This window comes from Elgaria multicarinata, chromosome 11 (assembly GCF_023053635.1).
Source record: "Elgaria multicarinata webbii isolate HBS135686 ecotype San Diego chromosome 11, rElgMul1.1.pri, whole genome shotgun sequence".
Lineage (NCBI taxonomy): Eukaryota > Metazoa > Chordata > Lepidosauria > Squamata > Anguidae > Elgaria > Elgaria multicarinata.
This window is the reverse complement of record NC_086181.1, coordinates 34,850,042-34,989,383: the sequence shown is the minus strand read 5'-3', so window position 1 is coordinate 34,989,383 and position 139,342 is coordinate 34,850,042. Positions and strand designations below refer to the sequence as shown.

Below are 139,342 nucleotides of genomic sequence, written 5' to 3'. Positions count from 1 at the left end.
CAACAAAACTTTAAAGAGGCCGTTGGGAACTCTGATTTTGATCGGAACAGTAGTGCAGCGAGAAGTGTTTAACATACATGGAAAAATACAGTTCCCCCCACCCCAATCCTGCAATCACTGAGCACTTAGTGCAGAATTTCCCAACATGATGCCATCCAGAAGATAGGGAATACAATTTCCATCAGCTACATCTAGCATGGCCAATGGCTGGAGATTATGGGAGCTGGAGTCCAAAGCCTCTGACAGGCACCACACTGCAAAGGCTGAGTTAGATATAAAAAACACTCAATATTTATGTTTAATTGTGCTACAAACACACCTTTGGTTATTCAAACAGTAACCAAAAATCCCTATGGTCAACATACAAATGTATTGATAGACGTCTGACCAACACGGATGTACACACTCCTAATAAAAATGACAGAGCGCTGCTATAACGCTGTGCCTTAGGATTAATAGCGAAAGTTTCAATATACCCATTTCAGAACAAATGTTTTCCTGGGCAATCGACTGACAAATTCGGAGTGAGGGATTTAGAGGCTCGCTACTTTTGCATGCAGGCTGTGACCAAAGAGCCTTTCTCCACCCCACAGAATGAAGTGGTAAAACCTTTCCTGCAAAGAATCTACACTACCGCTTATAAAGGTTTATGATGACAACTGTTCAGGCCCAGGACACATTACATATACAGTTTTCATACCGTTTTAAAAGTCAAATATCCTGCTTGGTGTAGATGGGCCCCTGGACTGTACCATTGCAGGGGGAGAGGGAGGTATTTGTATGTTTTAGCACTCCCTTCTTCACCACTCCCAAGGAGAAAGGCTACTTTTCTACCCCGGCCCGTGAGGCGGGTTTCTTACTCTCTTGAAGGTCCCCAACTTTTACAAGCTGGTCCCAAAGGCGTGTTTGCGCCAAAGTAAACCGGACGAATTCAAAAGAACTTATTCCCACCACACAATTACACGCTCAGCGAGGCCTGCAGCCTTCCACGCCTTTAGGATCCACGATACCATATTTATTTATTACATTTCTATACCGCCCAATAGCCGGAGCTCTCTGGGCGGTTCACAAAAATTAAAAACATTCAAAGTATGAAACAACAGTATAAAACCATAATATTAGGGTGACCCTATGAAAAGGAGGACAGGGCTCCTGTATCTTTAACAGTTGTACTGAAAAAGACATTTCAGCAGGTGTCATTTGTATATATGGGGAATCTGGTGAAATTTCCTCTTCATCACAGCAGTTGCAGGTGCCCTGCCCTCTTTTAAATCTGGTCACTCTAGTATAGCTCCGGCCCTTTAACTGGCGTGATGAAGAGAGAATTTCACCAGGTTCTCCATATATACAAATGACCCCTGCTGAAATTCCCTTTTCTATGCAACTGTTAAAGATACAGGAGCCCTGTCCTCCTTTTCATATGGTCACCCTAATAATATAAAATACAATATAGTCCCTTCCCCTAATTTCTTTACATCGCGCAATCCTGGACGTGCTACTCACGAGGAGGCCCCTGAGTTCCATAGGGCGTCCTCCCGGGTCAATCCGTCTAGGGCCCCACTTGGCGCTCCTCCAGGTGTTTTGGACGACAGCTCCCCGTTTTCCTGACCATGCTGGCTGGGGCTGATGGGAGATGAAGTCCAAAACATCGTCGGTGATGGCGGGAGATAGGTTGGGGGGAAGGCTGAGCCATAGACGGACTGACCTGGGAGTAAACATGCAGCGCACACGTGCCCAACCTGGGCCCCTCCAGGCGCGTTGGGTCTTAATTCGGAGTAAACACACAGAGCAGCCTTGCCGGCTGGGAATGATGGGAGTTGCAGTACCACGCGTCAGGAGGGGCCGAGGTTGGGCAAGGCGGATGCAGAGGGGAGTTTCTCCCCCTTCACTTCGATTCCCCCGGCCTCGCCGTGCTCCGCCCCCGATGGTCTATCTTCCTCCGCTGCTTCCCCTTTAAATGCCGCCCGCCAGCCGCCAAAGCAAACTTCTCCTTTCCCCGCCCGTTAAGCTGGCCTCCCTCCCTCCGTCCCTCCCTCGCCCTGCCCAGCTCAGCCGCTTGCGCGAATCGCAACTTTTGCCCCGACGACGCGGCGCTGGATCCGGACTCTCTCCGGGGACCTGTCCCTCTGCCGCCCGGACCCACCTTCGCTGCCGCCCCTTTCCACCCACCCACCGACCCCCTTTCCAAGCTCCCCTCCCCTCCCTTCCTGCCCTGATTCCTCCGCCCCTAACCAACTCCTTTTGATCTTTTGGGGGTTGGTTGGCGACATCTCCTTTCATCTTTCCGCTGGGACGCCCCCCTACCCCCCCCGCTTGGACAGGATTTCCCCACCTATGCTTTGTGCATCCTCCTGGACCTAACGGCCCCCATATCCTGTTGCCAGGCAGCCCCTGAATTTACCTCCCCCATTTTATTTCAATTTCATTCCCCCCCCCCATTTTATTTCATTTTACTTCCCGTAAGACTTTAGCTGTGGGTTGCACTCCCCGTTCCCTGTGGGGTCTCTGACCCCCTACTGTTAGTTTAGGTTAGTTTAGGTTGCTCCCCCCCCCCCCGGTTCCCCAAAGTTTGCCTGCCAAGCCACCCACCCAGCCCAAATAAAGGCCGGCTCTTTTTCTGCGGCTGGTCCGTTCCTTGCTCCAAGTGGTCCGATGACGTCCGGTGCGGGAGCCGAGACAACGGATGGCGAGGGGACGGAAGGGGAGCGCGAGCCCCTGAACCCCGAATCTTCTGAGACTCTGGGCGTCTCTGCCACCTACCGGGAGTTCGTCCGGCGAAGTTACCTGGAACTGATGAGTGCCAACCAGCATTCCCTCCATGCCCTCAACTGGCGGCGACTGTACCTCAGCCGGGCAAAGCTCAAAGCCTCCAGCCGGACCTCAGCCCTGCTTTCCGGGTTTGCAATGGTAAGTGGGGACGCAGATTCTCCCTCCCCCCCCCCCCCCATCACCACCTGCATCCCAGAGTTGTGGCTTGAATTCCACTGCTCTAACCATTGGTCTGTACTCCCTTCCATGGCAGCAGGAACTGCTTCTCCCTGCTGCCTTTCAGTCCCGAAGAGAGACCTCAATTTTCCCCGCTGGACTGCAGACCTCACCCACCCATCCCAGAGACCACTGGAGCAATACCCCATGTCCCATGGATGTAGTCACTAGGCTCTGTTTTCACTTTCCACAGATCACAAAGCCATTGTTTACTTTTTCTACATTACTAAGTACCGTGGTGTTTCCTTCTCTAAAGCGAATCTAGAAATGGCCCTGCTGTAACCACTGGTCCTTGTTGCCCTGCCCCAGATAATCCCAGCACACTAACTGCTGCATCTTATTACCTTCCTTGCTGCCCATAGACTTCTGGAGGCTGGTTTACTCACTGGACACCCCTCCTAGAAGAATGGAGGCAGCTCAGGAATTCTGACCCAAATCTACTTTCTTGGGACTTTGTCCATCTTTTCAACAGTTACTGAGAGCTTGTGTGAAGTGCCTCTGTGTGAGACAGTGAGGACTAGCATTTTGACTGCTAAAGTGGGTTAGAACAGAGAAACTGTGTACCAGGGCTCCTGGGCCCGCTCTCTGCGTTCATGAGAGATGCCCTGTTGCCCTCCTTTCCAAAATATGGTAGAAAGCTCAAGAGTTTTTCTGCTTTTCAACCCTTTGGCTGTTATTTTTTTAAAAAATCAGAGTGAGAGTATAAGAACCGAACCTGATGCTTGCAAGGGTGGGCAGAGGCGGTGGAGCTGAACTTGATGTAACTAAAGCAGCCGCCAGCTTGGGGAGCCCCAAATTCCTATCCCCCCCCTCCTAATTGATCTTCAAACACCCCAAAAAGTATTTTGGCATCTTAAAGTCTTAACAACTCTGTTGTGGCTTAAGATTTCGTGGATATTTTCCAACCTTGCGTCCACAGATGTGTTGGACTATTACTTAATGTTTAAATCTTTTGTAAACCGCCCAGAGAGCTTTGGCTGTGGAGCAGTATAGAAATGTAATAAACAGTATTGATAATGATAATAATAATTCCATCATCCCCAGTCAGTATGGCCAATGGTCATGCCAGCTGGGGTTCATATGGGGGTGTTCTAGAGTGCTAGGATTGAGAACACTCCTCTAATCATTTATAAATAAAGATGTGAAGCTTTCCAAGTGATCCAAGATTCTGTGTGCCTTTCTAAAGATATCTGGGAAAGGGATCGTTTTTTGCCATAAACCCTTTACGACCTTCTGTTTATGTTGCTTCCTGGAGCTGCTTCATCTGTTAGCTGCATCTTGCTCCACTCAGGAATTTAATTCTAGAATGCCGTGGCTTCTGCCAATCCCCCCAAAATAAGACCGGGCCTCTGAGCATGCACCGACAGCCGCCCACTATCCATGAAACCGCCACAGCCCCCTGCGTTCCAGTAACATCTGAAATGGTGGCCCCCTTTTTGAAACACTTAGGTTTGCCACCTTTCAGCCATTGACATTTATTTATTTTAATTATATTTTAAATTTACACTTATCCCACGCTTCGCGCAAGGAGCTTGGGGTGCCAGGTTCTTCCCAACTCATTTTTACAACAGCTTTGTGAGGTAGGTCAGGTGTAAGAACGAATGACTGGCTAAAGATCACTCAGTGAGTTTGCATGGCTGAGCACTAAATTAAACCTGGGTCTGTCTGTTCCTAGTCCACATGATTAAATACAGAGTTGAGCAAACTGCTCCACAATGCTTGATAGACATAATTTGGCCCTTCCTTATTATTTAAGAGCACCTAAGAATTGGCTCAGATTATCCTATGCAGCAATTCCAGGTTTGAGAGTGGATATTTCATTTAATTTCATTTATTTCATTTCTATGCCACTCAATAGTTGAAGCTCTCTGGGCAGTTTACAAAGATATGACCAAAACTACAACATCCCTGAGCATTCGCTTTATCAAAACATCTTATCCTTTTACTTTTTAGTACATTTGCTGTTTGGAGTGGGGGTTATTTTTTGCTGATCAAAAATGTTTTCCTCCCTCCCCATCAGTACGGTATGTTCATTTTTGAAACTGAGAATATGATTGATTAGAAACATCTTTGGACACACCCAAAATAAAAAAGTATAAACTCTGCCCATAGTAAATGTCCTATTTTGGACAGAAAAAGAGAGAGATGAAAACCACAAATGGGTATGAGCAACCCTGGGGATACCTGCCTCCTGTCATGTAGGCCGTTGACAATGTTACAGTCAGTTGATGGTCAAAGTATATCAAAAAGAGGGCCAGGAGAGAGAAGCAGGAGGGAAAATTAAAAGAAAATTCAGCAGATGTGGAAATATTTAGAATAATAAAAAGACTAAGACAGGATGTCCGCCCCACCCCAAAAATTTCTGGCTGTTCCTTGTTTCTTAACACAACTCAAGGTTTTGATCAAGCAGAAGGCCTGTCAGCTCTGGTTCAAAATGCAGAAATGTGCGCTGTGGTTTGTAACACACACACCAACCTTTCTGGTGACCCAATATTCTTATTCACTTCTGCTTTTCTTCCTATCACACAGAAGCTGCTGAACGAAGATCTCAAATGTAGTTTAACATCCGCTTTGAGGGGGAGGGGGCATTAGAAAAACAGAATTGTGTGGAAAAGTGAGCCAAGAGGTACCTCTCAGGGTTGCCCATATGGCTAGAGTTTAACTTTCTTAAGTTTGCCCAAATAGGAGGATGTAAAGTCAAAATTGTTTGTGCATGTGTGTTTGTTATATTTCTATTTCCATATAAGGTATTTTTTTAAAAGAAATCTTCCCTTTGGAACTATGTTGCCCTTACAAATATAATTGCTTCTGATCAGGAGGGACCGAAAATCTTCCCTTTGGAACTATGCTGCCCTTACAAATATAATTGCTTCTGATCAGGAGGGACTTGTACTCCACATATGCTCAGAGGGAATGTGTTTGATGTCTGTTTTTTCAACAACAAAAACCCAGCTGCAGCTGGTTCCTTCATAAAGGACAGGCACTTTGCACATGCTCATGGGCATGTTGCCTTTAGGTATGGGTGGGTAGGATTTGTTCAGCTAGAGGGAAAGTTCTGGAATATTTTAATACGCATTTGCAACCCTGCATAAAAACACCCATGCAAGATTCCAGCCCAAACCTCCCATGAGAAATGTATGATAGGAAGTTGTAGGCTACTGGACTATTTTAATAGTCTTTAATTGCTATGGGAGGGGAGCATTTGTCATCATTATAATCATGATCTTATATTATTCTCTCTTTTTTCGCTTGTGGCAGTTTTTCTAGATGGACATTATGGGCTCATGCTCTCTTTTACCGATTCAGGAATTTCCTGACTGTTGAACATGTTTGAAGTATGACTGCTTTTTGGATGTTGGTGTAGATGTATTTTGGTAGTGTTATTATTATTTTTGATATTATTATTTCCTGCCTTTTAATCAAATGTTCCAAAAGGCAGCTTACATGGCCATTGATCAGGAATGCTGGGAATTGTAGTCCAAAACATCTGTGGAGGCACTAAGTTGTGAAGGCTGCAATATTTAGTTATTTATTGCATTTCTATACTGCCCAATAGCCGAAGCTCTCTGAGCGGTTTACAAAATTAAGCCCATTCAAAGTATAAAACAACAGTATAAAACCACAATAAGCACAACCAAGATAAAAACAGCAGCAATGCAAAAATACAAATTTAAAAAAGCAAAGTTAAAATTAATTTATAGACTGTTAAAATACTAGGAGAATAAATAGGACTTCACCTGGCGCCTGAAAGAATATAGTGTAGGTGCCAGGCGAACCTCTTTAGGGAGCTCATTCCACAGCCGGGGTGCCACAGCAGAGAAGGCCCTCCTCCTGGTAGCCACCTGCCTCACTTCCTTTGGCAGGGGCTCATGGAGAAGGACCCCTGAGGATGACCTTAAGGTCCGGGCAGTAGATTACACACCCATGCAACCCAGGACGTCTTAGTCCCAATGGATGAGGCCAGAGCAGTGAGTGGGACAGTGGTCCATTTCTAACAGTTTGCATCTCCTCCAGAGGCAGGCCTTTCGTAAACCGAATGGATCTTTACTGCTGGTTCGCCAGCCCCCAAATATTTCACAACAGGGGTAGCTCACAGCAGTAAATTGTAGCTGGGAAAATCCATCCCCCAACACTGCCCTACTGTGAGAATTGCAACTAAACTCAGAGGGAAGGCTGGGGCAGGGGCAGGGGCAGGGGCAGATGACATTATTCCTGTGCAACAAAAAGTCCTGGGACTTCAACCCTGCAAGCCCTGGGTTCCACTACAACACTGGGCCAGAAGGTGCTTCCCTTCAGATCTGCAGCCTGAAGGTAAATGACAGGTGTAACTGAGTCTCATTTCTGGCACAGCAGCACATCCTTCTGTGGTCTCACTGGTCTCTCTGGGCCTTGTATTGATGTTATTGCTGGGCGGCAGGGGGTCACACCTCCCAGCGGCCCTTGGTCCCCTGCCGTTCGCAGAAACCAGTTCATGCTTCCCTTTGGTTCCAGGATCCTATGGCAAGAGCCCGATGGAGCCAAATGTTCTGTGTATGTGTATGCTGGGAGAGCAAAGTTCCTTGTAGCTGCTCCTTTTCTGGATGATGGATGGGGCCTGGCTGATCTCCGCCTTAATAATATGATGTTGCTCCCCACACCCTGGGGTATCTGATTAATGCTTCCGTACTTCAAAATCATGCCCTTCCCACTGGTGATCTTTGCACGGACCCGCCCGAGAGTTGTTTGTTTGCGGAGAATCGTTTTCCTCCTGTAATCCTGGACTGCCGCTGCTGCACCCCATGCAGCCAATTTGGGCCCTCCTCCACCTTAGGTAAACTTTCTTTCATTCGCACCACACCCTGCCCTGCGGTCTCAGAACCCCCTGCATACAGTTTCTTAAGGAAAAAACAATAACCATCATCCTCAAAAAGGATGCCTCATTTAAAAACAACAAGCAACCCTAGAGTATAAATACTTTTTTTTTTTAATTATTTATTGTACTTTTAAACTGCCCAATAATAAAGGGCTCTGGACAACGAACAATTTATTGAAAAACATAAAATGCAAACCTTTAAAAAAATAGGAACAGCCCAGAATAAAACCGAGATAAACCAGCAGTGAAGACTAGAGTTAAACCACCTCAGCACATAAAACCAAGTTAAAACGAGGAGCAGAATAAAATACTTATAAGTGCCAAAAACAGTTCTTAACATGCCTCGGAGAATAAAAAGGTCTTCATCTGATGCTGGAAAGGTCGTAACGTAGGCGCCAGGTGAGCCTCTCTGGAGAGCGTTTTTACAGATTTGGTGCCAACACTGAAAAGGCTCTCTTGTTGCCTCCCACCTCATGTGTGTAATACACACACACACACACACACACACACACACAGCACTTCATCCCTATCTCTACCCCAACATTGGCTGCCTCCTACCAACTGCTGCCCTAGGGCCTTGCTAGACCTACCTGATAATCCGTGTGGGAGGAGGGGCCAGCCCGCGCTACAAGTAGCGTGGGCTGTCGCCTGTCTACACATCAGATGCGACGGGTTGCAGGAAGGACCCGTTGCGTCTGCCATTTTTTTATTTTTAAAGGGCCGGGTGTGCAGGAGCGCAGTAAGTGGTTTTTTTAAAAAGGGTTCCCCGCTCCCCCCTGGCTCCGATTTCCCCCCCGGCTGCGATTCCACCCCATCTCCAGTTTCCACCACCACCCCGCAATCTCCCTACTCCGATCTCTCCCCCTGCCCCGATGGGCCCAGCGCTCCTGCAGAGCGCTGCACCCCGTCCGCCGCTTTTCCCGGCTACTCACGAGTAATTGCGGTAGCCAGGGAAAGTGGCGGACCGGTCTACGTGCCCGCGGTCTCAGGCTCAGCCCAAGACCGTGAGAAATACCGGGCCACAAGCGGTGCCGGTTATCCCGGGCCTAGGGAGGGTTACCCCTGCCTGAGCCCAGGATCCCCTGAGCGCCTTTATCGGGCACTTTACAGTCTCCAAAGAGCTTTATGCGTAATTTCTCGACGTTCCTTACAACAGCCATCTAAGATGGTGTGTTTAGAGCTATGATCCCCTTATTCCTGATGAACGAAGGAGAGCGTGAGAGAGAGAGAGAAAAAGAGCGGATTGGCTAAGGCCATGGGAGATTGATGGTGACCCTATTCAGATGGCACACTAAGCCATGGTGGTAAAGCATTTTGAGCTCAACATTATGGCTTAGCATGTCATGTGAACCATTCCTAACCATGGTGGCTACATAACCACGGTTTAAACGTGCTTACTAGCCATTTGCTGCAAAAGGGTTAACGGCCTAACCATGGCTTAGCGTGTTGTCTGAACAGGCCTTGTGTGTTCTCCATGCAGACTTTAGGTCTACTCAGAAAATAAATCTGGATATAGTGGGGTTTGCTTTAAATTGTGCATGAGTTGGTAAGATTAGCCAGGAAAGCTACTCCACAGTCCTGGGTCCTGGGCCTGCCATCCCAATGTGGTCATCCTGGTTTTTAAGCCTTCAGCCCTCCCAGTAGCTTGGTTAGCTTGCCTTTTAAAATGGGTTTGCTTTCCCTTTGTCTGCCTGTGGTTTTCTTCAAAGCATTTAAACTTTAGCCCAGAGGAGAATTTGGATTCCTGTCCCTACACAGCAGCAAAGCTCACTGGGTGACCTGTGACCAACTCATCGCATCTTAACCCGCCTTGCAGGGATGTTGTGAGGATAGCATGTGCGCCCTGGAGGAAGGGTGGGATAACAAATGTCAGGCATTTATTCCCTCGCTTTGCCCGGCCAGGTCTCAAGGCAAAACCACATTCCTCACGATGTGATCTCATTTGCTTGTAACCAAAGCAACAAGGAGCTTAGGCTGGGAAGGGCGGATCTGAGAAATTAGACCAGTTCCAAAACTCTGTTTTGGAGCCAACAGGGTTTTTTTGACGGCGGGGTGGGGGGTGGGGTGGAGTTTATAAAACAAAATGTCAGGCTGTTCTCTCACAAAAGTGCCATTTGGTCTGGGGGAGGTGGCATCGGGGTGGGGTGTGTGGAAACAGAGGGTGGGCAGCCTAAAAAATGAAGTTTTGAGATGGGGAAGTCTCCGGTTCAAATCTCACCTCGGTTTAGGCAAACCGCTACAATCTCTGAGCCTTGCTGCTCTCCCACCCACGCCGGTACAATGTATGGGCGGGGTGTGTGTGTGTGTAACTGACCTACCTATCATGCAGGGTTGCAGTAAGGATTACAGATGTACCAGATCTGGGGCACTTTGTGCCAAATGTACAAATTAAAGTTCTCATTGTTATGATTGTGGAGGGGGCTTTCTCCTATAGGGCACAGAATTGCCAGTCATCTGGATGTTGGGGTCGAACCAGAGCGTTGTTGGAGCCCTAGAATCTGTTTTCCAGGCCAGGCCTCAGTCCTGGAAGGGGTGAAATTCTAAAGGAGCAGATTGCCTCTTGGCATATGTAGAGAGGTTTCTCATTCAACCAATTAAGCACAGCCACCTCCCAGACATGTCCTGGTAGGTCTGAGGCCTATTTGGAGACGATGTGTCCTATTTGGAGATGATGTGTGCCTCAGTGTTGTGTGAGACTCTTGCACACCTAACACGCCTAACTGCATTTTGCCTTGGAGGTTCATGCTGCATTTTGACTCTGGCTTCTCAGGCTAGGGTGTGAGGACATGTGGCGAAACGAAAGCATGACGGTGCGCTGCTTGTCTTTTTCACCTGAGTGTCCTAGACAGGCGCGGTATTGGGCTAGAAGATTCCCAGAGAGGACCTAAAAACGGGGTTAGCGGGCTGGTAGTTAAGTCTCTAAGGCAGCCTTCCTCAACCTGGGGCGCTCCAGATGTGTTGGACTGCATCTCCCAGAATGCCCCAGCCAGCTGGCTGGGGCATTTTGGGAGTTGTAGTCCAACACATCTGGAGCGCCCCAGGTTGAGGAAGGCTGCTCTAAGGGCATTGTCGAGAAAAGCAGCCTAGTCGCCTGCAGAGCATGGGCATGGGGTGGCTGCTGGCAGGAGGCCCTCGCCGGGCTCCAGGAGCCAAGAGGTGAACGCTTGGTCGAAATCCCTCCATGACCTCATGTGCCACCGGCAGCAAGGTTTCCTGGCCAGTCGCCCTCGAAAGGGACCTCCCAATGAGGCTCAGAGGGAGGGGAAAAAACAGCCTGTCCCTTAGCTTGTCATCTAGGTCAGGCTTAGAGCAGGAATGGCTGGGGGCCTATAGTTTGGAGCTTCTGGGAGGAGAGTCTAATGGTTAGAGGTGGGAAGCGAGGCAAACTCCTGTCTTCTTCATCCGGCAAAAAACAGCAGGTAAAACGGATCTTCCAGTGCTAGCTTCTGGGTTTAGTGGTTCCTCCCACCAATCTCTTTCCTGCTCCAGGAGTAGGAGGCACTCTGCATATGTTCAGGGACGCCCTTTCTTTCGTAGGCTCCAGGGCTGAGACATCTCTCTGCCCTCTGCTAGAATGTGATTGTCCTTAGTGTCACCCAGCTTGCAAGGTTACACAGGCCTATGTGTTTTCAAAGGGGGGGACAGGATTAAGAGGCACCCTGGTTGTAGGACAGGAATGGGGAACGTATGACTTTCCAAATGCTGTTCGAGTGCGACTTCCATCAGCCCTAGCCAGCATAGGCAATAGTGAGGAATGGTGGGAATTGCAGTTGCCCCATTCTCCATTCCTGCTCTAGGACTATCTGTCAAAAATAAAATCTGGTTCTCCTGTAGCGGAAACACACTCTGTACGAGCTCAGAGGTCCTGCACTTTTCTTTCTTTCTTTTTTTAGTGCCCAGATTTTGGACAAAAAAAGAGTTGCTGTCCTCTGTAGGGCCAGGCCTTCAGACCAAAGGCTGAGATGGTAGGGCTGAACTTCTTTGGGCGGGGGTATGTCCTCCACCCCTTCCATTCAGGCCCTGGTACTTCCTGCTGAGTCTCCAGCACGTGCTTCCTTGTGGGACCCCTGCCAACTAGCTGTCACCGCTCTGTTTAATGTGGCCCACTTTCTGAAAATAAGCCTTGGTCATCTCCTGCCCGCCCAAGGACTCAGTGCCTCAAGGCTGGGAGGGGTTATTTCACTGTGACCCAACAGTGTCACACTCATGGTGAAATTGGGGAGTGTGTGTGTGTGTGTGTGTTTCTCAGGCTCCTTCAATTCCTTATTTGCTTCCTAAAAGTTATGGTAGTGGGCACTGTCTTGCTCTGGGTTAAATCCTTCCTTTCTCCCGCCCCAATTCTCTGGGGGAACTGCCAATGAACTGGGATCCAAGCCAGAGCTGGAGCCGTGACTGGTCAAACAGGAATATAGGCCGCCTCTCCTACCCTGATCCCTGAAGAGGGTCCTGGTGCCAAGTTAGGAGTTTAATAGGAATGCCATGTTCAGGTCAGCTATGGTGGTTCTCGGCCTCAGCTATGGAGGGGGACAGCAATGAATGCACACAGTCCTCACTTCCTGTCATTGTCCGAAACAACTGTGGCTGGGGGGCAGGACTGCAACACAAATCGACCCACTCCCCGAAATCCATAGCATAGATCACCACCCAAGCAACCACATTCGACAGAAAACTGGAGGCACCTGTTACACCTCACTGGGGCTGAGACTCTTTTGGCCTCAGTCATCCCCACCTGCAATATGGGGATAATAATATGGACCTAACTTAAGGAGTCGTTTCTGGAGATTTTTGAGAAACCTGTGTGTGGAGGGCTTTGTACACACAAACCTCTAGGGTGGTACAATTTTATAATAAATGGCCCCATCTGGCCAGAACAAAGGGATTTGACAAAACCACCTTAAGGCACAATCCTTTGCATGTTTGGAAAGAAAAAAGTCCTACAACTCCCAGTTGGATGGGGAATGCTGAGAGTTGTGGGACATTTTTCTGTCTAAAGGATTGCACCCTTAATTCCCCCCCCCCCCCCGAACAGTTTTTATTAAAACCTTTATATCCCACCCTATATCTTTGGGATCTCAGGGGCGGCATACAGATAAAATAAATTCAAGCAATATAAAATAATAATTTGCACAGCTAAAAATGTATTAAACCATTAATGGCTAATGCCAGTAAAAAATGTAAAATAGTTGAAAACTAAACTATGTGCCACTTTAGGCGAATTTAGCCCTTGAGGGTTTAGATAAAAAGCCATGTTTTAATTTGGTGCCGAAACGAAGCCAATGTCTTCACCAGTCGGGTCTCCAAGGGGAGGGTGTTCCACAACTTTGGTGCCACAATAGAGAAGGCAGAAAATGCAGGCAATGAACCTATAGGGTTGTGGGTCATAGACTATAGGGGTGTGTGGGGCACAGATCACTATGTCGTGTGAGTGTGTGTGAGAGAGAGGCATGAATAGAACGTGGCTCTCCAGATGCTGTTGAGCAATCTTCCATCAGCCCCTGCTGGCATGAGATTTGTAGTCTAACATCTGGATCCCCAACCCGTGTGACTGACGGAAGCGACCGATAGCCTGAGAACTGAGAATTTCTCACAGGAGTTAAGCAAGAAATGGCGGTTGCAGTGTTTGAGCTGGGTGTTGCTGCTGTGCAAATGTCTCTCTGGAAAACTGCAGTCGGCCTGGCGGGATAATTTGTGAGCTGCAGGGGTGCTTGTTTGTCTGCACGGATGTTCTGTGAAACAAATATTCAAAGCCCAAACTTCACAGCTGGGCAACAGCTGTATTAGAACCCGACCCAAATGTGCAATCTTTCGAGTTCTCCGGAACTCGGGAGATTGCACATTTTTGTGGGATTTGGCTTGGTCCTAATAACGCTGTTGCCCATAGCTCTGGAATTTCTCATCACGGGAGAAAGCGAAGAATCTGTAACGGTATAAACATTCGGTAAGCCGGGGTGGTGCAGCGGTGAGAATGTTGGACAACAGCCAGGACAGCCCTGGTTCAAATCCCTTATTCAGCAACGAAGCTCAGAGGGTGACCTTGGGCCCATGCTTTCCTCTCTCATCCTTAGTTTAAGCCTACCTCACAGGGTTGTTGTGAGGACAAAACGGAAGGAGCACCCTGCTTTGAGCTCCTTCTAGGAAACTTGGGATATAATTGTAATGTGACGGGGAGAGCGGTCCTATGATCCCTAGGCAGCATCTGAGGAGACATAGAATAGTTCAGATTGTTGGGCCCGAGGTCAGAGGCAGCACTCAGCCGGAGAACTGCCTCTCCTTGCTCGCAAAAGGGACCTCGAACAGGAGGGAAATGGGGCGGTTCTGTGGGCGGCCTCCTTCCCTCCCCTGCAGCAGAGCCTTAGCTAGATGGGCAAAAACGCCCTTCTAGCAAAAATGCAGAACAGGAAAAACGCCCCTTCTGCTCTGCATAGGACGCCCGTCAGCCTCCGAGTTCGGATAGGGCATCCGGATAGGATTGCACCCTTAATCTTTTTAATGTAAATAAGAGATAATAACCCTATCTCCCCCCACCTCTCTCAACAGGTGGCCATGGTGGAAGTTCAGCTGGAGGATTACAACTACCCCCAGGGGCTGCTCATTGCCTTCAGTGCCTGCACCACCATCCTGGTGGCCGTCCACCTCTTTGCCCTCATGGTGAGCACCTGTATCCTGCCCCACATCGAGGCCGTCAGCAACATCCACAATCTCAACTCGGTCAACGAGTCGCCCCATGAGCGCATGCACCACTACATCGAGCTCGCTTGGGGCTTCTCCACGGCCTTGGGCATCTTCCTCTTCCTCACCGAGGTGGTCTTGATCTGCTGGGTCAAATTTATGCCCATCCGCGGCACCTCTTCTGCCGAGAAGTGCTGCGCCCCTGCGCCGGTCCTCGCCGGGAATGCCACCGTGGCCCCGGTGGACGGCTCCGGCAGGAACGCGGCCATGGCCTGCACCGTCATCATGGTCCCGGTGGGCGTGGTCTTCGTGATCTTCGCCTTGCACTTCTACCGCTCCCTGGTAGGACACAAAACGGACCGGCACCAGCAAGAGCTGGAGGAACTCCACCAGATCAAACATCAGTTGGATGGAGAAGCCACAGCACTGCAGGTGGTGTGAGGTTTGGAGGCCTCGCTCGGATCGTAAGCGGGCTCAAGGCACCGGAGGCTTGTTGTTTCTGCAGAGAAAGAAGGCAGGCCTTCTTGATCGTGTCCTGACTTTGACTCGGCGGGGCAGCCGCGGAGGAAACCGGTACAGTCGGAACTTAACCAAAAAGCTTCTCTGACCTTTTTGCAGGTTTGCTTTGCCTTCTCTCCTTTCCCTCTTGGCATCTTACAAAATCCACTCACGTTCCTCCAGAAGCAAACGGGAGGAAGGGTATTGAAACGTAGAGCCGTTCGCTGAAATGGAATAGTTCCTGAAAACCGGCGGCAGGAACTTGGAGCGGCAGGAACTTGGAGCGTCATCCGTCCTGTTCCTCCGATGGAGTTCTAACAATGCAACAAATGTTTTGCTTGGAGAGATGGCGTTTGTCCCCAGCAGGACAAAAGCTTTGTTTTATTTGTTTCCTCTTTGCATTTCCACACAATCTGGAGTCTTCGGGTATTTTACTCACGGGCACTGGGATTTAAAGATGGAGGTCGAAGATAAATGGGTTTGGAAACATCAAACCAGTCGAATTGACTGCCCTTTGCTCCCTCCTCACCCGCAAACTTCATCAGATGGGATTGTGGAGGGTATTGGAGCCTAGCTGAACAAGCTTCTTCTTGGAGCTGAGGCTCAGATCTCAGAGGTGCCTTTGCAAAGCCAGTCACTGTGATTGGCAGGCAGTATGAAGCTTCTGGATTGGCCAGGCCTGCTATAAATACCAGTCCAGCCTTGGCCTGGTCAACAGAGTAGCGCCTTCTGTCTTCGAAGCTCTGGTTTTAGATCCCAAACTGTAATGGGACCATCGCTCATGGGTTTGCCCCATTCACGTGAAAAAGTGGAGGGGTTTTACTTTAACGTTAAGAAGGAACACACAGGAGAGGGATGTTTGACCTTTCTCAGGGCTGCATTTCCTGCAGCCGGTTGCCCTGGTTACCAAAAATAAGCCAGGAATGGAGGAAAGTGACAGGGGTGGGATTATTGCCCCTTTCCTATACAATCTTTTTAGTGTTAAGATCCCCACCGCTCCACTTTGTACGTGAACAGGAGTGGACCCATGAAGCAAGTATCTGCTGCTGTCACATTTAGTTTTGTCTTCACAAAGCCTCACGCTCCGGGGGGCTAGCATTGGCCCAGCGGGGAATCTTTTAAGTTATCAACTAGCAGACTAAAGTTTCTGCTTTTCGCTCCCTGGAGACCTCTAAAGCAGGCGTGATGGAAAGTATGGGAAGGAGAAAATGGGAGAGGATGAGAAATCAGGGCTGTGTGGCTTGCGATGGGGAGAGGGGTTGCCAGGAGGCCATTTTGATAAAAGTGGGGAGCGGCTTTTCTGGCTGCCTCTTAACAGCCCTCTACAATATCGGATTGCCAGCTTCAGAGTCTCCGGAGTCAAGGGGCTTGCTGGACTTGTTCTAGAAAACATGAGAGGAAGGACAGAGAGCACTTTGCCGTTGCTTAGCAACAGCAGGGCACATTCCTCAGTGTGGTGCTGTGGTTGCTAGGCAAAGTCAGCGTCTCCTCTTTCTCCCCCCAGCCGGCAATGCCATTGGGGGCAACGGAGGCCAACAGCAGCAACCCAACTTATGGCCCCAAACGAAGAATATTAATGCGGGAGGGATGGAGCTCACAAACCCTGCGGCAGTTGGATTCTTAAGAGGCAGCCCTGGTTTCCAGTTATCTAGTGAAGGAATGTTTGGCGGATGACTCACGCGCCCGGCCTTATCAAAAGACCGATGCTTTTTCTCTATAGAAGGACAGTTCATTCTTAGCTGTCAGGCTTGAAGGGAAATGGTATATTTTTGTTGGATGAGGAGCAGAACAAGGGCCGGTGAATGTCTGCAGCTGTGGGTGCTCTTTTCCGCTGCTTTTTTGTATCTGGCGTTAATCAGAAACAAGCATCCAGACCGGTGGGGTGGGGTAGGGGGCGCAGCACATCCTGAGAGCCACTTCTTAACGGGGCCAAGAATCACAAAGGTGCAGAATACCGTGGTATGAGTTTCTGGTCAAGGACCCTCTACTCCCATGTGCCCCCTCCCTCCAACGCTCGCAAACTAGCCTGCCGTCTTCAGGGATTGGCTATTATAATTTGGGACCCTGAACATCACGTTGCTTTATTGTGAGTGACAGGCAGCGTATTAGAGGGGGAGTGCTTTGAGGCCCAGGAGTTCGGGGGTTGTGCAGCCTGTACTACACTTTGTATGCACATTACTGCCCTTACCCTACTGTGGGGGCCCTGTTCATAGAGACTTATGGGGGGACGGGGACACCATTTCGGGGGCGGTTGACAGGTTTGGCCTTCCCCTGCAAAGGGTTTCCCAAGCTTATCACTCGGCTTTTCTCCATAGGAGTGAATGAGTAATGGGGACGCTGTTGTGGTGCAGGTGAACCCTGTCCTTGGTGATTTCAATGTCTGGAGCTGGGGCACACACACACACACACACACACACACACACACACACACACACACACACACACACACCCATGGCCAGGATCACTGGCAATTGAATCCGGCCCACATCTGCCACGCCATCCCCAGGTCGATGCCTTCCCCAAATGTTTTGTACTGCAACTCCCAAGCACTGTTGACCCATAGGCTATGTTGGGCTGGGGCTGATGGGCACTGAAGTCCAAAACATCTGGATTTGGGGAAGGCTGGGGCACTCAGTTCTGCTTCCTTTGGGTTAAGCTTGGCCGTGACAGAGTGAGACATTACATGACATGCCGTTTCTAATCAGGTAAAGCAACTGTAAGCGGTTTCCGGTTTTGCTGAGGGCTGCGGTGGGTGGAGGCCGTGGGGAGGAAGAAGAGGAGCTGTTGAACCCTTGAGCACGAATGGCTGGGGTGTGTGTGGATGTTTCCTTCCTCCCATCTGCTTTTCTCCCCCAAGAGATTAAAGAGGTGCAGGGGACCTGTGTCTTATCTCGCTGGGAGAAAAGTAGCTGAGGACTGGAGAGGCAGAATGGAAGAAATTTTGAATTACCATGGGGGGGGGGGATAAAAAGCCCTCCTCACTCCCAATACGCTCTCTGCCTGCTTGCAGCCGTTTGGCTTGATAAAAAAACGTCTTTGGGATTCAGTATGGGCGGGGAAAAGAATCACGAAATTACACGTACGATGAGATCAATTCATATCCCACGAGAGCCGCTAATGTCTCGTCAAGCAGTGCTGATGTGCAGCAGCTCAGCGGAGGAGAAAAAGATGCATAAAATCGATGCCGATCGGGGACGCTGCTGAGGATTTCTTGAAGCGCAGCAGACGCCTAAAATTCAATACAGTCTGCTATCAAGCAGCACTGACATTTCCCTATTAGACAAAAACTGGATTGTATCCACTCGCTCTTAGCCACCACAGCTCTACAGCTTGTATGCCTCAGGACGGACGTGGTCTTGGCGTTTAAAAATGTTTTCTCTCGGTTTAGTTTACATTGTTAACCAACGTGGGGCTTGGGATTTCACACAACACACGGATGGTATGTGCTTATGGCTTGGTACACACTTGATCATGTATTTCTGGGGAACTCTCTACTGCTAAAGTAGGAGATCCCAATTTCTGGCACTTTTTATTCTGTATGTTTTTAAAATAAAAGTTGGTGGGTTTTTTAAAAAAAGAAAAAGATGTCAAAGTGAAATGACTGAAAAGCATAGAGAGAGTGAAAGCTGATGGTTGTTTGTTTGTCATTTTCATTCCTGAGTTATTAGAATGCTCTTCAAGGCTGCATATAAAAGGGCCATCTTTCTAAATGTCTCCAAATATTCAATACATCCTTGCATGTGGAAAGCCAGCATGCAGAAGGGTTCACTAGCCTAGCCTTCTCCCTGACATGCCTGTTTCTATGTGCAGAGATTTTATTATGGGTGGAAGCATTCGCCTAAAAGATTTGCCCCTTTGCACAATCCTGACAGGACATCAATCAGAGATATTCAACCTAGGCCATGCTTCTACTTCTGTTCTCAAGCTGCAGTAGGTTTATGTCACTAGTAATTGCAGTAGTAAAGTACTTTATTTCTGTAGTGTGTGCGTTTCTCAGGGTGGAGTACTTTACCGTTGAGCGACTACTGCAGTAAATCGATGCTGTTTTTAGGAGGGTAGGGAATGATTGATAAGATACCTGTTTCATTTGAGACAAGGTCTTGAAATTTGTTTTTAAACGGCAGATTCCTTAACTATCCCATCATATGTTTACTGGAATTATATTTGGACTGATTTTCTGTTTGGTGTACATCAGGGATAAGGAAAGATGTGGTCCTCCAGATGCTGATGGACTGCAACTCCCAACATTCCTTGCCATTCACTCTGTTGAGTAGGGCTGATGGGAGAAACAGTCCACCACCATCTAGAGGACCACAAATTGTCTGTCCCTGGTGTAGGCGATGCAAGCTTTACACTCAACAAATCTCATCGCATTTATTTCTTTATAACGTTATATCCTGCACCTCAACTAAACAGATTCTGGAGCTGTGAACAGTAAAAGGTAAAAGAATAAAACGCCACATTAAAAATGTGTTATTTTTCAAAACAATACCAGTAAAAAAATGTGGCTGGTTAGTCAAGGAAGACTTCCTGAAATAAAGTTGTTTTCAGGAGGCGCCAGAAACAATACAACGTTGGTGCCTGCCTGACCTCCAGAGGCATGGAGTTCCATAGAGAGGGGGCCACCACACTGAAGGCTCTTCTCCAGGTGGACTCCAGTTGGGGCATAGATCTGTGTGGAAACCCCAAGGAGCATGCCATCTAATGACCTCAGCGACTAGATAAGTTGATAAGGTGTTCTTTCATGCATTTGATCAAGCATTAAGTGTAACTCCAAAGCTTTCATATTACATTATTTACCTATTGTGTGCGTGTGTTCTTCTAAAGAAGTATTGTGTAGTGCTGAGTGGCTTTTAAACGTCTCCACCACACCACACCACCCCAAGGCAGCTGTTGTAATTTCATTTCTATTTTTCCTTTCCTGCAATGGCGATTTTGACCTCCTTCCTCTTTCTTCTTGCATCTGAACACCATTCTAGAAAAATCTAGCCTGCATCTACACTTTCTGCAGAATGAGGTGGTCGAAAGAATGCTAAGATGGTAGGAAGTGTCTGCACTATTTCAAACTGCAGGTGGGGAATGGCTTCTATTTTAAAGCTCCTCTGTGTAAAAACTCCCTGCAAATAGACAGCCGTCTAGCACAATGGGGAATAAGGTTTTAGCTTCACCCGTTTAACAGCTGTGCTGATTTTTTAATTTCGGGAGGGGGTTCAGTGTAGGGGAGCATTAAAGAACTGTGACACTCCCCACTGTCTGAAATGGTACAATCCGTTCTTTTACTAGGGCATTCTACTGCCCCAGGCATGTTCAACCTACTCTAGATGTGCTGGCTTGAGAGATGGGAGTTGTAGTCCAACATATCTAGAGGCCGACAGATTTGGAAAGGCTGCCTTGCTCCTCTCATGCTTCGGGCGTAGAAGAAACACACTCAATGTGCATCCCTATTCATGTTTATTCAAACGTCAGTCCCACTCTATGCAATGGGCCTTACTCCTAGGAAAGTGTGCATAGGATTGCATCCCTCATTCCATTGGATTCAATGGGACACATTAATTGCCAGCAAGTTCAGCCCTTTCATATTGATGGGCCCTAAACATGACTCATGTCACTTGAGGGGGGGGGGGGTCGCTAGAAAAATAAATTAAAAATAACGGAGAGTTTGCTGCAAGTCATCCTATGAAAGTTATCTGTGTGGCTTCATGTAGCGGTGTCACTTTGTTGCCTGCTGACATTGTCCACTAGTTTCGCGACTGGCTAAGCTAAACACTTTACATTTTAAAACTGGGAGTCCTGAGGTAACAACCTCTGCTGTTTCCTCAGAGAGACAATGACCCTGTTCAGACGACACGCTAAGCCATGGTGGTTAAACATTTTGAGCTCAACATTATGGCTTAGTGTGTCATGTGAACCATGACTTAGCGTGTCATGTGACACATTCCTAACCATAGGGACTACATAACCATGGTTTAAACACATCATTTGTTGCAAAAGGGTTAGCTTGTTGTCTGAACAGGGGCAATATGAAATAAGCCCAGGTGGTTGCTTCAAATAGCCATGAACAGGCAGATATTAGACTACAACTCCCATCATCCACTACCATTGGCCTTGCTGGCTAGGGCTAATGCGAGTTGCAGGCTCACAACATCTGAAGGGCCACAGGCTTCCCATCCCCTGCTGCATCATGTTAGGGGCCGTTTGGATTTCCCCTTCTGACCCCCCAGATGTCTTCAGTAAATTGACCCTGGCTCGGCTCGGCCCATTCCGGGCCTTGTTTTGGAACATGTGTTCTCCCTTCCCAGGCCTTGAAAACTCACTCCTGTGACGTGCTCACGTTCCATCCCTTCAGGACAGAGCTAAGCTATATATATAATCCCTTTCTGGGTTTGGCTATCCTCCAAGGCTGGTGAAATGTTTACGCTGTCTGAGAATACTCATGGTCCCAGCTGGGGAGAAGCCAAGACGGGCCTGGGAAATGGAGAGAGAGAGAGAGAAGGTCAAGGGCAGCTCTGGCTGAGGCGGGAGGCTCGTGAGCACTCCAGGTTGGATGGGAGCGAGGGGTAAAATCCAATGTAAGTCCTACTTAGAGCAGACCCATTGAAATGAGTGAGATTTAAGTTAGTTAATATAAGAAGAGCCATGCTGGAGCAGACCAAGGGTCCATCTAGTCCAGCACTCTGTTCACACAGTGGCCAACCAGCTGTTGACAAGCAGGACAGGCGCAATAGCACCCTCCTACCCATGTTCCCCAGAAACTGGTGCCTCTGATACTGGAGGTAGCACATGGCCATCAGGATCAGTAGCCATTGATAACCTTCTGCTTTAGGAATTTATCCCACCCCCTTTTAAAGCTATCCAAATTGGTGGCCATCACCACAACTTGTAGTGAATTCCATAGTTTAACTATGGGCTGTGTGAAGAAGTCCTTTTTATCTGTCCTTAATCTCCCACCAAGCAGCAGCTTGGGATGAACCTGGGTTCTAGAATTAGGGGAGAGGGAGAAAAATGTTTCCCTGTCCACATTCTCCACACCGTGCGTAAATTTGTACACCTCTATCATGTCTCCCCTTAACCTCCTTTTTCCACCAGCTAAACAATCCCAGTTGATGTAACCTTCCCTTGTAGGAGAGATGCTCCAGCCCCTTTATCATTTTAGTCGCCCTTTTCTGCACTTTTCCAGCTCTATAATATCCTTTTTTAGGTGTGGTGACCAGAACTGTACACAGTATTCTAAGTGTGGTTGCACCATCGATACACACTGGCTAGAGCCAGTTTAGAAGACATTCAAATCAACTTAGTGCTTTTATACACATCATCAGAGAAGGCTAACACTGTTTAACTACAAGCCCCCTCCCTAAAGCTGGGTCTGTGAGCGTAAGTAAGCGAAGGCATGACATATGGTTACTTGCTTCCACTCTGGAGAGACCGCATATTGGTTGTTGCAGAGGCAGGAGGAAGAGGACAACAAAAGAGGAAGAGGAGGGAGCAGGTAAAAGGCACTGATCAAGTTACAGGACATTCTCTATCGTCCCTTAGTGCCTGGAAGCATGCCGTTGTTCCTATTATCCAAACTTAGACTTCATGCATTGGAAGGATTTGCCACCATTCAGGTTCCAAAACACGCCAAGGGTGCTGAACCAACATGGCCCTTCCTTTCCCCCTTCTGCCGGTTGTTCAGTGGATTCCTGTCTTTTGCACAGGTTTTCCCCCATTCTTAAAGTTTTAAATGCCTCTGTGAGGTTTAGTTACTGGCAGTAAGAGTTTTAAGCTAAAATATGCTGGCGTTTTGACCCTGCCCTCTTTTGCCTTAAGCTCCACCCACCACTGGAACGTGGGCTGGGCCGAAATGAAATCACGCCTATTTTCCCCAGGCTGAAAGGGGTTCTCTCCGCCTCGACTGGGATCTATCTTTTAATGAGCCCAAACTGAACCAACACTTAAGTTCAATGAGGCAGAACCAAAATCTGATGCTACAAATGGCAGATAATGTTGTTACAATTGTAGGTAGAAAGACACCTTGAAGCTTCCCAGCACATTGGTGGGCTAACATTAGGGCCATATAAAAATCCTATTTATTTTCAAGCTGTTGGTTCAGGAACACACTAGAGGCATTCAAGAGGCAGCTGGACAACCATCTGTCAGGTATGCTTTAAGGTGGATTCCTGCATTGAGCAGAGGGTTGGACTCGATGGCCTTGTGGGCCCCTTCCAGCTCTACTGTTCTATGATTCTATGACTGTATACCTTAGATGTGTGAGGATTCTCTGCGGTTACTCGGTGGGGAGAGGGATTAGCACATTTTGCAACATCCACAAGCAACACTCCTTTGCTCTAAGAGGAGCCGGTCGGTGTAGGTAAACAAATGTTCTAAGTTAATGCATGAGAAGTTGGATAATGAAGAGAGAGGTTCCAGAAACGGCTAAAATGAACGCTGCATGCATCCATTTAAGCGGACAAGCTGGTGCCCTGCAGATGCTTTGGATTACAACTCCCATAGTACTTTGGCCATCGTTGATGGGTCTTATGGGACTTGTAGTCCAAACTTCTGGAGGGCACCAGTTGGTATACCTCATAGACCAGGAAGGCCCGGGTTCAAATCCCCTCTCAGTCATGAAGCTCTTATTGGGCCACTTTTCTCTCTCTCTCTCTCTCTCTCTCTGCCTCATCTACCTCACAGGGTTGTTGTGAGGATGGTAAGTGGAGAAGAAGGGGGAGTACCATATATGCTGCCCTGAAGTCCCCAGGCGAAGGGCAGAATAGAAATAAATAAAGTACGCCTAAAGCTATGAGAGAAAAGTGTAGGGTTATAAGACCAGATGAAAGTTGGCCACCTTTGTGCAAAGGGTCGGAGGCCAAAACGGTCTGCCAACTGCCCTCCTTAGTTTGTATATATGACAGTTTATGTCTTTGTAAGGATAAGAATCCGGGTGTTAATTTTTAGACCTCGACGTGTGCTGCCATCTGGTGGAAAGCAAAATTAATAGCAAGTTCTCCACCACCTCTCTCCTCAAGATCACTATTGTAAAAGGAAAAGAAGAAACCCTTGTGCAGAAAGAGGCATGTCTGTCTTTAGTTAGAAGACCATAAACATGTTGGAGTTAAACAGAATTCAGATGTTTTGATAATGTCTGGAAACTGAGTTTGCATAGGCAAAATAATTTTAATTAATGGTGGGTTTAAAGTCAGATGTAGGAACTATTGGTAATTATATTATAACTATGCTGTATCAATTGTCAGTTCTTATTTTAGCCCAGGCTCTATCCCATCCCATCCCCCGCCCGGTTCTCAAGGGCTTGGGATGGGGTGAGGGGAATCCTATAAAAATAGAATACCCAATTTATAAATAAATCACAATTATCATCCACTTTCTTACCCTGACTGTGGAATGCAAGCTCAAATAGGAATTCTGAACAGAAAGTGCTACCCACATTTTGGAACAGTCCTAGAGTTCAAATGATTTTCATCAGACTTCACTTCAGAAAGGGTTCAACTTTAGTGAGTAATATGAATCTTGGGGAAGACTTTGGGATCTTTCATCCCAAATTCAGGAATATTGGTGTGTGTTTTTCAAAAGAGATTTTCACCAGCATTTACATCTGTGGATATTTTTCAAAGAATGTAAAACTGCAAAAAGGAGTTCTAATATAAAAAATTGGAACCTCCACCTCCTGCATTAAAACAGATCACTCGTCACAACTGAAGAGATGTTTAGTGTTATAATTAATTTACCTCTTGCTGAGAGGCTTCAAATTATCCAGGATCTTCAGAAACAAAACAGCAAATTATATATACTGTTATGCACGCTCCTGACAAGAAGTGATATTCTTGATCATCCCAGAGTGCAGGACACAAAATAATGGGCTCAAATTACAGGAAGCCATCAGGAAAAACTTCTTGATGGTAAGAGCAGTACAAGAATGGAACAATGACCTAGGGAGGTTGTGGGCTCTCCCACCCCTAGAGGCTTTGAAGAGGCAGCTGGACAACCATCTGTCAGGAATGCTTTAAGGTGGATTCCTGCATTGAGCAGGGAGTTGGACTCGATGGCCTTATAGGCCCCTTCCAACTCTGCTATTCTATGATTCTATGAAGTGCTTACCATGGTTTGATTCCCTTGGAAGGAAGTCACTTGAGATATATTGGCATTCTGTGATATTTGGCTTATTTACAAATATCCTAGTTGAGCATATAGGTGGAGAGGCACAGCTTAAATACTCAAAAAGGCACTTGTCTAGGGAGACAGAAAGCACCACTAAAATGCCGCTAGCCTACAGCAGGGATGAGGAGACTTCAAGGTTGCAGGATCTACTTTGTTTCGTTTTTTACTAGAGGGTCATCAACCCAAACCAGGTACAATAATAGTACCTATGGAGGTAGAACCAGATGCAAATGCAGCCACATGCTAGGATCACTTGCATAGGTAAGTCCAAATCTCCATCAGAGTTACTACGGATAAGATGTTCTAACACAAAACTATAAAATGAGGCAGTAGAGGTGCACAAAAACCAAGTCACAGGCAAGTGATTATCTTATTTTTACATGTGAGAGCAAGAGATAAGCAGTTAATAAAAGGCCAATCATTCTAGAGATTTTCAGTTTTCACATTTACTTACTATTGTTCAACTACTGGGAATCTGAACTCCTCGCAGATCTATTTCAAGTCATGCAGAGATCAACCCCACAACTATGCTTTTTCTTTTCATCTCTTATCTGACTTCAAATTGCAGTTTCTCCTTTACCCAGAGACAAATGGATTGTCTCATCCTTTGCTGAGAGGAGTGGGAGCTCTGCCTTCTTTTCTGATGGTTCTTCCTTTCCAGAACTTTCCCCAAATTGTCCTATAACAAGGAGCAATTGGCGAACTATTTAGTTCCCATGGCAACATAATACCTCTATTTTACAAGCTACCAACACTCTTGTCAACACTGGACTCAGGCAATCTGCATCAAAAGCCCTGCTCACAGAAATATGGCAGAAAACCCACAACACTGCTTATTATATTTAGGAACATAGCAATCAAATATAAGATCCATGTGTAGCCAAATATGGCTGCTCCAAGGCTCTGGAACTCCCTTCCCAGGGAGGCTAGACTGGCTTCCTCCTTGCTGTTTCCAGAAGCAGGCAAAACCCTTTTTGTTCCAGCAGGCCTTTGGGAATAGTGTGGACCTTTGTTAATGCACTGGATTTTGTACAGACTTTTGCCTTTTAATTCCCCCCCCCATGTTTTAATATTACAGCTGGTTCAGTTTTTTAAAAACTTTTGTATATTTCTATTTATATGTTTTAACTGTATATGTTTTTAATTTTGTAAAGGCACCTTGAGTCCCACTATTGGGAAAAATGCGGGATACAAATAAATATAATAAATACATAAACAAATAAATATATTATTTTTATTGAATATTAGACCAATTTGGTGGGGAGGGTGCAATGCAAACATTTTAAATTATTATTATTTAGTAGCATTTGAACTCCACCTTGCTTTTACATGAAAACCTACATTCTGTAAATTTCAACCTTTTACATTCTTCTCTTTTTAATATATTCTTATCTTATAATTTACATCTAGAACTGGGCTTCCCAATTTTTACATACCAGCTCAGAAGTGTCCAGGAAATTTTCTTCTAGATGCCACCTCTTATTATAGAAGCTAGCTACTTCAGATAGCTCAAGGAAGTGAGCCAAGCCTTATGCTCTGTGCAGGCAAAGTCAGAACGCTTTCAGAGTCAGCAGGCTCTTCCTCTGGATGCTAACTGGTCAAATCCTGAGCACTGGGGTGTGCATATGTAACCTATATCCTGACAGTGAGGTTGTAGAAATACAACTGGAGCAGCTTTCCCTTGCAAGGTGGAGATTTACGGACACGAAAAGCTTTCCTCAGTTGAGTTTCTGCTTTAAAGCGCTTTATAACAGTTTTATAGCGCTTTAAAGCACTTTATAACTGTTATAAAGCGCTTTAAAGCAGTAGTGTAGATCCTGCCCTGGAGTCTCTGCATCTGATGAAATGGCCAGTAGTCCAGGTAAGTCTTTAAGATGCCATAAGGATCTTTTTGCCAGGGGGTGTGTATAAGGGGGAGGGCCAACCTAATTCAGCCTATCCATGACGAAAGTGTGAGAAGTGAATCAGCTCCTAGTTTTACATTATTCCCCCACCCTAGATATAAGGGGAAAATAGGCATGATTTCGTCTTGGTAGATTCCACACACACACACGAAAAATAAATCCGTAGGAGCCAGCAAGCTTGACGCAACTCATAACTGAAAACAAGGATTCAAAAATAGTTATTCACCTACGTAACAAAATTCTTTGACATTTAAAATTTTGCTTCCCCCCCCCCCCCGCCACCCCTATGTTCCTTTATTTAGGACTGAGCAGATTCAACACACTATCTTAACGGGTTTGTTTCATTAAATAAAATTTAATATTTTAACGCAGGGAATCGTTTTCTCTCTCCTCCTCGCTTCTCTTTGGTGCGCAGGTCAATGAGTTTACAATTTCGCTGCACAGCGAAAGTATCAACGTCGAATGCTTTGCTCTGTTTCTCGTTGGCAGAACCTGCGGTTTCAGTCGAGCAGATTCGGAACGAACTGGCATCAGACCTTTTCCAAACGACGGTGCAGACTTGGAAGTTCTGCTCTGACCCACATTAGAATCGTTGCAGTGATCAAATAAGCAAATCCAATGGTTATTTAAATTAAAGTCATTCCCCCCCCTGTGGCGAAAGTGTTATAAATGTCACCTCTGATGGTCCGTTAGAACGAGCTTTGATGGCGCTCCCGCAGATTCGTCTATCCCACATTTTTGCGGTTTGACAACCGCGAAAACTCCTGATCGGGGCGATTATCTCCCACGTTACATTACCTAATTCTGCGCTAAAAAACTCTGCCTCGACGCGCCTCCTTCTAACACCAGTAAAGCAAGAATGTGCGAGGGAAGAATCGCCGGCTAGGCCTCCTCGCACCTGCTCCATCTCTGGAACCTAGCTGCCGTTCCGCATTCAGCCATTCGCTAGGAGCCCCCCCTCCCCCCCGTCCCACAGGAAGCCTGGGGCGGGTGGGAGAAAAATCCTTAATTCCGCCGAAGCGCTCGCGATGAAACCTCAAGAAGCACCGCCGACGTCCATGGCGAAGGCGCCAACGGCTGCTTCCCTCCCTCGTGTCGAAAGCGCGGATGCGAAAAACCAAGTGGGAGAGCCGGCGAAACGGTCACCATAGAGAGGGAGGGAAGGAGGTAGCACGTATCGCGAGATCCAACGCGAGAGTCTCGCCTGAGTGCTTTGGCCCCGCCCCCTGGTCCCTGGCGGCGGCGGCAGAGGCAGCGGGGTTGTCACCCTTTTCCCCTTCCCTCTTCTTCTTCTTCTTCTCCCCCTTGTCCTCCCCTCACAGGTCGCGAGACGAGGCGAGCGGCAGAGCGCGAGGCGCAGAGGGAGCGCGAGGCCGAGCGGCGGGAGGGGGCCGCGCGTGCGCCCCCTGAGAGGAGGAGGGGGGAGGAGGAGGAGGAGGAGCGGGTAGGAGCAGGTGACGCGCAAGTGGGAGGCGGCGGCGGCGGCGGCGGAGAAAGAGCGGGCGGGCGAGCGGGCAGGAGAGCGCGAGCGCCCTTTGTAGGATGGGGGGGCCTCGGCGGCAGGCGAAGAGGCAGCGCGCGCGCCCAGTGGCGAATGACGGGTGTGTTTGTGGGGGGGGGGGAGAAAGGAGGGAGGGAGGGAGGGAGGCCGAGCGAGGACGCGCGCGCCCCACACACAGAGACAGAGAACAGGGGTGCATCTGGTGGGCGGGGCCGGGACACCTGAAGGTGGGTGGGGGCAGAGTGCAAATTGTGTGCTGTGCGGGGGGGGGGAGATCTTAGGAGGAGGCTGTAGTGGAAAGGAAGGCCAGGGGGGAGTGTGGGAGGATGGAGGGGAGGAAACAGTGCCCTGAGGAGAGACAGAGGTGCCTGGGTAGGAAGGTGCCCTGTGGAGAGGGCGGGGGGGGGGCGGTGGCATTGGGAGAGGCTTCTGAGGGGGTTGGGGGTTGGGAGGGAGGCGCCCCCCTTCCCCACAGGCACCCTCCCACCCCACAGGAACACACACACTTAATATACACATCTGTGTGTTTTCTGTCTGGGAGAAGTTTATTGGTGGTATTGGGAATTGCTCACCTCCCTGGGGAAGCATGAATTTTAAAAAGGGGGGAGGGGATATTTTGTAGCTGTAAGGAATATTTGGGTGCCTCAGGAAGGTGCCATAGGAAGGGGTGTTCTGATGTCATGAATGTGGGGGGCATTTGGCCACAGGAGGAGGGGTGGCTTTTTGGGGGTGGGGGTGGAGATGCCTGAGGGAAGGGGGACGTGAATCACAACTGCTTGGCCGAGTCTGTTGGCAGAAAGGGCTGAGAAACAATAAATTGAGAGTTGAAATGGAAAGGGGAAGAGAAATCTGGCAGGATTTCAGAGGGAATGAGAAAAGGGGAGATCTTTGATTGGTGGAAAAGCTTAGGTTTTCCATAGGGGAAGGTCTCTGAAAGTGAAAGATGAGGATGAGCAGAGGGAATGGGAGGAGTTAAGAATGTATTAGGGGCTAAAGTAAGGGAGAGAAAATGATCCCCTTTGAGACCTTTGTGAAATAAACTAGGTATTGTTGAAGAGCTATGAGGAATGGTAGTGTGGCAATGATAAATTACAAAGCTGGAAGGCTCAGCCTTTAAAAGGTTGCAGGGAAGGCATCAGGAAGTTAGGAACATTGAACTTTGCAAAATTTGTAAAGGGAAAACAGTTCTTGGGGTGTTTGTCTGCAAAAAGAATTGGGAATGAGTACTTTAGGGGGTTATCAAGTAGATCTCTTAAGGAATGGGAGCTGTTACTATGAAGAAGATGATATTTTTATAAAGCTGAAGATTTTTGGAGGAAATAGCGTAGAACCATGTCAGAAGAACAAAACTGGGAATTTCCACCTCTTTCTTCAGAAACATAATACACAGTATGCCATCTTCCTCTGGCTGGGTTCATCTTGCTCTATCTTGGTTTAGTATCAGTTTGTATTATACCTATTGACATTTAGTTTTAGGAAGCTAAAATTGTTGCATAGTCTTGATTAATTTTTTAATATGAATAACTTCTGTTTATAAGTAAGGAGGTGGACATGTCCCCAGGAGATAGAATTTGGGAGTCCTGATTCTCAGCAACCCCTGTTCTATCATGCTTTCCACATAAAGCCATACTTTTTGTTATGCTACAGCTATGCTGCTGCATGAGAATGTTTCATAATTTGAATCCATCCATAGAATATATATTTTTACTCACACTGCTTTCTTTTTTTAAAAAACGCCTCATTTTTTCTGCTTTCTTCCTAGCGTGTCAAGAATTCTGTTTCGCATTATGGACTGAAACAACTCCAGTCAGGCTTTATTGGGAAGGAGGAGAAAATACTGCTGTATCTATTCATTGGATTTTGCCAGTAGCTTAACCACAGGAGATAATCCACAACAGGTACAACGTTATGCCCGCCTTTTGCTTTGTTAATTTATTAAATTTTTAATCTGCCCAATAATTTATTTTCTCTAGGCTTTCTTGCCATTCCTTTCATGTTCCATTTCTTTTGAGATCTGTATGCCTGTCCATATGTAACAAGCAGATTTTTAAAGAAATAAATATAGTGACTAGAATTCACTGAGCTTTCCAAGCTTGCTCTGCTTCTTGGAATAACATTTGGCTCAAGTAATGTTTTTCTTTATATTTAGTAACAGGCACAAAGTATGAATGGGAGGTGGGAATTGTATTACATTTACAGTTTTCAAATATTTAAAACAGTATTAGAAGCAAGAGGGGAAATAACCTTGAGGTCAGACTAGGATGGAATGTCTTGAAATTTATGGTAAAGTAGATTTTGAAGCTTCTAACCAATAAGAAAAGGAGCTTGTGGGATCTACCACTTTGAGGTTTTTCAAGGACATGTTGGTTGGACGTCTGACTGGGTGGCTTAAATCATGGGGTATTCAGATTAGGGAGACAGTTCTGATTCTGTTAACATAAATTGTATAGGTTAATAACTTTTTAAAAAATAAAACCAGGCAATGAGCATTCCATTATTGTAAATGTCTGCTCCCAGAAAATTCTGGATCCTCTGTAAATTATGGACCTGCAGCAAATTTGCATGATTTGTTTTATTCTAGATTTGCTAGTCATGGAAAGAAAAAGTCCATAATGCCCCACCCCAACTATTGAAAATCTTATTGTGACAGCTCTTGGCTTCCGAGAATGCACCATGGACTGCCCACATGCTCCCAAGCATTTTTTCACAATCATAAAGGCTGGAAACATGTTTTTCTTAAAACACACACACAGACACACCAAAAAACACCCCACAGACCCTGAGGTTCACAGGCAGTAATTTTGTACTTAGTACCACATTGTGCATATTTTCTGAGACTCTGCAGAATTATAATATGCCTACAGCAATACAAAACTCGATAGTTGTAGAATCTCAAATTCAGGGAGCCCTATTTTGAGCAGATTCAGTGTGATTTAACCTTCAAACGTAGCCAGTTTATTTTTACTTTTTTTAAAAAAAGGCCTTATTGGACACTTGAATACCTTGGCATGAACTACTGACCCTTGTCTAATATTGGGATTTTCAGACACTAAGCCATGGTTAGGGCTCTAACCTTTTGCAGCATATGGTTAGTGAACGTGTTTAAGTTGTGGTTATGTACTAGCCACCATGGTTAGGAATGGTTCACATGACACGCTAAGCCGTAATGTTTAGCTGAACATGCTTAACCACCGTGACTTAGCATGTTGTCTGAACAGCGTCACTGTAAGTAGAATTGCAGAGGAGGTTAAATGGAGTTTGGATAAGAGATATAGTTGTTTGGGAGAAACTCTGTACCATTTGCCCCTTCAGGCAGCTTAATATCTTAGTTCTGGCATATACAGAGGGGGTCTGCAGATGGCAAAGGTGTTCATCTCCAAGATGGCTGGGAGGGGCTCTCTTGTCATTGTAGATCCTTTCTGCTTGAAGTAAGCAAGCCGGTTAATGTATGCTTTGTTTGGCTCCACTTCTACCCCTTCAGTGTAAATGAGTCAGAATGGATCAGGAAGGTGGGGGTGACTTCCAGAAAACCCCTAACTTCCAGTGGAGAAACTACAAGCTCATTGTTGACCCAGTGCTCAAGCGGGCCCCGCACAAGATCTACCGCTATGATGGAGTGCATTTCAGTACCAATGTAAGTCACAGAACTAGATTTTTATTTGTATCGAGTAGGGGGAGGAATTGGTTGATTGCTGCTGAATATGGTAGGGTGGTTCTCTTCATCTTTCTAGCCTTAATATCCGTCGGTCTTTCTGAGTGCCTCTTCATACACTGTCCAAGTTCTCAGCGTTTGCTTCTCCTCTTCTCTCTGAGGTTTTGGTGGTGATAACTCCTTGGATTTCTCTCCAGCTCTGAGAGGACAGCAGTGTCCAAGGCAGTGTTACTCAAATCACTGGATGAGTCAGCTCTATGATATCACCTGTTCTGTGTACCTGCTGCTCATTGCTACAGGCTCCCCATTCCCAACTGCTCCAGGTTTTTTGTGCCATTGGCTCTAGACAGTGGATACTTGAATGTAATAAATACTAATTGAATGCTTTGCACAGCTCTAAGCAGGGCTGGTGCCTAAAATGGTTGATGTTTTTGCTTTTGAAGAATGGAGGCTGGCATTTAAGAATTTGACATTTGTGTTAGTCTATTTGTTTAAAAACGTTGAACATGCAGTGCAGTACTAAAGGTAACGTGGGAGGTGGGCCTTTTGTGCTGACAGTTACTGGGAAAACAGGTGTATAAAGTGAACAAGGAAAGGTGCATCTGCCTCATGGGCACCTGTTGATGATCTCTGGCCTAGGAGGCTATCTCAGATAGGGATGAACAGGTGATGCTTTGGGTGAAGGAAGCCAGGAATGCCTGAGTTTCTGCTTAATCGCTCAATGAACCAATCACCAGAGGGAGTTAAGAATGTTAAAATCCCATTGGAATAGATGGAACATGAACAGTTGAAACCCATTGAAATCAATAGGAGCATGAGTCGCTTAATTTTGTATTTATCGCACCTATTGATCAAAGTTTCTTTGGCCCTGTTCAGAAGATACCTTAAACCACAGCTTTAACCATGGTGAATAAGGCAAGAAGTCTTATTCACTGTGGTTAAAGCTGTGGTTTAAGGTGTCTTCTGAATAGGGTCTTTGTCTTTAATAGCCAGAAAAGATGCAAACAAGATGGGTTTATGTCAATCTTATGAATTAGGTTGCATAATAGCAGGGATTCTAGAACACAGAAAATGCTTTGATTAAAACTTCTGTTAGACAATGCTGGCCTAATGTCTGTTTGTCTATAACAGGGCAGGATGGGAAGCTTGTGGCCCTCTAGATGTTTTAGCCTACAACTCCCATGATCCCTCACCATCAGCTATGCTGGCTAGGGCTGGTGGAAATTGTAGGCCAGAACACCTGGAGGGCCACCAATTGCCCACCTCTATTTTATATTTAGTGCAGACCACACACACCTGACTCCGTTCAAATGATACACTTAGGCCATGACTGTTGGCTAACTTTAACTTCTGTTATAATATCCATAAAAATGTTTCTCCTTGTTTTGTCTTTAAAGTCTCCATCAGTACTTCATTTAGAGCTGTTGTTAAATTCTCCCAAAAGAGATGGTTCAATTCCAAAACCCTCTTTAAAATGAGAACACGCAGTGTAGCAGTTGAAAGTTCATAGTCTCTGCTTCCTAGGTTACCTCCATGCTTGTAAATTTTCATTCTTAAATGTTAGCCTACTTATGAAGTTTCCTTTGGATATTGGTTCCGTTATGTGTTGGTTACAGATCCCCCCTCTCCCCAAGCGCTTAATGAACATTGTTTTCTTCTGCACTTTGAGGCAAACCCCTCTTCAGATTTCTTGGAAGGAAGATCCACTGAAACCAATGTACTTATTTCAGGATAGTGTGTGGACAGCAAACATGCATCATTACTCTCAGTTTACAGTCAGAGGTTATTTATTTATTATTTTATTATTTGTAACATTTATATCCACTGAATATAATAGAATCTCTCAGGAAATCACAATATTTCAAGATTCTTATCAATCTGTCTCAAATATCATTTCCCCCCTGAATGCAGTAGGATTTGGAATCCCAAACACAAGGAATTATATCTCTTTCCAACCTCCTTTGCTATTTTAAACATTTTTCTACAAAAAATACTAAGCTTGCAATCCTAAAACCACTTTCAGTAAATCCCATTTAGCTATGTGGAATTAGTATCCTTAAACTCATGCTGTAGGTGTTTGCCTGATTTTGCTTACATGCACCTTAATTTTTAATTATTGTTATTTCTCCAAGTCCTTCTGGATAAGGCAGAAGATGATTCACATGCATCCTTCTCCTCCTTAACTTTTCTTAAACTCTTGATGCCAGTTATAGCTTTAGCAACATAGCCCTCGAATTAAATATGTACAAAATCCAGAACTTTCCACATTTCAGCACTGAGGGGAATACCAAAAAAATTAACCAGCTCCTAACTCCTTGAGATATTCCGCTCCCTGCAGCCAAAACAAGAGTGTGTCTTCCTTCCTTTGTTTACCATCCCTTTTCTTGGCACTATTTGACCTGATTGGTTTCACTTTCTTGTAGCCTGCAGTGTCCTTTACCTTCTAGATGTTGCTTTGTTTGGGCACTCCCCTGAGCAACAGAAGCAGTGGTGACAAAGACACAGTTTCAAAGCTATGGAGAACCTGGGAGTAGATGGAAAGCAGAGGGGAAATGTTGCGTAATTTAAACTGTGATGAATTAATAGTTTGGATTATATGAGTTCAAATAAGAATTGTCGACTAGGAGGTCCAGTCTTAAAATCCACTCAATAAAGAGAGTGGGAAGTGTATAGCAATCAGACTCACCATGGTCCAGAATTTTCCCTATGTTGTACCCTAGTAAGCCATGTGTATATTGGAAGTTTCATTTAACTCAGTGGAATGTATTTCCAGATAAGTCGTTCAGCGCTTTCTTGAGAGTGAATAAGGCCACAATCTGAAGGTCCATATGCACACCTGGGCTTTTCTCCAATGCTACTACCAAAAATGTATATGGTACTGTAATTTTGCAGAAGTGCATTAAAGTATTTGTCTTCGCCCTCCTAACAGTGAGGGTAGGTCAGTGTTAGTTCCCCATCTGTATAATGGAAACAAAGAGTGACTCTCCCAAGGCTGTACAATGAGTCCATGCTAGCAGTGGAACTTAAATTCGTCGTGCCCAGATCTAAATCCTGCCCTATACAGATTCTTATAGCCTTCCTCAAGGGCAGCTCCCAATATGGCTCATTCATGCGGGCACACCTATAGACAGGCCCGTTTCTTATTCTGTGGGATTGCTTTAAAAAGAAGCTCGGCTGCTCACACGTGAGAACCACCTGGGCACACGCAGGTTCCTTAGCACAGAGGAAGAGTATCTTCTTTTCCCATTACAAATGGCAAACCGCTATGAAGAAAATGATGTGCAGGGTGGATAAAAATCAATGTGTTTTTTTAAAAACAAACAAACAGATTTTTTAAAATTTAAATCGGATTTTTTTTTAATAAAATGCTTTTTGAGGAAAAATATAGCTAAAGATAGTTTTCTATTTAAGATACATTATAATCCAAAGGTTATTCATCATGAAATAAGGATTAGTTTTCAATTATGTAGCATAAGGCTGTGTATTCATGCAATGTTTAAATTTTTTGGTAAATTAATTCCATTAATCCATTCACAATGTCATGCTCTTCCAGAGGTTTCTGTACGATTATTGGGCAATTTTTCTATCTACAAGATATTATCACAGATGCTTGGTTTTACAGTTCTCAAAACTGTGAATTTGTGTCTGCAGAGATCACAATCCCATTGTTCTTTTACAAATCTATGTACACAGAATCAACCCCTTACCACTTAAGTGCTAAGTTTCAAAAAACTCAATGAATAGAGTGCACTTTGGGGTGGGGTGGGGATCACAGGATTAAATCAAGCCTTTCTGAGTAGTGATTTAAATCGTGATTTAAATCATGATTTAAATCAAATTGATTTAAATCAAATCCACCCTGCACTTTAGTAATATGGAGGAGTCTCCAGTAGCTGGAATCAGGAATACATTATTCCTTCTTTCTAGATCTGGGGCTTTTGTTGTTCTCTGGATAATTCAAAAGATAGTGCTTGAATGCCTAGGAGTGACTTGTTTGGCTGTGATGCTCCTGCATTCAAGTGGTGATGTAGAGAATCATAGTATGTGACCTGAACTCTATCCCAGTTGTTACCCCACCTTTTCCCTGAAAACCTAGGACCCTTCAATCCAGCGCCACCTTTTTCAATAATTGGGGACAGTACCAAGGATGTTTCTTTTCCATAAAGGCCTTTTGAATCATCGTTGTTGTCTAACAAAGTCTCCCTTTATCAAGGACTCGGGTCATGCCCCTGTGGGTGATGTGCGGGATCCCAGGCGCAGGATATGGTCCAAAAACAGAGACCTTTCCCTCCCTGTCCCAAAGTTTAAGGTAAGCTACACTGTCCCAATCATGTATTTTTCTTCAGTTTGCCTGATGTTCGTAGCCTCCAGGTTCATTAGTGCAGCCTCATCTGCCTTTTTTGCAGGCCCACTAAATGTCCTGTATGCATGTGTAGTTGCATTTTACACTATAAATACGTTGGTTGAGTTCTACTCTAAATAGTTCTGGGATCTACTTGCATCTTCAAAGATCTTTCCACAGTGGGAGAAGTTAAGTAGTGGAGAAGGCTGGGAACTACGTGAATAAGAAATTCAGTTTTATCGGCTTTGATCTTAGGGCTGAAAGGAGAAATTCTCGCGGAAGGGGGATTTGGAAAGGCAGGAAAGGGGGAAATGACTTTCAGTGATAAGGGAAAAGACAAATTGACTGGCATCTGTTTGCTTATGTTAACGTTGTTGCACTCCTTTGAATATAATGTTGGGAAATGTCAGTGGATGTGTATCTGGACAGTAAAAAGTAGAGTAAGTAAGAAGACACATTCTTCAAAGAAAAATCCAGAATGTGCCTTCCAAAGAAGCTCTGAAAATTTAGAAGATCTAAAATAAATAAATAAAATACATTTAAGATCATTTGCTTTAGCTTTGGCATCGTGGATTTATATAGAAATGGCAGTTTTGTTTTTGCGAATCGCTAGAGTATTAATGGGAAAGGGAGGAGTTGTGTATCAGGTAACCTTTTCTGGGGTAGAGGTGAAGAAACATGCCATAGGGGAAGGCTGGGGATCTGTACAAGTTCTGTCCAGCAGCTGCGATTTCTGAACCCGTCCTTGCCAGCAAGTGCTAAAGTCTTTGCCTGTTACCAGTTGTATGGGATGCTTTTTCTTAATTACCGGGGCAGTGGGGGTATGGCCTTTGGTGATTGGTTTTAGCCTACTCCATCCATCTCTCCTGTCCTTGCTGCAGCTGGACGAGTTCTACGTGGGCCAGATCCCCCTGAAGGAGGTGACCTTTGCCCGGCTCAATGACAACATCAAGGAGCCCTTCCTGGCTGAGATGTGCAAAAAGTATGGCGACATTGAGGAGATTGAGATCCTCTACAATCCGAAGAACCGCAAGCACCTGGGTCTAGCCAAGGTGCTCTTCACTAGTACAAGGGGAGCTAAGGAAACCGTAAAGAACTTGCACAATACTTCGGTCATGGGCAACATCATTCATGCCCAGCTCGACATCAAAGGTAGTGCTCTTTCAGACATCCTTCCTGTTCGGTATTGCCGCAGAGGTTCAAAGTACTATCCGCTTTCAATAAAACGGCTTTTTCTGCCCACAGGTCAGCAGCGAATGAAGTATTATGAACTGATTGTGAATGGCTCCTATACACCCCAGACTGTTCCCACTGGGGGCAAAACACCAAATGAGAAGTTCGCAGCAGACTCGGTAAGCCTGCAAAGCTCTCTTGTGTGAATTGTCCAGAGTAGTTTAATTTTGGGGCCACTTTCATAAGAGGCCCAACCAATGAATTTTCTTCCTTTTTTATTACTTGCTTGTTGGTCCAAACTCCTGTTAAGAAAATTAGCCATCCTTCTACTCTTTCCTTGTATTCCTACCACCACCACCACCACCACACCCCTCCCTTCCCTGTGCTGCACTTCACTCATTGCCAACTTTATAGTAATAGAAGTAGTAGTAGTAGTAGTAGTAATAATAATATTTATTTATTTATTTATTTATTTCTCACCCGCCTCTCCATTCTGATCGAGGCGGGGAACAACAGTAAACGATAAAATACATAATACTCAATTAAAACATAAAATACATTGCCAGCTACGGATTATTGATGCCCTGAGCTGATCAGCGTAGTCTCCAATTAGACACATGCACACTTTATCTGCCAGAGTAACAAAACAATAACCCAGTCACGCTCAGTGATTGGTACTTGCCCTAAAGGTGGCTGCATTTTGGAAAGCTTGGTACGAGCCACTTGATTGTGCAGCGACCTGTCATACATGTAAGCTGTAGCTGAGAAACCCCTACATGAGGATTGAACTGCTCTCAATTGTCCTTTTATAGTCGGAGTCCCGAAGACGCCACTCGACCGATTCCTCCTACCCTAGCAATGCGATGCCTTCAACGCCTGGCAATGGCACACCTTGCTCTCAGGACACTCCCTATTCGAGCGGCCGACAAGACACGCCTTCTTCATATGGCCAGTACACACCGCAGTCGTCCCAGGGAACTCCATATACCCCTCGGGGAGGAACACCTTATTCCCAAGATTCTGCCTACTCCAGCAGGTGAGTTAATCCCACTCCCTCAGCCCTCCTGGGGTCCCAATACAGCTCTTGGGTTTCCTAAGAGGCCATATTCCCTTTCCTCCAACTACCAACCCTTGGCTTCCTGGCTTTTGTGCAGTTCCCCCCCCCCCCCCGGTTCTAAAAAGTAGAAATGCTTCTTCTAAGGCATCATTACTGGCAGTAATAGCTTTAAGCTAAAATATGCTGCTATTTTGAGAGAGGGTTGGCTCCGCCCCTTTTGCCCCACCCACCACTGAAATGCGCCCCCCCCCAAGAGCTTCTGTGAGGTGGAATCTGGCCCTCGGGTTTTAAGAGGATCTGCACCCTTGCCCTAAGCAGTGGGGGGAGTGATCTCAATGGATTGAGGCCTAGTTAAGTGGGAGAGTCCAAAGAGAAGGGTACTCATCGAACTGTTTCTTCTTTTATTCTCTCCCCAAGGCAAGGGACTCCAGGCTACTCCACCTACCAGCCAGAGTCAACATCGTACAAATCTCGTCGGCATGAGAATAGCTTTTCAGACTCCTATTCCCGTCGGCATTACTCTTCTTCGTCCTCTTCGTCCTCCTCCTCCTCCTCTTCCTCCTCCTCTCACTACCGCAGCAACGACCATCACTACCCACCCTATAGCCAACCGTTTGATGGCGGCAGCAGCAGCAGCAGCACTGCCACGACCAGCAGTAGCCGGTACCAGCGCCTCTCATCCACCTCAGAAGGGCGGCCTTCCTCCTCCTCCTCCTCATCTCATCGCTCCCACCAAAGAGAGGACTCTGGCTTCCATTCCCGACACAGGGAACGCTCCCAGCGGGACGATACTACTCCTTCCTCCACAGCTGCTGCTGCTGCTGCTGCTGTTGCTGTTGTTGCTGCTGCTGCCACCACCCCCACTTCTTCCTCGTCTTCATCCGTGGCGACACCGTCGGATAGTGCTCAATTCCAGAACAGCCACAGTTTTGTTCAGCAGAGTGCAGAACATTTCCCAGCCCCCAGTGTCCTCTACCCGTCTTACACAGCCACTCCAGAGCCCTTCTCTGTACCCACCGAGCCCCACACTGTGGACCAGGACTACCGGCTGCTCCCCACAGCCGAAACCTTCGCTGCCAACTCCCTGCCTCCCACGGAATTTCTTGCTCAGGAAACAAAAGAGAACATCAGTCCGGCAGTGACAACCGCTCTAGGGGTCGATGACCGATCCCATTCTCCTGCTGACCAGACCTCCCCGGCCCGATCTGGCTCCCCTGCACCGGAGACGACCAACGAAAGCGTCCCCTTTGCTCAGCACAGCAGCTTGGACTCCCGCATTGAGATGCTGCTGAAGGAGCAGAGGTCCAAGTTCTCCTTCCTCAATTCGGACACGGAAGAGGAAGAGGAAGAGAAGGGGGGGCTCAAGGGGGCAGAGCCACATGGGCCCTGCACTCCACCGCCTCCCCTTCCAGTCAGCTTTGAAGACGTGGCGCCGGCGCTAGACGTGGGATCAGGAGCGGAATCCCCCAAAGCCAACGGGCAAGACAGAGTAAGAGCAAAAGGTTTTGAATGTGCTGCTATAAATGAAAGATAGAAAGATTAACAACAGGGTATTCTAAAATATACATTTCAAGCTAATCATTCTGGCTTCTACCCTCATCAGTGGCTGCGCTGTTAAATATATATAACACACCCACACACACACCACATACATAAAATTAGCTCCTCGTATAGGTTAATAGCAAACTGATTCTATAGATCTTTATATCAACGTGTGAGAGGGAGGCGTCAGCTGGCTTGGAGGAGTCCTTAGCTTTGCGGAAGTACAAACTTTCTATAGAAGATGGGGAATCTAAGGTATGCAACCCCCCAAAACAGCCCAGTAAGGACTGAGGAAACAATGCTGAGTGTCCCTGCGGGTGGGGTAAGGAACAACCCACCCCCACCCCCAAATCAGGGTTGCAGGGAATGGATTATCCTGGAAGAGGGCATTGCTAGCTGCCTTGAACAGGGGCATTTTACACGGCAAACATTTTGCAGGTGGCTGTGTGTGTATACGCATATGTTGCTATATGTGTGTGTGTGTCACTATTTCCTGCAATTGGAGAACAATTACGCAAATTTATGGGTTTTTTAAACTGTGTAAGTTTTGTTTACATGTTTGCCACAAAATTTCAGGTATCATTTTTGTTGCTTTGGGAAATTTTAAATCCTTGTAAACATTAGGTGGGCTAGGTAATAGTGCTTCGATGTTAGGAAAACAAAGATGGACTGTTGGAAGAAGCAGATTATAGGAATCCTGTTTCCTGACTACAAAAATCACCGCATTTCTTGAATATCAGTCCTCTTGGCAATTCAACTCTTTTAAGGTTTTCCATTTGACTCGGAGGGCTAGGAACTAATCAGAGTATCTCTTGGAACTGTGAATGGGAGGATAATAAACTCCCAAAGCCAGGACTCCTATAGCTGAGCCTTCTAGCATTGTAAAATGTTAATTTTGTGACAGGTTTGTTTAATGCTAGGACTGGGCAGATGAAGTGAATATTAGGCAGGAACGGGGATAGTGTGGGTTTTTTTGGAGCTGCAGAAGATGGTTGCCAGCTTTGCATTCAGGGATGCAGATAACCACAAAAGGTGTGCAATTGGCTCACAATTCCGCCCTCTCTCTCTCTCTCCTTCCCCTTTCTTAATTAGGCATCTCAACAGTCATCAGGGGAAGACATGGAAATCTCCGAGGATGAAGCAGAGGTCGAGCCCCCGACCCCTGTGACGGGGGTGCCGGAACCCCATTTCCCTGTCCTGCCATCAGCCCTGGGCCACCTGCCGTTGGGCGTGTCGTCCTTCACTCCCCACCACCGACCAGAGCCTCCCCCTGCCTACCCCATACAGCCTCTCATGTCTGTCTCCCTGCCGCACCTGGCGGGTAAAACCCCCTCGCTCCCCAGCTATGGCCAGGTCGGCCCGCGTCATGCCCCCCGCCTGTCGGACTTCAGAGGGAGGGCGAACGTGGTAGGTGGCGGCGGCAGTGGTGGCGGCCGAGGGCCCCCCCACATCTACGACTTCGTCAACTCCATGGAGCTGATGAACCGGCTGGGCAACCAGTGGGGCGGGATGCCCATGTCTTTCCAGATGCAGACCCAGATGCTGAGCCGCCTGCAGCAGCTGCGCCAGAGCAAAGGCCAGTTTGAGGACCCCTTCCCCTACCACCGGGAGGCGGCTTCTTTCTGTGGCCGGCCCCTCTACGGCCACGGCTACCTACTGGACCAGGGCAACCGTCACTTCCAGCGAGACCAGCTGTTTATGCAACAGCCAACCGCCGTCGGGGCCTCGGAGCAGCAGCCGCTGCAGCAGCAGCCGCAGCAGCATTCCTCAGAGCAGCCTCCCCTTCCGCCTCCGCAGCGCCTCCTCGATTTCCGGGCAGCCCCGTGGGGGTACCAGGAGGAAGTGGCCGCCCCGCCGCCACTCCCCAAGGACCCCCACGCCTGTGTTGTGGACAGCGTCCTTGAGACACTTATGCAGGAGATGAAGAGCATCATGCAACGCGACCTCAACCGCAAGATGGTGGAGAACGTGGCTTTCAACACCTTTGACAAGTGGTGGGAGCGCAAGGAGGAGAAGGCCAAGGTGACCGGTGGAGGGGAGGTTGAAGGGGCTGGGATCCCTAGTCCGGGGACGGCTTGGGGCCGAGGAGGTTTGAGGCAGGATTCCTTACTCTTGTCCCAGAGTTGGGATGGAGTGTTGAGAGGTCATGGGGAATCTAGCAGACCCAGGAGATCTGTGGCGGAACGTAGGTGGGGCACACACCATTTTGCATGTCTTGCTAGTAATACATCCAGTGAAGGTAGATTGCCACCTTTCCTGAGACTGCCTCAGCCTCAGGTTGGAGATGAAGCACTGGGTGGCGCTGGGGAGAGGTAGAAGCTGAGCAGAGGAGTGAAGGGGCAGGATGTGTGGGGATGGGAGCTAGAGCTGCCGGTGAGGCTGTAGGAACTGGGCAAGTGAGGATGAAGCAACACTGGGCACGTTTCAAGCTGAGCAAATCTAATCAGGTTTCTCCGTTTGGGATGGAGCGCGTGAGCATTCAAAGGGAGAAGAGAAGGGGTGCTATTTGGTAATGTTTTGGCAGACGCCAAATCAGAGGCACATGATCAGATGTGCCTCTGTGTTCTCCTCCAGCTTGTTCCGCTGTTTTTGAGTATACTTCTCTGAAATGGTTTGTTCTGCTACCCCCACAAACCCTGACCTTTAAGCCCCCTTTCCCCCCCCTTCCCCCTCACGTCTGTCACTAATGCTCCGGTCTCATTATCTTCAGCCCTTCCAGAGTACTGTCAAACAGCCAGTCAAGGAAGAGGAGAAGGACAAACCCAAACTGAAAGATCCTGCTCTGTTGTCCCTGGTCGACTGGGCCAAGAGCGGTGGCACTGGCGGCCTGGAAGGCTTTGGCTTTGGGACCGGTTTCCGAGGAGTTCTCCGACTCCCGTCCTTCAAGGTGAGGGTTGCGTGTCCTCTTGGGCTGGGCGTGGCTGTAATCCAGTGGCAGGATCCGGAGTCTTGCTTTGTTCAGGAGGCTGTGGGTGGGATGGGGGCAATTTCTCTTAAGAGGCAACGGCTCTGGTTTGAGTATTCCTCCGAACATTGGCTCCTTGAGCCCTTTTGACAAAGGGAACCGACTGCTCCTCTTGTTGCAGGTGAAAAGGAAAGAGCCCTCCGAAATCTCAGAGGGCAGCGACGTGAAGCAGCCACGCCCTTCTACTCCTGCCGAAGAGGATGAGGAAGGTACGTTGCTTCATCCCCAGAATTTTACATTAAACTTTTGTGATTAGCAAGGCAGTGTTTCGTGTTTTCATTTTCAAATGAACTCCATCTCCTTCCATTCCAGATAAGGAGTCTTCACAGGTTCCCAAGGTCTCCAAGAGGGAGGATGAACGGACCAAAGGACCAGGGAAACGGCGAAAATTGTTCTGCCTGGACAGCGAAGGGGAGGAGGCATCTGACGACTCATCCTCTGAGAAGGTGAGAGAACAGTGTTCCTTTTTAGCTGGGACCATCTAGCGGAGGCTTGTGGGCCGGAACCCTTTATAGATTAGGATCTCCCTTTATATTCTATTCCCCCCCCCCCCAGAAATCAGTCAGAAAACAGAGTGTAAGAGTCAGGGGCTGGGCCTTTATTGTAGAATACTTAAATGGTCTGGATACTGTAGTCCCCCTTTATTCATTGTTCCTGGCCAGGTGTCATTTTGAGCTCTGACTGACAGGACTTTCACCTTTCCCATAGTCCTCTTATTATTATATTATTTATTATATTTATTTGTATCCCGCCTTTTGCCCAATGCTGGGCCTCAAGGCGGCCTTACAAAGTTTAAAATATACATGGGGGGGAGGGAAACAAAACCATAAACAATTAAAAAAATACACAACAAAATTATAAGACATTAACATAGATGGAGGGCTGGATTATTCTCCAAAGGCCTGCTTGAACAAAAAAGTTTTCGCCTGCTTCCGAAAGCCCATCAAGGAGGGAGCCAGCCTAGCTTCCCTGGGAAGAGAGTTCCAGAGCACCAGAGCAGCCACCGAGAAGGCCCTCTCCCATGTTCCCACCAAGCGTGCCTGTGAAGAAGGTGGGACTGAAAGAAGGGCTTCTCCAGAAGATCTCAAAGCACGGGCAGGCTCATAAGGGAGAATACGTTCTTTCAAATAACCTGGACCCGAATCATCTTAACCAGCCATCTCCTGCTGTGCCCCTCAGTGTGCCATTTCTCCTCCACGTCTATCATGAGCCCAAAGCCTGATGTACTGATGCTCCTTGCCTACACGTGCCTCATATCAACGGCACGTTGGCTGAGAATTCCTACCCCTTCCTCTTCCTCTGCTCCCCCATCCACTCTCACCCCTGCTGCTCTGTATCAGCCAAGGCAGCCACAAAAGGCAAATCTTTCCCCCGCTAGCTATTGCAATCCAAATCATTCTGCTGGGCTTAAAGTTTCTTTTTGGCCTGATTCTGCCCAACCGCTCCGAGACTCATGAATTCAAGCTAACCGTTGCTCTACGTACCTTTCGCCTGGTCATGGGCTTGTTGAAAGATTTAGCCCTTGAGAGACTTTATTCCACTGTCTTCACAGGAGGAAGAGGAAGACCGGCGGAGGGAGGAAGAGAAAAAGGGTGCCAGAGGGCGCAGCGCTAAGAATGAGGAATCTGAAGGTACTTCCCAGTTGGTCGTGGGGGACAGGTTGCTCAGTAGCCGGCAGTCAGCCATGAAGCATTGGTAACACGTTGGCATCATTAATGCTAGCCTTCATAGCGGGTTTTTGTTGATGTGGCAATCAAATGTTATAGGAACTTCTCTGATCAGTATCATTTTAAATTTATGACTCGTACTGCCACCCGTGTTATGGGGGTATATGCTTCCATGAGGGCTAGAATTTAACTCTTCTCTTTAAAAAAATAACAGTGGAAGCCCTGAGGTCCTTTGTAAGCTAGTTTCTGGGCCTGGACCACATTCTGCACTCTGGCAGTGCCCCCCTCCCCCCACGCGGTGGGACCTGCACATAGCCATCGCTGTAGCCCATTGTGTCCCTTCATCCCTGGTACAGATGGAGCTGAGAGCGACGGCTCTTCCAAGTATTCCCTGTACGAAGAGTCCGACGAGGACAGCGACAGCACATCTGATTCGGAGAGCAGCTCTTCCTCCTCTTCTTCCTTGTCGTCGTCGTCCTCTTCTGATGAAGAGGAGGAGGAGGAGGAGGCTGAGAGCATGGAGGAAATGGATGACTCTGCCATGGGCAGCTGCCCCACAGAGCCGTTGAGAGCCGTGGAAGAGAAAGCGCGGCAAGCAACGGATGCTGAGCTGGGCAAGAAGAAACCAGAACCCGCCCTGCTCCAAGGTGAGAAGCAGAGCCCTGGTCCCTTCAGGCTTGCTGGGATAAATGGTGGGGAAGATTGAGAGAAGCTGGGCCTGTCACAGTTCCTGAATTTTGGGGGCCAAGTTGTGGATTACCACATTTGCACTTGCTAGCTCCAAAATCATACGGCTGGTTGAAGCACCTGTATATTATCCCTTGGTAAACTCACCCTATTCCATGGCTTTCAGTACCACCTATCTGCTGATTTACCTCTCTGTCACAGAAGTTCCTTCCTCTGCTCAGTCTCAGATCTCCTAATGCCCCTCTGATATTTCCACTTGGATGCTTCATCATGGTCTCAAATTCAACCAACCTCCTCTCTCCTCCCAAAGCCCTCCTATATTGCTTCTGGTGGGCTGCCAGATCCCACACACGCTCGTTTACCTTCCTTACCTTATTTGAAGTCTTTATCTTCAAAGTCCTCTATGACACCCTTCTTCCTTCACATTTTCCCCGAAAACTCAACTTTTCCGTGAACTCTTCAGAACATTACTCTAACCCCAGACCCTGCTGTAACTAAGCTAAAGTGTTTGTAACTGAAATAACCACATATTATTGCCTCTTATTCCCTTCCACATTCTGTCTCTTGTCTTTTAGAAGAAATTTTTAGAAGATAGGCCCCTTGGGATAGAGTCTTCTCCATTGTGAAGTGCCACATTTCTAGATGGAGCTAGATAAATAGTAACAGGGTTGCTCACTCCAATTAAAGAAATGGTAGTTCGTTAATAATCTAAGCTTTATAATCAGTCCATTGTTTGATTTCTTTTTGCACGTGCCTAAAGCCAAAATGGAAAGGAAAAAAGCCCTCGGAACTGTTCTTTTTAAATTTTATTTTCACCCCAATGAGAATATGCAAATGAACCAAACAGGAATATGGTGTCATGGGTAAGAGGGGGAAAGTGAGGTGATTTTACTTGAACACTTTAAAGCATGATATTGAAGTATTCTATATTTTATTTTATAAATCCTCCCCCCACCCCAAAGAGAACGAAAGCCTGCCTTGATAGTTGTTGTAAAGCAGGGATAGGGAATCTCTTTTGGCCCAAAGGCCAAATTGACTCCAGGCAAGCAAGTTGGCCACATGCAACAGTGGGCACACTCACTATTGCATGTGGGCGCCCTAACATGATTGCCCAGACCCCATCCTCTCTCCCTCTCTCTCATGCAGAACACGTAGACAATACACACACGCACACGCCACCCAAAATTGCCCCCCATGGCAATTAGGCTTTTTAAAAGCCTTTGCTGCAAAAGTAATAATAAAACCCATCAAAATCGCTCCTATGCCTCATTAAGGTGGTGGGGGGTTAGTCCTGGCCTCCCCAGCAGCGTCCTTTGCCCCTGCTGCAGCCATAGGCTTTTAAAAGGATGTGAAATGCAGTGCAGGGTGGGACCAGCAGGGGGAGATCTCTTATTTCCAATCAGCTGATCAGAATTTAAAGAGATTTTTCCCTGCTTAGAAAGAGTGAGTGGGAGGCCTGGCGGAAGAAGATTATTATTATTTATTGCATTTTTATACCGCTCAATAGCCGAAGCTCCCTGGGCGGTTCGCAAAAACGAAAACAATTCAAAGTGTAAAACAAACAGTACAAAAATGTGAGATAAAATACACATTAAAACGAATTAAAACATACCATACATGATTAATACATCCTGAAAACATTCTAAAATTTCACTGGATAGGCCTGCCAGAATAGATCAGTCTTTATTGCTTTTTTAAATTCTAAAAGACTGTCAAGTTGATGAATCTCAACAAAAGATGGTGGGCTGGATGGGGAACCCGTGAGCCAAATAGAGGCCAGAGGTTCCCCTTCCTTGATGTAAAACAAAGACATGTGAAGCATCAGTTATCATCTTACTCCAGCAACAGCTTTCATTCGGTCCGTCCACATTTGAAAATTTTCACCTCTTCTTGTATTCCTACTCCTAAACTCTCTGTTGAGCTCTGTGTGAGTGAGATTCCCGCCCCGCCTTCTCCTGAGCCTGAGGACTGAGTGCCATTAATTGGGACTTTTTATTGAAATCAGAATTCTAATTGTTTCAGTTTAACATTGCAGGCCTGTTATACATGGAAAATAGTGACCATAACTGTTGCCGCTGAATGTTTAAATGGTGAATATGCTGATGTTATAAACCTCTCGCCTACCAGATTTGGTGTACAGTTGAGCATAGTGGGATATGAATATATCCCCAGATAATGCGGCAGGTATATTGAACCCGTTGGGAATAAGACAGATAAAAGGAGGTGTTGGATGTTAGACAAGGTGGCTAATGAAGGAGGGGCCTTTTCAGTGGTGGTGTCGAGACTGTGGGACTCCCTACGTAGTATACCTGGTGTCTTCTTGACTGACACCTTTAGATGCTGGGCAAAGTCTATCCCGCTCTGCCATGACTGGGGTACTGAAACCTCAGAACCAGGGACTCGGTCCAGCCCTCTGGAGTTCTTCAGGTGGCCATGGGCACCTTCTCCTTCTCCCTTTCCCCCAACTACTGATCATTTGGTGGTTTTTTGGTTTTTGTGGGGGGTTTCCCCCCACCCCCATTCTAAAAGATTGAAATGGCTCTCCTAAGGTTAAGATACAAGCAATAAGAGCTCTAAGCTAAACGATAGTGGTGTTCTTGGCCCCGCCCCTTTTGCCTTTGGCCCCGCCCACCACTGAGAGGCGGCTCTCGAGAGCTTCTCCTAAGTGGAACTTGGCCCTGGGGCTGGAAGCGGTGCAACGCCCCTGCTTGTTTAATTGCCCTACACTGGCTGTTGATGTTCTTAATTCTTTTTTTAAGGACCGATTTCATTTGTTTCTGCTGCTTTCACGGAGGCGCTTTTTAATTTTGTTCTGCGCTTTCTTGAGGCTACTGGCAGTAGTGCAATAGAAATGTATAAACAAGATGGCATGAACGTGGTTAACTGCTCCTTCTCTGAATTGCTCAGGGACTAGAGGAAGAGACGGGTTCACATGGCTATGGTGTGACAGACTTTGAGGTCTGGGTGTCTGCCCCCCACCCCCCCCAGTTGAGGAGCGGCCTCAAAAACTCTACAAATAACTAACGTATAATTGATTCTCTCGTGTAGGCCATGTGGTAGAGGAGAAGCCTGCTCTTCGGATGGATACTCTACCAGCACCACCGCCAGAGGAGAAAGATGTTGGAACGGTGCCAGAAGACCGACCCAGGCCAGAAGGGCGTCCTTCCTCACCCATCCCACTGCTGCCACCACCCAAGAAACGCCGGAAAACTGTTTCCTTCTCAGCTCCTGGTGAAGATGACGAGATCAAGGGGGTCTTGGAGAAGCCACCTGAATTGGCACCTTCGCCTCTTCTGCCCCCACCGCCCCCTCCTCCTCCTCCTCCTCCTCCTCCGCCTCCTCCCCCCACAGAGGAAGCACAACCCCCATTAGTGCCTGTGGAACCCATGGTAGCGCCCCAAGTGCCCTTAACCTCAGACGCCCCGGCTCCAGTGGCCTCTTCCCTACCTCCCGCAGCGCCCCCCGTTAAGCCAGTGGCTGCTGCCAGCCGCAGGCGGGAGCCCCCCAAAGCCAGCCAAAGAACAATCAGCAACTTGCCAGCAGACCACGCTTCCCTTGTAAAATGTTGGTCGGAAGAGATGCCGCCGGCTGGCCGCTCCCGGAACCGCTCTCGCTCCCGGAACTCGGAGCCCTTGCGGGTACCTCAGCCCCCAGAAGAAGACAGGCTGCGCATCCGTGAACACATGGGGGCATCCTCTCTGCTAGAGCTGGCGAATCAACCCGACCTGGCTGTGTTGGCGGATGTGGCTCTCAAGATGCCTGTTGGCGCAGGTGGCGAAGACTCCGAGGAGACGGAGACCTCGGACGAGGCTGAGGAGCCCAAGGCCCTGCCGCCGCCGCCGCCGCCTGCACGGTCCCTCGAAGTCAACAGCATCCTGATGGAGCATAACTACGCCATGGCTGTCCGTGTGGCGACAGTGACTGCCCCCCGCAAGCTGGAAGAGCCAGTGTTGCTTAGCTCTGCTGACTTCTTGCGGGGGGATTTGTACAGTGAACACATTGGCGAGGTCCTGGAGGCTCCCGAGGAGGTGGTGGCCGATGCCGGCGAGGTCAAAGCGGAGCCTGATGTGGGTGACCTTGTGGCGCTGCCTCCTGCACTTCCCCTGCCTGCTGAGAAGACCAAGGCCGTCGTCCCAGAGCAGCAGCAGGCCAAGAAACATCCCCACTGGCTCAAGGAGGAGGCAATAAAGGACCCAGGGCCGTTGCCCTTTGGGCCGGAGGATCTTTTCCCTTCGGAGAGCGAGGAGGAGGAGGAGGACGAAGAGAGCGCCGACAGCAGCGACGAAGGGGAGATCCGTAGGAGATCCCTGCGCTCCCACTCCCACAAGCACAGCCCAGCCCAGCCGCCTCCCCCACCGCCTGTCTTTGAGACACGCAGCGAGTTTGAGCAAATGACAATCTTGTACGACATCTGGAACTCGGGGCTAGATTTGGAGGACATGAAGTACTTGAGGCTGACGTACGAGCGCCTGCTGCATGAGGACAACAGCACAGACTGGCTGAATGACACTCACTGGGTTCACCACACCAATATCCTTCCTGGAGTAGATGGCAGTCGATACGTTGGAGGGGGGGTGCATCTGTGTTGTAGACATATACTGGTGGTCTACCAGTTTGACTACCGAGGCCGCTCCCAAAGACTTCTGGGAATTGTAGTTTGGTGAGAGCTGCTGGCAATTCTCTGTTTTGAGATTCCCAGTCCTCCCTCCTGAAAGAACTGCAGTTCTCTAGGAAGAAGGGATGATGATGAAACCAGTTGAAGTCTGTAGCATGGGTATACCTCTCCGTCTTTCCTGTCCCCGGGACTGGATTTTATTGTGCAGATTTAAGGGGGTTCTACCAAACCTAAGGTATAAAAGATGGTGGCCCTTGTTTTATAAGGCAAGCACGGTGTTTGAGGCACCTGCTCGGACTACTCTAATAATTTGTTTTTTTGTGGTTGGTGAGATGGGGTATTGCTAGACTTTTTGTGAGAACTCCCCAATTCTGTCTAGTATCATTCCCATTACACTCCATCCCAAGGATTCAGGATGGTTAAAACAAAACACGGAAAACATAAATCTTTTTCTTAAAAAAAGAAAGAAAAGAAAAGCCACAACACATTGAATAGCATGAATAGTGTACAGGTTGTTCACTCTGTCGTGACCCTGAGTCTGCTTTACTCGAGGGCTGCCTGGTTAGATTTGGGACAAGGGGAAATGGGGACTTAATTTTCTCTCGTCATTTCCCTCCAGGAGGAACAGAGTTCCGATTCTGCTAGTGGGGGAGAGGTATAGATGGCAGCCTTCCTTCCACTCCCCTTTAGTCCAAGGCCTCGAAAAAAGGGGGAAATTGCTTGCTTGGCCCAAACGCAAGAGGTAGTAAGAGAGACGTGGGGCTTGTTGTCCACCTCCTTGTTTCACTCCCCCTCCCCACCCATTCCTTGCTGCATGATTTCTGTGTTCTCCTTAACTCCCCCCCGCCTCCACTCACAAACATTGCAAACCCCAAGCGGAAGCGGAAGTCGTCTGACCTGCGGGAGCACCAAACGGGCTGTGCCCGCAGCGAGGGCTATTATCACATCAGCAAGAAGGAGAAGGACAAGTACCTTGACGTGTGCCCGGCCACTGCACAGCAGCTGGATGCTGCTGATACGCAGGTCTGGTCCATTTTGCTGAGATGTGTCCTCTGAATACCTTAGCCAGGGTCACTTCGCAGCGTAGTAGTAACTCTAGAACAGCCTTCCTCAACCTGGGGCGCTCCAGATGTGTTGGACTGCATCTCCCAGAATGCCCTAGCTGGGGCATTCTGGGAGTTGTAGTCCAACACATCTGGAGCGCCCCAGGTTGAGGAAGGCTGCTCTAGAATGAGTAACAAGGGCTATTATTTGGGGATGAAGAATGTGTGCAGGTGCATATTTCAGGAAGAGAAAAGGCCACACCGAAAATAAATATTCTACACTGAGGGAATTCCAGGTCTAAATTCTGAGGCCTTTGTGTATTATGCACATTAAGTGATTTCCCCCACCACATGTTTTTTCTTAATTAGTATGAATTACTTTGCAGCTTTTATTATTAAGGCACAATTCTGCTTCTCGTAATCATGGTGACAGGCAAAGAGTTAGGACATGGGGTTGACGCTTTGACTCCCAAGTGTGGGGAATGCTCTTCAGCAACTCCAGCATCTTAGATTTCACCAGGCATTTCCCACAGGTTCTTAAGTATATCCTTGCAACTGCAAGAGCTAGAAACTTTGCTCTTAAAAAACAAAATCTGAGATTCTCCGGAAGCAGAAAACACACACAAAACCCTGTGCTTCTAAAAGAATTGTGGCATTTGCACAAACTGTGGAAGAAACGTAGCTGATGCTCTCCTCTTTATATCAGGCATGTGACTGCTAACTCATTTCGCCCAGTAATTGGAAAAGCGACAGCATTTGTGGCCATTGTTTTGCCATCTTTTGTCTCCTGTAAGCAACCGTCTGTAATTATGTACATTATAGGAATATTTGCACATAACAGGGGTAAATCATGGGTTAATTACCCAAGATTTGCTGCGGCGTGTGCCAGGCACTTTCCCACATTCCACAGCCTTTTTGAATGTTCATCCCCCCAAATGGGCCAATCGGGGATTGCTACATGATGTCCAAACCCCCGAATATTAGAGGTTCGTTGTGGTTTAAACAACCCACAGTGAACCTTCAATTAGTAGGGATGTTAACTGAGAATTGCTTAACCCACATTTAACCTATAGTGTCCGAATTCGGGTGTCACATAGCAACTCTCGATGAGCCCAATCAGAGGTTGAATATTCAAAATGGCACAGCATGCAGTCTTGACCAAACATGGGTTTAATTAGCCCATGATTTGCTGCTGTGTGCAAAACAGGTACATATATTGGCTGCACAGTGTGTGTGTGTGTATGACAAAACCAAGCCTAGGGGGCTGCTGGAGAGGAAGCAACAGCAGTGAGCAGGTCTGTGACTTTTGGTCATAAGATGATGTTCATATGCAGCTGTTATGAAGGGACGAGCCATAGCTCGGTAGAGCTCATGGGAAAGGTCCCAAGTTCGATCCCTGCCATCTCCAGGTAGGGCTAGGAATAATTCCTGCTTGAGAGTCTATAGAGAGCTGCTGCCGGTCAGTGTCGACAGTGCTGAGCTAGATGGACCAGTGGTCTGACTCAATAGAAGGCCATGTTAAGGCACATGGATGGGTGATACTATAAGCAACTTTGAACATCGGCAACGGAACATGCGAGGCCGAAAAGAGGCTCGCTTAGTCTGAGTGTACATTATGGCTAGTATGATTCTGCTATTGTTTTATAGATGTGAAAATTCCAAGTACTGTTCTCAGTGCCACATAGGGATACTGTCGATGTGTATCACCTTCCTGGAGCTCCATGAATCAGTGGATGAGATAGAGGGAATTCATTTAAGGACTGTCTCTTTCCTTTTCGTGCGTTTTATTTTAATGAACTCCCCTTTCCCTCCCCAGGGCACCAACCGCATCCTGTCAGAACGGCGATCTGAACAAAGGCGCCTGCTGAGCGCCATTGGCTCCTCCGCCATCCTTGATAGTGACCTTCTAAAACTTAACCAGCTTAAGGTACCCAAGGGCTGTCTTGTTAAGAAAGTAGGAAAATGTGGAGCAAGGTGGGATGAGAAATGTGATCCTAGCACATCCCTCAGAAAGAACAGGGCAGTGAACATTCCTTTCTAATGCGGAGGCTTCTTAAAATGTTACTGGGCTGAGCAGGGCTGCTCCGCTTTCCCTACAGTCATTTTTGATTCCTGTGATACAGGCGGTTGCTGCTTTAGGAGGCAGAGCAGGGCAGGCTTTCAGACAAAGGTTTTATAAGACTTCCTGTGCAGTTCATAACACACACACAAAAATTTCAGCCGGGGTGGGAGCCAGCAGTACTCTCAAATTAAATTGTCTGAGCAAAGCCATATTATCCAATTGGCACAAGATCTTCTCGCTTTAATTCTTGAGCGTTTGCAAAATTGGAGACCTTGCCACTGAAAGCAAAAGTCAGAAGAAGGGGTTACACAAAGCATTTTGAGAGCTCTAGTTATCTAGGGCCATGAAGGGAAAGGAATGGGATCACTTTAAGAATAAAAGCCTTATTTCTTCAGCTAATACAGTCAATCCGCCTCTCCTGTGTGGGTTTATACCGTTAGCTAACACACTGTACCCTGAAAAGAGACCCAAATGGTTAAGTTGATGATTTTTGCAGACTTTTTTTTTTTTTTTTGCTTTGGGCAGAATCATTAGGCACATTGCCTCTTTTTTCTCTCTTCCAACCATTCTCTAGGATCTTGAGGACTAATAATCCTGAGTTTATATAGAATGAAATGAGGCTGTCAGGAATCCGGATTCCAGGCAGCTCCGTGGCCACCTCTCACTTACCCTGTGCCCATCATTCCTCTCCTTATCACCCTCCTCCTCCTTTTTCTCTGCAGTTCCGGAAGAAGAAGCTACGTTTTGGCCGGAGTCGAATTCACGAGTGGGGCCTCTTTGCCATGGAGCCGATTGCCGCTGACGAGATGGTTATCGAGTACGTGGGTCAGAACATCCGGCAGGTGAGTAACAATGGGTTGAGGTTTAGAAAACGGTGCTTTATGGCTCCTGCTTTGGCATCTTGCCCAGGGGCGTCTTGATAACATGAGACCCCCGCAGCCGTATCCCAAAGCCCGCCCCCAGTTTTGATCCATATATTTAATTTTGTTGTGGTTTTAAAAAAATAAACTCCCAATTAAGACTTCCTCCTTTCTTCGCAATGTATCAACAGCCACCAGAAGTTTTAAAAAAGAAAAGATGAAGCATCTTTCGGAAGCGTTCAGGCTTTGCCTGGTTTCTAATGGTGGCATTGCTATAGTTACTGGGCAGCAGTCCTCTGCACGTTTTCCTTGGTGCTTCTGGATGTGCCAGGATTTAGCTACTGTTTGTAGGTCTGCAGGCTGAGAACGTCCTTCTCCCAACCTTTTCCACCCCCTGTATTTGTTATTGTATTGCCTGTAGTTTTAAAAACAAGAACCCTGCTTCAGTGACTGGGGGTGGGTGGGGGATGTGCCTAAATTATAGTGGCTGCAATGGGGGAGTAACTGAAGGTACCAAAGTAAAACTCTGCCTCTGTGAGTTCATCACTGAAGCTGCACTTTCCCGTATGAGGCATTGACGTGTGTCTACTGGAGCTCATGCCACCAGTTGTCACTAGGGGGCGCTGTGAAGGTGTCGTGGAGCAGGACTGTCTTTTCATCGCTGCCTTGGGAGGACCTGTTTGTGTCCTGGACAATGCATTCAGGAAATTCTTACGGGTTTTTTTGGCAATGCTTGGAGAGACTATTGCATTTTTCCCCCCCTTGAATGACAGGCCCAAATATGGAAAGCATTGTAGTGATGGCTGTCAAATGGCATTTTGGCCCTGGGAAACTAGTCGTAGCTGTTAACCCTCTCCCAGAGTCTGACTTATCCAACCTCACAGATGATCAATCTCATACACTTTTCCAGCAGTGAAGGGGGGTATCCTAGGATGCATTGTCGCTCCCACTCGCTCCTATAGGCAAGGATATGTAAATTAGGCTTTGAAGCGCCTTCCCTCATGAAGGAGCAAAGCTCCTTCCAGTTTCATTCCTGCCTACCTCTGAGGAAGTTTGTCTGCATTAGATGGCCGACTTTTATTTTTCTTGAAGGCCTTATGTCTTAGATTACTCTTTAGCTGATTTTCATTTTCCCCATTTCCTCTATATCTTTGTTTCTGCTCAGCCCTCCTCCAACTCCTTCAAAAAAAAGCAGGGGGGGGGGAGACCGAGGGAAGAACAAGCTGAGGGCTACCTTTGTGATGTCTGACTCCCAAGTCCACCACCAGGCCAGGATTGTTGTGTGACTCCCTTCAGGAGGTGGTAGATGCCTGCTTGGAAGGCCCGCAAAGGAGAGCTAGCTTGTGGCCGGGCCTGGCAGGTGCAAATCTGACTGCCTGAATACCCTGACATACTCATTCTTTCTTGAAGGTGGTGGCCGACATGCGTGAGAAGCGGTATGCCCAGGAGGGCATTGGGAGCAGCTACCTTTTCCGCGTGGACCACGACACAATAATTGATGCCACCAAATGCGGCAACCTGGCTCGCTTCATCAACCACTGCTGCACGGTGAGTTTGTGTGGGAATGATAAAAAACAGGCACCCTCGTTATTGCTCTTACAATCATCATTTCTGTGCTGTTCCTATTAAGCATACTTGCTTATTTAGTGGTGCCAATGAATGTAGCATTTTGAAGCACAAATTTAAAGTTAAATATAAATTAAGCAGATGTTTCTGTAGTTCTGCTCTTGGCTGATCACCTTGCATGCTGCATAGTTACACATACATGCACTTGCTCTGTTATGTTATGCCCACTTTCCCCCTAGCTAAGGCATAGGCCAAGGGCTCTAACCCCCTGTTTGCTTGTATGAACAGCAATCCTGGTATGGACCTTTGCAATCCCCTTATGCACCTTTGTTGCCTCCTCCCTCGCGCAAGCCAAGAGGTGGGGAACCCAAAGGGCTCCATCACAGTATCTGCTGACTGCACCCAGGGCTGCTGCTGCCATAGAGGCAGCTCAGGCGGCGGCCTAGAGCGCCAAGCAAAGGAGAGCGCCGAACGGCGCACCCGGAAGCTGCTCTCCTAGAGCAGCTTCCAGGCGCGCTGTTCCAAAGCCAACCCCAGCATCCTGGCTTCAAAGCCAGCGCCCGGCCGGAAGCCGCTCCTGGCTTTGAAGCCAGGATGCTGGGGTTGGGGGGGGGCGGGCGGCTTCAGAATGGCGCGCCCGGAAGCCACTCTGCTTCAAAGCCATTCTGAAGCCACCGCCCCGCCCCCCAACCCCAGCGTCCTGGCTTCAAAGCCAGGAGCGGGGGCGGGGGCAGCTTTAATACAGCGTGCCTGCCTAGGGCACAAAATAGTCTGGCGCCAGCCCTGACTGCACCAGGGAGCAGTGGGCTAAAGAGCCCTTGGCCCATGTCTTGACTTGTACGGGGCTGGATCAGTGGGCGAAGCCAGTTTTGCTCATCTTCCGGGCCTTGCTTAGTTGGAGCACTCAGCCACGAGAGGGCTCCTGATCCCATAGGGGGCCTACTCTGAGGGAGGCTTGGAAGATGGCAACAAGCAAGAGGGCCTTCTCTGTGTTGGCCCCCCCAATTGTGAAACACTCTCCTCAAAGAGGCCCGCCTGGTTCTGGCATTGCTATTTTTTCGGCACCAGGTCAAGACTTTCCTCTTTTCCCAGGCATTTAGCAATATGCAATGAGCTTCACTGATCCTGGATCTCTTTTTAGGTTCGGCTGACAGCTTATAGTTGTTTTTAGATGTATGTTTTTGTGTATGCTGCATGTTTTTAAGTTTTGTATATCGTTTTTAATTGTTTTACTCATATGTAAACCGCTCAGAGAGCTTCAGCTATGTGGCGGTGTAGAAATGTAATAAATAATAGTAATAGTAGTAATAGTGACAACGATGATGATAATAGTAGTAGTAGTAACAACAACAATAATATAATAAATAATTTACTTTTATGGCATTGCCGATGAACTTAGTATTTTACTGCGTAAAATAAGCAAAAATAAAAACCCCAGGCTTCTGCCCCAAGGAGCTTACAACTTCATACATCAACATTACTGAAACACTGAGACAGGCTAGCTTGTTCCCCAATGCTGCATAATACCTTAAAAAATGAAGCAGGGTTGGCGCTCCAGCAGCAACGGTGAACAGTACAGAGAAACCTGGGGAGAACAGTACAAAGAGGTGAAGAAGGCTCCACATCAAGGAACTAAGGGAATACATCTATCTCATCGCCTCTTCCCTTGTTACCAGCATCCCTTTGCTTTGCACACAATGATTCGAATGTTCGGTGGCATTACACATGCATTGGGGGTTAGAAAATCAAACCAGAGGTCTTGCTCCCGGCTTCTGGAGAAGTGGTTGTAACCAACTAGTGCCTCAGTGGATCCTTTTATGCCGCAGCAGCGGCGCTGGCCTTGGCGTAGAGCTGACCTGTTGCCGTCATCGCCAGCTGACTTCTGTTCATCCCTTCCTTCCGCAGCCCAATTGCTATGCCAAAGTCATCACCATAGAATCCCAGAAGAAGATCGTCATCTACTCCAAGCAGCCCATCAGCATCAACGAGGAGATCACTTATGACTACAAGTTCCCAATTGAGGAGAACAAGATTCCTTGCCTGTGTGGTACAGAGAACTGCCGGGGCACCCTGAACTGAGACAGAGCCATGGCATTCATATTTATTTTGTTTCCCCCATCTTTCACCTGTAGCTCAGCTTCTCTCCCCACAGAATTGGGGGTAGGAGGAAATCTCTGTCGCCTTAAGACCCATCCAGCTAACTTTTACGTTCCTAGCCAATGAGAAAGCACTTCCCTTTCTTCAGGTTCTAATCAATGAGAAATTCCCTTTTCTTCCTCCCAATCAGAAATGGCAACTTTTTAATTTATTTTTTGGGGGATATTGCTATCATTTTTGATCCAACATTTCATGCCGCACAACCTACGAAGCAGTGAGTTATGGGTTGTGCAGTAAAGCAGACGAGGCAGGCCTACTTGCACACAGCAACCCATCGGTTTAAAAACCAATGGGCTGTTGTTACTTGTGAACAGGTTCTAGGTTTGTTACGAACATGCCTTGCTTCAGAATATCTTGCCTAATAAATAGAATGACCATCCCATTTATTCTTCCAAGTATTTGAGGCCATAGAAATAGAGGTTCCGAAATCTAATTGGATTGTGTTGTTCATATTGCAATCTCCCTGCCCTTTTCCTTTCCTGTCTGTCTCTCTTGTAACATATAGTAAGGAGTGGGCTGGGAGAAATACTTAACTATATTAATGAAAGGAGTTTGGATTTCTTTCCTTGCTACAATTACGGCCTCAACCAAGCTGACTTGTAGCTTAAGCTGAGGCCTTCCCCAAAGCACCCACCCCTAATCATTTTTCTTTAGGAGAAGAAAGTTGTGTATATATCTATTCCAGATGGATTGGCTGTTTCTTGTAGAAACACACAAGTTTATTGGTATGTAAATATTTTATTATTTTTGTTTTCCACTTCATACTAAAAAGAAAACTGTAAATAACGTTGCAATGTGTTTCCTTCTCCTGTTTTCATCCCCACATGCATTGTGCCACCCTTTTCTTTTGATGCAAAGTGGGATTTTTTTTTCTCCTGGGGAAAAAGCATAATAACCTTTTGGATGGTGCATTGGAGAGGCCAAAAGAAGTGTATTTCTTTCACAACCCAAATGGGAGTCAGTTCTGAAAGGCAAAAGATGTTATAACGAGGCATAGGGAAATATTTCAGCAGGGTTTTATTTTTTACTTCTAAAAATTCTGTTTGTACTCTGTTTGCTGTGTATTTGTTTTTAAATAGTACCGAGTTGGGTAATTCCATTTTAGAGCACTTTTTCTCAGGTGTGTGTTTTCACTTAGTTTCACCCAGAGCCAAAAGCAATTGGGTGCCTTCAAGTTTCCCTGGCCTAAATGTCCTTTCCTTTCTGGGGGAACTACACATGGTGTCTGCAAACACAAATTTTCAAATTTGTTTGAATAATGGCAATATGAAGGGATTCCTTCAGGGAAGGATAAACTTGGTAGCTAAGCCCTCATTTCCTTGCTGCTCTTCTGTGCTTCAGCCCGTCACCTAGACAGGCAGCCATTCAAGCAGAGAATCCCTTTCCTTCTCCGCTTCCATCCATTTGGTGTAAATAGGAACGTTTGTCGTATAGGATGAGAAAACGGATCCTCCAGGAGGTGTCTTCTATTGACCCTTCAAATACTTGGCGTGAGCAAGATATCAAGCGACAGAATTGCATGTTATGCCCACAAACCTGGTTTGCCATGTCCAAGGATGCTGAATACGATGACTGCTGGAGAAGGGGGGACATTGTCCGGAGAGATGGTGTCAATAGGAGGGTGTGCTTAATGTTTCTCCCGCCTTCTCCCTGACGGTCCTTCCCTCCAGCTTCCTTGTCCCTATTCCACCACCACCAACCCCTGCGGACATAAGCCAGTCCATGAAGAGGGAAGCAGTGTCAGGTAAAGGCTCGCCATTTCTCTTCTGAAAGTGCCCTTCTCCTTACTTTTCTGATACTTTGCGAACACAATTAGAAACCTGTTTGCTGATGGTAGTTAGTATATAGTTCCACCCCAAGCTCCTTCCAGCATGTTGAAGGCGAGTTGTGGCCTAGTGAACAGCCTCTTCTCACATAGCTCTGTGTTTAATTCCCTTTGGGCCATGCTTCTCTTGTGTATCCTCTTAGGGGGCAGGTTTAAGGATGCCATTGAATTGTGCTGTTCCTTTGTTAGGACCTCTGGATTTGAAACCAGTGGTCGCTTTGCCTCTTCTTGTTGGCTGTGCTTCTCTCCCCCCGCCCCCCAAACACGCTATGAAAGAGGGTTCCTAAGTAGCCAAACCGAGACATTCTCCAAGGGATTTACTTCTCAAGGTGGCAAAATCATGGCACCTCCTCTAAAAGCTCTGTCTCATTTTGAAGTTTACTCCTTCCATATCCAAAGAAAGCTCAGTATCTTGCTTTAAAGGACTCTATGAGAACTTGACCAGTGGAACTTTTTCTGGGGAGTGGGAACCGGATCTAGCAATTACTTGTAACAGGCTTGCTGTGTTCAATTCTATAACTTCAGGCTCTCACCTCATGTGGTTTTGTTCTTGATGGAACTGTACACATTCCCCCCCCCCCCGCCCCACCATTTACCACTCTTACGTTTTGGAAACAGAGAGAAAAGAAGTTTTAGTAAGTTATCTTAGCAACTAGTGTGGTGAAGGAAAAGGCTGAAGCATCTGGCAAAGGAAAATGAGAGAGCAGAGCAAGGAGGGACGGACTTGTATGCTGTTGTTGAAAAACAAAACATGCATGCGCACACTTAATTCTCTTTCTATCTGTGTGCACGTGCTTTTGTTCTTATTGATTTGGGTCCTTGGATATTTTTTCTTCAATTACATCTTTTAAGAATTTTCCAAAATGAGCTTTTTCATCCTTTTAAGTTAGTTTCATTCAGTAGCAAAATGTGTTCCTGCCACTTAACAAATCAGGCAGAAGGCTATGGTTGTTTGCATCTTCTTCAAGGGTTTCTTTACAAAACTTAAATCCAACAATTTTGGGTTCAACCCCCCCCCCCCCCCACACACACACATAATTCCTCTTTAGGGCTGCTGTTTTAAAAAACATCAGTCCCTTAAAATCTGTATCGTTCTTAGGATTCAGAAACTAGAACCTTCTACACCTCCCTGAGTTCAGTGGTCTCTTACCCAGAATGAGCCATTTAGCTAACCTTTAACAGCTTAACTTGGCGTTCTGCTTTAGATTTCGGATGGGTTCCTGTTTTAACATGAAACTTTGGTAAGAGCAACTTTGCTGATATTTAATGTTGCTACAATTGCAAACATGACTGCTTTTAAGCACAATACATTGGCAGCGAAAAGAAGACATTCAATTATGTAATTTCTCTGAATTGTGTCTGGTGGCAAGCTTTTGAAAAGCTGGCTAAGTCTCAGCAGATTGGCATGACACATCAAGCTTCTGTTTTTGTTGGATTCAAATCTTTTTTTTCTTCCTGAAAGCGTGTGTGACCCGACATGCATAGAAACTCTGTTCTGGCTTGAACCCCCGGATATGTCAACAGGAGGTCTGGGCTGTTTTTAGAACATGCCTCCCCTTGATTTAGACCTATGGGTATGAATCACTTAATAGTGAAATACAAACAAAGAATTAGAGAGATATACTCTTCCCCTCCCCTTTTCTTTTGCTGTGCCTCATTGAAATAGAGAATGCACAGTAGTAGTTACTTGGTGGGTTTCATACCAATATTTCACCTCCTTTAGCAAAGTCCATTCATTAGGTTTTGTTCTATTTTTTACTTCCCAAGCAGTTAAGCCCTAGTGTGTTCCTGAATCGTGCAGGAGAGATTCCTGGTCGTATTAAACATCATCTGTTTCTCTGCATACAGTGACGTGCCTTTTCCAGGTGTGAATGAAAACCAGTCATTCACTAACAAGTGGTTATTCCAGCTGGTTTTTCGGATTGATCATGTAGCCACCCAAACACGATGTTAATAGTTCTATACTTCCCAGTGTTTAAATATATGGTTGTTGTTTTTAATGAGTTACAGGATGCTTTCATTTCATTTTCCTCCCCTGTTCATCATGAAATTTAGAAATTTTGGTGGCTGCACAGTTTCTCCCCACTACTCACCAAAGCTAGAAAGAAGGGAAACCGTGGTACTCCAATTGATCTGTACAGTCATCTCTGCAACTGTTGTATCCTCATCCAACTTGGCCACATACCTCTTAACAGAATAGATGAGATTCTTTTAAAAGGGGAGGGGGGTTTGGAACAATCATACCTGTGTAAACGATTCCAGATGCTTTAACAAAAACCACAACGTTCTTTTGATCTTTCAGAGGTGACTCCTACTTTGCCAGCTTCTAAACTTGAAGGTTTCTGGAATTACCTACCCACTTCTTCCTTTATGTGCATTTTTTTTCCTGTGTACATATATGTAAAATATATATATATATATAATAGATATACAAAAAAAAATCTCTATACCGGGAAGGGGTATGCTCTTTTAACCTTCTCTAGCAGCAGCAGCGGCTTGCTGAGAGTTTTGTGTTTAATGCAGAGGATGGAAATATGTGTGCACATGGACGGACGGATGGATCCTTTTTTCTCTTTCCCCATTCCCAGCTGCCCAGTGGATGGGTCTCTTTAAATTTGCATACCCACTCTTCTGTCTATATAAATATTATATATATAGATATATATATATAAATATATTTTCATTTGATCTTATTGGCTTCCTACTTGTAAATATGTTAATAATTTGTGGATTCATTACTTGGTGCCAGATAGCACATTTTTATAAAAGTCATTAAACTTTTATTGTACAAAAACATTGGCACATGCTCTTTGTCCTCATTTCTATGCTCTCGGCTGAGTGTGCACTATACCAAAAATGTCTGGATTTTTATACCACGGAAACCCAGCTTGCATGCGTAGAAAGACGACGTGATGTGTAGTGATCAGAGCGTTGGACTATGGGCAGGAAACGAGTTTAAATCTCTCAGCCATGAAGTTCAACATTCGCTTCCCTCACAGGGATTTTGTGAGGATAAAATCAGGGAGGGTGGGGTATGACCATATATGCCTTCTTGAGTTCCTTGGAGGAAGGATGGGATAGACATGTTATAAAATAAATAAATCAGGGCTGTCAAATTTGCAGACACCACAGTGACAACAAAGGTCCGCATAGTTAAAGCAATGGTATTCCCCGTAGTAACCTATGGCTGCGAGAGCTGGACCATAAGGAAAGCTGAGCGAAGGAAGAGAGATGCTTTTGAACTGTGGTGTTGAAGGAAAATTCTGAGAGTGCCTTGGACTGCAAGAAGATCAAACCAGTCCATACTCCAGGAAATAAAGCCAGACTGCTCACTTGAGGGAATGGTATTAAAGGCAAAACTGAAGTACTTTGGCCACATAATGAGAAGACAGGATACCCTGGAGAAGAGGCTGATGCTAGGGAAAGTGGAAGGCAAAAGGAAGAGGGGCCGACCAAGGGCAAGATGGATGGATGATATTCTGGAGGTGACAGGCTTGACCTTGGGGGAGCTGGGGGTGGCAACGGCCGACAGAAAGCTCTGGCGTGGGCTGGTCCATGAAGTCACAAAGAGTCGGAAACGACTGAACGAATAAACAACAAAGGCAGAAAGTAGATTGGGATCCACTGGTAGATCTTTGGGTGATTTGCAGAGATCAGCAAGGATTTCTGACTTTCAGTTATTTAACAACAGAAACAACAAAACTTTCCCCACTTAAATTAGGCTGCTGAAATGCTTGGGATAACCCAGAGGAGATTTTTGCCTCAAATCCAAATTCCCATGAAGCAACTAGGTAGAGAAGTATTACATTTGCTTGCTTTCTCTCTTAGGCCACAAACAGCTAGCAAAATATTGTCGACTGCAACTTGTGTGGAATTATTTACAAGACTATCTACTCCCATCCAGCAGAGGCTCTGAGCCCATATCCTTAATTAATTTCCACAACAAAATGTCAGATCCAGCTCAACTAAACACCAATTCCATCCTATTTCAAAACTAACGTTTGAAAAAAGCAATTTGTTTTTTGGTTTTTTTTGGCAAGTTATCTGCTGCAGCCATTTGCCCTATAAATGCATGACTCACAATGCTTGCATACACTTGCTTAATTTACATAATTCTATTTTCAAGGCACTCAGGATGTTTTAATAAACAAAAAAGAGGAATGTCAGAGAGACCAGAGTTTTTAAATGTAAGGTCTTTTCAGGTAGTTTATGATCATGACTGCTTTGGAAAGCCCCACATGGTTCCAACAATACCAGCTTTATCTGACTCTTTTAAGACAGTAAAAACAACAATCAAAACTAATATGGAGAAGGGGACATAAGGCTTTATATCCTCTACAAAAGTGACATGTCCCAACAGAAGTCAGGAGGGGCAAATGGAGGCATGTGTGTCTTGTCTACTTATGCTGCAATGACAGAGTAGATTTTTCCAGGGCAAATTGGACTTCTCATCCACCCAAAGGTAAGTTACTTTTTTAACATTTAATTACATTATATTTTTTTATTAATTTCAGTACTTGCTTTTCAACCAATAGAATTAGTTTTAACTGACCTCTAACGTTTCAAATTGCCAAACTTTTCCCTTCTTTTCGACACTTGGAGTTTCAAATCCTCTGTAAAAGACCCTGCCATTTACAAAACAAATCTATTTTTATTTTTTTAAAAATCAGCTTCTTACACATTCAGCTACCATTTATATTTTCATACACGTCACAAAGAGGTAATCAAATAAGCAGGGAAAAGCTTGAATGGAAGAGAAATGGGGGAACAGGAGGAAAGAAAACAGGTGATTAAAAAATGCCAAATGATTGCCAGCCCTTTTTATTCTGCTTATATTTCTCATATCTGTAGACCTTTATGTTACGTCTTCCTTTGCTACAAAATCCACTAATAAAAAGACTGGTATCTCTATGTCTGCTTCAGTTTTCTTCCCATTTTACCCATGACCAGCCCTTATTATTATTATTATTATTATTATTATTATTATTATTATTATTATTATTATTATTATTATCTGTATACTGCCCCATAGCCAAGGCTCTCTGGGCAGTTTACATAGGATAAAAACACTTAAAAACAATATTCAAAAACTTAAAATCACAAAAACATACAATTTAAAACCACAAAACATACAAAAACAAACCCAGGCCAATTACATATTGCTAAATGCCTGGGAGAAGAGAAAAGACTTGACCTGGCACAGAAAAGATAATGTTGGTGCCAGGCAGGCCTCATTAGGGAGACATAAATGCTCCTCTCCACGGAAACCTTTAGTAAAAGGCGAAAGATTTATATGATCTGAAGAGAAACCAGAGTAGAGTTGGAAGGGGTCTCTAAGGCCATCGAGTCCAACCCCCTGTTCAATGCAGAAATCCACCTTAAAGCATCCCTGACAGAATGCTGTCTAGCTGCCTCTTGAAGGCCTCTAGGATGGGAGAGCCCATGACCTCCCTAGGGAATTGGTTCCATTGTCGTACTGCTCTAACAACCAGAGAGTTTTTCCTGATGTCCAGCCGGAATCCGGCTTCCTGTAACTTGAGCCCATTATTCCTTGTCCTGCACTCTGGGAGGATCAAGAAGAGATTCCTGGCCCTCCTCTGTGGGGCGACCTTTCAAGTCCTTGAAGAGTGCTATCAGGTCTCCCCTCAGCAGAGGGTAGTCCCACTGGCATTCAGCCCCGAACACATAACCCCAGCATCCAATGCAATGCTGGCTCCAGGTTTTGGAGAGCCCTTGGGCAAGAGGCCTTCAGTAGGTCTACCAGTGAGCCAGCAGGCATCTGCTCCTTTTCACCACCCCTGTTGTCTGGGCCAGAGCGAGAGGCAGGTGAAGAAGCAAGTTGCAGTGTTGACCAGGAAGAGCCAATTCCAGTGGGGCTATTCTCAGTGGACCCTTGCTGGGCTGTGGGCCCCCGGCAGGTGCCGCAGCTCTGCCTACCCTTCTACGCTGGCCCCGATCCAGCACATTCTGCAAATAACTTCCCGCTGAATTGGAAAGCTTAGACCCATTTGAGAAAGATCACAAAGCCGGAGATGGTTGCTGAGAGTGGTTTCTCGTTTTTAAAAAACTGGTTTCATTTTCTCCCCACTCTTTACTTTTATTATTTTCACAACAAACTAACACACAATACAAAAAAGACTAAAAAAACACAAAACATACAAAATTAAGATGGACTTTCGATTTTCTCTACTGAAAAAATAAATAACCATGTTTTCCCTTGCTCTATAATTACAAAATTAAAAATTCCCCTTTCTTTTGTCTTAGAATTTTCTTCTTATTCGTTGAATCCACAGGTCCTGCAAAAAGTCTATAAGAGGTTTCCATTCAGTTCTAAACGTAGATGTTGTCTTTTCTCTGATTATTGCCGTAAGTTTTGCCAATTCCAGCATCTTCGCTACCCATTCATCCATCGTAGGTACTATTGTGCCTTTCCATTTCTGTGCATATAGTAGTCTTGCTGCCATTGTCATGTATAAGAATAAAGTCCCATAGTTCCTTTTCATCTGGTCGTCTAATGAAACTGGTGTCCTTTTCAATGATGTATGCATATTTCTTTTGTTCCACTCTGGCCTCTTGACAGACAGGTTTTGAAATTAATCCTACAAAAAAAAAAATCCTTCCCAGAGTTGGAAATGAGATTGAGTGTACACACTAGAAGCAGTGAATCCAGCCCCGGTGAGATTAAATAAAATAAATAAGCTGAACTCAGCAAATTGTTGGAGAGGTTGTCAAAAAAAAGGAACGTATTTACATATGTGGTGGGAATGTGAATTTGTACAAAAATTGTGGAAAATGGTGTTTAATGAGATAAAAGAAATTTTAGGAATGGAGATTGGAGAGACACCTATAGTGGCATTGTTATCATTATATGGAGAATTAAATTGTAATAAAGAGACAAAAGAATTGTTAACGAATTTGCTAACAGCAGCAAGGTTAATGATATCTAGGAACTGGAAGGTTCAAGGGGATTACCATATAGAAGATTGGTATAAAGAGATTTGGGATATTGCTATTAATGATAAATTAACATGTAAAATAAAAGTGAGATGAGGAATAACAAAAACGAATGATTTTGAGGGAATATGGAAACAGTTCCTAGAATTTGTTTTATCTAAGGGGAGTGGGAAAGCACCTCCAGAAGAAACAATGAGATTTTGGAAAGAGGAATAAGATCCCGTGGTGGTGGGTGCACCTTTATGTTAAGTATGATTATGTTAACAGATTAAGCTAGAATATATGTTATTAAGGTTATCTAACATCTATGTTTTATGATGTTTTCTTTATTGTATGAGTATGTTTAAGTATTGAAATAAAAAAATATTAAATAGAAGCAGTGAATGCTTTTTAAAAACAACAACAACAATCTCTTAACTTTTTTAAAAAATACAAAACCAAACTCCGGTGTCTTCATGTGAACGGAGTCCTGTAACCCCAGGGTGGGCAGATTTCAGGTTTGCAGACTCTACTTTGTTCTTTTACTTAGAACCTTGAAATACACCAATCTGAGCCAAGTGCAAAATGGGTGGGGTGGGTGCGTGACAACATACCCTTACGATTGAGGAACATGAGTGCATCTGAGCACATGCTCAACCCAGGAATTTGCTTTCAGTCCTAGAACGGAGCTCATAATCCTGGTGAACAAAAATCTATTCCTTGTTTCCTGCCCCAAGCTTCATCTCAGCAGCTTAATTTTAAAAGTGGGAGAGTCTTTTTGTTTCTGTTTTTAAATAACTGCAAATCATTTAGAGAACAACCAGTAAATCCCAGTCTTCCTTCCAGTCACCCCCGCTGTAACCATTCTGGAGGTAGACAACACCTTAGTCTCGCCGTCTGTTGTTGCCGCCTGCCTTAATCACATCACTGGCTCAGTTCAGTGGTAAAGTGGTGAGGGACATACAAGATGAAAGATGCTGGTGAAAAATTATGGAGCCTGGAGAGAAGAAATTCCATCTGCAGTTATCCCAGAGCTTAAAATTCTAGGGTAAGCTCCTGGGCGTGGATGGAAAAAATGTGTATTTCACTTTCATCTGCATCTGCTGCCGTTTTCAGGTTCAAGGTGGGGGCTTCCTTCTTTTTGTGATTTGAATGAGGAACGTAAAAAAAGAAGAAGTTCATGTCTGGTTCTTATGCATTAAGAATGTTTTGATGGCATTAGCAAACAAGAAGCCAGGAATTTTATGTCGTGTGCTGCCCAGAGAACAAAGTTGCTGGGTAACCTTATATAAATATGTAAAGGAATGAATAGCCCTAAGGTTAGACAGGCACTTCTCAAAACTCAAGAACTGGGTCATTGTTAGTTTCAGAGTCAGCACTGTGAATTCAGTGTGCTTGAGGACCTGAGGGGGATGGATCTGCACAAACTGAGCAGGGGGTTGGACTCGATGGCCTTATAGGCTCCTTCCAACTCTACTAGTCTATGACTCTATGAAATTCAGTATGTGATAAACCAGGCTAGGGGGCGTTTCGGCTGGAACCCCCAACTCCTAACTCAAACCCGTAATGACCTTTGGAAGCTGCGATGAACAGCAGTACAGTGACGGCGGATACAATCACGTGCGCTTTGATCTCCGTGTAGATCACTTCAGCCCCAGGGGCGCCATTTTTGACACACAGATTTCCGAAGTTGGGTTGGTGGGGGAGACAGTATCCATGCTTCAAAATCCCGCTCTGAGATACATCGATGGTCCAAGGATGAAAGAGCAGTATATGTTCAGTAGACTTGCTGCGGTTACCTTTTTTTCTACCTCCTAACTACAATAACATCAGTGCAGGTCTGTAAGAAATGGCTACTCCTTAGCACGCCAGTTCTCCCTAGAGCATCTGAACTGTTTGCACTCTTACTGGGCAACCTGAATAGGCTCATCTAGCCTTATCTCACTTGTTTTGTCCTCCAAAATGTAATCAATAAGCTCGCTTTGTGAATAGGTTATCTGGCTCAAACCAGCTTGGTGTTTTGAGATGTAAGTTTACAGCAGTTAGAGAGGTAGGTCCAGGAACCAAGTAATCTTCTGATTTGCTGACTAGACTACTGACCTCAGAAATGGAGGCTATCATGTTATTGGATACAACAGCAACCAGTCTCTGCTAAGAGCCCGGCTGTTGCGGAACGCAAGCCCACATAAAAGTAAGGCTTGACTCACCCCTGGAACACATGCCATCTAACTGGAGGCCAATATGCGTTCTTTCAGACCATCCTCTCTACAATGAAATCTGCATATGCTCTGGAACCCTAAACTAGCTAGATTCACTTCATTCATTTCATTTGGAATTCTGTGTACCATCATTGCCTTCTCTTTGTTTTCTCCCTCCTCCCTCCACTTTTCTAAACAAGCTCTTTGTTTATATTTGACTGCACTGTTTTCAAAAGCACTTCTTGCTAAACTCTTCCCTACGTGAAAGACTGCATGGTTACAAAACCACGGCTTACGTTTTTGGCATTTAAAAACGGTTTGATGAAGTTCTGCATTTCTGAGCTTTGGGAAAGAATGTCCAAAGTATGTTTCTTGTTATATTCTTTTCTTGGGTTGAGCCAAAAGGACAAGGCCTTGGAGATACAGTTCAGAAACCCCCTGAGCAGCTGGGCAGACTGGGTTCCTCTTTTTGCTGGGAAATCCTTGAAAGAAGGGGTCCAACAGGAGGAAATGTCCCCCCACCCCCAATCTCATAACAAGGTCAATCAGTTTTGCATGAGGATGGTCTTGGTTTCAATTCCTGGCATCTTCAGCTTCGTTCAAACAGCAGGTTCTGAGATCTTTGGTGCATCTAGGTAATTTTAGACTCTGGGCTGAGATGGTAGATTTCACTGGCTTGAAAACGTGGCAGGCCAGCCCTGTTGCGCTTGGGAGCCCTCCTGCTCATTCTGTTGAGTGGGGCCCTGGACCCCTGCCCCAAAGTCCTGCCTTGATGGCACCACTACCTGAGACCCTAAAGAACCCCTGCACATCAAAGTAATCCGTACTAGACTCAAAGGTCTGACATGGTATAAGGCAATCTCTTGTGTTAACACACACGTTTATTTGAGAAAGGCTCTGTTCCGTTGCAGCAACTTTACCTACAACACAGGCCAATTTGTTCAAAGAAATCGCAACTCAATACTTGCTTAGAGATCTAGGTGGTTCAGAGAAATGACCAGATATGGGGTTTGAAACAGAGTGAAGAGGTTCTGAAATGACCCCCCTCCCCCCCGCTCAACCCTCATTCTCAAAAGTTTCAGGGCAAATTCATCCAAGATTTCCTATGCTGTAGATTTGCTAAGGATAAAGAACGCACAACACTTTTTTTTCTGGCTTTGGAAGAGGGCTACAGTTCTGGCTGTTCGGAGCATCATTGGTGTGGGAAGACGGACCTCCTGGGCTCACTTTTGAAGATGGAAGGGCTGGAGACAGATTAGATCTAAGTGGTCCACATTCTGTGTTCAACTCTGAGCACGTAGTGGAGTCTCGAGCAGTTCTGAGTAGAGAGGAGAAGCTGGGCGCTCTGTCACTGGAGGTTTTGGCAGACAGCTATAAACTCAGAATGATGGATCGGCTGAGATTTAGGACTCCTGATTCCCAATTTCATACCAGAACTGTGAAGCCTCTATTATAGCACTTTGAAGGGACAGGTGGGGCTGGGTTTTATTATAAAGCCTTCAGCTTCTGGGATTCAATGATCTTCGTTGGCCACTAGGGTGCAGCCTATCTTACGTTTCATTGCAGCAGGAGCAAATGAATTGACATGGTGCCTGGACTATTAATGGAGCCTTTCTCCATCACGAAGATGAAAAGCACAGATTCCCCACTTATATCAATACATTAGCCCTAGCCCTGAGCCAGAGCCAATCACTGAACATTTCATCCTTTATCATGGGTGGACAATAATTGTGCTCTCTGCCCTTTTGCAGTCTGGAAAGAATGGCCCGTGATCGAGAGCATTTGGGGCAGTGTAGTGAGCAGTAGGCCTATACGATACCTAAATGGAGCCTCCATGTTAAGGGGCAGTGTACCTCTGGGTATCAGATGCATGGGTTGAGCCATAGGACGACGTCTTGCCTGTGAGCTCCCAGAAGCACCTGCCTGGCTGCTGGTGAAGAGCAAAGGCTGACTCACCTGTCCTCTGATGAAAGAGAGGTGGAGAAAAGCAAGGGTGAACCTAGTAGGAGAGAGCAGAGGAAAAATGGAGAGAGAGAAGGGGAAACCTAGCCAGACCTAGGCACAGTAAAAGAAAAATATAAAACAAACAAACTGGTGAAGTGGTCCAGGTCCAAACTATTTCTATTACAATAGGGTAGGGTTTGCAAGCCAAGAAAGCAAGTTATATATATTTTTTTGCATTTACATCTACATTTCAAGGGTTGCATGGATGGACGTCCATTTTACAGAGGGCCGGGGATGGTGTGTTGTGCCCTTTTTAAAATAATGAGGGGGACGGGTCCCTGCCCCAACATGTGGGCGAGCGCAATGGGTAAAGAAGAGTCACGGTGGTTAACGGGAGGAACATAGGATTGTCACAGGTACGTGTGCTTCAGCAGGGTACAGGGCCCAGGGGCTTGTGCCAGAGGCCTCACGGAAAGCAAGTCTTCAAAAGGCCTCATATACATTGTCTTAGTAATCCTTCCCCAAGTGTGTTGAACCAACCACAACTCCCAGCATTGAAGGCCAGGGCCCAATTTAAGATCTTGCTCCTGGCCTTGAAGTCCCTATGGCTGCACCGCCCAGCTTATCTTTCCTCCCTTTTGTCCTTGTATGTTCTGGGCCGGGCCACCAGATCCAGGGATCAGGCCCTCCTGAACTGTTCTACTTCACGGATCGCGGTGTCCCGGTATCGTGCGTTCCAGGACCTTGTCCCTCAGCTGTGGAATTCCCTCCTCCTGCCACTGCGGTTAACTGAGAGTTTAGAGGTGTTCGAGAAAGGTTTGAAAACCTTTCTTTTTGAATAAAGGGGGCTGGCTGGTTGGTTGTTCCTGAGACAGAGCATACTGACGGTGCTATATAAATAAATAATAATAATAATAATAATAATTCTTGTGCTGGCCACAACACATTTTATATGGGTTTTTAAGGTTTTATTGTTATATTCTTTTAAATCCATTTAAGGTCTGTTATTAGAATTATTGTATTTATTCCATTTTTTGTAAAGTCCTGATCTATTTTATCTCATGTACAGTGCTTTGTTAGAAAGTACTATATAAATAAATTCATCATCATCATCATCATCATCATCATCATCATCACCCTCAGCCAGCATGGGCTGTGTTGTCATTCCAAAGTTTGGAAGCATTTCCTGTGGAACTGGAAGTGCTCCCCGCCCTCTCTGCGTTCAGGAATGGCTTTTGGGAAACATGGCTTTTAGAATGGCGTTCCCGCTGGTTCTCAGTGCCTCTTTTATTCTTTTATTACGTTTTTAAATGACTGTTAGTTTATTTTAGCATATTTTTGTTCACCGGCCTAGCTGGATCTCAGAAAGGCCATCTAGGAAGGCCTTAAGTAAAATAAAACTGACATGTTGAGTCTTACATCGTCCTCTTGGCTGCTGACTATACCAGCCTCAAGGCTTCTTCTTGAGCAAAGACACAGCTCCAATCCTGTTGGGAAAAGGGATGTGGAATCTGCGTGGTGCAATTGGGCCCGGCCAGACAGTAGCAACAATGTGGACTGTGGTTACGCCAGAGTCTTACTTACATAAACCCTGAGCATATGCTGATGAGATTCCTAAGACGAGGAGGATTGGAAGGGGAAGAAGGCAGCTGACAAAGGAAGGTCTGGTGGAATTCCCTCTTCATCACTACAGTGAAAGCTGCAGGAGCCCTGCCCTCTTTTGTATCTGGTCACGCTAGGCAGGGCTTCTGCAGCTTTAAATGCTGTGATGAAAAGGGAATTTCACCAGGTGTTGCATGTATAGGACACCTGCTGTGATTCCCTTTTCTATGCAACTGTTAAAGATTCAGGAGCCCTGTCCTCCTTTCCATATGGCCACCCTACCATAATCACATGTTTAAAGGAGAAAAAGAAGGTTTTTTTTAAAAAACCACATGTTCACAATATAATTGAGACGCATTATATTAGGGTGACCCTATGAAAAGGAGGAGAGGGCACCTGTATCTTTAACAGTTGTATAGAAAAGGGAATTCCAGCAGGTGTCATTTGTATACATGGAGAACCTGGTGAAATTCCCTCTTCATCACACCAGTTAAAGCTGCAGGTGCCCTGCCCTCTTTTAAATCTGGTCACTCCAGTATAGCTCTTGCAGCTTGAACTGTTGTGATGAAGAGGGAATTTCACCAGGTTCTCCATATATACAAATGACACCTGCTGAAATTCCCTTTTCTATGCAACTGTTAAAGATACAGGAGCCCTGTCCTCCTTTTCATATGGTCACCCTACTTTATATGTTTTAATTAGTTTTATGTATTTTACGGTATTTGTGTCTAATGCTGTTCCCTGCCTCAATCCAGAGGGAGAAGTGGGTAAGAAATGAAATTATTATTATTATTATTATTATTATTATTATTATTATTATTATTATTCAAAACAAAATTAGCATTTCTCTCCCTTTATCTTCTTATCTTAAAGTTGCTACGTCTCCCCCACCCTTTAACAGGAGCGTTACAGGGAGTAATGTAACAGGTCTGGCATGGCATTGTGGCAATGAGGAGGGGGAAACTCCTGGAGTGAATTCCTGCCCTGCCGTTTGCTGTTTCAAGGCCCAAGAGCCTTGGCAGGGGGAAAGAAAGAGACAGTGATCCTGGTTTAAAATAGGAAGCAAGGGGGAAACCTTGTAGAGCTGAATGGTTCCATCTCTGCCAGCCTAGGTTATTAAGAAACTAGAACAGTAGAAAGGTCAGCTTTTATGTTGGCTCAGCTGTTTGGGATCCTGGGCAAAGGGTCAAACTGATGCACGCAATTGCACTCCGGCCAAATTCAAGGAACCGTGTTGGATCATCCCCAGAACATTGTTATTTTTTTCACTTAATTCAAGCCATTTCCCATCCAAGATGGGCCAACTGGCTTCCAATCAGGCTTCAGTCTCAGAACCTTGTTGAATAATCACTGGGCTTTTAACGTGCTGGAAGTTACAGGCTGAACCAGTGAATAGCAGAGTAACAAACGGCTCTTAGTTAGGACGCAGCAAAGACCAATAAGGCAAGGATTCCTTGTAAGTTTTAAAAGTAATTCCTTTACTGACAGATTTATAATTTAGTTATGGCAGTACAAGTTACAAATACTCACAGACGATCATAGTAATACAGCACACATCAAGTTGGGGTAAGATGAGGAAGTGGAATAATAATACAAACACAGTTTCTTTTATAGACAGTCCTGTACAAATGATGCAACCACTAATTGAACAATCTCAGAAAATGACTCCATGCAATAATCCAATAATTCAATAAGTGTCCACCTGCAAAGTGGACCTTTAAGTGATTGTGTTCTGCTGACTCCTCACTTCTTCCAGGTTTTGCAGGACATTGTAGAAATACAGGAAAAGATAAAAACCATGGTCCATTCCAGGACTCAACAAACCTGCCCTTATTGCTGCTGGATTTGGAAGACGTTGTTCCTTTCCCAGCGCTGAGGACACAACGCAACTTAGGCTTTGTTCCTCTGGCTGCAGGAGCCCTCTTGTAATCCCTTTGCATGTGCTTCCAGGAAGGATTGCACAAGGAGCACCAGTTTTCCCATGGCCCTGCCTCAGATCTACTAGGCCACAGTAAAAGTTCTGAGTACTTGCTTCAAGGTCCTGGGAACCTTGGGGAGTATGACTCTGTTGATTCTCCTTGATCTCTCAGTGGCTTTCGATACCATTGACCATGGCATCCCTTCTGGAACGTCTGGCTGAGTTGGGAGTGGGGGGCACTGCATTGCAGTGGTTCTGCTCCTACTTGGCGGGTTGTCTCCAGAAGGGGGTGCTTGGGGAACATTGCTCAGCCCCATGGACTCTCCAGTATGGGATTCCGCAGGGGTCAGTCTTGTCCCCCATGCTGTTTAACATGTACATGAAACCATTGGGTGCTGTCATCCGGAGTTTTGGAGTGCGCTGTCATCAGTACGCTGATGACACGCAGCCCTACTTCTCCTTTTCATCTTCATCAGGTGAGGCTGTGGATGTGCTGGACCGGTGCCTGTCTGCAACAATGGACTGGATGAGGGCTAATAAACTGAAACTCAATCCAGACAAGACTGAGATGCTGCTGGTAGGTGGTTCTTCTGACCGGATGGGGGTGTTCAATCTGTTCTGGATGGGGTTGCACTCCCCCTGAAGGAGCAGGTTCGTAGCTTGGGGGTTCTCCTAGAACCATCTCTGTCACTTGAGGCTCAGGTGGCCTTGGTGGCCCAGCTACACCCCTATCTGGACAGGGATAACCTAGCTTCAGTTGTCCCTACTCTCGTAACCTCCAAATTAGATTACTGCAATGCCCTCTATGTGGGGCAGCCTTTGAAGACGGTTTGGAAGCTGCAGCTTGTGCAAAATGCAGTGACCAGATTGGTAACTGGAACAAGGAGGTTTGAACATATAATACCAATTCTGGCCCGCTTGCATTGGCTGTCTATACGTTTCCAAGCCCAATTCAAGGTGCTGGTTTTAACCTATAAAGCTCTACACGGATTGGGACCACAATACCTGATGGAATGCCTCTCCCGACATGAACCTACCCGTACACTGTGCTCAACATCTAAGGTCCTCTGAGGTGCCTACTCTGAGGGAAGCTCGGGGCAACAAGGGAGAGGGCCTTTTCGGTGGTGGCCCCCTGACTGTGGAATGATTTCCCTGATGAGGCTCGCCTTGCGCAAACACTGTTATCTTTCAGGCGCCAGGTCAAGACTTTTCTCTTCTCCCAGGCATTTAACAGCATTCAACAACGTTAAGTTTGTTTTTTTAACGGACCCCAGTACTTTTGTTTTTAAACGGATACTGGTGGTTTTAAATTTTGTATACTTTTTTTTAATGTTTACTGTTTTTAATTTTTGTAAATCGCCCAGAGAGCTTTGGCTAAGGGGCAGTATATAAATGTAATAAATAAATAAATTCACCTCCACCATACAGAGTGCAATCCTATGCTTGATTAGACAGAAAAAAAGTCCTATAATTCCCAGCATGGCTGGGGCTGTAGGCCTTTTTTTCTGCCTAAACATGCATAGGATTGCACTCTGAGTGAGTTCATGGACAAGCAGCCTTGTCTACCCAGCCCCAATAAGGGGATAATAACACAGGCCTAATTTACATGGTTGGTGTGAGGATAGGAATGCAAAAATCCATTCATTTACATTTATATCCCACTAACATGGCTGGCTGGGATTTTAGGGTTGCTAATCGACATGATTGCCCCCAAACGTCCAATCGGGCACCTTGGTACACAGAAGCTCTCAGGAAGTTGAAGCGGGAAGGTAGATGACTGGAGCACCGATGGCGGAAAACTCGACTCATATCCAACAAGTCGCGATATAGAGAACATCTTCGTTCCTTGCTTCTCTGCCCGCATTGTGACTGCGAATTTGCGTCCGGCAGAACTGTTCAGGGTGTTGAGGGGTCTAACTCAGGCACCTTCTCCCCTGAACCCAGTTTTAGAGCCTTCAATAATTCACTGTGATGCATTTAACAATCATTTCACAGATAAAATCTCTCGGATAAAAGCCAATTTAGATGCCGTCGTTATAACAGAAGCTGAAGATGAGGTGCCCAGCAACTCCGTGAGGATTACACTGCATCAGTTTCAGTTGGTGAGTTCTGAGGATGTGGATAAGCTGCTTGGATGAGTAAGGACAACTTGTCCTCTCGATTCCTGTCCTTGGCTGGTCGCCCAGGGAGGAGATGCAGTTAGACTACAACTACAAAATATTATTAATGCATCTCTCAGGGAGGGGTTTTCCATCATGTTTAAAAGAAGCAGTGGTACGACCGCTTCCAAAAAAAGCCCTCCCTGGACCTTAATAATTACAGACCGGTATGAAATCTTCCATTTTGGGGCAAGGTGATTGAGAGGGCAGTTGCCTTCCAACTCCAAGCAGTTTGGGATGATACAGATTTTCTAGACCCGTTTCAAACCGGCTTTAGGGCGGGATGCGGAGTTGAGACAGCTATGGTCGCCTTAGTGGATGATCTCTGCATGAGTATTGACAGGGGGAGTGTGTCCCTGCTGGTACTTTTGGACCTTTCAGCGGCTTTCGATACCATCAATAACAGCATCAGCTAAGGACAGTGTGTCTCCTCTGAATGAATGCTTGGAGGCGGTAATGGACTGGATGAGGAAAAACAAACTGAAGCTGAATCCAGACAAAACAGAGGTGCTTGCTGTCAAGGGCTCTGACCTAGGTTTGGAGGTGTGTCAACCAGTTCTTGAAGGGGCTACAGAAAGACTGTTCGCAGTTTGGGGGTGCTCCTGGATCCGTCGCTCCAAATGACAGCCCAGATAAACGCGACGGCCAGGAGTGCCTACTATCAGCTTCAGCTGACACACCAGCTGCACCCCTTCTTAGAGTCAGAAGACCTGAAGATGGTTGTGCACGTGCTGGTAACCTCAAGGCTTGACTTCTGCAATGCGCTGTACATAGGGCTATGTACCATGCACCATGCCAACGATAAAATAATAAAATGAAAATCAATGCTTTCTAGGCTTCCCAAAGAAACTTTGGGTGCAACCCTGAGCATGCTTAGACAGAAAAAAAAGGACTACAACTCCCAGCGGTCCTCTGCCAGCATGGAACAAAGACATCCTCCAACTCCCAGCATCCCCCAGCCGGTAAAAAACAACAACAACCCCACAACTCCCATCATCCCCCAGATACCACGGAGGAAAAAAAGTCCTACAACTTCTAGCACGCTGGTTGGAGAATGTTTTTAATTAAGCCTTTTTATGCTAGGATTGCACCTTTAGCCTATTAACATTCCCCCTAATGTGTATTTCCTCAAGGAACTCTTTCTAATCCCTTTTTAATTTGGCTTTTTAAATCGTGATGGTTTTGAGGTTGTTTTTAATGACGAGTTAGCGTTGCGTTTGCTTCTCGTTCTTCTTTTGGTTTTTAATTTTGATTTTATCCGCTTTGGATTGGTTCCGGGAAGGCAGGCGGCAGAGGACTAGAATGGCTCCTCGTTGAACGGCACCTCCTTCTCGAGATCCAATTAACTGCCCCTTGGAAGCCCCGCCTCGGCCAGCACGAATGGGCGGGGCGAAGGCGTCCCCAAGTACAAAGCCGGCAGCGGCGATGGTGGTGAGAGCGAGCGGTCGGAGCGCGGTGCGGAAAAAGCGACCCCCGTGAGTTCTCCGAGAGCAGGTGGGTACCCACGATATGGCAGGCTGGCTCGATGCTGTCTCTCCCCACGCCCCCGTTTTAAGGGCAACCTGCATGGCAGCCTTTCCCAAACCTGGCGCCCTCCAGATGTGTTGGACTACAACTCCCAGCAGACCATCACATCTGGAGGGCGCCAGGTTTGGGAAAGGCTGCTATGCAGGGTAACGGAGGAGGGTACTCCGGATTGGAGAAAACCAGGATGATATCCCCTGTAGTGGATTAAAAAAAAAAGATGAGGCTGCCCTTGAGCATGTCCAGAGTGCATATCTATCTGCTACAGTTCGGCAGCCTGGAACTGCCTAGAAGCAGGGTTTTCTATTTCCAAGCTGCTGCTTCTAAATTCGGAGTGTGTGTTTTTTTTTAAATTATTTTGGAAAGGGAGATAGAGAAAGAACGGAAATAGCTGATATCTGAGAAGAGGGATCCCCTAATACCTGCTTTCCTCACGCCTTGCCCGCCGTGCACGGTTTACTGCTCTCTGTGGCAGGCAGCTGAGCAGATCGTGTTTAATCTTCTTACGGTTACAATCAGCTGTTAATTATTCTGCCTGCGCTGCTTGTCCTGCGGAAAATGTGACCGAGCTGTTTTGCTGTTTGCTGGCTGCAGCGTTCAAAAATCGCAAAGCAGTTTGCAGGGTTCTGGTTAGAGTTACTGCCCTGGGTGTGTGTGTGTGTGTGTGTGTGTGTGTGTGTGTGTGTGTGTTTGTTTGTTTGGGGTACACAGCAAGACATCGGTGGCAAAAAACTTCACTGCTTGAATTGGTGATGAAAAGCTTTTCTGATTGAATCATCTCTACCTGTCAAATAGCTGTTGGGGGGGGGGTAGGCAACCTGGAGTTCTCCAGATGTTTTGGGCTGCAACACCTATTAGCCCCAGGCAGCATGGGCAATGATAATTTTTGATGGGAGTTCAAGTCCAACAACATCTGGCAGGCACTAGGCTGCCTACCCTTGTATTAAAAGCACCGAAAACCTGACGCAAAAAAAAAAGACACTTCTGTGGTCAACTTTAGCGTGTGTGTATGTATATGTGTGTATATATATATATATGCAGAACAGGGAAGGGGGACATGAGGAGCTTCAGTACTTTTATTTAGCGAAGCAGACATGCCGAAATGCAACTTTGCTTGCAGTTTGGTTTGAGATGTTGTAACTCTTTCAATCCCAGCTGTGTGCGATCTGCTTGCAATTGTGATGACTTTATGGGGATGTCTTGTGGGCATTGGAAAGGTGGGATTGAATTATTATTATTATTATTATTATTATTATTTTAAAAAAGAAAAGTCAACATTTATTTATTTATTGCATTTTTATACCGCCCAATAGCTGAAGCTCCCTGGGCGGTTCACAAAAATTAAAACCATTCAAAGTATAAAACAAAACAGTATAAAAACATGATATACAATACAATATAAAAGCACAACCAGGATAAAATCAGCAGCAGAGCAGAAATACAAATTAAAAATACCAATTTAAAACAGCAAAGTTAAAATTGAAATTATAGACTGTTAAAATGCTGAGAGAATAAAAAGGTCTTCACCTGGCGCCTGAAAGAATATAGTGCAGATGCCAGGTGAGCCTCCTTAGGGAGCTCATTCCACAGCCGGGGTGCCACAGCAGAGAAGGCCCTCCTCCTGGTAGCCACCTGTCTCACTTCTTTTAGCGCTTTATTTCTTCTGGTCCTGAAGCTCTGTGTGTCTGGAGCTACAATGCCAGGGGTCTTCTGATAGGGAATGTATCTGAATGAAAGACGGTTATGGAAGAGACGTGTTGGTCCTCAGCCAAGGCGCAGAAGGTATGAAGGATTAAAACCAAAACAGATGGGAGCCAGGGTGCCTGGTTTCTTTGCTAGTGCTGTGAATGATCCCTCATCGGAACATGTTTAGACTGTTTTGGAGAAACATTGGCATCTGGTTACCCTGTTGGTTTCATCACGGGATGTTCTTTTTCTTTTCTTTTTTAAAATTAGATTAATATGACAAAAGGGGAAAATATGTTGGAGGAGGATAAGCTCTTTTCCAGTTCTTTTGTATAAGATTGTTGTGTATGTATGTAGTGCAGAGTGGGAAAAGGATGCCATTCCTAATTTGGGGGAGATTTCCTGTGGCAAAGATGGAAAACACTCATAAGTTCAAGTCAATGTTTTTGGTTTTGAAACTGCTGCATAGGTTTTGGGGACGGGGGAGGCAGGGGGAGAAGAAATGCAGAATGATACTGTGAACTCTTGAGTATAAGGTTCAGCTGGGTTTTCTTGGTGGAGCCATCTGTTCTGTGAGCAGCATTTGCTTCTGGATAGCAGCAGGAGAAGGTTTTTGCCCGGTGTACAGGTGCGGTGATAAGGAAAGGTTTCCTGGTGGTGGTGGTTTGCCTGTTGGGTAGATCTTAAAAGCATGGGGACTAGGCCATGAAACGGAAGCTGGCAATGTAACAGATCCCAAATGTGTAGGGACATGTAGTTGGGAAGAAGAAGAAGGAAACAACTCTCTGTCCATGCTTGGAAGGGACCCACTCTGTAGTCCCTTCCCATGATCCAGGTACTGACATCTAGCCCTGACGCAGGTTCTGAGGCTAAGCTACAGTAAATCCTGGCTGAAATGAAGCAGTTGCAAGTGAATGCCATACTGAACCCTTTGTCTGATCTGGAACTGCTTTAAGGCATGCACTTGTTGTCTTTTACTCAAGACCCGTTTTCACTGAGGGTAGAAATTCCTTGCTAATATAATATACTGTGTGTAATCTCTTCTATGCATGGGCGACAGCGGAGGCTGGTGCCTCCGATTGCTGTGAGACTGTGTATCCATTCTGGGTTTCAGTCAGAACCAGCCAGAACTCTAAAGGAGCTGTCTAAAGTTCCCTGTCTTCAAAATGGGTCCAGCACCTTGGATAGCTCCTTTAGAGTTCTGTCTGAAACCCAGAATGGATTCACAGCCCTACCGAAAATGGAGCCACCGGCCTCCCCTGCTGAGGGATATGTATTGAATATGGGAGAGCCTTTGTTTATGTGAGGCGTCACCTCCCCACCACACCATTGGACTCTTGAGTTGGCACAACCTAGGTCTAAATTCACCATCATGGTTGATAACTAGGCTTCAGAGAGGGTCCCTAGATTTCCTCTCTGGCCTGGGTGTGGGGTCCTTAAGAAACCCAATGAAAGCTTTCCTTTTCTCCTTTTATAAGCAGGCTTAGATCCAGCAAGATAGCTAATGCTGCTGAGCCGGATTCCACCTGCTAGTAAAGTCATCCTACTCTTCCGCATTCAGGATCCAGGATTCCAATCTGCTGGCACTCCTGGCTGTTCGGAACTGATGTTCTCATATGTTATAAGGAAAACGGACTCTATGTGTGCTCAGAGGCTTGGGTGGCCATATGAAAAGGAGGACAGGGCTCCTGTATCTTTTACAGTGGTATTGAAAAGGGGATTTCAGCAGGTGCCATTTGTATGCATGCAGCACCTGGTGAAATTCCCTCTTCGTCACAACAGTTAAAGCTGCTGGAGCCTTGCCCTCTTTTGAATCTGCTCATCCTACTTTTTTCTCACCAGAGAAAACCTGTTAAGAAGGGAATGACAGAAAGCCTGCGCAATGTCGTTTGATTCTCTGTTGTTAATCTGAGCCCTGTGGAATAGACTCTCTCTCTCTAAATTTCATGCACAGGCGCTAATGATGATGCGGCAATAAACCAAGTGAGTGACAAGTTGAAATCCAGGGGTCGGTTGAAACAGCAACGTCCACTTTCAAGTTGACCCTGCGAACTGGATGTAGGTCTCTTGGGTGTTGCTAGCTTCACCTCCCCACTGCAGCAGTTACTCCGGGGGTGATATGTGGCTCTCCACCCTAGGATTAAACCCCTTTTGCACAAATCCCATTGCCTAGCAAATGCAGCAATTGCATTGCTCTTCCTCTAGCAAGTGCGCCATCGAATGAGCCATTGGTTCCGCTCCAGCCAGTTCAAACTTTGGCTCCGTTCGCTTCTTCCGAGTCAGTTCCTCAGAAAACTTCCCTGCATGTTTTCCGAAACACAGTTTTTTCCAACCAGCTGCTTATCCGCTTGCTTTGCTTGGGTTGTGGGGGTGTCCTTCTGGCTAAGTCTACACAGTTCAGGTTAGGATTCTAGCATTAAGGCTGAAATTCTATGCATGTTTAGAGCTAGGGTGACCATAGGAAAAGGAGGACAGAGCTCCTGTGTCTTTAACAGTTGTATTGAAAAGGGAATTTCAGCAGGTGTCATTGCTATGCACGTAGCACCTGGTGAAATTCCCTCTTCATCACAACAATTAAAGCTGAAGGAGCTATACTAGAGTGACCAGATACAAAAGAGGGCAGGGCTCCTGCAGCTTTAACTGTTGTGATGAAGAGGGGATTCCACCAGGTGCTGCATCCATACAAATCACACCTGCTGCAATTCCCTTTTCAATACAACTGTTAAAGATGCAGGAGCCCTGTCCTCCTTTTTGTATGGTCACCCTAAGCTGTCCCATCTTTTCTTCCCGAATGGGCTTTCTGTGGAAAGAGAAAAGGCAGAAGGAGCGGAGGAGGAAACCCGGGAGAGTTACACATGGAAGACGCCTTCATCTGAGCCCTTGTAGAATTCTGTGTTTGTGGCAGGGCTATTGCACAAGAAAAGCCTCTTTGACCCAATGGCTTCAGTGACCGATTCATGTTATTTATTAAGTGAGGCTTTCATTGTGTAATTGCCTGGCCTCATTCCTGGAGTTTCACACAGGGTCGAGAGATGTCTTCCATTGAACATCATCCCGTGTTTTCCCACCATCCCACTTTTTCCTTACCAAAGAAAACCTGTTATTAAGGGGGTGACGGAATAGCTGCACAACGTCTTTTGATTGGTACTACTAAGAGCCCTGCATCCCGAATCACCCTCCAAACATAGGGACATAAGAAGAGCCCTGCTGGATCAGACCAGGGCTCCATCTAGTCCAGCATTCTATTAACGCAGTGGCTAACAAGCTGTTAACCAGAAAACCCACAAGCAGGACACAAATGCAACCACCCACCCGCCCATGTTCCTCAGCAACTAGAATAGATAGGCATACTGCTTCTGATACTCAAGATAACGTATAACCATCAAGACTGCGTCTGATACTGAAGATAGTGTATAACCATCAGGACTTGGAGCTCTTGTTGGCCTTCCCATATAAAGCCATCCAAATTGGTGGCTTTCACCAGGGACATTCTAAGCTGCCCTCTACTGAGTCAGATCATTGGCCTGTCCAGCCCAATATTGTTTACACTGACTGGCAGCAGCTTTCCAGGATTTCAGGCTGGAGCCTTCCCCAACCCTACCTGGAGACGCTGGAGGTTGAACCTGGGCCCAGTATCTTTGATAAACCCAGCTTTTTTGGGGGGGGGGGTCTAGCTCTATGTAATGGTGTGTGTTGTTTTTCAAGAAGCCCATTCTCCGTAGACCCCATTGTGGCAAACATTTCTTACTACTTGTCTGTGCATGCAGGGGGCCTACATTACACAGGTCGCACGAGAGGGGCATTGCTGTGCCCCTGCTCAGGTGCCAAGCCACAACAGATGTAGGAGGTGGTAGCTATAGGGGCTGGCTGCTGGTACTGCCTGGGCATTCCATTACAACCGCACTGTCAGTGACCCTCCAGAAAACCCGCCTGCAGCCTAGAAGGTGGTTCCTCTACTCTGCACGGCAGGAAGACATCTATCCTTAATGCAAGGACAGGACAGCTTCGAGTTGACTTTCTGTCATGCAACGTGCAAGGAAGTACCTCCTTGGCTCTGGTCAGCAACATCTGTCTCTCTTTCTTTCTTTCTGACAGATTGCATGAGAGATTGCATCCTTCCTGCTTTCTTTCTGACAGATTGCTAAATGGCTTGTATCCTTCCTGCCTCCTGGAACGCCAAGGACTTTGCCATCCATCTAGACTACTTTCTGGTTTAAACCAGGCTGCTCCCTCTCTGTTATGTTCCTAGGTCAACACCGGTCTAGACATGTAGGCCAGTGAGGTTTCTCTCCCCCTTCCCACGTTTGCTTTTCTCTTGTTTTGCTTTGGATATCTACATTTGGAGAAGAGTTCTGTGTAACCTGAAAACCTGCTTAAAACCTTTTGAACCTCTGAAGATGCCTTGCATTGGGTCAAGCCCAGTGATTTAGTGGTACACTTGGAAGTGCAGGCGCTCGTCATGATCCTCCCCAAGCCACGCCCCTAAAGAGCGTCCACAAATGCGGCTAGCTGGGTTGAACCATTTCAACAAACCCATTCTAGCAGTTCTCTACCAGGAGCAAGCCGTTTGTAGAGTTAATAATTGCCCATTCAAGACCAAACGGCCAGTGCTTCCCATTACAACTGGGGTAGTTCACAACAGTGTATTGTTTGCTGGGGAAATCCATTTGCACCCCGCAGCTACTGTGAGAGTTGCAGCTAAGCTCAGTGAATTCTGGGTGGGGGTGGCAGAGGATGCTGCCAGTAAAAAAAAATCTGGAGCTGCATCCCTTTGAACTGTAGAAGCACTACACAAGTGGTCAGGCCACTGGTGCTGTCTGCCAAAGTCCCCTTTCACTGGAGAGGCGGAGGAATTTGAACCCAAGTCCCCTTGTTTTTGAAGCACTGAGCTACGCCTCCCCTCCCCTTTGATACAATAAAACAGCCTTTCCCCCAATGTCAGATCCCTAGGCATGGTTAGATGACAATTCCTATCAATCCCATTAATTGGGGATGATGGGAAGTCTAGTCCCACTATCTGGGGACTCTAAGCTGGGAAAGGCTGCAAGTTCATGGATGTCAAATGGCAATTCCTAGCATGGTAACCAGATGCAAGCGGGGTTCCTTGTATCTTTTTAATACCTGCAGGAAAAAGGGGGATTTTGGCAGGCTTTGCTCTCTTTATCTCTAGAGATAAAGATAATGAGCCCTGTCTGATGAAGTTCCCCCTTTCACCCAACTATGAGAAATATATAAGCTATCAATGGCTATTAGTCATGATGGCTATATCTTAACTCCAGTATTGGAGACAGTAGTCCTCTGTTGCGTGGCAACTTGAGAGGGAGGGTGCTATTGCACCCGTGTGGTGCTTTGGGGCTTCCCATAGCCGTCTGTGTGAGCAAAAATGCCAGCCTCAATAGGCCTCTGGTCCGATCCAGCGTGGCCGCCCTTACGATCACCTTTTGATCAGATCGCTCCCACGCCTTGTTTCCTTGGGTTCTGCGGTAGTGTCCTTGCGTTGCACCATCCTGGATTTGTTATCTCGGTCTGTTCTAGTAGAGAGTGTGCTGATTTTTCTGAGCTGCAGCCATCCCAAAGCACCAGTCCAAGGTAAAACAAAGCCATAACCTCGCTCTAAAACCTTGATCTTTTACCACCAGCAAAATCTCCGTGTGTGGGGGTGGGGTGTGTGCAACCTCTTGCCAATCCATTATCAGTTCTTCTTGTCAAGCAGAATGTTTGATCCTTGCCTTTCCTATCTGCAGCTGAGCCCTTTGTACCTGCTGCGTTTAGCTTCCCCCCCCCTTTCCCCTTTCGGGGCATTCTGTCCTTTGCCCACAAATTCAGCAGGTGCATGCTGAGATGCTCTGATGGAAGGCGTTCTGCATATGCTCCGAGGCCAGGCGCTATTTTCACATGTTCCAGGGCTAAAGCCTCATCACCTGACACTACCGCCACCCTTCCAGGTTCAAATTAAGCCCGGAGGAGAAAGTGCAAGCAACTCCGGCCCTTCTCCCTCCGTGCCCCCCCGATTACCCTGTTTCCCCTTCCAGAGATTTTTACCCCTTAGACTCCCACTCAGAGCTTATATAGGACCCAGGGGTCCGGATCACCACCTCTCCCAACGCTTTGACTTCTGCCAAGCATTGCAAAAGGAGCGTTTAGCTGAATCAACATTTGTGTAGTCCTGCTCTGTTGACAGCTCAGTCTTTGGACACCGTGTAATTAATGCTGACGCTGGCCTTTTGGGCAGAAGTCCAACCAAAAGTGGGAGGCGGGAGCAGACAGGTAAAATGGCCAAATGTGGTGTGGGTGGGCGTGTTTGTGTTTGCCCACATTAAAAATGGCTGTGTTGTAGCTCTTTGCAAACTGCAAGCTAATTACAGACTGTGAGCCGGGCCGTGTGTTTTTAAGGGAGAGGGAGGGATGTCTCACTCTGAAATTGTACTGCTGCATTTCAGTCAGTTTTCTCCTTCCTTTGAACTGCCAGGTGTGCTAAAGGAATGTTATGCGAGTAGAATAAGTAAAGATTCGTGTGACCCCAAGAACCTGCAGAGGAGTGTATCTGCTGCAGTTCTGTATGATTCACTGTTCTGGCCTTGAATCCTTCCGATCCACCTATAATTATGAGGACAGACCATAGCGGAACCAAAAAGGTTCAGATGCCAAACTAACAGATCCTGGTGACTTCGATGTCAAGTGGAGTGGTGAATCCGCTCCAGGTTTGAGTCAACCCAGCCAAAATGACAACACTCTCTTCCCTCGCCAAAGCTGACCTGTGTGTGTTCTATGTCATCCTCTCTGAGCTTCTAGACCGTTCTTCTTCATGGTCTCTGTGCATCACACTTAATGGGGCTCTGCGCCTGCGCGGCGCCTCGATCGGAATTTTAATAGCTGAGAATTATTTGGGCGGGAACTCCTCCCCCACCGTCATGTGTATATATCCGTGTTCTCGCCCAATCCCTCAGTTCCTCTTTGACCGCTGTCGGCGTTGCCTCGTCGGGATTTGAGTTACTTACCTACTGCTGAGAAATCCTTTCTGCCTTTCTTCGTTCTTCATTTTTTCTTCGTTTCTCTTCATTTTTTCTTGTTCTTATCGTCTTCCTAAAAAAGGGGGGGAATTAATTTGACCTTATTTAGTCGTTAGCATCCTTCAGGCGCACGGCCTTGAAGGCCCCTTTTACTAAATGCGTCCAATGTGGCAGTAAGCTGCCGCCATCAGACGGGCATACCCTTTGCCTCCTGTGCCTGGGAGAAACCCACGTTGTTGAGTCCAGCAGGCATTGTATGTCTTTTACTAGACAGGCTCGGAAAAATAGAGCCGATAGATTGAAGGCACTTCTCTGGCAAAAAGCGCTTCAAGTGGTGGACCCCATCCTTTCACCCAAAATGGCGTCTGTCGAGCAGCCATCTGCTTCCTCTTCACAGAACCCTCCTGGAACTCTTCTAACCTCAGGGGGTTCCATAACCCAAACGGTAGCGAAAAAGCTCACAAAGAAAGCTAAGAGGCCCAAGACTAAAGAAGCTCCGCCGAAAAAGAGGAAAGAGAAAACTAAACATCTTCCTCCTACGGTAACAACGCCACCACTTCCCCCTCTACTTGATTCCCCTATTCGAGTACTGGTGATGTCCCCTCTGCCGCCATTGGTCATCGAACCAATATCAACAGTGTCAGAAGGAGAAATTAGGGAGTTTTCGCCATCGCCACGGCCTCCCGCCCAGGACGATCAACAGCGTCAGAAGGAGATGGCTGATGAGGCCTAGTCACACAGCAACTAAAGTAAACTAGGGTGACCATATGACCGGATTTGCCCGGATTTGCCTGGGTTTTTGATGGCAAATCCGGGAGGAGGGGAAATCCGGATTTTTTTTCTAAGAGCAGCTCTAATGGGAATTAACAAAAATGCTTATAACTTGTCATTTTTTTAAGATAAAGACATGAAACTTGGCACAATGGTAGCTCTTAGGAAGGGCTTTAGTCATACCAAATTTGAAACAGATCTGTTCATCCATTGATTTTTTAGGATTTTTTTAAAAATTGAAGTTTTAAAATTATTACTTTTTAAACTGTCATTTTTAAAGATAAAGAGCTGAAAGTTGGCACCATGAAAGCTTTAGCCGTACCAAATTTGAAACAGATCTGGGGGCAGTAGCAAACCCTGTTAACAACAGCAGCAGCTTGCAATGAGTGAAGATACAGTCAGAAAAGATATTTGAGGGAAGGGGAGAATGTAACACACAGAGTATAGCAAAAGCTTCAAAGTACAGCAAAACCTACAAAAGTAGGAGTGAGTGAAGTTAATTTCAGATACATTGAATCTCTCACGTTCTTTATTTCAGTGATTTTAACATTAAGATGTTATGTAGAACAGATTTGTCTTAAATGTGTGCTGTAAAATCAGACATGTGACCAAGACTATGTTCGGGTGGGCACGCCCCCTTGGGGGCGACCATGTTGTCCTCCTTTTTGGTTTCCAAAATATGGTCACCCTAAGTAAACTGACAATGAGCTAACAGGGTTTAAGCCAAACGCTTAACTGAAGACGTTGTGTGTGTTTTGGGGTTGCAGAGTGCCTCTGTTTTGTTTTTCAGTTGAGATTTCAGAGAAGTGTGAGGGGCAGCAAATTTTAGGCGTTTGGAAAGGGAAAGCCAGGCAAATGGGGCAGCGTGAGTGAATGGGTGGTGGAGCAATTTAAGAAAGCAGGAAGTGCAGTTGTACAGTACAGGCCAAGATTATACGGAAAAAGCAAAGATGATTCCTTAGGAGCATGTCACAAACTTTATTTATTTAAAAATATTCATGTCCTGATTTTGTCGTTTGCATTCAGAGGTGCTTACCGGGAGAATAAAAACCCTGTTATACATAAACACAATAATTTTCCACTTCTGAAAGTATAAAACATTGCTTTCATATACAGTAAAATATGGGGACTTTTAAAAAATTTCATTGCGGGTGGAGTGTTCAAATCTACAGTTCAGGTCAAAATTTAAAATAACAAGCATGAGGAAGGGTCAAATTAGAAGCCGTTGTCGGTGGCCCCAGGATCTCTCCACCCTTCCTTGCATGCAGTGCCAAATGGGGCACGCCTCGTGTTTCTGATCCAGAGCTCCACGCAATTGGGGTGAGATAATCTGTTTGCTCGACATGACCTTGGATTCATTTACAATTAATCAGTGGTTTGGGATGTGTTGCACCTGTTACTGTTATTGCAATGAGATGAAGACTTGGGCCAAAATAAATTCCATGAACGTAAAGTTCTTTTGAATTTATTAGTCACAGTAAGAATCAACACACACACACACACACACACACACACACCACACCACATGTACGTACAAGGACAAAGGCAGAGGGTTCTATTAGTAGAAGATTAACTATAAAGAATTTGGGGTACACAAATGGTGAAGTTTACACAGGTTTTCAGGAAGTAAGCAATCCGTACAAAAGATTAGGAGTTATAGTAAGATTGGATCGTTACTGGAATTGGCGTTTAACCAGAACATATCTTTGCAAGTATTTTAATGCATGTATAAGGAAATGGAATAATTTGTTAATGATATTATTATTTTTAACTAGAAAAAGAAGTATGTAAAATTCTTTACAGCTAATAATTAGTAGAAGATTAACTATAAAGAATTTGGGGTACACAAATGGTGAAGTTTACACAGGGTTTCAGGAAGTAAGCAATCCGTACAAAAGATTAGGAGTTATAGTAAGAATGGATTGTTACTGGAATTGGCGTTTAACCAGAACATATCTTTGCAAGTATTTTAATGCATGTATAAGGAAATGGAATAATTTGTTAATGATATTATCATTTTTAACTAGAAAAAGAAGTATGTAAAATTCTTTACAGCTAATAATAATAATAATAATTTATTTCTTACCCGCCTCTCCGATTGGATCGAGGCGGGGAACAACAAGCATGAAATGCATAAAATACTGATTAAAAAATGGTATACACTGTTTAAAAACATCTTAAAAACATACTAAAATATCCTAAAATTCTACTGGATAGTGGTGGCTGTGTAGAACTGGTAAAAGGTGATGATAAGACATTTTTGTAAACTGCCCAGAGAGCTTCGGCTATTGGGCGGTATAGAAATGCAATCAATCAATCAATAAATCCCCACCGTGTCCAAACATGCTTCCAGAACTGTGAGGATTCAGTGGTTCCACAATTGTACTCCGCAAGTGTGGACGTTCATATTAAGTGCAGAATTCTGTATCCTTATCATCTTGACTTTTAATAAATCAGGAGTCAAGTTTCTAGACCTTATGGCTGCAACAATTAGTTTGCATGTGTGTAAGCAATGGCTGGCCACATTCAAACTAGCTGGGGAAGTGGGTAGGATTGGATTGCCGGAAGAGTCAGCAAAGTGTAAGGAAAAGTGAAATACATTTATGCAAAATTTATACTTCACGTTGGGGTTTTTTTTTAAAGTGCTTTTTAGAATATTTCCAACAAAAAGTTCTCAACGTGGTTTACAGTCGTAAAATTGGGAAACAGTGGGACCATCTCAGTTGTAAAGCTTCCACCACAGTTTCCTCTTTCCTCTTCCTTGAGTACTCTAAGCCTCATTGGTCAGTTGATATTGACACTTTGTGGTTTCTGGCGCTTTCCGTGGTGGTGCTTGTTGAAGGTGTCGGGTGTGGGGGAAAGTATGTGGTAAGAAGGCCTCTTCCCCAGTTCTTTTGCTGCCACCATTGCCTCATCAGGCCCACAGTGACCACAGGTGAGAAACACTCTTTTCCCCAGGGAATATGTTACTGGTTCCAGGTACCACAACAACTTAGCGTCTGAATAGTCTAGTGCCTTCTTGTCATCTGGGACAATCTGTCAATTTGCAAAATGTGTGCACACTGGAGAATGGGAGGATAAATCTCACGCTCTTATTATTTTCTACTAGAACTCAGAGTCCATCAACAGGAGCCAGTTGCAAAATGATGGTAGTTTAGGCAAGCTTGGGCATGTGTCAATGGCCCACATCCCAGCGGGGGCCGGGTGACAAGAATTCCCTGGGATTGCTCCTCCTAGTCACCATGGCAACCTGCTTGATCACCTGCCTCTTGCTCTGGCCCAGGCAACACTGGTGATGAGAAGGAGAAGCAGTAGATGCCCCTGTTGACTTGCTCATTGCCTCTCTTCCTGTCAAGAAAGCAAGTAGTAGTGACGAGGACAAAGGGGACGAGCAAGATCAGCTGGCAACGATGGAACTGAGAAGAAAGGAAGACTCGGTGAGGGAAGGGGGTCTCTTTAGGGCGTCTTTCCTAAAGGCCCTCCGAAACCTGGAAACAGCACTGGTAGAAGCAGGACCGATTGACGTCCTGCACCCCATGAGCCATATAACAGGATGACTGCTATACACAAACCTACATCTGAGTTACTACAACAAAGTTTCAAATAGTCTAATTTAGATCTAGAACTTGCTACTGGTAAACAGTTGGGGGAGTCTTGCTAGTCTATTGCAAATCACCAGAGATTTGCCAGCAAGTACAGGTCCACCGTCTTCCCACCCTTTTCTTGGTTGCACTACATGCCCAAGATATTTTGTCATCTGATGTGGAGTCCCTCGGGCAGCCTTCCCCCAACCTGCCACCCTCAAGAAAGGCCGGCCCTTCCATGAGGCAGAGTGAGGCCTTGGCCTCAGGCGGCAGGTACTGGGAGGTGACAGCAAAATGTTGGAGGAGAGAGCTGTGAGCCGCAGCTCTGCACCTCCTAAGCAAACCTGCTGCCTTCAGGTCTGATGAAAGATGACACCCTCTTGCCTATGTTGAGGAAAGATTCAGTCGGCCTTTGTACATAGAATGGGAGGGACACAAAATTGTCCCTTGCCTCAGACAAAAAAATATATTTTGGGCTAGCTCTGCCTCCAGCACAGCTGGCTGGAAATGATGGGTGTTGCCGTCCCAACACATCTGGAGACTGCCAAGTAAAGGGTGTCATGATTCCTCTCCCTGCTCTGCCCCAGCGTCTGACTAGGGTTCACACTTTTTTAAAAAAAGTCTTGCTGTACCATTCAGACACCGATTAGTGTCTTTGTCTATTGTCACCCTGAAGCATGGCAGGGCCAGCACAGTTGCTGTGGAATTTGATTTACCTCTGGACTTTCCCCCCTCTTTCAGTGCAGTTAACAGTGTTTCTTCTGTTTCGTTCTGCTTTACTTCTTGACCGTGAGTAAAAGAAGCTCTTTATCTTTTCCTGTAGCTGACCTAATGTTTCCCAGAATCTCTCTACCCAAACCTGCCAGAACTACCGGAAAAAAACAATTCCTGAATGGTTCTCCTCTTCATTCTTGTCTACATGGGTTTGGTTTAAGACTAAACATCCATTGATCTAAAATATTTAGTGCTGCACCCTTGAGTTTCAAATGAACTTCTTGGATTACTTATAATAAAATGAAACAAGGCAGAAGACTCAACAATATAACCACATACATATTTTAAAGAAAAAATGTTGGCAGCATTCAAGTAAGAGCTAAAAGATAGAAAAGAAGTTGGAACCAGAACTAAGGTGAATTGTCGCAAGCTAAGCCAACACATTTTATTCTCCAACAAAATGTGAATAGTTGCCATAAAAGTTGATGAAAGACCTGAATACAGTACCTATTTTCCATTTAATATAGCAGATCAATCTTGAGGGTGTCAGAGAGCCTCAGACTCTATGCTACTTTAAAAATATTGATTGATGTTTTTTTAAAAAATCCATCTAGACAGACATCGGTAAATTGGGTGTTAAGCTTTCAGAAGACAGTTGACTTTTTTTTTATGGAAGTATGGTGGGCGTTGGCAGCTGGTACCATCTTCAAAGAAGCATAGCTCCTACATGTGCTCTCTCTCTCACACACACATTGGTGGATATGTCTTTTCTAATCCGTACATTATCAAAAATGTTTTTCCATCCCCCTCCGAACTACTTTATTCACCCAGTATTCACCCCCCTTTGACTTGTCCACATTTTGTTGTGTTACAGGTTGGAATTAAAATGGAGTCAATTGGCATGTTTACCATTTGATTTACAGCACGTACTTTCACACTTTGAAGGTACAAAATATTTTTATGGTGACACAAAAGAAAGCAAACACAAACTGACATTTGTGGGTTGTATAAGTACACACACACACACACACACACACTCATGAGTCAATACTTGGTAGATGCATCCTTGGCTAGACACTATGAGTCTATGAGACTTTTAACTCGATTACACGGTATGCTTGCTTCCTGTCGCTGAAAGGCATTAGGAATTTCTGGGCTTAGCAGTCAAAGAATGATGATTATACAGTGTCTTACATACATATTCATTCCTCTTTGACTTGTCCACGTTTTGTTGTGTTACAGGTTGGAATTAAAATGGAGTCAATTGGCATGTTTACCATTTGATTTACAGCACATACTTTTACACCTTGAAGGTGCAAAATACATTTCTGGTGATGCAAAAGTTAAGTGAACAACAAATTGGGATTTGTTGGTTGCATAAGGAGGGCATTAATTGGAGAAGCAACTAAGGGTCCATCTACATCAAGCAGAATATTTCACTATGAAAGCAGTATGAAAGCAGTATACAAAAGGCAGGAGCCACACAACTGCTTTCTGGCGGTATTGAAGTGCACTGCAGGATCTACACTACTGCTTTATAATGGCACTGAAGTGCACTGACCACTGTTGGGGCCCATGACACATCTACACTATGCAGGATATAACAGTATGAAAGTGGTATATGGTATGTGTCAATGGGCCCCAACAGTGGTCAGCACACTTAAATACTGCTGTAAAGCAGTAGTGTGGCTCCTGCCTTTGATATACTGCTTTCATACTGCTTTCATAGTAGAATATCTTGCTTGGTGTAGATGAGCCCTAAGAAGCCAATGGTAACTGAAGTTGCTAGAGAGATGGGAGAAACCGTCCATGGGGCAACTATCACTCGAATGCTCCATAAAGCTGGGCTTTATGGAAGAGTGGCAAGAAGAAAGGGTTTACTGGGGGGTGGGGTGGAATTCATATCAAATCCTGTTTGGATTTTGCCAAAAGCCATGTGGGAGACACAGCAAACATGTGGGGAAAGGATCTCTGATCTGATTGTTAGCATAGGCGACTCCATTTTCAAAAAGAAACTATGAAGCAGCCATTAAGCAGCAAACGAGGCATCACGTACGCGAGAGTGTCTCCTTGTGTCTGTCTTATCTAACGAAAACATAGCCTCGGCTCCAGTGCAAAAGTTAGCTTACAATAGAGCAAAGGGATTGTTTAACAAAGATTAGCTATGCTCCAGTGTTACGTTCTGATTGGCTCATGCTGCTACTGGGCACTGCCCTTTGCAGGCTTCAAATGCTGTACTGAATTCCCTATTTCTCTGTCTGACTGCTCACCTTTGAAGAGACTCAGATCTTGATTATAATCAATAAAGCGCTTTTGAACCCTCTGTCGCTGAAGTGTGGAGTCGTGCTTAGGGGCTGATTGGATCTCGTCCCTAGGGCAAGAACATTTATCTAACATGATGAGGCCAAAATTGAACTTTTTGGCCTTAGTACAAAACGCGATGTGTGGCACAAAGCCAACAGTGCTCATTGCCCTGAGAACACAGTGAAGCATAGTGGTGGCAGCAGCATGTTGTGGGGATACTTTTCATTAGCAGGGACTGATGGAGCCAAATACAGGGCAAATCTAGAAGAAACCCTATTTCAGTCTGCAAGGGACCTGGGACTGAGAACATCAGAAGTGCCGTGCTGGATCAGACCAAGGGTCCATCTACTCCAGCACTCTGTTCTCACAATGGCCAAGCAGCCATTGACCAGGGACCAACTAGGCAGGACATGGTGCAGCAGCACCCTCCCACCCATGCTCCCCAGCAACTGGCGCACACAGGCTTACTGCCTCAAATACTGGAGGCAGCACACAACCATCAGGACTAGTAGCCACTGATAGCCTTCTCCTCCAGGAATTTATCCAACCCCCTTTTAAAGCCATCCAAATTGGTGGCCGTCACTACGTCTTGTAGCAGTGAGGTAGCATGGTGGAGGTTCACCTTCACACACGGCCAACGTTACACTGGAGTGGGTTAAAAACAAGAGCCTGAATATCTTAGAATGGCCCAGTCAAAGCCCAGACCTCAATCTGATTGAGAATCTGTGGCAAGACTAAAAAATTGCTGTTCACCAACAGTCGCTGTCCAACCTGACAGATCTTGAGCAATTTCGCCAAGAATAGGCAAATATTGCAGAAACCAGATGCTCAAAGCTGGTAGAGACTTAGCCAAAAAGTCCCACAGCTCTGATGGCAACCAAAGGTGCTTCTACGAAGTATTGAGTCTGGGTTGTGTGTGTGAATACTTATGCAACCAGTAAATAGCAGTTTTGTTTTTGTTTACTTTTGTGCAGCAAATAAAACAATATTTTAAACCTTCGACGTGTTAAGTATTTTGTGTTAATCAAATGGTAAACATGCCAATTAACTCCACCTTAATTCCCAGTCGTAACACAGCAAAATGTGGACAAGCCAAAGGGCGTTGAATACTTATGTAAGGCGTTGGATGTAGTTTTTAACTGGGCGACAGGCCTAGCTTTTAAGGGTTAAGGAATAGATAGTAAACAAGAAGCATTTCCATGTGAGGAAAGAATTCATGTGGTTGATGTGAAACTGTCAGACTTGCTTAACTTCTGTTTCTCCTGAGGAAGACCTGAACACATCTTGAAACTTTAATAACTACCTCTGTACATAGTTAATCACCATACTTTAATTGCAACAGACTAATTAGGTTGTAGGCAGCGCTAACCATTCAACTATAGCTGCTGTCCTCAAGGGTGGAGTTTCGAAAGACATAACACCTCTGTAAGCTTTATATTTATTTTTAAAAATTAGTACTGCTTTTATAAAATAATCCCAAAGCAGAGTATGTTACCAATAAAGCACAGTAAAACTATACTAATGTTGACTACACAGATAAATAACAGTTTACAAGATGCAAAAAAAAAAAAAAATCAGTCAGAAGCCTGGGTAAACAAATAGGTCTTTATTTATATTTTTATGAATTGTTGTAAACTGCCCAGAGAGCTTCAGCTATGGGAGGGTATAGAAATGAAATAAATAAGTTAATAATAATAATAATTAATAGTAATAGGCGACAAAAGTTTGTGACAGTGCCAACTGTAATGAGGGACTGAGTTTGACAGTCGGTGAGTCTTGCATTGAGAATGTCGTCTGTCAGGTTGCTGTGTATTACCCCTGGGAAATGTGGTACCATCAAGATGGAATCTCGACTAGAGCTTAATATCCGAGAAGGTACATAAGGGAGAAGGTTACTCCAGGTATCTATGACCTGAGACATAGAGAGCTTAATATGTCAGCGCCTTGAACTTGGCTCCATAGGTTCAGAGGAGGGCAGCGAGGATGATCAGCGGTCTGGAAACAAAGCCATATGAGGAGAGACATCAGGAAAAACTTCCTGACTGCTAGAGCAGTATGACAATGGAACCAATTGCCTAGGGAGGTTGTGGGCTCTCCCACACAAGACGCCTTCAAGATGCAGCTGGACAGCCATCTGTCAGGGATGCTTTAAGGTGGATTCTCTACTATTCTGTGATTCTCTGGTTTCGCCAACTGCTGCAAGTCTTCCCAAACTGGTGTAATATGTCCCTGGTAGCCTGACCCAGTCAGCAGCCTAGCATTTTGCACTAGCTGCATCTTCTGGGCCAGCCTCAAAGGTAGCACCATGTAAAGCATATTGGAATAATCCAGTCTTAAGGTTGCCAGCGCATGGATCATCTGTAGCTGGCAAACCAACTGAAGTTGGAAGAAGGCACTCCTTGCTATGAAGAGACCTGGACTGGGCAGGGGGGCCTGTTGGCATGGGCCTACGATTTTGAGGGGGCCAGTCCGAGTCCCCCTGGTAGAGGCAAAGATGTCTTATGTACATCTTGAATAAAAGTGCTTGCCATTACCTTTTTATAAATCATTCTAGTTCATATGTATTTAGAACTGATTAAAAATACTTAATGAGCAGTTTGTAATGGGGCCTACATTTCCCATCTGGCTCGGGCTTACTACCAGCTTTGCCCGGCCCTGGAAGAGACTGCTTGTGCCTCCACAGTCAGTGATGGATCTAGGAGCGCTACGCATCTGCTCCTTCAGAGGGAATGCAACCCCAGATTAATTAGGTTGTAGGCAGCACTAACATTCCAGGGAAATGTGGTACAGCAGGTACAGTTTCGAAAGGTGTAACACCTCTGTAAGTAGGGACGGTTTAAACATAATATGGCACCCAACCCCAATGGAAGTGGTACTGTCCTTTGTAGCACCTCATCCAAGAGCATGCGCAGGCCACGTTTCAGAGAGTTCTATGGCAGCAGTAGCTGCTGGTCTTTTTACGGCGCCACTATGTGTTAATTGGTTGCGTTGACTGGCCTACTGGAGAACTATTTCAGTCAAAGGTGAGTTGCAAGATCGCAGTGATAACGAAGCATCAAGAACGTTGGACCAAACAGCCGCTGACGTCATGGTCATGGAGATCAGTTGGCTGGCAAAGATTTTGACATTCCACAGAAAATAAGTAATAAGCACAGACTTCATAACAGCCATTTGCTGTAAACATGGTACACCCATAGAAAGAATTGAGCTGGCAAACGAGTGGAATGCTACTTAGTCCAAAGTGATGCTAAGTGTTTTTCTTAGGAGATAGAGAGAAAGAAAACGGATAACACTTCTCCTTCAGACATCTTAAGGACAACACTTTTGACTAAATAGCTTTCCACTCTTTTGCCTGCTCAGTTCGTTCTATGGCTGTACCATGTTTATAGCAAATGGCTGTTATGAAGTCCATAGATTACTTATTCTCTCTCTCTCTCTCTCTCTCTCTCTCTCTCTCTCTCTCTCTCTCTCTCTCTCTCTCTCTCTCATATCTTCCTCTTTTTCTATTTACTGCTGAAGGAACATGTTTGAAGTTCAGCTCAAGTGCTATAAAGGGCAGTTTGATCCCAAAGGGACCCATGAATAAAACTTGCAAATTATTTGGCTAGAACAAGTAGACATATCAGATTTGTATTTTCCTTCTAATGAGTTGCCTATACTAGGGGGTACTTCCAGATGAGTTTTTATCATGCCCTCGACCTGCCTCATTTGTGGAATTTTATGGGTGGGTGGGGATCTACACTACTGCTTTAAAGCGCTTTATAACAGTTTTGACAACTGTTGGGGCCCAGGACACACTGCATATACAGGTTTCAAAATGTTTTCAAAGTGCTTTAAAGCGCTTTAAAAGCAGTAGTGTAGATCCCCCCAGGTGTGTTTCCAGAGTCAGCATCGCCCACTCGTATCCCCACCCCACCCCTGTGTTACCCCACAACTTCTTCCCTCTTTTCTCTTGCTGTGGAAAAGCTGTTGCCTTCTGATTGGTACGGAACCCTCCATCTGCGGGCAGTGAAGGGGCTGAGCCACAGACTGGCACCTCAGCCCCATACATTTGGATTCAAGCAGAAAAGTGTCCAAGGTGAAGGTCATGGCTGACCCAGCTATAGAGGCAAATGAGCCAACCGCTTGGGTCGTCAAAATTCAAAGGCTATCCAGACAGCCGTTTCCTGTGCTTTAAGATTTAACATTTTTCTTTTAAAGAATGAAAACCGGGAAAGTGGAGGTTGTAAACAGTTGGTAATGGTGCTTAGGAATCCGTGGGTAGAACGAAGTCATTATTAACTCATGTAGAGCACAAGAATCTAACAACTGAGTTACTGAAATTAAGCTAATTGCGTCCCAATCAATTCCTGCTTGATATAATGTGCTATTGTTCCCCTGCTCCGTAAAATGCTAGGATGCAAAGTGTGTGTACGAGATGGCACAGTTTCTACTGAAAACCCATTGTTAAACGGCGGTGATCCATAGATGATTCCATACCGCCGCCACCCATCTTTTGATGGGGGTGGAAAATGGTGTTCTGACGGTCTGCTTTCTTTGGGGTGACTCTTGAGACAACACCACAGAGTTTGAGTTGCATTTGGATTGCAACAGAATGATGTGTTTGGATATTTGAGTTAATAAAAATTGGTGTGGGAAACAGGTTCTGGCTTTCAAAGGGAGAGTGTTTGTTCTTTCACAGCCCTTGCCACAATCTGAGATTGTGCTTGTAACAAAAAGATCTAGCTTAATTTCTGTTACACAGTAATTTCTGTTACACTGCATGCTTCTCCTCCGTCGCTGGAAGGCATTAGGTGGAGATATTTCTGGACTTGGCAGTCAAAGAACGATGACGATACAGTGCCTTGCATAAGTATTCACGCCCCCTCCGATTTGCCCATATTTTGTTGGGTTACAACCTGGAATTAAAATGGCATCAATTGGCATGTTTACCATTTGATTTAGACCACATACTTTCACACTTAGAAGGTGCAAAATATTTTTGATTGTGGCACAAACGTTAAGTAAGTTATTGTGGTTGAGTTATTGTGGCGCTGTGTAATAGTTAGGATGCTAATAGTAAACTCAGCGGTATCTGGTCTATATTCCTAGAGCATTTTGAATCTGGATTTATTTCCCCCCTTGCCTCATATCAGGGTATCTGTTGTGGCTTACCACACTTTTACTTCCTGTTCCCCTAACCTTTTCTTTCTCTTCTTTCTCAACTTCTGTTTGCTAGTCATGGAATTGAGGCAAGGAGGATTCCAAGAAAGATAAGTACAAGGTACTTCTATAGGTTTAGGTTTTCTTCTTCTTCAAAACCATTATATATTATATAAATAAAACAAAGTGAAGATTATTATTATTTTCATCTACCCAAGAACGTCCTTTTCTCTCTCCCTCCCTCCACGTTTGGTATAACATTTATCCTGAGTGATGTAGAGTTCTGATAACTAAGGAATTTGTTTATACAGTATCTTCCAGTGCAATCTATACAAGTCTACACCGGACAAGTCCAGTTGATTTTAATGGGGATTTTTCTGTGAGTGCATGTTTGCAGCCTCGGTGACCATTTTAGGTGGTCCTAATAAAAGCATTGCTACGGTTTACTTTGGTAGGGTGACCATATGAAAAGGAGGACAGGGCTCCTGTATCTTTAACAGTTGTATTGAAAAGTGAATTTCAGCAGGGGTCATTTGTATATATGGAGAACCTGGTGGAATTCCCTCTTCATCACAGCAGTTAAAGCTGCAGATGCCCTGCCCTCTTTTAAATCTGGTCACAGTATAGCTGCAGTATAGCTCCTGCACCTTTAACTGTGGTGATGAAGAGGGAATTTCACCAGGTTCTCCATATGTACAAATGACACCTGCTGGAATTCCCTTTTCTATGCAACTGTTAAAGATACAGGAGCCCTGTCCTCCTTTTCATATGGCCATCCTAACTTTGAAGATTTTTTCTCCTTTTTTGGAGATATGATAGCCATCATCCTATACCTATCAGAAATAACCGGTCACATAGTTGGCTGAGGAGAAATAGTTCTAATTCTGAAGAGTTCAAGAAGGACACTTTTAATCGTTGTTGTGAAGATTTCTTCTGGAGCAGGTGTGCCAACGGCCAGATTCTATTTTAGGGAAGCGCTCGGAGGCTGCATTCCAGTGGTGGGCGTGTTTAAGGGCAAAATGGGTGGGGCCAAACATACCAGCATTATTTAGTGTGAAGCTCGTAATGCCCATAACTGAGCAGTAGGAGAGGTGTTTCAGCCTTTCAGAAAGGGTGAAAAAGCTACACAAAACGTGGAGGGGGAGCCTTAAGATGTAATGGACCCTGTTCAGAAGACATGCTGCTAAGCCATGGTGGTTAAACATTTTGAGCTAAATATTATGGCTTAGTGTGTCGTGTGGACCATGCCTAACTATGATGGCTGTGTATTCACCGTTTGAACACGCTCACTAACCATTTGCTGCAAAAGGGTTAGCGGCCTAACCATGGCTGAACAGGCCCATGATCTACTCAGCCTTAAGATGTAATGGTCTACTCAGGAGTAAAAACAACCCCAAACACAGACTGTTTGCAGTCTGACAACCCTTTAACAATGGGTACATATAGGAATTGGACAATATGCCAACATGCAATAGCAAACGCATTATTGCATTCACAAGCGTTAATAATCTAAAAGATCAATTGGGATCTAGTGACCGCTGCCAGACTTCGTAAAACTCTGCAAGAATGGCCAAAATAGGGCCCTGACAGATTGGTTCTTCCCTATGGAAAATGTAGTTGTTGCAGTTTTATAAATTTTAAATCAAACCTTTGCAAATCCTGCAGACCATAACCAACATGAGTTTTACCACATACAGCCCTAATCAAATTATATATATGTTGTATCCCTGCCAAAAAATAAGTGGATGGGAGTCCACAATGCATTCTGCGTGGGGGTGCCTTGGAAGAGTATTTGGACTCTTCAACTGGTCTAAAATGCAGCTGTGTTTCCCATGGGAAATGTAGCTTGCCACAAGGAAATGTAGCTTGCCACAACAGGCTCTCCCAACCTGTTCCAGCTTTTATTGGCAACCGATTTATTTTCTTTACCAGGCTTCTAGGCTGCTCTTTAGGAAACTCCCTTGGAGCACCTTACAATACACAATAAAATCACAATTAAAACAATAAATCATAAAATCCCAAATTAAAGCACAACCTGGCATAACACTGCTTTAAAATAAGATGCCAGCATAAACCTACAGTGCTCCCTACTGACGCTGAAACAAATGCATCTCATTTATTTATTGCATTTATATCCTGGCTTTTCCCCTTCCTTATGGAATCCAAGGTGGCATACATAATCCTCCTCTCCATTTTTATCCTCACAACAACAACCCTGTGAGGTAGGTTGGGCTGAGTGTCTGTGACTGGCTCAAAGTCACCCAGTGAGCTTCTATGGCTGAGTGGGGACTAGAACCCGGATCTCCCAACTCCCAGCCTGACACTCTAGCCGCTACACCACACTAGCTCTCCTATTGCTTCCCTGTTTATGCCTGTCTCCTCTTCCTGTGTTGTCTCATGTTGAATTTTAGATTGTAAGCTCCTCCAGGCAGGGAACTGTATTCTGTAAAGCACCATACACGCGGAAGGTGTATATCTATAATTATAGGGGGTGTGGGGGGTGTCTGTCTGTCTACTATAGATCCAGCACCATGAAACCTAGGCAGGTACACTACTGCTTTAAAACAGTTTATAATGGTTTTGACAACTGTTGGGATCCATGACACACTCCATATACAGTTTTCAAACCATTTTCAAAATGTTATATGCTGCTTGGTGTAGCTCTGGCTCTAGACACCTCAGCATGCATACTAAAGGGACCCTAGGGGTGTGCACCTCAGGGTTATTTTATTTTTAAAATGCATCAATTTATTTAAGTCTCTTCATGCGTTTCAAACCTGCAGGACCATCTTCAGTCACTAGATGACAAACTTCCCAACCTGCACAAAACTTTGCAACAGGGACAGTTTGGAGCTGGGTGGGAGCAAGTCTGAGAGAAGAAGTTATATGGCTGCTTCCTCCCCCTGCTGAGGGGCAGCCCTCCTTAGGGGAATGGAGTGAACAGACCTCTCCCTCGGGAGGCTGTAGGGGCCCACCGTGGCAGGGGTGGTGCGTAGGGTTGCCAATGGGCATGGCTTCACCCACACAGGGTGGGCACAATGTCTCCAACTCTGACAGCTGCATAAATTTGCTTGAAGGCTGTTGCTGATCTCACCTGCAAGGGAGGGCATGTCTAGACGGACTGTTACCCCGGGGATCGTCCCTGTGCATCCACATGACGCGCAGGGGATCCCGGGAGCAAGGAGGGATGATCCCTCCCTTTCCACGGGATATCGCCCTACCCTTTAATCCCGACTTTTCCCGCAGTCTCGGGATGAGTGGCCGGCTGTCCTGAATTTGGCCCAGCTCCTCGCGAGTAACCGCTAGGAGCAGGGCGCAGAGCTCCTCAGGAGCTCTGTGCCCATCAGGGTGGGGTGGGGGGAGTGGGAGGGTGGTTTTTTAAAAAGAAAAACACTCACTTTTGCGATGGAAGTCTCCTGGGCTAGTTTTCAATTAAAAAAAACAAAATGGCGGACGCGATGTCCTCTTCCTCCTGGGACGTCGCGCGCCATGTGTAGACTGAGGGGGAGAATCTCGCGACCATCATATCGTGAGATCATCCCCTTCCACCCCCCTCGTCTAGCCATGCCCGGAATCTCACCTGCAAGGGAATTCAGAGGACAGGGCCCTACAACATAAGAAGACACCTGAGACCAGTTTTGATATTTGTCGAACTAGTTTAGATCTATGCTCTGTGCCCTCCTGAGTGTCAGTGCATGGGCACATGGGATACAGTCTTCTCAGTAGTGGCCCCACCACTGTGGAATCCTCTCTGATGGAGGAGCAGCCTGAGATTCCACTTGATTCCGTCACTGATCATCTTCACAGACACAGTAAACCTTTTGCTATATTTCAGGTGGCCTTTGGGGAAAACACTGGCGGGCTGATTTTACTGTGGATGTGTTCTGTTATTTTTTATTTTATTTTTTTATGATTGCTTTAAGATGTTTTTTTTCCTGGTACACGCTACACTTCATATGTTTTATCATTGTTGGATGCCTTGGATGGGAGCCATGGGAATAAAGTTGACTTTAATTAGATCTGTGGGGAAAGATTTTGAGGAATCTCCAAAAATAAATCGGTGAATCCCAAAGTTCCCCTGTTAGTGAAATGTTTCTCTCTATCTCTTTGTGCATGTGAAAGAAAGTGGTTGGGGAGGAGCAGGATTAATACCTGACCGGCTCTGTGTGAGCACAGTTTACGGACACAATCATGATGTAATCTTTCACATGAAAGGAAATGAGCGGTAATCTCATATTTCCTTCTCGTTTCCTTCCAGCCACCATATATGAGGGGCTCAGTAACTGATTACAATCGCAGTCACAAAGCTGCTCTTACTGCATATGGTAGATCAGAAGAAGATTCAGGTCTGCGGGGAGCTCGCTGCTGAATGAGTGAGCAGCCTCTTTTATCAGCTTTTGGTATAAAAGGGTTTCCTTCCAGTATTTGCGTCCTTTGAGGATTCACAGGTAGGGTCTTTAAACAACTTTCGATTTAGGTTTGTTGCTTACACTGCAGATGCTGCCTTCAGAGTGTTTGTGAACTGCAGATGCTTGAGAAAAATGTTTGCATTTTAATGGTAGATACTTTTTGTGCATTGACGGGCTCTTATTAAAACCAACAACTCCATCTTTAGATGAAATATACAGGGTCCTTGGTAGTTGGAAAATAGAGCTTGTATAAAAATGGTCTAATTTCTCTCTAAGAAAGCAGGAGGTCATTTTTGATGCTATACAAAGTTTGTTTGTTTTTTTTAAAAAAAAGGACAATGGAAGCCAAATTAGGTAACTTTACCTAGTAGTGGGAGGGAAAGAACCCTCAGAGAATTAAATCCCAGCTTCAGGTGATATGAGAGCATTTTCCTCCAGTGTAGGATCCCACTGTTGAATGGCTAAATTTAGTAACTGCTGGATTTATTATTTTCAGAAATGCGGGATCAACCGTTTTTGTATTTCTTCTTCCCAGCAACCTTTGGGAGAGCCCCAGGTGCAACCTGAAACTGTCATTTTACCTGGTAGAGTCTCATTTGAATGTCTGCAGCCTCCCCCCACTATCCATTTTAAGGTTGTAACCAAATGCAGACTCCGTGGTTTGAATATCGGCCACTTTTTTCCCCTCCTCTCCCCCAGTTTTCACTTTGCTGACTATCTTGCCTGATGAAGAGTTCTGCAGAACTCGAAAGCTTGTACAGCATTTTGTGAACTTTGATTTGGCCTAATAAAGGTATTGCGGATTTTGGGTATTTTCTTTTGGAATGTTCCTTTGAGCCAACAATATAGCTTCCGTTATTGTTATATCAATTGGGAGCAGGAAGTCTTTGCAGATCTACAACAAATTACCTAGAATTAGTAGCTCCCAATTTACCTTCAGGCTATCCCTGCTGTAGATTCCCCTGACAACAGAAACTCACTGGGGATTACTTAACCATAATTACATTTTATTGGCCTTACATAATTCCTATTATTAGCCTGGCTCCCCTATTTTCATTGCTCAGCATCTGAGACATAAAATGCCTGTGTTTGTGTCTGTCTGTGTGAAGGAATGTGTGTGTGTGTATTGGCCTAGGGTAACACTTCTTACTTTAAAATAAGCAGTTGTTTCTCTGAAACATATTTTTATTTTAACCATTTAAGATCCTTGCATGCTCCCTCTCTCCCCTGCTGGTGGGAAGCCAGTGGTGGGTTTTTTTTCGTTTGTTTGTTTATTTTGGACAAAGAAGCACTGGAGACTTGTGAGGTTTTGTAATACTTGGGTTTTATTTATAACGATAGAAGTGGCGCATAAGTGGAGGAAGGAAGATGTACTCCAACTAGTTAGCGGATCCATGATACCCGACGTTAGATCCTCAGCTAGAGAGACACCCTGCCTCACAAGATGCTATTTGCAGTTCTACAGCACTGTCCTAAAATTGCTCAACGCTGACACACCCTGGCAACATTCCTGAGAAATCTCTTTGTCCAACGCCAGCCTATCATTAGGCAGAGTGAAGCCGCCACCTCAGACCTCAGATTTTTGGTGTCAAGAAATAGTTATCAGATGCTTAGCTGACTAATTTGTTATTGCATTTTTCCTGCCAGGGAGAGGGAGAGGTGGTTGTGAGATTTTCTATCTCAGGTGCCAAAATACTTTGGATGGCTTCAGACACTGCACCTTGACTTGTGCAATTTGCTGCCCTGCCTCAGGCAGCAGCGTTTCTTGGGTTGCAATTTCCCTAGTTAGCAACCAGGAATGTCTTTTTGTCCAATCCCAGAGTCCAGTGCGGGTTGGTGGCTCTGATGTCAGTGGGGCAGTGAATCTGCTCCAGGGGTGAAGGACCTTGGATAGCTCCTTGAAAGTTCTGACTGGTTCTGATTAAGCATATCAAGATACAGAGGCCCCATACCATGAAAAATAAAGAGAATCATAGAATCATAGAATAGCAGAGTTGGAAGGGGCCTACAAGGCCATCGAGTCCAACCCACTGCTCAATGCAGGAATCCACCCTAAAGCGTCCCTGACAGATGGTTGTCCAGCTGCTTAAAGTCCAGTCCTAAATGCTACGTTGCCACGCTTCCTCTATGTAAGGCAGCCCTGCTGTAAGTCACACCACACTTCCCAACATATTTACGCTAAAGTGATTTCATCTTAGTTATCTTACATCTTAGCTATGTCCAATCTATCTCCCCTCAGAATATGAGTCCCTAAACCATGGCTTACTTGGCTTGTTCTTAAAACTAGCACTGGTTCTAACTAAAACCTGGAGTGGATTTGTCATCCCACTGACATTGGAGCCACCAGCCTTCACAGAGTCTGTTCAGCCTTCTCTTTTTAAGCTGTATCCATAGCGATAGATTTATTCTGAGGTATTGCAAACCCCCGGCAATATTTATACAGAGTTTGGATGTCATTTCTACAGGGTCGGAGCTTTTGAAAATGCCTTTTATTTCTGCATCTTTTGACTTGTCTGATTAACTACCTATTTATACTTCAGGTCGCCATTTAGAGAGTGTGTTGATGTTATTCTCCCACCCTATGTTTCTCTGGGTGTGGGTGTGTGTGATTACTCAGCAGTAAGACACATATTTGGCTGATTCGCTTGTTCTACACACGGAATAGTGAGATATGGAAGCAATTATACAGAGCATACATTCTTGGCATGCACGCCAAAGGCCAACGCATGCTTTATAAAGAGGGTGACTCAGTAACCTCTCTGGTGATGTTGCTATACATTGTTATGAGGTCATTTTAAAATACCAGCAAATGAAATGTTCTTAAAATACACTATGTTGTGTGTGTGTGTGTGTGTGTGTTTTTAGCAACCTAGTTAAATCTACCCATGAGGAAGCCTTTAAACATTGTGACTCACCTCCTCACCACCACACTGCTTCTATGCATGTGCACATAACTGAAATCTTGTAATTGTAGATGGGGCGAAACAGCACACTTTCACTGGTGGCAACAATGGCTTTTCTTGCACCTCTGTAGGGCTTGATTCCATTAGAAACCCGCCTTCTCCCGTATCACCTTTCTTCTCGCAAATTAAAGTGTGGATATGGGTGTTGAGCGCACCTTTTATCATTTTGACGCTTACTTATCTGCTGGAAGCAGGCTTGAAAAGAGAATCGGAGGGCAAGGGCAATCCCTATGCAGTCTTATCGCAAATCAGCCAGTAATTTGTGATAAGATTGTGAGCAGCTTAATCTGGCTACCCAGGGAGGATTTGGGCTGAGCTAATTTAAATCTCTGTCTCCCACATTCAAAACAAGCCCTTCTATCAGCTGTGTACGGTGTTGTCTCAATCCAGCCCCCTCCGTCCCTGGATAGCATACCGGAATCCATCCCTAGATAGAATACAGGAATTTGAGGTTCAAAAACTCCCACTCACTTCTGGAGTGCCGTCCATCTCTTGGTGGTATTCTGCCTGTTACGTAGCTATTAAAAGCACAGGAGCTCTGCTGGGAAAATGAACAGAGAAGACTACTTGACATTCATGGAGGTTTTTTTTTAAATATATATATATATAAACATCTTCATTTTCTTGCCCTTACCTCTTTTTCCGTTTTTCTGTCCATCGATGCCCCTTCACGCTCTCTTTTACTCTTCTCCGTAAACCTACGGTTGACCATTCCGTCTTGCTTTCCTATAGCGTTAGAACTCTTTCCCTCCTGGCTCCTCTTTTGCATGGTGTATTCGCATTCCCCCCGCCCACCTAGTCCTCTCCAGATGTGTTGGACTACAACTCACATCTTCCCCAGTCAGCGGCTCATAACTCTTCACACAGATTGGTCACCTTGCTGCCATTTCAACAGATTTCAGTGGCCATTTGGAAGGCTGTTTGGTCACTTGGATATGGTGCCTAAAGACTACTATGTAAGCCAGCCTCTCAAAACCTGGCGGTTATGCTGGCCAGGCATGATGGGAGTTGTAGTTCAACGTATCTGGAGAACACCAGGTTGGGGAAGACTTGAGTCCTTATATTACCATCCGGGAATCTTGGTTTCCAGCTTCAGTTCACTTGCCTCTTCCAAAAGTCTCCACTTCTTTCTCCCCCATCCTAACAACATCTTCTCTGGATCCTCCCCACCTAGGGCAAATGGAGTCGAAAAGCAGAAACCAGATCTACGTAGTGACCGGCGGCTGTGGTTTTCTGGGGAAATGTCTGGTCCAGATGCTCCTGGAGAAGGAGCCTAGCCTTGCAGAAGTGCGTGTCTTCGACTTTCACCTGGATGAGAGCATGCAGCAGCTGGACAGAGGTGAGAGGTTTACACACCCGCATTGCGCTTTCCTGTGTCGTGCAGGGATTCCCTGGCCAGGTGTTTATGCATATCAAATTTCTGTGGGTCTTGCATTGCATGAGCAAATGCATTTGAGACTCGCCCAAATCCTCCTGAAAGATCCTGTGCCTGCATCGACAACTGGCCAGGAGGGCCCAGTGGAGAGGGAAATGATGGGGTCTCCGATATGACACTGAACTCCCATCTTCTGTAGCACCCCTAAACGCTGACTATTCCCAAATGCCAGAGCACCTCCCAGTTCCACTATTCCTGTTTTATATGCCATAATGCCACAGTGGCATGGGTATTATAGGGCACCAATGGGGAGGGACATCAGTGGCTGCTGGTTTCCCCTTGTGATACATTTGTATGCTTCATTTCTACTGTTTCTCGTCAGTGAGATGAACCCATGAGATGATAGCGCATTGGAGGTAAAGCCTGGTAGCCAGACTCTTGAATGGAAAACTGTGTCCCCCAAATTGCTGGTTCTGGTCATCCCGTGTTGAGGAGAAATACTACCTTCTTTTACAAGTTCCAGTGTTGCTCTTTGAATTCTAAAACAGATTAAATGTTAAGCCTAGGTTTTATAAACAGAAAACTAAATATATTTTTCCATTGGTCTTGGCAACATGCGTGTGTTCAGTACGTGCCAGTCCGAGCAATCCTGATTTGTGTTACTTTTTTTTAGATGAAACCCCAGTTATTAAAAGATACATGCTAGAAGACCCGGGGTGTGTGTCTCCTTTTAGTCTTCCATTTGTTTTTAATTTCCCCCTCCCACTGCTTTCAATGGAAAGGAAACTAATAGACCCAATTCCTTTTAAAAACAACAGCAGTGCTTTTTAAAGGATACCTGTGCCTCGCACTCTGAAGGTTCACATTTTTAAAAAACACAGCCGGTTACATTTTTCTCTTCATGTCGAAAGCCAGAACGTCTCTTCCAAGATTCGGTAATGAATGGTTGGAGCGTGGGTATTTCCTTTGCAGCTAGAAGGCTGAGAAATGCACATTGGCAGCCAAGAACAACATAATTCTTTTTGTTGCTGTTATTCCTGACCTTTGGTTCACTTATGCAGAGCAATCCTGTGAGCGCTTGCTCAAAAGAAAATCCTACTATTTTCAAGGAGGCTTGCAGAGTAATCCTAAATTAGAGAGGGACCAACGGGGCACACTGGATCTCTCCGGCCAGGGCGAGAGGTGTATAGAGGGCGGAGGAGTGGGGTATTAGTCATCAGGTGTGTGTTTCTTTTTAACCCCCCCCCCCCAGTTTCAATTGGAGGGAAATTAATGGCCTCTCAGGGGAACAAGGGGGCTGTGGATCCCCCAGATTCAAGGCCTGGCATGCCACCCACATGCTCTGTTTTGGGGACTCCTGCTTACAGAAGTATTCCTAGGCCAATGGAACTTTCCACTAGTGTACTGTGGGACAGATGTGGTACCCCACTGATGGAGCCCCTCTCTGCTGGTGGTGGGGCACTCCCCCCGCATCCTGACCCACCCCCCAGAGGGCCATCCAAGGGGCAGTTAGAATTATGTTCCTCCTCCGAGTAAGTATGTTGACAAGCTTTCCCTGGAGTGTAACTTTTTCTGGATTTATATGGTATTTTTTTATTTTTTAAAGTTTTAAATATACCTTTGTATATTATGGTTTTAATTGTGAACTACCCAGAGAGCCTTGGCTGTTGGGCAGTATAAATATGTAATAAATAAATAATTTTTTGGCCCCAAACTCCTCTCTTTTTTACATCTGTGAATAAAAATAGGAATCTGAGTATGGGTGCCTGGGTAGTGTTGGGTATAATCAGAGCTGAATTCAGGGGTGGGGGCAGAGCACATAGGGAGGGAGAAGAGTATTAGCCCATTTTATTTTTATGGTTTGTTTTTTATTCTTGCCCATCTCTTTAAAGTATGAATTGTAAAGGCAGTTTACAAAGATTCTTGGTAAATCCATGAAACAAAGAGCCTTGAATAAGCCATCCTGAGAATTTGATTGAAGGGTGGAGTATAAATCCCTATAATGAATCAATATAATTATCTGAATGACAGAGCCAAAGAGAGGTCATCTTGTGTATGGGGGAGTGAGCAATGATTGCATCACGTCAACAAGGGAAAGCTTCTGGCAATCAAAATGGGGTGTGGGGCCTCAGGTCTAGCTCCAACTCTGCCCTACTGGTCATAAATTTGTTTCAGGATTAACAACCCATGGCATATGGCCAACATCGAACCTATGAACATTTCTGTCACTTGGGATGCACTGCCAGCAAGCAATCCAATGTGTGTGGCTGTGGGCAGTGGAGAAGAGAAAGTTCCAGAGGGCTCGATACAGCCCACATATCACTGCATTTCCCAATTCTGATTTCACTGGTTCAGGCCTGTCTTGCGGCATGGTAGCTCCCGGCTGGCAGCTCACTGTGTGGCAATATCGCTTCACATCAGCAAAGCCACGTCCCAACGGAGGGGATTTGTTGGCAGGCTACAAAAAGGTCACACCAGCACACATGGAACTGCTTCGTCCAAGCATGGAGCTCCGTGATAGATTCTGTTGTTTGCTGCAACAGGAATGATATGAAGCCAGCCAACAGAGGAGGGTTGGAGCCAAAACTTCATTCCCCCGGCCCGCTACCTCGGGTGGATGTGATTTGCTCCCGGCCTCGCGCCTGGCCTGTTTCCTTCAACCAGCGTTTTTGCTGCCAAAATATCTTTGGCTTGGCCAAGTGTGAATAGTACTAGGTAGCCAGACGTCGCATTAGGCAATGCAAAACAGGAATTGGGAAGGGGGAGTGAGTAGGGGGGAAATGAAGGGCTTGTGTAGTTATCCAAAGAGATGACCAAGAAGCTGAAGAGCGCCAATGCAAATTTCACCTCTTTCTTTCCTGCTGTGGACAAATTTCCCATCTCTTTTGGCTCCCATCCAGGATAAACAAAGTTTGACCTTGAAAACCTACCTAAATTTGATTCAAGAAAGTGGAGCTGGTGGTGCAGCTCGAGGGAAGTGGTGGAAAAATGCAAGCCGACTGCCAAGTCACGGGCACGCTCTGTCAATATTTAATCCAAGGAGAAATGCCTGTCATTGTGAGGTGTGGCCAAAGGGGTGTCTGGAGTACAGTGTATTGTGAACTCGGAGATGCATTGCCACCCTCTTTGGAGAGCCAAATTGGTAAATTCCGTCTCCTGCCTTCCAACTAGGTTGCTTGTTTTGGGTACCTGTAGAAAGCAGGTTTATTAACGCTAAGGAAATGGAGGAGATTGGTTAAGCAATTCACGAAGCTTGTGTAAAGAGAAAATGTGGCTTTCCTTGGATATAAATGAAGCTAGGGCTCACTTACAATATGTGGAAGTATTAATAATAATAATGAGTCCACCCTGTAGTTGTGCCAAAAAATAAATAAATTCTTTGCCAGTAAGGGATGCTTCAGACACAACATTCTTCTCAGTATAGAGAAAAAGATATATATCTATTTCAAGTATTTTTATACCCTCTTTACCCAAAATGGCTCTCAGAGCAGCACACAATTATATTAGTAAGATAGTCCCTGCCCTTATAATTCGACAGGACAAACAAGAGAAAAGCAAAAGGCAGGGAAAAGAAAAGAAAAAAAAGCAAACTTAAGTACCATTTCTTAAAGTTACGCAAGTTATCACAGCCAGCTGAGATGGAACCATTTCTGGAATGGCGCCTGGTTAAATGACAGGTGGAGAGAACCAAAGGCAGCTGGTCAGAGGCGATGGAATAGCCCTACTTCTCTTCTTTCCCTCTGCTCTGCAGACTGGTAGATATCACTTATAGGTTTAAGTTGAAGCTTAGCTACCGGAAGTTCCTGAGATGAATCTAGCCTTCTGGGAGAGGCTGTCTGTCCACCCTCAATTGCCACCCTAGAGCAAAAGGAGTGATAAGTACATTGTGGGCCTGTTCAAACAACACACTATCCCTTTAGCAGCAAATGATTTGTGAGAGTGTTTCAACTCTTCGAATCTTTCCAATGCTCAGCAGTTTCTAGACGCGAAGGGACCCATGTTAAATGGCTGGTTGAGGAAAGTATGGAGCTTACCTGTTCTGAAAAGTTAACATACCACCGTAGGGTCTTGTCCAGGCAACTGAGATATGATCCTTTTGAAACAATATGGTCCCCTTTTGTAAACTATGTTAAAGATTCCATTGACTGAATTAAACCTCTACATATCTAATTTCTCCTTCACCGTTGCTACTATCCAATGAGGTTGAAACTAGATCAGGTAAGATCGATATATAAAATAGATAAGATAATGCTTCACTGTCAAAACCTTTTAGTATTTTTAATGACTGTAATCATGCTTTGTAGAAATAACTGAATATATTTTTATCTTGTAATAAAATATTTTTTAAAAAATAAAGAGAGTGTTTCAACCATCGTTATGTAGCCACCATGGTTAGGAATGGTTCGCACGACCCGCTAAGTCATGGTTCTCATGATATGCTAAGCCATAATGTTTAGCTCAAAATGCTGAACTACCATGGCTTAACGTGTCGTCTGAACAGGGTCATAGTCGTAAGCCGCCCTGAGTGGTGTGTAAGCACTGGAAAGGCCTGCTAAGTCATGATTCACATGACATGCTTAGCTGTAATGTTTAGCTCAAAATGAACCACTATAGCTTAGTGTGTTGTCTGAACAGGGCATGTATCTTGCGAGAGCAGAACTTGCAGGCGGCTGCTTTAGGTGGTGGGGATTGAAACACTGCCCCACTACCAGATATTCTTCTTTCATTTTTTGAAATTGCCTTATGATCAGAGGGGTGCGTGAATGAACTTTGCCATAACTTTCCTTTGCTTTGAGAGCCCACTGTAGATCTCTGACATTCAATCCTGGTAGTGTAATAAACTCTTACCCCACATAGCATTGATCTTGGTGTAAGACAACCATCCTCAAACTGGTGCCTTCCAGAAGTGTTGGACAACAACTCCCAGATTCTGGTTGGGCAATTCTGGGAGTTGCTGTCCAACACAACTGGAGGGCACCAGGTTGTGGAAGGCTTGTGTAAGAGAATCTTTGGCCGTGTTCAGACGAAACGCTAAGCCATGGTGGTTAACCATTTTGAGCTAAATATTATGTCTTAGCGTGCCATGTGAACCATGATTTAGCAAGTCATATGAACTAGGGTGACCATATGAAAAGGAGGACATGGCTCCTGTATCTTTAACAGTTGTAGAGAAAAGGGATTTTCAACAGGTGTCATTTGTATGCATACAGCATCTGGTGAAATTCCCTCTTCATCACAACAGTTAAAGCTGCAGGTGCCCTCCTCTCTTTTGAATCTGGTCAAGAGGGCAGGGCTCCTGCAGTTTTAACTGTTATGATGAAGACAACATTTCACCAGGTGCTACATGCATTCAAATGACACTTGCTGAAATTCCCTTTTTTCTACAACTTTTAAAGATACAGGAGCCCTGTCCTCCTTTTCATATGGTCACCCTATGTGAACCATTCCTAACAATAGTGACTGTATAACCATGGTTTAAACATGCTCACTAACCATTTGCTGCAAAAGGGCTAGTGGTCTAACCATGGCTTAGCTAGCGTGTTATCTGAACAAGCCCATTGTATATAAACAGTCTTTGATGAACATAACCGTTGTCCATAATCTGGACCCAACAGAATGGTCTGAGGGGCTGTGCTGTCCGTATACTGTTACTGCGAAGCAGGCCTCGGCCTGGTCATTGCCAAGTTGGGAGCTGGCCGCCTCCTCTTTCCAAAAAAAGAGAGCAAGATACAAATAAATCAAGGGAAGCGTGGGAATGTGACTCTAATCCCTTCCTGGACGCCTCTCGTTGACGCCTCTGTTCTGGCTCTTTCAGAGAATTAAGTTTCCAAGCACCACATTTTTAAAAGAAATAAAAATGAAATGTTTTTAGCAGCTGGCTAGTGACAGGTGGCTCAGCCAGGACTCATCTGGACAGGAAGAAACTGGGGAGGGGAAACTGTGTGTTGAGGCCTTGCTTGACGTAAGGGGAGGCAGGTGGAGTGAACCGGGTGGCCCAGGTTCCTGGCTGACTGAGGAAGTAGGCCGGGCAGGAAGGGTGACCACTGCCACCGTCGCTCATTCCTGTCAGGTGTTTCGCAGTCATGGCAGGATTTCCTGGGAGGGTTACAGTGGGCTTCCTGTCTTAGCAATGGGGGAGGGCGGAAGGGAGAAACATTTTTTGACTCTGAAATGACTCCACAGGAGTCAGATTTCTCCTTCTTTCCTCCTCCTCTAGTCCCTAGTCTACTCTGTGTGTGTGTGTGTGTAAAACTCTCACTAGTAAAGCCAGCAGGACAGATCTAATGTCTTTGACCCAGAAAGATCTCTGAAAGTCACTCTAGAAGTAGATGGCCTGGTCAAATTCCAGTTTTTCATGAGAAGGGAAAACTGGCCCTATGTGAATTGCTCCAGACCGCCTGAAGGGCTGGCCCCCCAGACCTTTTGCAAATAGACACCTCCCCTTCCACATACAAAGCAGATCAGGCAGGCCTTTGAATCTGACCAGCTAAGGGACAGTGATCCCTACCACACCTGAGGTCTGCAGGCTAGCTTAGTGGATGCCGAACCGGCCGGTTGGAAAATACAAAGCGCTGTGCCCCATTGCTGCTCCCAGACCCCCAGCAACTGTCAATTGAGGTGTCCATCTCACTATGCCTAATGGCAGGGCAGGCCCTGTAAAATGAAGCCCGCAACCGGGGACGTGATTCCCAGCTGTAACCGACCTCGCTGTCGTGCAATTTCAGAACACCGAACATGGCTCCGGTTGTACTGTCTTCTAGTAAAATTCAATCACTTGTTAAAGACTTTTATTAAAATTCCATTACAATGGAGAGGAGGAAGAGGACCAGGTAAACTGACTTGGATTCCTTGCAAGAGTGGGGAGGGAAGGCAGGATACAAATGTAATAATAATATAAAGTATTCAACAAAAGAAGGCAGTAGTGTAAATGATCCAATACATACAGAGTGCCCAAGGCCATTCGCGTTTTTTCAGTCTACAAGCAGACCTGCTGTTTCATTTGGAGGTGTTTACCCCATAATAATCTTTGAAGATGTTGACCATACAATCATTTACGGTTTTCAGCCGACTCGTCGTGGCGTTTGTTCCGATGATGCTCCGCGGAGACCTGTCCATAAATAAAATTTACAACGCTGACAAGAATTAGAAAATAATAAATATGATAAAAACTAGAAAATAATAAATATAACCTCCCATTATAAATATATGTCTAGGTTCCATGCTGATGCCATAGCCAGCACTATATTGTGTCAAAAAAATTGTGTTTAAATTGTGCCAAAAAACTGTGATTGTGTTCTATGTACATTATACATTGAAAAAATTATTATAAAAAAGAATTGTTGTATTAGGAGTACTCTTCACACACAGTTTATTAGGCAACTGATTTACCACAGATGACCGTGCAAGTGTTATGCATCAGTTTATTTTATATTTTATGATGGTGCTATATAAATAAATAAATAATTGTTACTGTCCATCGCTGTAGGTGTGTTATATAGTTGTGTGCCTTGGGCACTCTATATGTATTGGATAATAATATAAAGATCAGACACAGCCAGCACGGCAAATCGCCATCAGGATGATGGGAGTTGTTTTTCGAAAAACCTGGCAGGCACTAGGTTGGGGAAGGCAAATCTTATGGGAGGGGGCATAGCTCAGTGTGGTAGAGGACATGCTTTGCATGCAGAAAGTCCCAGGTTCGATCTCCGGCTTCTCCAGGTAAAGGAAATCCTGCCTGTAACACTAGGGTGACCATATGAAAAGGAGGACAGGGCTCCTGTATCTTTAACAGTTGAATTGAAAAAGAAATTTCAGCACGTGTCATGGGGAACCTGGCTTAATCATGTGGCTTAAGACCCTTATTTGTATTCTCCAAAGTGGCCTGCTTTTGCAGCTGGCTTTTTGCAACAGTCTCTGTGTTATGTGGTCTCAATTCTAGAGGTTGACAAATGGCTTGATCACACCTCTGGGGTATCTTCCGTGGTTTCTCCGACTTGGATTGCACAGGATACCCAGATGGCCTGGTTAAATTCCTGTTTTTCATGAGAACGGAAAACTGCCCCCGTGTGAATTGCTCGGCAATGGAGGAACGGCAGGATTTCAATGTGCCCAACAGCTGTTGAGTCGATTGGGTCTTGCTTTTAATCAGCCACATTTTCCACGCTATCTGAATTTTAAGAAAGGAGCTAGTCTATTTAGGGGTTTGCGTTGTCCATCTGAAGTGTAGAACAGGAAATGGGAGATCATATCCTTTTTAAAAAGGAAAGAATGAGAGACAAACACACGAAACAAAAACCTACCCGGATGAGGCTTCAAGGTCTTTTGAATGTACAATAGCAGCAGGGCCCAAACATCTAGAGCTCTTTCAGTGCTCAGACTCAGGGCTGCACAAGAGAGCTCCCATCCCAGAAAGCTTCCATAAGGCCAACCCCATCCATGCATTCCTTTTGCAGGCCCAAGGCTGTCTTTGTAGAGGTTTTTTTAAAACACACACACACACACAAAACCACAACAAAACGGTTCCCTAAAGACTAGACCTAACAAAAGCAAGAGACCTGACTCAAATCAACACATTTCCTTTTTCCATGGGAAAATTGATTGAATGACATCAAACCCAAGGACGGTTTTGGCATCAGTTTCTAGTTTGCTTTAGGTGACCTTGCAGAGTTTTTGAGACAAAGGAAAGGATGGAAGCATTTCAAACATTGCCATATTATGTCACACAACTTCTTTTTTCGGGGCCAATTTTTCAGAATCGGGTCCCCTTTGAACCCTTGTAAATTGGGAGCAAGGCTGGAGTGATCCTTGCATATGACATGGGGGTGTGGAGAGCTGATCCCTTCCCACATACATAGTTTCCCCATTCCCCAAAGTTGCATTTTTTTTCTCCTGTGGGCTGCCTACGTGGTGGCGGGTTGCCGTCGCAATAAGCAAAACCCCGCGCTTTTGCTGCTTTGGGGTGTCAGTGGCTAATCCTGACACAGCAGCAAAGCACGGGGTATCTGGCAGCTGGGCCCGCCCCTTGCCCTGGTGGGTGGTGACCACTCAGGGGGCTCCATCCATCTGGCCACACCTCCGCCGGAACTCCAGAGTGAGGATAGACTGCAGATACACCGTGCGCACCTTGCTCCAGAGAAAAAAGTTGGGGTAATTTCCCAACTTTTTTCTCCGCAGCTTCGCTGGAAAGGTGACTGCTGCATCGTATAATTGACGCAGCGCCACTGTGAACCCACCCCCGGGGTTTTTCTCTACGTATGGGCCGCCCCCTGGTTGGTGGCCACGAGTAACCTCTACCAGAAGAAAAATAACTAGAGATCCACTACTGCACCACACCTTTACGAAAGGTGAGTTGTACCAGTAGCACTACCTCAAATTACTATTTAAACTTTTGGGCTGTTAAAAAAAATTGAAAGAAAGAAGATAGAAACTAGGGCACTGAGAGCAGAAGAGAGAAAGGAGGAGAAAAAGTAAGAGAGAGGCTCAGGTAGGGTGAAGAGGGACAGACACTTGCAGAGCAGGTGGGGTTGCTTTGCTACGGCCAGTGTCAGCTGACAATGGGGAACTGCCCACCATGTTTGATTTCCCATAGTGCCCTAGAGCATTAGGCATTCAACAGGATGCAAGTTTGCTTATCAATCCCATCCAGTCATGGATGGGACTGATTGGCCAACAACTGTGACATCAAAAAGACCCTGCATGCCCATTGTTGGAGCAGTTTTGCTACTTTTAAAATCTCTCCCTTCCCTACCTAAAGAGACAGATCAGAACAGATGTGCTTCAGTTTTTACGGGAAGGACAGTTAAGCCTGCCTAAAACATACAGGGAGGGGCAAAATGGAAGGCAAACCTAACCTGACTTTTCATTTAAGCTGCAAAGCAGGGAAGAAGCAGATCTCCTGCTGTGGGTGACATTTCTCTTCTAAACGCTGCATCTGTCTTTCACCCAAAGACGGTCACGCAGCAAAATGTTGAAAGGGGTCCCATCTTGCAAGATGGGGCTAAAACTGGGCCTAGAAAGGTTGAGAGCGACAGATGGTAGGTTTACTTCTCTGAGGCTGCAGTCCCATACATGCTTACCTGAGGTAAAGCGGCTTCCAGATTAGGCTCTTGTTGGGCAATCGCCCTGCCTCAAGCACGAAGAATTTTATGGGGGTCCAGAAGAAACCTTCTGTGGGTATGCCTCCTGTGTTTTCCCACCACCTTTTTTGGACGTACTTTTTCTCTTTCCACAAAATTTCCGCAGAGGTGTGGAAGGCGGGATAGCCACATGATGTCTCATGGTTGGGAGTGCTCCGAGCGGTCTATCTCGAAGAACCTGCTCTCCCATTGAGCTCAGTGGGACTTACTTCTGGATATCGCAGTCTTCCCCAACTGGGCCCCCTCTAGAGAGCTTGGACTGCAATGCCCATCATCCCCAGCCTGGCTGGGGATGATAGGAGTTGCAGTCCAAGCCCTCCAGAGGGGCTTCGGTTGGGGAAGTCTGGTGTCTAGAATGACATTGTGAGCGTCTGCGTGTGGACGAGATCTTTGAGTGGAATCCTGGAGCCTTCCTGGGATTCCTCCCACCTCCGTGATACTCTCTAGGAAAGGTGGAGCAACAGGAGATGGAACCGAAGCTGGGTTTGTTACGCTTCCCTTTCAGTTTTGTGCGGGCAAAAGATGATACTGTTTCTGGGCGGAGGCCTCTAGTTGCGTAACAAAGGGCTCTGCTTTGCTCCTGCCTTCTTGAAATAATGCTGCCATTTGAGACACGGCATGTGGTAGTGAAGTCTTATGAAGAGGATTAAGCAAAGTACTGGCATGATGTAAGGCCCTGAGGGAAAGTCTTAGTGACTGCCATGGGGCAATGGAGAGAGCGAGAGAGAGAGGAGACATTGGCTTCAGCACGTGGATAAAAGAAATATCTAGATTTAAATGGTGCAAGTCGAAATATGAGTTGTTTGGGGAGGGGAATTGCTGAAATGCACCATTCTTTCCATGCCCCCGTCCCAGGACTGTTCACAAAAAAAGGACCCAGATTCAGTCCTCAGGTGGGGCTGGGAACCAGGCCTGTCTCAAATCCTACAGTGAACTCTGGACTGAGCTAGAAATGCTAAGTCATGGTGTTAGATCAATGTTCTTTTCACCCAAGGACGAGATCCAAACAGCCCTTAAGCACGACTCCACCATTCCAGCGACAGAGGGTTCAAAAGCGCTTTATTGATTAGTAATCAAGGCCTGGTCTCTTCAAAGGGAGCAATCAGACAAAAGACATAGGGAATATGGTACAGTATTTGAGCTTTCAAGGGGCAGGGCCCAGTAGCAGCATTAACCAATCAGAACATAACACTGAGGCATAGCTAATTATGCTAAACAGTCCTGTGAACAATACCTTTGGCCTGACAGTAAGTAACAAAAGTTAACCTTGACACAACAGCACTTGGAATAAAGCTGGAGCCAGGATTCTTGTTAATATTAGATAAGAAGGATACAAGGATGCACACAAGGAGACATTCTCATACAGGGCATCATGACATTTTGCTTGGTGTGCAATGGAGATTTTACAGTTTCCTGTTAAAAATGGAGGTGGTTATGCTAAGTCATGGTGCTCATGATATGCTAAGCCATAACGCTTAGCTCAAAATGCTTAACTGCCATGGCATAGCGTGTTGTCTGAACAGGGCCATAGTTGGAAGCCACCCTGAGTGCCGTGTGAGCACTGGAAGGGCAGAATACAAAGCCTAAAAAAGGTGGCTCCCCACATTCCTAGATGGGGCAGGCATGTACAACAAGGCTCCCCAACCTTTTGGGTCAGTGGGCACACTGGGAATTCTGAGAGTGTGTCCCAGGCGCTCTCCCAAAATGGCTGCAATCAGGGGCATTCATAAAATGATTGCTGTGGTGAGCACAGCCGGCAACAAAACATCAATTTCCCAGAAGGAAAACTGGTGAGAGTGTAGGGAAAGCAACTTTGCTAGGAACTTAAGTACAAGGCAGATGTGAGGTCTGGGTTCCAAAACACAAAACCACTCTTTAGAACCCGAATAAAGGGGGCAGCCCTTTGCTTTGCAGCATGCCCAGTTAATTTATTTATTTTTAATGTTAAGAAATAGAATAAAAACTAGTAGAGCCAAGGACCTTAGCAAGAGCCAAGAGAAATGTCCACAGGCATGTTGGAGATCCTAGATGTAGCAAAGCTGGACAATTTTCCAGTAGTCCTTCATGTGTTCTGAGCTCTGCCCATATTTCGGCCTTGGAGCCAAGATCTTCCTCAGCCTTTGACGCCATCTTTGGCCGGATCTACACTATTGCTTTAAAGCACTAACAGTTTTATAGCGCTTTAAAGCAGTTAAAGCGCTTTATAACTGTTATAAAGCACTTTAAAGCAGTAGTGTAGATCCGGCCTTTCTTCCCATCTGCCTGTCTGGTCTGGTCTGGCTTGGGGAAGACAGGAAGGGAAGGGCCATGGAGTTGTGTTGCGTGAGAACTGTGTTCATGTTTTTATCGCCTTTAAATGTTTTTTTTATCTATTTTATTGCTGTCAGCTGCCTTGGGAGGGCTTCTGCCCTAGAAGGCATCCAAGAGATACTTTAAATAAATAAGAATGTTCTGCACCCAATTAACATACTTAACTAGGCCTGATTATTGCCTGTTGTGGTTGATAAATTTGGTCGCCCCCATTTCATTGCTGCCTTTCCTCACTGATCAATTGGGGTTGTGTATCCTTTGGACTATGTAGTGAAACTCCTTCTTTTTTCCCTATTCTTTTTCTCCCACATAAAGTGACCCTGATACAGGGGGACATTGTTGACCTGGAGGATGTCAAGGCAGCCGTGAAAGGAGCCCACGTGGTCATCCACACTGCCAGCGTGGTGGACGTTTGGGGTAGAATCCCGCCCGAGAAAATCAAAGCGGTCAACGTGCATGGTAAGCGCTGTTGGGCACCCAAAGGCCATCTAGTCGAGCTCCTTGTCCCCGCACTCCAAACCAAATTGTCCTGCCTATTCTGGAGCCATGGAATGTGATGCCATGAAAAGGATAGAGGCACCGTGGCAGGAATATGCTTCATCCAGGCAGAAGACCCTCCTACTAACAGTACCCCTGCCCTGATTCTCAGTTTTTTGGCCATCATCCAGTCCATTTCCACACCCAGGCACTGATTCAGAGCGGCTACTGCCTCATCTGGGTTTGGTGAAAAGTGGGGAGGAAGGGAGGGGGGGGGGTCATCTACACCAAGCAGGATATTCCACTATGAAAGTGGTATATAAAAGGCAGGAACCACACGACTGTGTGGTACTGAACTGCACTGACAACTGTTGGGGCCCATGACACATCTACACCAAGCAGGACATAACACTATGAAAGTGGTATATGGTATGTGTCAATGAGCCCCAACAGTGGTCAGTGCATTTCAGTGCCACTATAAAGCAGTAGTGTGGCTCCTGCCCTTTTATCTACCTCTTTTACACTGCTTTCATAGTGGAATATCCTGCTTGGTGTAGATGAGCCCTGAGAGAGAGAGAGAGAGAGAGAGAGAGAGAGAGAGAGATAGATTAACTGATGCATACAACCCCCCCTTGCAAAGTCCTCTTAGAAGGATAAGGAATTCTAGCCTAGACTGCTTATGCTAGTTTTCTAAGTGCAAGTGATCTATTCACAAGGAAGCATTTGATTTATCTAGCACTTTCAGTTATTTGACGTAGTACATCCCAGAAAACAGGTTTATTATTTCACCTGCCATATATTTGAGAATTTAGTAAGCTTTCCAGTTTTGCTCCTGTGTAGGATTTTTTTTTTTTTACGTTCCTTTATGTTCTGCCAAGGGAAGGGCTGTGTTATTTTGTTTCAAAGAACTGCTTAATGAGAATATATCAAAACAGCGTATTTTTCTAGAAGGGAAAAACACCCTCCCAAAAACGAAAGTCACTGCTCGCTTCAAATTACTCATTGAAGTTTGCAGTTGCGAGATTTTTTTTTTTTTTTTTTTAAACTGTTTCGGTTTGGATCCGTGCATGGAGTGGAGAAAGATTTATTCCATGGCAAAGGGAATGGAAACCAGTGTGGAAACGGGAACTGCTAAATATATGTGATTGGAAAGGAAAATGTTACGATCTGGAAGTTGGCTTTGTTGTTTGCGGACAAACACAGAGATTTTTTTCTTGGAACGGTGCTGTAAAGACCTTTCCAAGAACTAGAACTAGTCATTAACGCAGAGTGGGGGACCATTCTTCCCATGGGGACTGCATTGTCTTGTGGCGGGGGAGGAATGTTTTGTGGGCCACAGACTGGCAGTAGGTGGTGTCAAAGGTACCCCCTCTCTTTCTGTTTCCCCCTCTTTTAAGATAATCACCACCCCACTTTCTGCTTTATCTCTCCTAAAAGATAAGGAATTCTAGGAATTCTAGCCTAGATTCCGGGCTCAGGAATCTACTCTCCGGCCTGGGTGTCCTGTCACTGATCCAAGATGCCGAGGGGCTGTGTTTTGTTTACTTTGTGGACAGCCAGGTGAATTCTGTGCATGCCCAGAGAGCCTCTAGCCTTCCTTGATTCAACTCTTTCGAGGGCTGGTCCCTGGTACTGCAGACAGACTCGGGAGGTGGTGCTCCCAGATTGCACCACAGAGCTCCAGCTAAAATGGCGTATCTTCTCGAGTATGGCGGAGAGGCAGGGCCTGGGAATGTCACTGCCTCATGGCAAAGCACCAAGTTTTCATGCAGAAGGTCTGAGATTCGATACCTGGCATCTCCAGAGAAGACTTCTGTCTCGAACCCTGAACAGCTGCTGCCAAACCGTATAGACCAGGGGCAGGCAACCATATTATTTTATTTTATTATTTATTAAAACATTTGTATCCTGCCCTATAACACTGGGATCTCAGGGCAGTGCACAGACAAAAATCAAAACAATGTAAAATAATATACACAGCTAAAAACATATTCAATGTTAACAAATTAAAACCAGTAGAGAATTTTTTTAAAAAAACAAGGGGAACAAGATAAAAAGCCATGTTTTAACTGGGCACTGAAATGAAGCCAGCATCAGTGCCAGTCAGGCCTCCAAGGGGAGAATATTCCACAACTGGGGTGCCACCACAGAGAAAGCCCTGTCCCATGCCCTGCCATAATTGGAGGGAGGGGGAGCAGATGACCTCTCCACAGCTCTCCATGAAACATATGACATCTGAGAGCATTTGGTTTTCAGTGGCTGCATCAGGAGGATCATCCTTCTTGATGTGGGTACCAGGAAATGGCTTGACCTGTCCCATACATTCTCCTGCTGGAGAGAGGTGCAGAGGAGGCAAAGCATTTCCCTTGTTATCTCCGATTACAGATTGGAGATAACAAGCGGAGTCTTCTCTCTGCCTCCCCACAAAGCTCTCAGTAGCTTCTAGCCAGAGGGCTGAACTTCGTTAGGGGTATGGGCAGGGCCTGCGGAGTAGAACTAGCCTCCGTTCGCTGGCTGGGCTACCTCCATGGGCTGGACGTTGCCCTCCTTTGATGGAGAAATATTGAGCTTGACTCGGTATAAAGCAATGTCCTGTGTTCCTTGTTTACCTGGAAAACGAAGCTATTTTCTGTTGCTAAACCTGCACGGGGTGCCTAACTTACCTGCCTGCTGATTCCCCTGACACTTTGTCACTGGGTCTGAGGCACTTCCCAGCTGGGATTCTCTTGCAAGCCTATCCGAAACATCTGGAGGGCACCGGGCTGGGGAAGGCAGGCCAAGAGGTTGTGTCTAGTAGTGCCCCTCCACTGATGAAGAGCTCTTTATTCCAGTGGGGGTTTCCATCAATGGAATGGGGAGGGAGGCCTATTCTTAAGAATACTGGTAGTAATAAATCTAATAATAACAAACCTTAGTTGCTATGATCTTATTTTCACTCACTCCTCACACAACTCCTCACAAGAAATCACACAGCTAAACACATCTGCCCTCCAAACCCCATCACCAACCGAACCCCTCAAAGCACTCAGCTGCCCCATATATAGACTCCTCCCCCTTTCCACAGCATCACTAGCCACACCCACTCAGTCCAACATTCCGCACTCTCTAGAGTCTAGACATACTCATCCAGAAGACATACCTAAGGGAGTAGAAATGTGGGTAACGCCACAGAAGCCTCCTTTGAATCAAAGAGTATTCCCTCAGCAAAGGGATACCATTGATACATAACTCCCCTCATCTTGGGTAAATAAGGACTTGTTGCTGTTGAGCGGTGCACAGTCTGCACATGCTCAGAGGTACTCCTGTTTACTTATTACTTGGGCTGCTCTCGGCTGAGGGCGTCTGGTGCCAAGGCCATGGATTAGATTTCAGCCCGACCCAAAGCGCTGCCTTTTGCCGTCCCGCCAAGCTTTTGCAGTGATTTTGGACGGCGTGTGTTCAAAGTGGTTCCATCTGGCCACACACCCCTTTTTTGGGGGGAGGGAAAGGGTTTTTTGAGAAGCTTCAGGAAATCCCTCTGCCGATTACGATCAAGAGTGAGTCAGGATGGAGGACGATGGGCTCCACGTGGGAGCTTGCCTTGCTTTTATAGACACCAGCTGCGTCTTGGGGCTGAGCAAGGCACGCGGCAGCGTGGGTGGCGTCGCGTGCCGGGGAGGTTTGGCATGTTACACATCTGCAGCAACGCATCCCGTGAGGGACCTCGGCCCCGTTGGCAGCCTCTCCCAAGCCCAAAGAGGTGCCTGTTGTTACACCCCAGTACAGGTTGATGATCCCCTTACATAACGCCCCGCTCTCACGGGAGAGGGCGGCCTTCTGCCGATAAACATGTCGGCTACCGCTGGATGCCTGCGTTCTTTCGATTGGACTGGTCGGGCTGGTTTCCTGGCTCCTTTAGGTAACAGAGTTTACCACCACCTGATAGAATCAGGGCTGATGAGGTCAGGGCTAGGGATGGCTGGGCCCCTGCTGAGGGTCCTCACCCAGCAGGGCCCCCCTGGCAAGAACCCCCTGGACTTGCTGCTCCTCTCCACCATTGTTGACCAGCCTCTTGCTCTGGCCCAGACAAAGCTGGCCATGAGAAGAAGTGACAGATTCTGTTGGCTACCTACTCACCGGCTCTGTACCTGTCAAGCAAGTAAGCGGTGGCAATGATGAGAAAGAGGAGGAGGAGGAACAAGAGCAGCTGGAAGCAATGGCAGCAAGACGGTGGAGTCCCTAAGGGAGGGGACACCTGAAAGGTGTGTGGCCCAGGGGCGCCCTTCAAAACCCGGCTCCTTCACTGCACAGGATGCCAGAAGAGCCTTCTTGCAGGATCAACCGAGCCCAGCAGCGTTCAACCCACCGTGGCCAAGCTGCCGCCGCTTCCAAGGAGCCTTCTCTAAGGGCACGGCGGTCGCAGCCACCTCTCTCTCTCTTGTCCAGCGTCTGATGCTCAAAAGGTGCGCGGCCTCTGGATACGAAGGCTCCCCTTAGCTGCCACGACCAGTAGCCACCCAAAGGCCTACTCTGTACGTTTGCCATCATGCTGTACAACACCTGTGGGGATTGCAACACCTTAGAAACCTTTGATTTCGTTAATTATTATTTTTTTAAAGTAGAGCGGATTTCTAGCCCTTATTGTCACCAGGAGTACATTGTCTGTTGTGAAACAGCGGAAGATGGCGATAGCGTCGGGCAGGATTTCCAGTGGGGAGGGAGCAAGGGGATTCAGCATTTTGCATAGCTCCTCCTCCTCCTCCTCTCTCCCCAGCTAGCTGAAACAGCTATAAAATATGCCCTGTATAAGCAAAACCATGCAGACGAGCTGCTTAATCGTGCAAAGTTATGGTTTCGTTTGGACTGAGGTTTCCCCACATTCTGCAGAACTACCTTAACCTGCACACGCTTCTCAGGGCTACTCCGCTTTAGCAGGCTGCGTGGGCCTAATGTTTTTCAGCGGGCAGAGAGGCGGGTGACTTTTACTTTCACAGCAAGGGGCTGGGGTGAAAGGCCTGCGGTTAACATGCTGTGTGCGTTTGTTTCTCTTTCTCTCTCTCTCTCTCTCTCTCTCTCTCTCTTCCTCTTCCTGTCTCTGTCTGTCTCCCTGTCTCTCTCTCTTTCTGTCTCTCTCTCTGTCTCCCTGTCTCTCTCTCTCTCTCTCTGTGTGTGTCTCCCTGTCTCTCTCTGTCTCTGTCTCTGTCTCCCTGTCTCTCTGTCTGTCTGTCTGTCTGTCTGTCTGTCTCTGTCTCTCTGTCTCTCTCTCTGTTTCTGTCTCCTTGTGTGTCTCTCTCTCTGTCTCCCTGTGTCTCTCTGTCTCCCTGTCTCTGTCTCTCTCTCTCTCTCTCACTCTCTCTCTCCTTCCTCTTCCTCTGCTACTTCCTATTGTTTCAATACAGGAACCCAGAATGTAATTGAAGCATGCGTGGCGCAAGGAATCCAGTATCTAGTTTACACCAGTAGCATGGAAGTGGTGGGACCCAACATGAAGGGGGACCCTTTCTTCAGGTATGTGCTTCTCCAGGCCAGGAAGTAAAGGGGGACTCTGGGCTCTCCTGCCCCTGTGCCGGACTCCCCTCCCCTTCAATCGCAGGCTGCCGACAATGTATCTTGCAGGGGCTGCTTTCCGAGAACGCCCTGCAACGCAGGCTCAGCGGTAGGGCTGACCACAAGGCAAAGTAATAAACCAGGCCAATGTACCAGCAGACAGGTTTCAGTTCACGATAGTTTAGGAAAAGGCAGCCGTGGTCAAGATAACCGGCAGAGGTCAAAGTTCAGGCACGCAGTCAAGTATATGGAGTCATAGAATCATAGAATCATAGAATAGCAGAGTTGGAAGGGGCCTACAAGGCCATCGAGTCCAACCCCCTGCTCAATGCAGGAATCTACCCTAAAGCATCCCCGACAGATGGTTGTCCAGCTGCCTCTTGAAGGCCTCTAGTGTGGGAGAGGCCACAACCTCACCAGGCAACTGATTCCATTGTCGTACTACTCTAACAGTCAGGAAGTTTTTCCTGATGTCCAGCTGGAATCTGGCTTCCTTTAACTTGAGCCCATTATTCCGTGTCCTGCACTCTGGGAGGATCGAGAAGAGATCCTGGCCCTCCTCTGTGTGACAACCTTCTAAGTATTTGAAGAGTGCTATCATGTCTCCCCTCGATCTTCTCTTCTCCAGGCTAAACATGCCCAGTTCTTTCAGTCTCTCTTCATAGGACTTTGTTTCCAGACCCCTGATCATCCTGGCTGCCCTCCTCTAAACACGCTCCAGCTTGTCTGCGTCCTTCTTGAATTGTGGAGCCCAGAACTGGACGCAATACTCTAGATGAGGCCTAACCAGGGCCGAATAGAGAGGAACCAGTACCTCACGTGATTTGGAAGCTATACTTCTATTAATGCAGCCCAAAATAGCATTTGCCTTTCTTGCAGCCATATCGCACTGTTGGCTCATATTCAGCTTGCGATCTACAACAATTCCAAGATCCTTCTCGTTTGTAGTATTGCTGAGCCAAGTATCCCCCATCTTGTAACTGTGCCTTTGGTTTCTATTTCCTAAAGTCAGGGACAGTCAAGCTAACAGGCAGCGGTCAAAGCCCAGCTAGGCACTCCAGTACATACACAGCCCAGTTCCAGAGTCAAGCAGGAGTCCAAGGTCTGTGGCAGCACAAAGGTCACTCACAGGAGCTGCTAAGATGTTGTTTCCAGCACTGGGTACGCAGGCATTGAAGCCTTTTAGCCACAAAGGCTGCTGAGCCCCGCCCAGGCCCAGCCGCTGTCCATTCGAGCTCTCCGGTCAGAGCCCTACTCAAGAGGAGACCTTCTTTGTACGTGAGCACTCCTTCTCACGGGAGCCCTTCTGGCTGGGCGCTTGAGGCAGGGGTTTGCTCAGCTGCTGCGCCCCGTGCGGCGCCTCCTCCCCTGAATGACCGGCGTTCTCCTGGTCTGGTACCAGGGACTGATCTAGAGTGCCCTCAGTTTCTGGAAGCTCTGGTTCTTCTTCTGAGGAGGACTCCTCCAGTGAGAGCATGACAGAGAATGTCCATCAAGAGTGAATTACTTTTTTAAAAAACTTTTTAATAGGTTTTTTTTCACTCCTACACTCTTCCTCCAAGAACTTCCGGGCAATATATATGGCCCTGTCTCCCTTCCATTTTTATCCTGAACAACAACCCTAGGAGAGAGATTAGGCTGAGAGAGAGAGATTGGACCCCCAGAGAGCTTTCACACTGAAGCCAGGATTTGAACCCAGGCCTCCCGATGCTCCAGCCACTGCGCCACATCTTAAGATGACTTCCTTTCTTCCTTACGTGCAGTGACAAAAGAGCGTTAGGAGTGTTTCGAGGTGCCCTCTGGAGTCTGTGGAAATGCAGACAATGAGGTGCGACAGGGCTGATCAGGGTGAGGTGGGAGAATGGAGCCTGTGGCAGGAAAAACCTATGAGGAAAAAGATCCTCTTTGGGTAGAAAGTTTGCAGCCAGGGGTATAGCTGTAGCATGGCGGGGTGTGTGTGTGTGTGTTTACATTACGTGAAGCCTGTTGGTAGGCCTTACGCCTCTCTTTCTCCCTCTCTCTCTCGGCCTGCCCTGCATGGGAGAATAAAAACAGGACAATCCCATTCACATTGCCTGTAGCTCTTTGAATTAAGGGTGTTTCAATAGAAATTTCCCAATCTCCTGCCTCTCAGATCGGGTAACCTCCCTTGTGGACTGTGGGAATGCTGTGGACGTCATATATCTTGACTTCAGCAAAGCTTTTGACAAAGTGCCCCCATGATATGCCGTTTTCTCAGCTCCTGGAGCCACTTGGTACTTGACGCAGGGCAAAAATCCCAATACTTTCAACCAAGCAGAGTGCCTGATGGGTTAATTGTGTGTTTGCGTGTCTCTCAGCATCTGGTCTCCATAACAGGGAGTTTCCCTGGCTTTGCTCCAACCAGCAGTGGTTTTGGGCCCAACCCAAGGCAAGGGCTTTCCCGGGACATCCTTAGCAATGCCATGACAACAGCGCTACACAACAACGTTAACCCTGGAGACGGGCAAGGGAGGGATTTTTAAATGTCCAGCAGCGGGGATAGCTTTAGGCGGCAATGTTTTGGCCTTGTCTCCAAGTTGCCATGTCTACGAAAGCAGGAGAACGCTCATGGGCTAAATGTATATGAGGTAAATCAACTTGCTGCCTGAAAATAGAAAACTTTTCACTACCAAATGTTTTGGCCTGTCGCCTGGACTCCCTAACCCTGGGCTGCTGCAATAATTTTTTTATAAAAAAAAGCATCAGAAAGGGTCCAGTTTAGCATGATAAATTTGACCTTTTGAGCGCTCCATAGCTGCTACGAAGCCCCATTTTATCCCCCCTAAATTTCTGCTGCCAGATTTGAAAAATAAATAAACGCCCATCCCTGTTATAGCTCCTCCATGCACTCCAACGGTATTGGATGGGCTCCTTTCCTGCTCATGAGAAGGAAATGGGCTGGTTTGGATTTACATTTTGCATATATGAAAAAGCTGCCTCCTTAGAATGAGAGTTTGGATTCTTGGCTTGGTGGTGGATTAGCACAAGAGAGGCAGAGGGGTGTGTGTGTGTGTGTAGCAAAGGAATCTTAGAGCCATAAGATGCAAGACACACAAAGGTCTTACGTCTTTAGTAGATGTGTATAAAGGAAAACACTGGTAGACACAGTGTTTCCCATCATGCTTTTGCAATGATGGAAGAAATAGACCCCACCAAAAACTCTTTCTTCTCTATATCTCCTACTGGTTCTGGAGCCTTATTCCATGCTATATGGGACATTGTTCTAGGGTGACCGTATGAAAAGGAGGACAGGGCTTCTGTAACTTTAACAGTTGCATTGTAAAGGGAATTTCAGCAGGTGTCATTTGTATGCATGCAGCCCCTGGTGAAATTCCCTCTTCATCACAACAGTGAACACTGCAAGAGTATAGCTAGAGTGACCAGATACAAAAGAGGGCAGGGCTCCTGCAGGTTTCACTGTTGTGAAGAAGAGACAATTTCACCAGGTGCTGCATGCATACCAATGACACCTGCTGAATTCCCCTTTTAATAGAGCTGTGAAAGATACAGGATCCCTGTCCTCCTTTCCATATGGTCACCCTACATAATGAAGTAGCCTCCACACCATCATACAAAGTGCATTAGAGTGAATTGAACTGCACTTAAGTGTATTGAGGTATATCTTAACCTGTAACCATAACGGAGAGGGGAAGCTTGTACATTGAAAATCTTGGATTCTGATGGCCTGCGGTGTTTTTCTGTTCATTTGCAGGGGAAACGAAGACACCAAATATGAGATCGTTCACAAGCATCCTTACCCAGTTAGCAAAGCTAAGGCTGAGCAGCTGGTAATCGAAGCGAATGGACGGCTGGTAAGCCAGACTCCTCCTTCAGTGCGGGATTAGATTGAGACAAACAGTCTTGTGGCATCTGAAAGCCAAACAGATTTATTTTGACAGAAACTACGACTAGAATCTACTTCATAATACATGTGAAGTGAATCCTCAGCAGATTCACCTATATCTGCTGGTTAAGTTTACATTTTGTGCATCTTGTGAAGCAGAGTTCTTGCACCAAGATAGTTCTTCCACTTTTGCAACAAGACAACAAAGCGTCTTGCAGGACCCTAAAGACTGGCAATGTAATTATGATGCTTTAAAAAATCCTGCCCTACTTTAAGGCAGGTGTGCTGGACTTCAAGCCTGCAGGCCAAATCCAGCCCAACTAGGGTGCAAATCTGGCTCTCCAGATGTCGTGTTTCTCAGAACGCTCTTACTTTTGATGGGAGGAGGCTTGCTAAGTAATCTACTAAGCTAAGTCTCTTCTACCTGAATAGAGTCTAACCTCTTGGAAGCGTCCCCCTAGGCAAAACTATGCAAACTAAGCAAGACAATTGTCTATTCAAGAAGAATAAGAAGCTACTTCTCAGCAGGCCGGTAACTTCAGAGCCCGTAACTTCAGAGCGCTTGGTGCAGTGGCAGGTTCTGGTGTAATCTCTCCCACTTTCTCATGCCTTCTTTTCACGCTGTGGGTTTCAGCTTCCAGCGGACCCTAGCATCAGCTAGTTTTTCAGGATGCTTGCCCCTGGAAGAAACTTCACTTCCCACTGAATATGTAGGATTTATCCTTGAGGAGATAAGCTTTGGAGAAGGCTGTCTCTCAGCTGGGGAATCGCCCATGAGAGCTTCCTCCCCCACTGGTACGGGCTGGCTGGTGCCTGGCGCTGCGTCTTCTAGTTCTGAATCTGATTCTGATTGATTACCTGAAATACCTTCTCCCAAAACCGGGGCAGTAGGGTTAGACATGACAACAGAGTTTTGTGTATCACCACACCCTCTTCTCTTTCCCTCCAGCACTGATCAGTTGGTGATACCTGGCTTTTGCGCCCACACCCTCACACACATGCCCTGTTCTAAAAGCTTGAAATGCTGCTCATAAGGCTTAGGCCCTTTCTACACCATGGATTTTTCCCCTGGGCCATACCTGTGCGTCCAAATGACGCACAGGGGATCCCAGGAGCAGGCAGGGATGACCCCTCAATTTCCCCAGGATAACTAGTTCCCCAGTTATCCTGAATTTTCTCATGGTCCCGGGACAATCCTGAGGACTGCAGACAGTGTGGGTGCTCATTCCAGCTTCTTCCCTCCTCCCCCTGAGTAGTGGGGTTCAGCAGAGGGAAGAAACCCGGCTGGGGAGAGTCCAAGGACATCAAGGGGGGAACCTTTTGTTTGTTTCTTTGTTTGTTTACTCATGCTTCGCTGGAGTGCAATTGCACTTCCAGCTCCTGCCTCTTTAAAAAAAATGATGGGCGCGACGTCCCTCTTCCCTTGCGGAATGTTGTGCTTCCGTTTGGACGCACAGGGAGGATCGTGGAAGCGGGTAAGTCCGTGATCCTCTCCCCTCCCTTCTCTACGCCCTTAGGTGTAGCTCCTGGCAGTAAAATATGCTGACATCTTGACCATGCCCCCCTTTTGCATTGAGCCCCACCCACTGTTGGAATGTGGCCACCGAGAACTCCGAAATGGAATTTGGCTTTCAGGCTGGAAGAGGGTAGGCATCCCTGCTCTAAGGCAGCCTTCCTCAACCTGGGGCGCTCCAGATGTGTTGGACTGCATCTCCCAGAATGCCCCAGCCAGCAGAGCTGGCTGGGGCATTCTGGGAGTTGTAGTCCAACACATCTGGAGCGCCCCAGATTGAGGAAGGCTGCTCTAAGGAGATGAGTGTGCCTGAGGTTTTCCCCACATTACCTTGCCAATAACCTTGCGAGGCAGGTCAGGGCTGAGAATGTGCGACTGACCCCAGGTCATCCAGTGGGCCGTCATCACTGAGCAGCGATTTAAGCCTTGAAATCTCACCCGTTCGCCTCTCTACCCCCATTGGCTCCCTAACAAACCTCTCTGCCTCTTCTGTGCCAGATGGGAAATGGGAAGTCGCTGGTCACTTGCGCTCTTCGGCCGACGGGCATCTACGGGGAGAACCATCTGCTCATGAAGAAGTTCTACGACAAAGGACTCCGCACGAGGAAGTGCATGATCCGAATCTTCCCAGCCGCCACTGAACACGGCAGGGTCTACGTGGGTGAGTTACATGGATCAGCTCTACCGTTCTTGTGCTCCAGTCGATCACCCTGAACTCCCTAGTGGGAGATTCAGGACAGGTCAAAGGACGGACTTCTTCACTCAGCACATAGTCAAACTATGGAACTCACTACCACAAGGCGCAGTGATGACCACCAATTTGGTTGGCTTTAAAAAAGGGTTCGACAAATTCCTAGAGGATAAGGCTACCATTGGCTACTGATCCTGGTGGCTGTGTACTACCTTCAATAGCAGAGGCGGGAAGCCTATGTACACTAGTTGCTGGGGCACATAGGTGGGAAGGGTCCTGTTGCACTCATGTCATACTTGCTAGTGGGCCATTGTGTGAACAGAATGCTGGACTAGATGGACCCTTGGTCTGATCCAGCACGGCTCTTCTGATGTTCTCACTCTAGATGCCCTTTACTCTTGACCTAACACACACATGCCCTGGCTCTATTGGTCAATTTCGGAAAAAACCTAGGAAAGCAAAACGTTTTAAGCTCCTCTCTCCACCCTCAGGTTCTTGCTGCTTGGCTCATGGCGAAAGCTAAGCGATAAAACCAGAGCCTCTGCATTAAACTTAAGCGGCCAGACCTCTTCCGAGTTGTTCCAAAAGCAAGAAACAAGTATGAAGTATTAACTTGAAATATTGCTGGGGTATTTTGCTGGAAACAGTGTCACAGTTGAATTGCTCAGGATTGAAAAAAATGTGTGTGTGTCTCCCCCAGGTATTTTCGGGAGCAAAGGAAGATCATCTTGGTCTTTCTTAGAATTGTCTCTTTTTTAATTTTTTTCTGCAAAAGAAGACTGAGCAGCGTCTTGGATGTGCTTGGATCAAGACACACACTCAGTCAGTCCAAAGCACTCAGCTTCATGTTTACGAATAAAAGACTTAACAATGTATGCACTCATATTGTCTGTCAGTGGCTGAATTTGGACAACACAGTTCTGGATGGGGTTATACTCCCTCTGAAAGACTGCTTCGGGGTGCTTCTGGATCCGTCACTCCAAATGACAGCCCAGATAGATGCGACAGCCAGGAGTGCCTACTATCAGCTTCGGCTGATACGCCAGCTGTGCCTCTCCCTAGAGAGAAGACCTAAAGATGGCAGTGCACGTTCTGGTAACTTCAAGGCTCGACTTCTGCAATGCGCTCTACATAGGGCTACCTTTGTGCCTAGTCCAGAAACTTCAACTAGTTCAAAATATGGCAGCCAGGCTGGTCACCAGTACACCTAAGGGTACTCCCATACCCTCCCTGGCTGCCGATTAGTTTCCGGGCAAATTATAAAGCGTTGGTTATCACCTTTAATGAGCCTCGTGTGGCGCAGAGCGGTAAAGCAGCAGTTACTGCAGCTGAAACTCTCCCCACGGCCTGAGTTCGATCCCAGCGGAAGCTGGTTCTCAGGCAGCCGGCTCAGGTCGACTCAGCCTTCCATCCTTCCGAGGTCGGTAAAATGAGTACCCAGCTAGCTGGGGGAAAGGTAACTGCGACTGGGGAAGGCAATGGCAACCCACCCCGCTACAACATCTGCCAAGAAAACGTCAGTGAAAGCAAGCGTCCCTCTAGGAGTCAGCAATGACTCAAGTGCTTGCACAAGAGATTCCTTTCCTTTCCTTTCTTTATCACCTTTAAAGCCCTACACGGTTTGGGTCCAGGCTACCTGCGGGATCTCCTTCTCCCGTACAATCCACCCCGCACACTCAGGTCCTCTGGGAAGAATTTACTCCAGTCAACAAAAACAAGGCTGACAAGTATTACCCAGAGGACCTTTCCTTCTGCCGCTCCCAGGTTATGGAATGACCTGCCGGGAGAGATTCGTCAACTTAACAGTCTTCCAGATTTGAAGAAAGCTATAAAGACTGATCTCTTCCGGCAGGCCTACCCAGTTGAATTTTAAGATGCCTTTTAATACTGTGCTGCTTTTAATAAATTTATTTATTTATTTATTTGTTTATTACATTTTTATACCGCCCAATAGTCGAAGCTCTCTGGGCAGTTCACAAAAATTAAAACCATAAGAAAACAACCAACAGTTTAAAAACACAAATACAAAATACAGTATAAAAAGCACAACCACGATAAAACCACACAGTAAAAATTGTTATAAGATTAAAATACAGAGTTAGAACAGTAAAATTTAAATTTAAGTTAAAATTAAGTGTTAAAATACTGAGAGAATAAAAAGGTCTTCAGCTGGCGACGAAAGGAGTACAGTGTAGGCGCCAGGCGGACCTCTCTAGGGAGCTCATTCCACAGCCAGGGTGCCACAGTGGAGAAAGCCCTCCTCCTAGTAGCCACCTGCCTCACTTCCTTTGGCAGGGGCTCACGGAGAAGGGCCCCTGTAGATGATCTTAAGGTCCGGGTAGGTACATATGGGAGGAGGCATTCCTTCAAATAACTTGGCCCAAACCATTTAGGGCTTTGAATGTTAATACCAGCACTTTGAATCGGGCCCGGACCTGGACTGGCAGCCAATGAAGTTGTAAAAGGACTGGCGTAGTGTGGTCTCGCCGGCCAGTCCCTGTTAGTAAACGGGCTGCCCTGTTTTGTACCAGCTGAAGTTTCCGGACCGTTTTCAAAGGCAGCCCCACGTATAACGCATTGCAGTAATCCAAACGAGAGGTTATCAGAGCATGGATAACTGTAGCTAGGCTATCTCTGTCCAGATAAGGGCGTAGTTGGTATATCAACCTAAGCTGATAAAGGGTGCTCTTTGCCACTGAGTTCACCTGAGTTCACTAATACTAATAATGTATTAGTTTTAAATGTTTTGGTCAATTATGTGTATTTTATGTCATTTGCATTTGTGTTGTACCCCGCCTCAATCCAGGGTAGCAAATAAAATTATTATTATTATTATTATTATTATTATTATTATTATTATTTTATTATTATTAGTTGGTTAATAGTCAACCCCATGGTTGATTATCGAGGGGGTAATCCCCACACGACACGATTATAATCAACCGTGCTGTGCCTTAAGGCCAGCTTGTGTTTGATGGACACATCCCCTGCCCTCTCTCTCCCCCTCAGTCCTCCCATTGATATCCCATCAGCCATTGCAAGTTCTGCCGGCTGGACTAGAGTGGCAGCCGCTGCTTCGGTCGCTCTTGCCAGAGGATTCTGTAGTCGCCGCAAACAACCGTGTGCGACAAAATAGTCAACGGCGACCGACACGCAACATGCTAACCGACAGATGTTCAAATAGTCAACTCTGCACAGTGTTGGTTATTTGCATCAGTTATTTCGGCCGAATCACCAACCTTGGGGTGAAAAAGTCCCGATAGATGACACAAAAAACCACCGTTGACTATTTAACCCACCATTGGTTATTGTGTTGTCTGAACTCAGTTTCTCTCTTTCTCTCTTTTCATAAAAGCACCATAACAACACAAGGCATAACGTCCTTTCCTTTCCCTTTCATCTATATGTATTTTTTGGGTGAATTTACCAATCCTGTTCCTAGTATTAAAGAGTTTCTCCTCTTTCTTCCTTCCTTCCTTCCTCCCTCCCTCCCTCCCTCCCTCCCTCTGCCCACCCCCCTGTACCTGCCACTACAGGCAATGTCGCTTGGATGCATCTGCTGGTGGCCCAGAAGATACAAACGTCCCCTTCAACCATCGGAGGCCAGGTCTATTTCTGCTACGACGACTCCCCTTACAAGAGCTACGAGGACTTCAATATGGAGATCCTAAGACCCTGCGGCTTCCGTCTGCTGGGCTCCCGGCCCGTCATCCCCTACTTCATCCTCTATTTCATAGCCCTGCTCAACATGCTGCTGCGATGGCTGCTGAAACCCTTCTGCCTTTACGTTCCTATGCTCAACCCCTACACCCTGGCCATAGCCAGCACCACGTTCACCGTTCAGACGGACAAGGCCCAGCGGCATTTCGGCTACCAGCCCTGCTACATCTGGGAAGAGAGTCGCAACCGCACCGTCAAATGGCTCCAGGAGTTGGTGACCCGGAAGCAAGCGGAGCAGTACACCGAGGCGAGGGGCAAAGGGCAGGAGATCTAGGCCAGAGAGGTGCCCCTTCCCCTCCCACCACACCCACCCAAAGCAATCCAAGGCTGGCTTTTGCTGCCATTGGAGCATTTCGGGACGTTTCCTACAGCTTGGCAAAAGGGAGGCATGGTACCATTTCAGTGGACTCTGGCTCTGGTTGATTCCGTCCTGCGTTAAATCCGTTAAAGCACCTAAAATTTACTACACCCCGTTCATAAATCAAAGGACAGCACGAAAGGAAAAGAGGAGAGGAATTGGTGGATCTGTGCGGATCAGCTTCAGGAGCCAAGACCACCCACTGGTTTTCCAGATGAGGATTCCAGCGCCCATTAAATCTGTTTCGGGTGTGGCTGGAGCATATTTCAGTTACCAGTCTCTCCAGCGAGAGCTGGAGTCCTGAACCAAGTCTTGAGTCCAGATTTTGCTTTGGGCACGTTACACATTCCAAATCCCTCTCTGATGGGAACCACCCACTTCCACAACTTGCTCCTGTCCTAGTATTTTTCTTCTGCTGCCTCGGCAGTCTTGATTTAGCTTGCTGCAAAGGTGTAGGCTGGGGGGGCGGGGGGGGCGGTGTCTTTTGTGGGGCGGGGAGGAATATAGGCAGTCTCATATTGGTTCAGCCCCTCCGGTAGCAATATGAACACCGCCATTCCCCATTGCAGCTCTCGGATTCCAGTATTTTTCTTCCTACCTCAGTCACCACTAACTACATCATTGGCTTCAGTGCAATAAGGATCTCATGTAATGTCCTGATTTAACCTCACCAGTGACAAGTCATTGGAGTGGGCAAGAGAGATACATAGGGCTACCTTTGTGCCTAGTCCAGAAACTTCAACTAGTTCAAAAAATGGCAGCCAGGCTGGTCACCAGTACATCTAGGGGTGACCACATTTGACCAGTTTTAAAATCTCTTCACTGGCTGCCGATTAGTTTCCGGGCAAAGTATAAAGCGTTGGTTATCACCTTTAATGAGCCTCGTGTGGCACAGAGTGTTAAGCGGCAGATACTCCAGCCGAAACTCTCCCCACGGCCTGAGTTCGATCCCAGCGGAAGCTGGTTCTCAGGCAGCCGGCTCAGGTCGACTCAGCCTTCCATCCTTCCGAGGTCGGTAAAATGAGTACCCAGTTAGCTGGGGGAAAGGTAACTGCGACTGGGGAAGGCAATGGCAAACTACCCCGCTATTAGAGTTGGCAAGAGAGACTTAAATCTGACAGAAGTCTGACACCTCCAGCTGTCGGGAATATGCTTTTGATGCCGTCATATACTTTTCTTGTCACGCTTTAAGGAGGGGGACCGACGAACGGACCAACGTGTGCAATAGGAATATGACTGGAGAAATTTCTTCATTAGATTTAGGAAATTCTTTCCTTTCTTTTTTTTAAAAAAATATTCTTACTAGAATCCCTGTCATGCTCAAGACCCATGGGTGGAGTTTAGGAGCTAAGGGGTGGTGCCTGTGGAACAGGGGGCGGAGCCTGGATGGGGCAGATCTGAGTGGCGCTTGGCAGGACCAGTGGATGACGCTTGGCTGTTTTGGGGCGGTGGGCGTGGAGGAGGGAGCCCGGCTGTTCCTGACGGCCATGTGGTCTCATTTATTTGATTGCTCTAATCAGCCTTTATTACTGTATTTTAGCCAGTTGTTGGCATCCATTGGCCGTCAGAATTCTTCCTGCTTGCCTTGTGGCACTTAAAACATTTTCTTCTGTCTTTTTCATTCATCTGTTTTCTTCCTTCTCTTTGTTCTCTTCTTCCTAACTTCTGGGGAAGGAGTGGTTACAAGCGAGGATGTGTTGGGGTGGGAGGGGGGGCGATATGGATGTAGAGGGTGTCTCTGTAACAGCTGTCATGGGTAAGGGACGGGATGGGATGGGGCGGAGGTAATATCATCGTAATGGCAGGGGACCCAGTTGGCTGCAAGCCATTCCCCTCTCTGATCCCCCCCCCCCATCCTGCAGGTTCCTGGTGGACTGGCTGCTGTGCCCTCTGGCCTGATTGTGGTGTTGGTGAATGCCGGGTCAATTTGTAACAAGGCCTCACTCATCCATGATGTGATTGTGGGTGAGGGAGCTGACCTGGCGTGTGCCAACCTTAGCTGGAGCATTAGCAATCTTTTTAGATCAGTTTTCATGCAAAGCTCAACACTGGAAAAAGCCCAGCCAGGGCACGGAATTGTAGAACTAAAAAGACGCAGAAAAGGACAAAGGAACTAACCAGAGTTACCTTCCATAAAGTGTTACGTGTGTGTTTTAAGTTTAGTAGGGGGGAAGGAGATTAAGTGTAGGGGAGAATGTGATAAAAGTATATACAGTTAGGTGTGGTGACAGTGAAGAGAGAGAGGTTTTTCCTCCCTCCCATATAACACTAACATTTGGGATGGTCCTGCTGATTGGCTGGTAATTTGGGACAAACAGAAGAAAGTTCTTCGCTCCATGCATAGTGAATGAATGGACTTTGCTGCCAGAAGATGTGGTTGCCACTGGCTTAGATGGCTTTTGAAACAGGACTAGCCAAATCCCTGGAGGATAAGGCCATCGATGGTTACAGCCTCTGGGTTCAGAATCAGCGGGCCACTGAGGAGTTCTTTGGGCTTCACGTCAGGCTTGTGGGCTTCCCAAAAGCATCTGGTTGGCCGTTGTGGGAAGCAGGACATTGGACTAGGTGAGCCTCTGGTGTGTTCCAGCAATAACAGAATGCATGGATTGATCAAAGTCTATTTTGTGCAAATAAAGAAATCTATCTTGAATTGTGGATGAATGTCGGCTCATGTTTTCTTCCAGGGTGTGTGTGTGTGTGTGTGAGGGGGGAGTCTTGCGCAAAATAGGGCCA

The 139,342-nt window shown here is 46.2% G+C and overlaps 3 protein-coding genes and 1 pseudogene across 5 annotated transcripts; 3 read left to right on the top strand and 1 right to left on the bottom strand.

Moving 5' to 3' along the window:
- Positions 1-2,094: 2,094 nt before the first annotated feature.
- ORAI3 (ORAI calcium release-activated calcium modulator 3) lies at positions 2,095-18,691 on the top strand. Its single transcript, XM_063137632.1, has 2 exons — positions 2,095-2,907; positions 14,375-18,691. Exons 1-2 carry the CDS (start codon positions 2,653-2,655, stop codon positions 14,945-14,947), a joined length of 828 nt encoding a protein of 275 aa, XP_062993702.1. The 5' UTR covers positions 2,095-2,652; the 3' UTR covers positions 14,948-18,691.
- Positions 18,692-28,610: 9,919 nt separating this feature from the next.
- On the top strand, positions 28,611-62,553 carry SETD1A (SET domain containing 1A, histone lysine methyltransferase). 2 transcript variants are annotated; one of them, XM_063138612.1, is made up of 20 exons: positions 28,611-28,664; positions 30,327-30,462; positions 32,046-32,198; positions 36,430-36,525; positions 37,440-37,710; positions 37,804-37,910; positions 38,544-38,767; positions 39,206-40,277; positions 41,423-42,352; positions 43,041-43,217; positions 43,417-43,504; positions 43,608-43,741; positions 44,848-44,926; positions 45,319-45,609; positions 48,698-50,179; positions 51,118-51,287; positions 53,124-53,234; positions 54,092-54,211; positions 55,640-55,777; positions 57,701-62,553. In XM_063138612.1, exons 3-20 carry the CDS (start codon positions 32,061-32,063, stop codon positions 57,872-57,874), a joined length of 5,802 nt encoding a protein of 1,933 aa, XP_062994682.1. In that variant the 5' UTR covers positions 28,611-28,664; positions 30,327-30,462; positions 32,046-32,060; the 3' UTR covers positions 57,875-62,553. The 2 variants fall into 2 exon arrangements, with proteins under 2 accessions (XP_062994682.1, XP_062994683.1); XM_063138613.1 differs by lacking the exons at positions 28,611-28,664; positions 30,327-30,462; positions 32,046-32,198; positions 36,430-36,525 and having other exon boundaries at positions 37,610-37,710; positions 37,812-37,910.
- Positions 62,554-65,020: 2,467 nt separating this feature from the next.
- LOC134407079 (U5 spliceosomal RNA) lies at positions 65,021-65,090 on the bottom strand (annotated as a pseudogene).
- A 12,858-nt stretch (positions 65,091-77,948) lies between these two features.
- Positions 77,949-137,067, top strand: HSD3B7 (hydroxy-delta-5-steroid dehydrogenase, 3 beta- and steroid delta-isomerase 7). 2 transcript variants are annotated; one of them, XM_063137730.1, is made up of 7 exons: positions 77,949-78,025; positions 107,813-107,977; positions 120,775-120,918; positions 126,315-126,423; positions 130,196-130,295; positions 132,339-132,501; positions 136,068-137,067. In XM_063137730.1, the coding sequence occupies exons 2-7, from the start codon at positions 107,818-107,820 to the stop codon at positions 136,523-136,525; spliced, it is 1,134 nt and encodes a 377-aa protein (XP_062993800.1). In that variant the 5' UTR covers positions 77,949-78,025; positions 107,813-107,817; the 3' UTR covers positions 136,526-137,067. The 2 variants fall into 2 exon arrangements, with proteins under 2 accessions (XP_062993800.1, XP_062993799.1); XM_063137729.1 differs by lacking the exon at positions 77,949-78,025 and adding an exon at positions 103,623-103,714.
- The last annotated feature ends 2,275 nt before the right edge of the window (positions 137,068-139,342 follow it).

Bases quoted from the DNA above. Each gene is read 5' to 3' on its own strand.
- ORAI3 (XM_063137632.1), top strand. From the start codon at position 2,653: ATGACGTCCGGTGCGGGAGCCGAGACAACGGATGGCGAGGGGACGGAA. The intron at 2,908-14,374 runs GTAAGTGGGGAC...CTCTCTCAACAG, and splicing joins TGCTTTCCGGGTTTGCAATG to GTGGCCATGGTGGAAGTTCA.
- SETD1A (XM_063138612.1), top strand. From the start codon at position 32,061: ATGGATCAGGAAGGTGGGGGTGACTTCCAGAAAACCCCTAACTTCCAG. The intron at 36,526-37,439 runs GTAAGCTACACT...TCCTTGCTGCAG, and splicing joins TCCCTGTCCCAAAGTTTAAG to CTGGACGAGTTCTACGTGGG. The intron at 44,927-45,318 runs GTACTTCCCAGT...TCCCTGGTACAG, and splicing joins TAAGAATGAGGAATCTGAAG to ATGGAGCTGAGAGCGACGGC.
- HSD3B7 (XM_063137730.1), top strand. From the start codon at position 107,818: ATGGAGTCGAAAAGCAGAAACCAGATCTACGTAGTGACCGGCGGCTGT. The intron at 130,296-132,338 runs GTAAGCCAGACT...CTTCTGTGCCAG, and splicing joins TCGAAGCGAATGGACGGCTG to ATGGGAAATGGGAAGTCGCT. The intron at 132,502-136,067 runs GTGAGTTACATG...CTGCCACTACAG, and splicing joins ACACGGCAGGGTCTACGTGG to GCAATGTCGCTTGGATGCAT.